General features: G+C 46.0%; 1 protein-coding gene and 1 pseudogene across 1 annotated transcript; one reads left to right on the top strand and one right to left on the bottom strand.

The window, feature by feature from the left end:
- Positions 1 to 583: 583 nt before the first annotated feature.
- LOC134959039 (5S ribosomal RNA) lies at positions 584 to 702 on the top strand (annotated as a pseudogene).
- A 34709-nt stretch (positions 703 to 35411) lies between these two features.
- Positions 35412 to 110970, bottom strand: GPR78 (G protein-coupled receptor 78). The gene is made up of 3 exons (XM_063951518.1): positions 109778 to 110970; positions 107873 to 107986; positions 35412 to 36851 (listed from the first exon to the last, which is right to left on the bottom strand). Exons 1-3 carry the CDS (start codon positions 110443 to 110445, stop codon positions 36614 to 36616), a joined length of 1020 nt encoding a protein of 339 aa, XP_063807588.1. The 5' UTR covers positions 110446 to 110970; the 3' UTR covers positions 35412 to 36613.
- Positions 110971 to 144179: the final 33209 nt, after the last annotated feature.

Raw genomic sequence — 144179 nt, 5'->3', positions numbered from 1 at the left:
GATATATTCATATATCTCTTAGGAGGTATCTACACACACAATAATAATGACTCTGTGTTTAACCCAGTTCATCTGTCTGGGTGATTAGAGGGTGATCCCTAACTTTTGATACTACAGGATTCTATTGGCCTTAAGCAATATACTTTATTATAAGTGCTTATTCTTGTGATCACTTACTTTCTGATTTTTTATATCAGCCTCACACAATATTTTTTATCAGATGCAGCAATCCCCATTTTCAATCGCGCACGGGTTATTTATCTTTGTCAAATATTGAATGCATACAAAGACTGCATAGTCAGCTTGTCTCTGGTTTTTGTAACTCACTTTGATTTTTTCTTCGTCATTGTATATTTCCTAAATATTGAATGGTTATTTAACTCCATCTATATACTTTTTTCTTCATTTTCCTAACTGACTATTGTCTAGTGGACTCTCATCCCCGATCCAGGGTACACGGCGCCACGGTGTGACAGTCATTTTACTCTGCCTAACGTGGAAAGCAGATCCACCTATTACCTGTTCTATTTTTCTATCATCTTATACTTTCATATATAGGTGCACTCTCATTGGTAGATATCCCTCCTACTATCATACCACGCTTCTTGTGCCCGATCTCGTCCGATCTTGGAAGCTAAACAGCGTTGGGCTGGGTTAGTACCACGAGAGGAGACTCCCTGGGAATACCCGGTGTTGTAGGATAGGAACTATTTCCCTTCCTCTGAAGGGTGGACACCAACAGCAGTATCACCACTATCTATACTTTCTTCAGCCTCTCTTTATTTTTCTTTCTTTCTTTTTATATCCTCCTTCATGAGGATCTATTTCTCATGAGCACAGCCAGACATCCAATCTGAATTTATGCCATATGATTTCATGGGTAACTAACAAAGTGCATAGTATTGACCCAATGTAATCAGTCTTTCTATGATAAAATATGTACACCGACCTCCTCCGTGGGTCCCATTAATACAGATTATCTGTACTGGTCAGGAGAATCGGGTGTCAGACTATACAGTGTCTGCAACCTTTCTAAATCTTCTCTTCATGATTTACAGACCAGAACATTTTAACATAATTTTGTAAAAATCTCTTTGCACTTTCTGTGCATTTTTCCTTAGGATCGTAGAAGGATAATTATTCTTAATTAATTAATTAAACAACTTCTGTTTTAACATAATCTTTTTCTATTTAAGAATTTTCTTTTTCCTTTTCTAAGAGTGCGCCCACAGAAGAGCTTTCTTTTTCTCCCACTGCTAGTACTTGTACTCCCTGGCTCTGGGCGCACCACCAAATAAGGACTATTACTTAAGGATGGTATCCCCCCTTTTCCTAATAATTGTCCGCCTTTGGTTTCAATAATATCTGTAATTGACTATATCCCAGTGCCCAGTCGCTCCCTTTTTTGTACATAAGTACAGTAGTAGTCAGGATTGCTGGCCCAAAACGGGTAAGAGGAAGGATTATGTAGAGATGAGCATACATGTGCGGCATTGTTATAATGGGCCACAGTCCAGCAACACTTTGACAAGTATTTGCGCATCTATATATCTGAAAACATAATGATGGCAACTTTTTAAATAAACTATAACACACCAAAAATGTGCTGTTTGTTCATTATTGCCATCCTCTGAGTTTACATTTAAGGTGGATGGAGGAAATCTCGGGAGAAACAGCAGAACATAAGCCGGTAGGACTGGTTAGAAAAGGGGGAGTGTAAATATGGCGCTGAATTACAAAACTGCTGATCCAGTCTCCACGTGCAGAGCTTAAATTGGGAAAATGAAGAGTCCGTGGGGTATTCAGACTGGAAGGAGACGTGTGGAGCTATCAGAGAACTTACTCAGGTAAGGAATAATGAGATCTCCCTAATTTAGTATTAATCGGCTTAATTTGTGCTGGAACACATAGAAGGACAAAACTAACAATTTATTTTAACCTCAAAGTAGATGACTGTTAAGGGCACAGAGCGACATCGTCTAATGTGTATGGACCTTAAGTTAGCAGCAAAAAAAAGTAACTTTGCACCTGGCAAACCATGATGCTCTGCAAGGGGTGCAAATATATTTGTTTATTTGGCATGCAGTCTAATTACTGGCTGCTTTCTGCATGTAGCCCAGAGATGCTACATTTTAGATTTGAGCTAGGACACGCCCCTCCCAAGTTGAAAGTTTTCCGCACATTTTAAATCTGCTCTCCTGGAATGCAGCGTGGCTTTACCCAGGGGCAAAGTTACTCCTTTATTTTGAATTCCACTTCTTTAGTATCTACAAATGAAACACACTGGTCAGTATTTCTGGTAGCAAAAAGAACTGTAAGTGGTTATGAAAAATAAAGCCAATCAGCTCCTATCTGCCATGGCTGTGTTTGAAAAATGATACTTAGGAGCTGATTGGCTGGTACTTTGGGGGTAATTCAGAGTTGATCGCAGCAGCAAATTTGTTAGCAGTTGGGCAAAACCATGTGCACTGCAGGGGGGGGCAGATATAACGCGCAGAGAGAGTTAGATTTGGGTGGGTTATTTTGTTTCTGTGCAGGGTAAATACTGGCTGCTTTATTTTTACACTGCAATTTAGATTTCAGTTTGAACACACCCCACCCAAATCTAACTCTCTCTGCACATGTTATATCTGCCCCCCCTGCAGTGCACATGGTTTTGCCCAACTGCTAACAAATTTGCTGCTGCGATCAGGGGCGTAGGAAGGGTGGAACAAGTGGAGCTCCAGCTCCAGGCGCCGGCTCACTGCACAGCTGAGAGCCAGGATCTCGGGCAGGGGTAGGAGGAGATGACTAGAAGAGAGGGAAGGGGTGGCCACCACACGGCCTGCATGTTGCATCACTAATTGCACAGTGCAGTGTGGTGTGTTGTTAGGGAAGAGGGGAGGTTTGAAGACTTGTCAGAAGAACTTTCCTGGCTGTCAGGGATCTGCATTCAGTGACATAGGCATGCGCAGCACATTTTATTAGGGGGTGCACCGTCGGAGGGGTGTGTCTAGCACCGCCTTTTGGGCGTGTCTAGCACCATCTATTGACGGTCAACGCAATATAAAATATCCACCCTTGTACCAATCCTAATAATGCATTGTCAGATGTTGTCGTGTGCACCAAACAAACACCCCTGATGGCACTCACTGCAATTACACTGCTCCTCCTCAGCCTGGTCTGGCTCCCCCTCTCTTTCCTCTGCAAGCTGCAGTAGCTTACTTACAAGTCAGCCACTCACTGACACTGACAGTCGCAGACTAGAACTGCTGCTGCTGGAAAAACGAGTGACGTGTCAATGCTGCTGCAGACCGCCTGCCAGTATTGAATTTGTCTTCCTAAGAGGAACGCTGGCTGCATGCTGCTCCTCATCAGTGGCTGGCGTTGACATAGCATAGAAGGAGAGAGGTGGGCATGTGGCAGGTGGGCGTGCGAGCAGCATGACGTAATCACGTCACATTACGCTGTTTTTATACATGGTGGTGGAGCCGGGAGTTTGAAAGCCGGTGGCAGTGGCACTCTCGATTAACCCAGGCGTCCGGTCAGTAATGCAGTCCTGACAGGGTGCAGCATAGAGGGGACAGTAATCAGCCTGCTCTGCAATCGCTGCATCAGGCATGTGAGATCGGGGTGCCGGACATTAGGGGGTCCCTGTGCGCACCAGGCACCCCCCCTGCGCACACCTATGTTCAGTGATCTGGAACATACAGGCAGTGTGGTGGCCACCCCTTCCCTTTCCTCAGTCCTTTCCTTCTACCCACAGAGGTCCAGCCTGTCAATCACATAGAAGCTCCGCCCCTCCAGGCTGGAACGAGGAGCTGCTCTGCTGCTGGCCTCTTGGTGAGAATTACTGTGTGTATACTGTGTGTTTATGTATAAATGTGTGTGTATATGTCTGTGTGCTAATGTGTATACATATATGTGTGTGTATATTTGTATGTGTATATATCTGTGTATACTGTATTTGTGTGCTTATGTATGTCTGTGCCTAAATGTTTGTGAATCTATGTATGTATGTATGTATGTATGTATGTATGTATGTGTGTGTGTGTGGTGGTGGGTGGGGGCGCCGTGACATGACCCTGCTCCGGGTGTCATGTCTCCAAGCTACGCCTCTGGCTGCGATCAACTCTGAATTAGGCCCATTATCTCAAGCCACTTTATCTCTCTCCAAGGCTCAGTACATAGACCCCTAAATGAGAAGAGAAGATCTACTGCATCTATTTTACTTTGTTTAGTAACTGAATATCATAAAGACTATAACAGGGGGATAGTGGGGCATATGTATCAAAGCTTAGAGAGAGGTAAAGTGTACAAGAGATAAACTACCAAAGAATCAGCTCCTATCTGTCATTTTTCAAATATGGCTGAAAAAGTAGAAGGAGCTGATTGGTTGGTACTTTATCTCTCTCCACTTTATCACTCTCCAAGCTTTGATAGATACAGTATGCCCCAATGGACCCTGGGTCTGCCCCATCCCCTGTACATGTGACTTCATAACATCATGTGGAGAGATCCAGACAGCTGTAGGGACCATGAAGCTCTGCTCAACGTGCAGGGTGGCACTCCCAACAGACCTGCAGGCCATGTATAGGTACCATGGGGCAGCGGTAATGCCCCCCCCCCCCCCCCCACACACACACACAGCTTTGCACACTGAGCAGCGGGACCATTTTCACACCCTTAGTTACTGCATATCAAATACTGACATAATGGGTGGAATTCAAATGGTTTAAAAGTTGGTTGGGTGTCTGTTTTTTCCTGTCTATTGGAAATGGAGAGCGTCTCCATCCGGCCGGGCGCTCGCGCCTAGACAGAGACGCTCAGAATGGGAAGCACACTCCCAGTGTGACTAGACGGACGGATCGCCTAGTCACAGCGGGAGTGCGCGTTTGCGATGGAACGGCTACAGATAAGAGCGGCTCCATCTGTACGTGACATGAAATATGTGCTAATAGTTTGTTACTGTCACAGCTATCGGAGAGGCATAAAGATGTACAGGGGAGATACAGTATGCCGGCTGTTGGGATCCCAGCATTCAGAATACCGAAGCCGAAATCCCACCAGCCGACAATGCCACCAGCCGGAATCCCGGTGAACTAGGGCTATTCCCACTTGGGGGTGTCCACGACACCCATAGAGCAGCAACAGATCCTGTGGTGAGCATAGCGTGCCTGCAAGGGGACTCTTAGCGCTCGCCCCCTGCCGGCATTCTGGTGGATGGGATGCCGCTGTCGGGATATTGACAGCCAGTGTCCCATCCTCCGGGAGAAAATATGTAATCCTGCTGGATATGTGGGGTTAGCCTAATACAATCCCATCTTCCGGAATTTAAAGCTGGCCATACACTAGGTCGATATCGTGTACGAATGCACGATTTCACCGGCTCATACGATGCGCGGTCCACTGGGTTGAATTTTGCATACTCTGATCATTCGTGCAACCCAAATCATCCATCATAATCGTATGCACATCGGGGGCCATTCTGACCTGAACGCTCGCTGCAGTTCTTCGCAGCACAGTGATCAGGTCAGAACTGCGCATGCGCCATCACCGCAGTGCGCTGGCGCTTGACTGACAGCTAGCGATCGCCTCTGCCTCATTGACAGGCAGAAGCGGTCACTGGGCGGGAGGGGGTGGCACAGTGGCATCCGCCTGCCATTTTGTGGGCGCAGTCTGGCCAACGCAGGTGTGGCCGGACCGTGCGGGGGGTTGGGCGCAGCAGCTGCGTGACATCACACATAGCCGCTGTGAGACGGGCAGCGATGAGTAGCTCCCGGCCAGCACGCAAAAGCTGCGCTGACCGGGAGCTACTCCTGAAGTACAAAAGCATTGCCGCTGTGCGATGCTTTTGTACTTCAGCGATGGGGCAGGGACTGACATGCGGGGTAGACAGTGCCAGATTAAGGGCCTCATGGACCTGGAGCTGAAATTTCTCAAGGGCCTATTGTGTGGCGCCACAGGGGGTGTGCGCAGCATGGGGTGGGAGGGGGGGGTGATATGGGTGTGTGTGACCTGTGCTGTGGGGGTGTAGTCTGTCATGGGGTGTAGCTAGCACCATGTAGGGCATATCCACCAACTTTCAAGCACAACAGTCTCCCTCCCCTCTTTGCTTATGAAGTATAAACCACCTGCTATATTACTGATCCTTGAATTAATAAAGAAATGAAAACACAAAATATGGTTTATTACTATAATGCAACCATTTTTATCTATAAACTGCTTTAACAAACATTCCAGAAAATTGCTAGTTTTCCTATAATTAACTAACTGGGATGACCTCCAAGAACCTCCAATATGGCACTACAAGGACCAGCACACCCTCCAACTACTAATCCCATCCACGCGTCTCAGAACAGAGATACAAAAAAATAAGATTTTAAACCTACCGGTAAATCTTTTTCTCGTAGTCCGTAGAGGATGCTGGGGACTCCGTAAGGACCATGGGGATAGACGGGCTCTGCAGGAGACATGGGCACTTTAAGAAAGACTTTAGATCTGGTGTGCACTGGCTCCTCCCTCTATGCCCCTCCTCCAGACCTCAGTTAGAGAAACTGTGCCCAGATGAGACGGACAGTACGAGGAAAGGATCTTTGTTAATCCAATGGCAAGATTCATACCAGCCACACCAATCACACCGTATAACTTGTGATATACTATCCAGTTAACAGTATGAAAACGACATAGCTCAGTCCAAGACCGATGAGACTATAACATAACCCTTATATAGCAATAACTATATACAAGTCTTGCAGAAGTAGTCCGCACTTGGGACGGGCGCCCAGCATCCTCTACGGACTACGAGAAAAAGATTTACTGGTAGGTTTAAAATCTTATTTTCTCTTACGTCCTAGAGGATGCTGGGGACTCCGTAAGGACCATGGGGATTATACCAAAGCTCCCAAACGGGCGGGAGAGTGCGGATGACTCTGCAGCACCGATTGAGCAAACAGGAGGTCCTCCTCAGCCAGGGTACCAAACTTATAGAACTTTGCAAAGGAGTTTGAACCCGACCAAGTAGTAGCTCGGCACAGCTGTAGCGCCGAGACCCCTCTGGCAGCCGCCCAAGAAGAGCCCACCTTCCTAGTGGAATGGGCCTTGACCGATTAGGTAACGGCAATCCGGCCGTAGAATGCGCCTGCTGAATCGTGTTACAGATCCAGCGAGCAATAGTCTACTTTGAAGCAGGGGCACCAATCTTGTGACAAACAGTGCTTCTGTTTTTCTGACTGTAGCCGATCTGGCCACGTAAATTTTCAAAGCCCTGACCACATCAAGGAACTCGGGATCCTCCAAGTCACACGTAGCCACAGGCACCACAATAGTTCATATGAAAGGATGAAACCACTTTTGTCAGGAATTGAGGACGGGTCCGCAATTCCGCTCTATCCATATGGAAAACCAGATAGGGGCTTTTATGTGATAAAGCCGCTAATTCCGACACTCGCCTAGCCGAAGCCAAGGCTAATAACATGACCACCTTCCAAGTGAGATTTTTCAACTCCACTGTTTTAAGTGGTTCAAACCAGTGTGACTTAATGAAACTCACCACGTTAAGGTCCCAAGGCGTCACCGGAGGAACAAAAGGAGGCTAAATATGCAGTACTCCCTTTACAAAAGTTTGTACTTCAGGGAGAGAGGCCAATTCCTTTTGAAAGAAAATGGATAAGGCCGAAATCTGAACCTTAATAGATCCTAATTTTAGGCCGAAATTCACTCCAGTTTGCAGGAAGTGAAGGAAACGGCCCAGATGGAATTCTTCCGTAGGAGCATTCCTGGCCTCACACCAAGAAACATATTTTCGTCATATACGGTGACAATGTTTAGATGTCATGTCCTTCCTAGCCTTTATTAGCGTAGGCATGACCTCATCCGGAATACCCTTATCCGCTAGGATCCGGTGTTTATCCGCCATGCCGTCCAACGCAGCCGCGGTAAGTCTTGGAATAGACAGGGCCCCTGTTGCAACAGGTCCTGTCTTAGAGGAAGAGGCCACAGATCTTCTGTGAGCATTTCCTGCAGATCCGGATACCAGGTCCTTCGTGGCCAATCTGGAACAATGAGGATTGTTCTCACTCATCATACCCAAGAAGGGCAGACGAGTCATAGGAACCAACTGTGACTTCGGGATATTGAGAATCCAGCCGAGTTGCTGTGACACCTTCAGCGAAAGTGTCACGCTGTTCAACAACTGCTCTTTTGATCTCGCCCTTATTAGGAGATCGTCCAAGTATGGGATAATTATGACTCCTTGCTTGCGTAGGAGCACCATCATTTCCGCCAATTACCCTGAAATTGGTAATGACAATACTGTACCGCAATTCTCAGGTACGCCTGATGGGTTGGATAAATGGGAACATGAAGGTATGCAGCCTTTATGTCTAGATACACCATAAAATCCCCCCCTTCCAGGCTCGCGATGATTGCTCTGAGCGATTCCACCTTGAATTTGAACCTTTTCAAGTATAGGTTCAGAGATTTTAATTTTAAAATAGGTCTGACTGAACCGTCCGGTTTCGAGACTACAGCCAAGGTTGAGTAATATCCCCTTCCTTGTTGAAGGAGGGGAACCTTGAGCACCACCTGTTGGAGATACAATGTGTGAATTGTATTTAATATTATCTCCCTTTCTGGGGGAGAAGCCGGTAGGGCCGATAAGGAAAACCGGCGAGGAGGCACCTCTTCGAATTCTAGCTTGTAACCCTGAGAAACAATTTCTATTGCCCAGGGATCCACCTGTGAGTGAACTCAGATGTGGCTGAAGAGTCGAATACGTGCTCCCACTGGGGCGGACTCCCTTAGCGGAGCCCCAGCGTCATGCGGTGGATTTAGTAGAGGCCGGGGAGGACTTCTGTTCCTGGGAACTAGCTGTGCCTTGCGCCCTTACCTCTGGTAAGAAAGGACGCTCCTCATACTTTCTTGTTTTTCTGCGACCGAAAGAACTGCATTTGATAATGTCGTGCTTTCTTAGGCTGTGAGGGAATATAAGGCAAAAGATCAGATTTACCAGCTATAGCTGTGGAGACCAGTTCCGAGAGCCCTTCTCCACCCAATTCCTCACCCTTGTAAGGTAAAACCTCCATATGTATCTTTTAGTCGGCATTACCTGTCCATTGCATCTTCCACAGGACACGTCTAGCAGAAATCGACATAGCGTTGACTCTAGAACCCAGTAGACCAATGTCTCTTTGAGCATGTCTTATATATAAGACAGCATCTTTTATATATCCTAGGGTCAATAACATGGTATCCTTATCCAGGGTTTCAATCTCCGCTGATAAGGTATCTGTCTACGCTGCTACAGCGCTATAAACCCCTGCCGACACAATAGCCGGTCTGAGTAGTGTACCAGAATGTGTGTAAATGGACTTCAAATTACTTTTCTGCATGCTATCTGCAGGATCCCTGAGGGTAGCTGTATCAGCGCTACCTTTTGGGTAAACGTGTCAATGCCTTGTCCACCCTAAGGGAGGATTCCCATCGTATCCTGGCCCTAGCAGGGAAAGGATACGCCATGAGAATTCTTTTGGGAAACTGCAGTTTCTTGTCTGGAGATTCCCTCTCTTTTTCACACAATTCATTTGGTTCATGAGAGGGGGAAAATGTTATCTCAGCTTTCTTCCCCTTAAACATGTGTACCCTTGTGTCAGGGACAGATGGGTCATCAGTGATATGCAAAACATCTTTTATTACAATAATCATATATTGAATACTTTTCTGACAGTTTTGGCTGTAACTTTGCATCATCGTAGTCGACACTGGAGTCAGACTCCGTGTCGGTATCAGTGTCTATTATTTTGGATAGTGGGCGTTTTGAGACTCTGAAGGTCCCTGTGACATAGGGACAGACATGGGTAGATTCCCTGTCTGTTCTTTAATCTTTTGTGCAATAAATTTACCTCAGCACTTAATTCCACATATCCAGTCAGGTGTCGGCGTTGTCGACGGAGACACCACACACACACATTTGCTCCATCTCCTCCTTAGAAGAGCCTTTTACCTCAGACATGTCGACACACACATACCGACACACCACACACTCAGGGAATCCTCTTATCTGAAGTCAGTTCCCCCACAAGGCCCTTTGGAGAGACAGAGAGAGAGTATGCCAGCACACACCCAGCGCTAATACCCCAGGAAAAAACACACAATGTGTTTACCCAGTAGCGCTGTAATACTATTATTTGCTGCCAATTATGTGCCCGCCCCCCCTCTTCTCTGAAACCCCCTTTCACCGTGGATAAGCAGGGGAGAGTCCGGGGAGCTTCCTCTCAGCTGTGCTGTGGAGAAAATGGCGCTGGTGAGTGCTGAGGGAGAAGCCCCGCCCCCTCGGCGGCGGGCTTCTGTCCCGCTTAAATATAATAAAAACTGTCGGGGGCTCTTTATATATACAGTGCCTAGCTGTATATATATCTCTTGTGCCAGAAATGAACCTCACCATTAAAATCTTATTTAAGGTAAGACACGGCCCTCTCTGTTCTTGCTTGATTTTGTTGTACTGCACAACATTGCATGATCTGATGAAAAGTCCTGCGAGCCTCAAACAGGTTGATATTGATTTGCCAGCGGGCGGGATGCCAGCGGTCAGAATACCGACCACGGCATCCCGAAGATCTGAATCCCATCAGGGGAAGTTATGTATACTTACCCCCCCCCCCTTGCACCCTAACCCTACCCCGCCCTCCCCACAGCCTAAACCTAACTCTCCTCCTCCCGCTGCCTAACCCTAAACCCCCCAGCAGCCTACTGTATCCCTAACCCACCCTCCCTGCAGCCTAAACCTAACTCTCCTCCCCCCGCAGCCTAACCCTAACTTTACCTGGGGGGTGCCTAAACCCCCTCCCAGCAGCCTAAACCTAACTCCCCTCCACCCCCGAGTGCAGCGTAACTCTAACCCTACTCTGAAGCCTAAACCTGTAAATACCCCTCCCACGCACCTTACATGTCCTGTGTCCTGGCGGCTGGTTGTTCTGGATCCTGGCTGTCTGGATTCCAGCGCCGGGTTGGTGACCCTATTCGGGATCGCCGCATAATACACCGCATAATACATCTACCCCATAATGCTTTGATTGAACAATACTCTATTTTTAACCAGTCTAACTGCTTTCAGATCGCAATGCCGGGTCCCACCTGGGAATTGGAAACAGGCCCTTCCCGGGTGGGACCCAGCATTGGACCATATGCACCGCGATCCCGACCCGGCAACATGCTGGGTCGGGTTGCCATCCAGGGGGCGGGGACGGAGCAGGCTGCGGAGACGGAGATGGTGTTGCGAGATGACATCATCTCTGCGCTGCCTCTCCCTATGCAGTGGACGGGTACCGGGTAACTTGTTCACCATGCCACTGACCCGGTAATTATCCAGGAATAACCCTTCTTATAACCCTGGTTGAATCACCGGGTCAGGCGAACCGGGAATTCGTCCATGGCCCCTTTCACACTGCACAGCGACCCGTGTCGACTTGGCAATATACTGGGTAGAAACCGGGTTATTTGTGTGGTGTGAAAGGGGTATATGAGTGCTGCCTATGTTCTTCAATAGAGGGAACTGCTACGTTCCACACAGAAGATATAAATATATATATATATTATATATATATATATATATATATATATATATATATATAAAATATATATATATATATATATACATATATGCAAACATATACAAATTATATTAACATATATATATATATATATTTGTGCTGTATATATTAACATATTAGGTATAGTTTTAAAAACATTATATAGATTATAATTCTAATGATCCAGTGCCCTGCAGCTGCATACCTGTAATATCTATACACAGCAGCAGCCAGCAGGTCATGAAGATCAGACACCTGTTGCCGGGCTGCCTGCTGGTGGAGTCCCTGGAGGATCTGACGGTGAGTGTCGTTCAGCTTCAGGTGCGGTGGTGGCGGGCGGCACACACTTCAGAGGAGGAGCCGCTTCAGTGTGCGTAAGCGGCGCAGGGAGCCAGGGAGGACAAGGAAAGCTTCCGCTGCGCCGTGGGCGGCAGCGTTCTATTCACTGGCGGGCGGAGGGAAAGGGGGTGTGTGATAGTTGCAGCTGAGGGCGGGGTTTGGATGGCCACAGACAGGCTGCTGTAGAAGGAAAATAAATTCCTGTCTACAGAGCACAACAGTGTACAGAAGCTGTGGGCCTATTCTGATGGTGGGCTTGGAGCTGCAGCTCCATCAGCCCCATTATTAATCCGGCCCTGGGGGCGGACTATCCCTGTGCTGGGTGTCCCCACTCATGTCTGTTTTCCTGATCGTAGCTGTGCTACAGTTAGCACAGCTACGATCAAGTTGGAGTCACCCCCATGTGCCATCTTTTCTGCACATACGATGCATCGTACGATTTTGAGTGGCATTTCCCTTTTTTTTGTTTTGATAGGCACATGAGCGCTCATTTAACAACAGGTCGTTAGCACATCATGTGTCACTCGTGAGGCCGGGACTGTCAGGGAGTTTAAGGGAAATCATGAGACGACTTGCATCGGGTCGCGGGGTAATTCTGAGTTGATCGCAGCAGCAAGTTTGTTAGCAGTTGGGCAAAACCATGTGCACTGAAGGGGAAGTAGATATAACATGTGCAGAGAGAGTTAGATTTGGGTGGGTTATTTTGTTTCTGTGCAGGGTAAATACTGGCTGCTTTATTTTTACACTGCAAATTAGATTGCAGAGTGAACACACCCTACCCAAATCTAAATCTCTCTGCACATGTTATATCTGCCCCCCCTGCAGTGCACATGGTTTTGCCCAACTGTTAACAAATTTGCTGCTGCGATCAGCTCTGAATTACCCCCCCGGGTCGTCCTGATGTGTGGCCAGCTAAAGGGTTTGCTCACAGTTATTTAGCTAAGTACAATGCATTTCTTTAGCTAGGAGGAATGGAATTTTTACATGTTTGTCAGTTATTTCCCATGTTTCACAATAACTAGCAACAATTACTAATGTCCAACTAAGGACAATATAAACACAAACAAACAAGAACTAATTAAAAACAGAAATATTGGTATAATGTGGAAATATTGACTAACTGTTTTCCCCCTTAGTGTCTTGGGCATTAATTACTGTTCCTGGCAGCTGTTCCTCCTACAGCAGGGGTCTTCAACCTTTAAGACAGTGTGGGCCACATAAAAAAATGAAACGAAGCCGAGGGCCACTAAGCTATACTGCGGTATTTAGAATCTAAATTTTAATTTATGATTGTAATGAGACCTTTTCTAGACTCATAAGACCATAAAAAAGACTTCAAAAGATAATTATTGTAATTTAATGAATGAAACATGGTCTACTTTACCTTTGTTATTATAATAAGTTCATATCAGTGGGAAACTTGGCATTGTTTTTGCTTGGCCAGCTTGTCGATGTTGGCATCAATGTTAGAAGTCGCTATGCGCAGAGTATTCTCAAGATGTTGGTCTGTAAGCACTGAACTGGACTCATACGGCAGTATCACTGGACTGGTGGGTATAATGTGGGCATGCTTTCACAATATTGCTGCTGTCTGTCTGTGATGGGGGGAGGGAGGGTATGATAGCGCCTATGTCAAGACATAGGTGCTATCATACCCTCCCTCCTCCCCATCACAGACAGACAGCAGCATTGTCAAAGCATGCTCCCTGCCATCTCTGCTCTTAATACTTAATACACCCCCTGCTGGGTCCCCCGCCACGCCCCCTGCCCTCAATACTAATTTATTCACTGCCATGCTCAGGCTGCCGCACCCCCGTCCCCGCCGCTCCCGCACGCCGGGTTCCTGCACTGCCCCCTGCCCTCAACACTTATACACTTTTATTCTCCTGCCGCAGCCCCCCCCCCCCCCCCCCCGCGCCGGGTCCCCGCCGCACACAGCCATGCTCAGGCTGCATACATGCTGCCGCTCCCGCCCGCCGGGTTCCCGCACTGCCCCCTGCTCTCAATGGTAACTTGCCGCACCCCCCCCAGCCGGGTCCCCGCCGCTCTCACCCACCTATTCAACACTGCAGGCGGAGGGAGACACAGGGAGGGAGACACAGTAAGGGTGACCAGACCACTGACCAGCCTAAGAGGAGCTACTCCCCTTCTTCACAGGCAACCAGTGACAGTGCGGGGGAGTCACATGACTCCGGGAAAGGGAAAAAAATTTTATTTTTTTTTGTGTTCATATGTGCGCTGCGGGCGGGCGCGTCGGCGGGCCATGGAAACCATAGCAGCGGGCCACCTGTGGCCCGCGGGCCACGGGTTGAAGACCCCTGTCCTACAGTATGTCCTTCCCTGATATCCTACTATGTCCCATTGTTTACTGATGTAAGTTGGGTACCATTGTGTCTCCGTGGACATTTACTTCTCATTGGGGGTCATTCCGAGTTGATCGCTCGCTAGCAGTTTTTAGCAGCCATGCAAACGCATTGTCGCCGCCCACCGGGGAGTGCATTTTCGCTTTGCAGAAGTGCAAATGCTTGTGCAGCAGAGCGCCTGCAAAAACATTTTGTGCAAAACAAGACCAGCCCTGAACTTACTCTTCGTGTGCGTTGATTCTAACGTTGGAGAGTTGGCTTTTGACGTCACACCCGCCCAGCGTTCGGCAAGCCACGCCTGTGTTTTCCCTGGCACGCCTGCGTTTTTCAAAGCACTCCCTGAAAACGGTCAGTTGACATCCAGAAACGCCTCCTTCCTGTCAATCTTCTTGCGGCCACCAGTGCAAATGAAAACGTTGCTAGAACCTGTGTAAAACCACAAAGGACTTTGTACCCATACGTCGTGCGTGCGCATTGCGGCGCATATGCATGCGCAGAAATGCTGATTTTTAGCATGATCACTGCGCTGCGAATAATGGCAGCTAGCGATCAACTCGGAATGACCCCCATTATCTGTATTGTTATATGTTGCCTCTACATGCATTCCGTTGCATTATAGTATTGTTGGTCGGAGTATACAGTAGTTCTGCTATTTGCTTTTTCTTTTTGTGGATGTTTCTAACCATAATGTATGTTCTTTATTTGACCTGTCCTTTTTTGTATTGCCTGACTTAAAAAAAAACCCCAGAACTATAAATTGGAGCGCAATGCCACTTTCTCCCACCTGGTGGCCTCACTGACACATTTATGTTCCATACTCCAGAGAACACTCCCACTGAATTTATTAAATCTTGTGGTATCGCTTGAGATATTTTCCCAACACAAAGTAAAATTACGGATTTAAAAAAAAAACACTGATTTCTAATTTTATCCTTTGCCAGGTAGGAAACATCTATATTTACCAAACATGTCCTAAGATAATTGTGTGTTTAACAAAACTTTTTTTTAAATGTGTAATTATACAGATGTGACCTTATATATTGCTGCTGCGGGAGGCAGCGTATACCGGCGCCGCCGCATAGTGCTGCCTCCTGCAGCCGCTGGCTCCCCCACTCATAGCAATGGGTAGCGGGTGTGTGTGAACACAACGCGGGCAACAACATACAAGGACACATACATTGGCGTTTCTATCATGGGTGCAATGTGTGCGGTGCACACGAGCCCCTGGTCCAGGGGGCCCACACCACACACACTGCACCCATATTTTCATACTCACCTATCTGAAGTCCACCGCCGGGCGCTGCAGCGGCAGCCGTCTTAGCCAAAAAACACATAAAAAATGGCCGCCGCACATGCGCAGTTAAATTTTTGTCTCCAAAACATGGCGGGTGCCATGTTTTGGGAGAATTGCGCACGCGCAGTAGACTCCGGCATATTGCCGGAGCCTACGGCGCCATGGAGAGGAGTGGGCCCACCCGAAGTGTGCACACGGGCCCCCTCCTCTCTTAAGACGCCCCTGGACACAGAGATAGATAGATACCTGCTGATCATTGCAGTGGTGCAGGCAGTGGTTATAGATCAGGGTCGGACTGACCCACAGGGGAAACCACCCACTGCCGGTGGGCCCACCTCCTCCTCTAGGTTTTAGGTTCCAAACTGTATCCTAGTGCACTTTAATTATACATTATACATACTGTATGTTACCTTATACTGCACAGGACTATGGGATCAGCCCATGCACTTTCTTACAGTTAGCCGGGCCTCTGTTGTGATTGGCCACACCTCCACTATTGCCTGGCCACATCCTTAAGCATGGGCCCCTACCACTGCATTACCCTGGTGGGCCCTTCTTGTCCCACTCCGACACTGTTATAGATGGATTTATCTATGGGGTCCGGGAAACCACTGTAGCTTGATCTTCCGGCCCCATTGGCAGCTGGTGCATTAAAGGTTTTTATGTTTATTGTGATGCAACACTCATGATATCAGCTCGCGCCACACTGCTGAAAGGTAGAGAAGCCATGGTGCCAAAGAGGAGCAGTCATCAGAAGATGGTAAGTGTCTGTGGGCTGAGGTCAGGGGAATACATGGGGCTGGAGCTGGAAAGACATTGCAGGGCTGAAGACAAAGTAGAAATGAAGCTAGAGAGACACAAGGGGAAAGAAAAGGCCCAGGGACAGTAATCTTCCATAATGCACTCATTCTACAGAAGTATTACTGATACAAATGCTACCAAATTAGCAAATGTAATTTAAATAATATAAAATTGTTTGATCAGGGAAAGGGAAGAACCAAAACCCCTGTTACTATGCATTATGTGGTTGAACCTTGGCAATATGATGAAGACATTGGTTATATCCCTACGTAGGATGTAGTTAATATCCCGGCTGTAAAAATACAGACACCGGGATCCCGACCGACGAGAATGCCGACAGCTGCGCCAGGGCTATTCCCACTCATGGACCTGCGCTCGCAACCGAGTCCACTGCGTGGCGAGCACAGCAAGCCCGCAAGGTTGTGCCTAACCCTAACTCCCCCCCCCCTCCATCCCCCACCCCCCACCCACAGCCTAATCCTAACCCTCCCTGGCATACTGTAGTTAAGATAGTGATGCCAACAGTTAGTATTCCGGCTCCATGTTGGGATCCCTACGTCGATCTGCTGGCCAATGATGAGATTCCGGTGAAGGGATTCCAACTGCTGGCACCCTGACCACCAGAACTTTCTGGATGCCTGTGCGTGAGTCCGGCAGGCTGGAACTGGTATGAGCAGCTCCCTAATTTTAGTGTAGACTAGGGAAGCAGAGAGTAGAGCAGCGATGCAGCGCACTTACCTGTTACAAAGTGTTTTTACTGGTGACTGGAGAGAAACAGAGTGGTCAGCAGCTGACGTGTCTGAAGAGCAGCAGTGATTCCCCCGTCGGTAGCAGTGTCTGGCAGCAGCAGCTGTCCCAAGGAGGTGGGCAGGGAGGCAATCCCTTCTTCAGTACTGGAGCTGGTGAGCAGTATGGGGAAAGGGGCACATCTTCAGAGACAAGAAGTCAGCTAAGGGTGGTCAGTGAGCTTCCATTGACAGCCTACACATCTCCACACAGAGATAATAATAATTTTATTTATATAGCGCTCTTTCTCCAAACAGGACTCAAGGCGCTTGTATGGGATGCCGGCAGTCAGGAGACTGACGCCAGATTTCCAACTCCCGTCGGAATGCAGACACCATAATCCTGACAGCTGTAATCCTGAATGTATGTTGGGGAGGGTTAGGGTTAGGCTGTGGGGGGGGGTGGAGGTTAGGTTTCGGCTGGGGGGAATGTGGGTGGAGGTTAGGTTTCGGCTGTGGGTGGTGGGGGGGGGGGATGGAGGTTAGGTTTAGGCTCTGGGGGGAGGGTTAGGGTTAGGCTGTGGGGGGTGGAAGTTAAGTTTAGGCTGCGGGGTGAAGGTTAGGGTTAGGCTGAGGGAGGGCAAGGCTATAGGAAGGGAGGGTTAGGATTAGGCAGCGGAAGGGGGAGGGTTAGGACTAGAGTTGCTTAAATTGTGCACCCCTGTCGGGATTATGGCAGTTGGGATGCCGGGGTTGGTATTCTGACCGCTGGCATCCTAACTTCCGGCATCCCTTACCCAACCCCTCCACACCACTAAACTGTACAAGCATCAGAGATTAATGTTCATCCCAACAGACTGTTACCGGGTCCCCGTTGTCAGCTCCAAAGACTACTGCACCAGCATAAAGCAGAGTACTGCCAAATCTCGGAGATGAGACAGCCAGCCTCCATATGAACGTGCTGTTCAATTTAGGAAACTAATAAGAGGTGTTAAACAGGAGTAGACACACCAGCGCAGATACAGTTAATCTGCTAAATCAGAGACAGCAGTTTTCCTCAGACAGTGACAAAACTAATTAGCGCAGCAAAGGATAATACAACTCGAGTATTATTGAAAGCATAAAACACTCGAGTCTCAGTATTACAGAGATCTGCAGTTTATATTGACTACTCCCAGTTTGTCAATGGGTAAAGGTAACAATGGAGGCTAGAGACTTTATGGAGCTCAATAAAAGAGAAACTTTTGTTACTTATTGCCTGGAACATTACAAAGTAACAGTTTTGTCTGGTAATTGAGCTGCAATTGATGCAATTCAGAGAACAGAGGGTCTAATTCAGACCATGTTGCTGATGTGCGAAAATCGCTATGAAGCTGTTTTTACACATCTGCGCATGCGTGATCGCCGGAACGCGCATATGCAAGGTCCTAAACTGCATTCTCTGCAGAACGTAGTTTACAACCTGGATGGGGTTGGGAATGGGGCGTCGATGCCACGTTTTGTGGGTGTTGACGCTTCGGTTAAGGGGCGCAGGGCTGCGTAAGCAGAGGGCTACTCGAAACATGCGAAAGCATTACCACCGTACGATGCTTTCGCATGTCTGCGGGGTGGGGGCAGGACACAGCATGCAGGGCAGACTTGCCCTGTGCTGGGCATCCCCCCACATGTCAAAGAATTTGATCATAGATGTGCGTTATTACGCACATCTACGATCAGGTCTGAATTACCCCCAGAAACATTGGTGTTCATTCCGACCCGATCGCACGCTGCAGTTTTTCGCAGCGGTGCGTTCGGGTCTGAACAAAATACGCGCCGCGACCGCAATGCGCAGGCGCATTGCTGCCCGGCGACGGGAAACATGTGGGACCTTACGAAGAAAGCGATCGAAGTGGCGATCGCAAGGTGATTGACAGCAAGAAGGCGTGTCTGGGTGGCAACTGACCGTTTTCTGGGAGTGCCGTGGAAAATGCAAGTGTGTCTGACGTCAATTCCGGGACCAGACAGGCTGAAGTGATCGCAGTGGCTGAGTAAGTTCAGACCTACTCAGAAACTGCACAAAAACCTTTTGCACAGCTCCGCTGCACAAGCGATCGCACACTTGCTATGCTAAAATACACTCCCCCATAGCGGGCGACTATCTGATCGCACGGCTGCAAAAAACTGCTACCGTGCGATCAACTCAGAACAACCCCCTTTAGCTCCTGAAAAAGGGAAAGTTTGCTCTATTTCAAACTTTTATGTTCAATATATGACCCTGGATTAAAGAATTCAGACATTTAACCCCGGAGACAGTCATCAGTTTTAAAAAGTGCACTAACAAGGTTAATTCAGCTGAACTTAGGGGGTCATTCCGAGTTGATCGCACGCTGCAGATTTTTGCAGCGCAGCAATCAGGTTACTAGTGCGCATGCGTATGCACCACAATGCGCACGCGCATCGCACGGGTACAAACAGCATTGTTGCTGTGCAAGGCTTCTAGCGACGAATCCATTCACACTACTAATCGCAAGGAGATTGAAAGGAAGAGGGTGTTTATGGGTGTCAACTGACCGTTTTCAGGGAGTGTTTGGGAAAACGCAGGCGTGTCCAAGCATTTGCAGGGCGGGTGTCTGACATCAATTCCGGGACCGGACAAGCTGAAGTGGTCGCAAGGGCTGAATAAGTTCAGACCTTCTCAGAAACTGCAAAAAACTTTTTCATCCCGCTCGGCTGCACAAGTGTTTGTACACTTGCAAAGCAAAAATACACTCCCCTAGAGGCGGCGACTATCTGATCGCTGCTCTGCAAAAAATAGTTAGCGAGCGATCAACTCGGAATGAGGGCCTTAGTTATGCTTTTTAATGGAATTCCATGGTATATCCAATACATGTCTAAATTTTGTATGAACTGGTTGTATCAAAACATGTAATTGCATTATTAATACTGTATGTTTAATATGTAAATATTTTGTTGTTTTCTCTTTAGCATTCTTATCATTAGTGTGAGGGATCAATAGAGAAAGTTATTCAAGCATTGATGTAATCACTGATAGTACTGTAGTTGAAAGATATACTGCAAATTAGTTTAAAGATATAAGTGAGCGTGTTACCAAAGTAAGAATTTTTCCCTGAATATAATTATGCTTCCTGTTAACTAAATGTTTTTCCAGTAACAAAGTCACCCGCTGGCTGGGAATTCCACTCCAATAAATATATCTAAAGTAAAATCCTTTGTAACTGTATGTTGATGTAATTTAAAGTAAGTGTTTTGTAAGATATTTAAAATCTACTTTAAAATCCTGGAAAAAGAGAAGAAAGGAGGGAAAGAGAATGGACCAAGGAGGAGCTGAGGGGGAAGAGGGGAGGAATATATGTAGTGGGAGGTGAAAAGGGCCTGGTTCCAGAGGAGGTGCCAAGCCACTGTAACTAGCCACACACTGTAGATGCTGTAGCTGGGGGCAGGGGGGAGGAGGGCCCTGGAAGTGGGCAGACAAGGGCTGTGGGGAGGGAGGAGGTGGAGCATAATCCAGAAAGAGGGATTATCTCCATCCTGGCAGTACCCGTGGTAAGAAACACTAGACGGCAGCCCCACTGTGCCCCACGACCCATTGACTGTTAAGTAATGATACTAGACTAGTGTGATAGCTAAGGTCTAAGGGTTGATAGAGCAGCTAATTGCAATAAAGGTCACTGTACTGAGAAATTTAAGGGTTAAACCAGGTTGGCACAGAAGCAGTTATTTATTGGCACACTAAGAGGCAGTGACATGTTAGCTGCCGCAGTACATATCTACACCATTTCTAGGCTAGTAATCTAAGTGCTGTAGTTTACACTGGAGTGCTATCTTACCCTGCAACACTATGGGGTATGTTTACTAATGGTTGATTTCATGTCTTCCACAAATATTTGGTGGATTTTGCATATTGGAGATTTACTAAAGGTCAAAATTAACTAAAATCGACAAAAATAAAGAAAAATACAGCAAAAATCAACTTCGGAAAAACATTGATGTTTTGAAGGGATAATTAATGCAAATCGGTGATTACTAACAAATGATTTGTAAAATAAATCGAAAATTGACCAACAATAGACTAATAAATGGAAGGCGTTTTTCAGTTCTGAAACATATTCTATTGCCTAAACCTTCATTATGATGCCTATGAAATTAAGAATGATGGACGCTGTGCCGATGTTTTTTTGCAATTGATGCCGCTCACAGTGCTTACCTTCATGCAGAGTAATTGACAGTCAGGCATCATTTGTGGGCATTGAACGCAGGCTTGTCGTGTCCATGTTTGGGCATCTCTATTCAGGTTGCCATGCTCCTTGGCCATTGATTTACTTGGGCTGATGATTATCAAATGATCTGTGTGCGTGCTATGAATGTATATACAGCTGCTGTACCTTTGGGATGGCTCCGGTGGGCGTCTCTGTACTTTTCAGGTCTGCTGGGTTTTTGACATAATTTTGCACATCCTCAGTTTGTACAATTGCATCTTAAATCGCCATAGCGTCCGTCAATGAATCAAATGGCTCAGGGGGCACTGCAAAGGCATCCCCCCATCAGAGATGTTCACTAACCATTACAGGCACCCCACCATCAGAGATGTCCGCTAACCATTGCAGGCACCCCACCATCAGAGATGTCCACTAACCATTACAGGCACCCCACCATCAGAGATGTCCGCTAACCATTGCAGGCACCCCACCATCAGAGATGTCCACTAACCATTATAGGCACTCCACCATCAGAAATGTCCACTAACCATTGCAGTCACCCCACCATCAGAGATGTCCACTAACCATTGCAGGTACCACACCATCAGAGATGTCCACTAACCATTACAGTCACCCCACCATCAGAGATGTCCACTAACAAATACAGGCACCCCACCATCAGAGATGTTCACTTACCATTGCAGGCAACCACCCCAGAGGTGATGTTCACTAACCATTGCAGGCACCCCACCATCAGAGATGTCCACTAACCATTGCAGGCACCCTACCATCAGAGATGTTCACTAACCATTGCAGGCACCCCACCATCAGAGATGTCCACTAACCATTGCAGGCACCCCACCATCAGAGATGTTCACTAACCATTGCAGGCACCCCACCATCAGAGATGTCCACTAACCATTGCAGGCACCCTACCATCAGAGATGGTCACTAACCATTGCAGGCACCCCACCATCAGAGATGTCCACTAACCATTGCAGGCACCCCACCATCAGAGATGTCCACTAACCATTGCAGGCACCCCACCATCAGAGATGTTCACTAACCATTGCAGGCACCCCACCATCAGAGATGTCCACTAACCATTGCAGGCACCCTACCATCAGAGATGTCCACTAACCATTGCAGGCACCCCACCATCAGAGATGTCCACTAACCATTGCAGGCACCCCACCATCAGAGATGTCCACTAACCATTGCAGGCACCCCACCATCAGAGATGTCCACTAACCATTGCAGGCACCCCACCATCAGAGATGTCCACTAACCATTGCATTCACCCCACCATCAGAATTAACCAGAATTAGAGAAATCACAGCAGCTTCTTCCAAATGGTATGATTTGTCCAATAGAAAATCTGCAGATTTTTTGAGATTATGATCTCAAGGTAAGTAAATTTACGGGGAGTACTCATTAAATTTATTTACCTTGTGGACGCCGGTGGGATACCCCCGGTGCTTTCCCCATATTCTGAAGAACTCACTGTGGAAATATTACTAACGGCATTTTCCAAGAGAGTTTGCAGCAATTATTTCCACGGCAAATGCATACGGGCTGCTCCTCTGAATAAATGTCCCTTTTACCATCTTTCTGAAATCACCAGATAGACATGTGGTGACTCCATTAATGTTACTTATGCAGCCATTTGAGAGCACCATGGGTGGGCACAGATTAGCAAATGATGCACCATTTATGCTGTAAACCAGGACTATTTTGCACCAGGGTTCACATGTATTGAATACCATCCAAGTTGTGAGGAGCGCAAGTCAGGACAAATGCGAGCACCCAAAATGAAGGGCATGGCTTCACTGGGGATGCCGAACCCACAAGCCATACCCTTGTCTGTCTTATGCTGGGGGCTTGCCCATGCTCCGGGAGCTACTTGACAGCCCCCAGCCTCCCTCAGAGCCAATCCAGTGTGTGTGGATGACGGACACATGTGCCCACCATCCATTCTCAACTGCTCTGCAGAAGTGTCAGAATGCCCACCTGTCTGTAGGACAGTCCCAGAAAAACAGGCCTGTCCTGCTGAAATGGGGACAGTTGGGAGGTATGGCATTGCACAACACCCTGTATGAACCATGGAGGAAGCAGAGTTGGCATTGCTTGGTGGAGAACGATATCTACTGTATATACATAGGGCTAGGTTGGCACAGCATGTAGTAGCTACATCTTTAGTACTAACTTGGGGTCTCTCAGTTTAACTCTTGATGATGTCCTTGTGTTACCAAGTGAAAAGACAACAGAAGATATGTAAAACACTCTGATAATTATTTTTATTAGTTTTACAGGATTATTTGCATATCACAAAAAAACTTGAATGACAGTATCTTAAAATCACCCATTCAGAATTGACCTTATCTCAAGCCCTACAATTTACATAACAAGTACATTACAGGACTGTATTGTAGGTTTTCTGTGGTACAGTTTATTAAAACTCTTTTGGCACAAAACTTTGCAATCTATTACAGATTTAGACATAGCATTCCTCCTCCACAAGAGACAAGCTACACTGCTATTGCAGTTCTTATAATATCCTTAGTATATATTTATATTCCCATCTGCATAAAAGTAACATCTGCTTTGCAGTCTCACACATTTCATTAAAAAAATAATGGACGTTACTTTTTATCAATGCTCATAATGGGTTTTTTTTTTCTTTCTTAAGAAACCTAGGTATTCCTCTATAGCCTGTACACGATAAAGGCAGCCATTTTATATACACTTGCTGAACCAGCATTACATATAATACAGCCAACCTATTTACTGGAAACTGGTGACCTCACTGACCCTCAGTCAACTGACTTGAAACCACTTTGTGCCTCAATGATGTGACTGGCTCCTTATCAACTCTATCAAACTTTGGAGAGAGATAAAGTGGAGAGAAACAAAGTACCAGCCAATCAGCTTCTATCTGCCATTTTAAAGACTGTGCTTGAACAATGACAGTTAGGAGCTGACTGGTTGGTACATTGGGGCAGGTGTACTAAGCCTTGGAGAGAGATAAAGTAGAGAGAAACAAAGTACCAGCCAATCCGCTCCTAACTGTCATTTTCCAAACAGCCTATAACAGAGGTTCTCAAACTCGGTCCTCGGGGGCCCACACAGTGCATGTTTTGCAGGTCTCCTCACAGAATCGCAAGTGAAATAATTAGCTCCACCTGTGGACCTTTTATAATGTGTCAGTGAGTAATTAATACACCTGTGCACCTGCTGGGTTACCTGCAAAACATGCACTGTGTGGGCTCCCGAGGACCGAGTTTGAGAACCTCTGGCCTATAACATGCTAGATAGGAGCTGCTTGGCTGGTAGTTTCTCTCTACACTTTATAACTCTCCATGGCTTAGTACATCTCAACCTTTATCTCTCGCCAAGGTTTGATACACCTCCCCCTAAATTCCATGAAACTGCCTCAGCGCACAAAATGGCTGCCTCCACTGTAAATACGCTATAGATGCACTTTAAGTAAAACTCTTACAATAGCTTACTGCAAAATAAGATATATATATATAACAAATATTTTACTTTACAGTACAAAATTTTTAGAATGAACAGTATACACAAAATCCAAGAAAAAGTACAAATATGATACAAGATACAACAAAATGAAATTACAATACATTCAATTAAATCTTTTTGTGACAAATGAAACATCTTTGGAGTCTATTTATACTGTATATTGAAAGCCAGGATGTAAGAATAATATGAAAGCCTGAGATACTGTATCTGATTCCTCTATTGATTAGAAATAAGCTGCACACACAAACCAAGAGCACTGTGGTATTTTGCAGCCTATGCACTACAGCAGTTAGTAAAAAATTGTCTATTCATGTCTAAGAAACATTTAGTACCAATATTAACAATGTACAGTGCACAGGACAACGTTACAGAGGGGTCTCACAGAAAGAGTACTGGCCCCTTTAGGAATTTGTGTACTGAGAACTTTCATCTTATCTTAATAACTCTTTGATAGGTCTACCATAGTTGTTTCTCTATGTTTTATTCAATGATGATATGACAATAGAATGGCCTATTACACTGTTTCCTGAATCATAGAAATAATTCTAGATGCACTGTAAATTTTATGATGGACTTGTGGAACCAGGGATGGACTGGGGCCATGACGCAGACATGGAATGTCACTGTGTGTGCGTGCTGCAACGGCTGAGGGGGCGTGCCACAAGTCAGGGGGGCCTGGCTTTGCGGAATGTCCCCATTTATCTCTGTGGTGTTTGGTGAGACCAGCACTCTGGGTTACTGGACCGGTTCAAAAGGCAATCGGCTCTTCTGGCATTTGCCATAAATGCCAGATGGCCAGTCTCGCCCTGTGTGGAAGTATGAGACTTCAGCCATCGTGCTCGGTGTCCGATAAGAACCTGGCACGTCATTCTGAGTTTTGTAATTCAACAATATCACCCTCTCTTGGCTTTCCGCATGACTTTACAATGGACAAATATGTTGCTTCCTCAATAATAATGGCATCATATTGATAACATGATTTAGGGATAGAAATATAAAACTTACTAAAGAGGGCAAGTGGATATGTTGCCAATAGTAACAAGACTCTAGCTAATATAAAATGACAATTAGAATTTCAGTGGTTGCTATGGGCACCTTCTCTGCTTGACTTAGTTGAAGGGCTTTGATACATCCCCACTTTAGTGAGCCAATAAGGGGAAGTGTTCCTGCCACTTCACCCTTATATTTTATAATTTGGCTCTTTTCTTTGGTGCCTCCTCTTGGTATTTGGTAACAGAAAGAACACTGGGAATGTGCTGTAACCCTTAGCAACTATCTCTACACTCAAGGACTTTGGGTGCTTAGGTAATTAACAAGACCAGTAAAGTGGCAACTTCACAATTGAGTTGATCCCAGTACAATGGACAGAGTGTCCTAACACAAAGAATGTTTCAAACCTTCTAAAGGATGGAGAAGTGGACAAGTTGAGAAGTTGCCCATAGCTACCAGCTGATTGGTTACTATGGACAACCTCTTCACCCTTCAGATGGTTTGATATATCTGATATATCTCCCCCTTATGACTCATCTTGCTTTGTCTTTATTTGTTTGATGATCCCCCCTAAGATATCTGTCCACTATAATACAAGAGTAAAACAAACATCACCAAATTTTCAATTGAACTTTACTTAAACATAATACTTCCTATTGCTTATTCTGCACTTTTAAACATGTAAAAAAATAAAATCTTGTTTTTTCCTTATGATGTCTCATAGTACTAAGGTTAAAAAACAGACAAAAAATCACATTGAAAGACATCCACTTACAACATACAAATGCTAAATGGGAAATGCCGACTCACAAGCGGCGGTGTAGGAAAATCTTTGCACAAGCGTGGCACCATTGAAACATTTGTAGAGCAGTAGTGCTCTAGAGTATGACCAATGCTTTGTAAAAAGGGATATGGATGCCCAAATCTTCAGTGGGTGTTATTTATTATTAAAATGTTGGGCAAGTTTGGAGAAATTCACAAAATGATGATGTGATACAATATATCATGTTGATTTTCAAATTATATCTAAATAACCAAGTATTAAAAATAATATAGTCAAATTAGGCGCTACCAGTAATATATATCCTCAATAATATTATGGGTCACAAAAATACTGCTATGCTCAGAATATAATGGCAGCTCCTATAAGGTCTTCTGATAACCCCAATTCAATCACTATTTTCTTATATAGAAATCTATATATTAGAAAGGAGTGCACATACGCTTAAAAAGATTCACAATTTATTAAAAATCTATTAATAACAACGATCTAGACTGCTCATGAAAGTGTTCAATATATTAATCACATAAGATTTGCAAATTAGCATGCTAACATAGTTTTTATGTTTTTTTATTTTTTAAACTTGAAAATGTATTTAATTTTTTATTGAGCTATATATTTATTTTCTCCTCTGTGTCCAGCGAAGATGTAACAGAAAACAAGAGAAAAACTAATAAAGGAACTTGAGATGTAATTATGCCGGAGCACTGTGAGACGAAACATGAATCTGGTTACTGGAGTTTGAAAATGAATTTCATCTCAGTCTGCATACAGCTGACATAGCCCGGCCCAGCACAACACTTGAAACATACTGTACCTTGTGGCCATTTTAGATATGCCATTCATTGAAGAATTCCCAACTAGAACATTTGCAAATTCTCCCCAGACAGTTCGTCACAGTTGTGATAGACAAAAATGGCAAGCACTCAAATCAGCATATTAGTCCATTACAGGTGCTAGCAAGGGAGGGGTCAGTGCTATTATCAGGAAGCAATACACAAAGGTATGTCCCAAAGTGTCTACCACTATATCAGAGATGCTGTGCAGTGGCTGGAGGCTTAATCATACATTTTAAAATATATGTAACTAAGATCTCTGCATTTCTACTGTCATATAGGATTGTTTTTCTTGGCTAGACTGGCCTTTCCCTTGCAAGCACCTGTAATGGACTTACACATTGATTTGAGCAGCTTGCCATTTTTGTGTATCACTCTTTTGAGAGACATGTATGGGATCAGCAGTTGCAGGGCATGTTGGTTCTTGTAGTGCCATCTGGAGGATCTTGAGATGCCACCAGGTAAGTTAGCTCTCAATTTTAAAATATATAAATGTATGTGCAATTATCACGTAATAATACACTAAGGTACAGTATGAACCAAAATCGGTACTATTATGTAGTGTTAGGACCACCATATCAGAGACTCCATGAAGCGGCTGGTGGCTTAATCATCTCTTTGCAAATATACTGTATGTAACTAAGATCTCTGCAGTTCTACTATTATATGAGATATACATTTTATTTTCTGGTCCATTATAGTGTGCTGGGGGAATTCTGTTTTTTCTTAGTTCTTCATAATTGAAAGGAAAAAAGAAAAAGACTAACAGTAAAGTGCATGTTTTTGATGCTATGTTATATATTGTCAAACACTGCAAGTTATTCCATTAAAATAAATACTTGGTTTCATTATATTCAATATTTTTCTTGGATATTTCTCTTTTGTCTTATTTTATTACATCTTGTATAGTGTCACAGACCACAAGTTAGGCACAATCCCCAGTCCACCAATGCGATGCCCATTCTGCAAAGACAGGGCACCCGTTCAGACAGGCAGTGCCTGTTTTAACTACCAGAAATTCGGAACTGTTGCCAGATATGGTATATCCCTTTATGGCAGGGGCATTTTAAGAAAGGAGGAGACCTGTGTGCAGCCCTCTCCATCCGGGACTCCTCCTCTCTGTAGAGTCTGAGCCCTAGAGGGCTCAGACTCGAATGTGCATGCACAGATCTCTGGGAAAATGTTGCGGCGCCCATTTTCTTCAGTGATTTCTCTAATGCGCATGGGCAAAATGCAGTGAAAATATTTGCTGCTGCATTTTTCCTTTGATTTCTAAAGCGGTTCTGCCATCGGTGCGGAACTCTGGAGGGTTAAGTATTCAAGAAATGGGCGAGGCATGTGGTGTGCGGCCCCCTTGACTCAGGGGCCCACGTGCACCACACACACTGCAGCCATTATAAATACACCAGTGCTTTATGGACAGTGTTAGCAACATTGAAGAGAAGTAGCAAATTGATCTCAGTAGACGCTAGCAAGTTGACAGGCGGTATTGGTGTGAATATTAGTACAGCCAAACAAATGGTTTCCTCCACTGTATCTGTAGGACAGGCTCACTTTAATGAGCTAACTTTAATTAAAGAAATGTGGTCATCAATAAATAATACTAATTACAGATTGCAAAGTAAAGAACCAATACCTATAATATGTTTCCTTATACCCCTTTTGCACTGCCCAAATAACCCGTTATTGCCATTGACCCTCAATGTAAAAGGATCACTGAGGAAAAAAAACGGAGTGACTGACCCAGCAATCCAACCCAGGTAGCAAGCAGGGTTGGACCCGTGGGGGGCAGTGTAATATATAAATGTATATTTATATATATTATACTGCCCCCCACGGGTCTCAAGTATGGGTAGATTGGATTTCATGGCATTTGGAGAGGATCTCCAAGCACCGCCAGAGGAGTTCCAGTGCACACGGGTGCTGTGTGAATAACCTGGGTCGGCGCCGTGGTGTGAAAGGGCTCTATCCTGGGTCTGATCCAGTTTGGGACCATGTTTGAAATCCCAGGTTAGACCCATGGACTTTGGTGTAAGAGGGGTGTTACTTACACTCACAAACATACAGTATATCCTCAAGTCTAATGAACGTGTCTAATGCTAAATATACTGAGAGAAGGGTAACAGTGGGGGAAGTATTGTATTCTATGTGAAACAGAACTGACGTGTTTACTCTTATTTTACTGTACAACCATGAGGGGGCCCTTGTATCACGGCATTTATCATCGCCATTCCTCAAGTAACCCCAATATGTCATGTTCAGAGGAATTGCATCTTTAGGTAATGGTGCCATTATTAATGACCCAGTGAAATAGATTTATCTACCTGTGACCTATTTGAGGACTAAAGTTAAGTAACTTATTATTATTTCTCTAACGTCCTAGTGGATGCTGGGAACTCCGTAAGGACCATGGGGAATAGCGGGCTCCGAAGGAGGCTGGGCACTCTAGAAAGATCTTAGACTACCTGGTGTGCACTGGCTCCTCTCACTATGACCCTCCTCCAAGCCTCAGTTAGATTTCGTGCCCGGCCGAGGTTGGATGCACACTAGGGGCTCTCCTGAGCTCTTAGAAAGTTATAGTCTTAGAATTTGTTATTTTCAGTGAGACCTGCTGGCAACAGGCTCACTGCAGCGAGGGACTAAGGGGAGAAGAAGCGAACTCGCCTGCTTGCAGCCGGATTGGGCTTCTTAGGCTACTGGACACCATTAGCTCCAGAGGGATCGACCGCAGGCCCAGCCTTGATGTTCGGTACCGGAGCCGCGCCGCCGTCCCCCTTACAGAGCCAGAAGCAAGAAGATGGTCCGGAAAATCGGCGGCATGAAGACATCCTGTCTTCACCAAGGTAGCGCACAGCACTGCAGCTGTGCGCCATTGCTCCTCATACACACTTCACACTCCGGTCACTGAGGGTGCAGGGCGCTGGGGGGCGGGCGCCCTGAGGCAGCAATAAAAACACCTTGGCTGGCTAAAATACCTCAATATATAGCCCCTGGGGCTATATATGAGGTAAATACCCCTGCCAGAATCCCATAAAAAGCGGGAGAATAGGCCGCGAAAAAGGGGCGGAGCCTATCTCCTCAGCACACTGGCGCCATTTTTCCCTCACAGCTCGGCTGGAAGGAAGCTCCCTGGCTCTTCCCTGCAATTCTACAGTATAGTAAGAGGGAAAAGAGAGGGGGGGGCATTAAAATTGGCACTGTATACAGTATATTATATAAAAAGCAGCTATTAGGGACATAACTCAGTTAGTCCCTGTATATATATAGCGCTCTGGTGTGTGCAGGCATACTCTTACTCTGTCCCCCCAAAGGGCTTTTGTGGGTCCTGTCCTCTATTTGAGCATTCCCTGTGTGTGTGGAGTGTGTCGGTACGGCTGTGTCGACATGTTTGAGGAGGATAATGATGTGGAGGGGGAGCAGATGCCTTTAGCAGGGATGTCACTTCCTGGGGGTCAGACACCTGAGTGGATGGTATTATGGCAGGAAATGAGTGCACGTATAGACTCCTTACATAAAAAATTTGACGACATGCCGACCGTGGGACAGCCGAGTCTTCAGCTCGTGCCTGTCCAGGTGTCTCAAAAGTCATCAGGGGCTCTGAAACGCCCGTTATCTCAGGTGGCACAAGTAGATGTCGACACGGATACTGACACCAGTGTCGACGACGATGAGTCAAATTTAATGCCCGTTAAGGCCATTCACTGCATGATTGAGGCAATGAAAGAGGTGTTAAATATTTCTGATTTACATCCAGGTACCACAAAAAAGGGTATTATGTTTGGGGAGAAAAAACTACCTGTAGTTTTTCCCCCGTCAGATGAATTAAATGACGTGTGTGAAGAAGCGTGGGCTTCCCCTGATAAGAAATTGGTAATTCCTAAGAAGCTACTAATGGCGTTCCCTTTCCCGCCAGAGGATAGGTTATGTTGGGAAACACCCCCGAGGGTGGATAAAGCGCTCACACGTTTGTCTAAAAAGGTGGCACTACCGTCCCAGGATACGGCCGCCCTTAAGGAACCTGCTGATAGAAAGCAGGAGGCGATCCTGAAGTCTGTATATACACACTCAGGCATTATACTCAGACCAGCTATTGCGTCAGCATGGATGTGCAGTGCTGCCGCTGCGTGGTCAGATAAACTGTCAGAAAATATTGACACGTTAGACAGAGACACGATCCTGCTAACAATTGACCATATAAAAGACTCAGTCTTATACATGAGAGATGCACAGAGGGAAATCTGCCGGCTGGCATCTAAAATAAGTGCATTATCTATCTCTGCTAGGAGATGCTTATGGACTCGCCAGTGGACTGGAGATGCAGATTCCAAAAGGCACATGGAAGTCTTGCCTTATAAGGGGGAGGAATTATTTGGGGATGGTCTCTCCGACCTAGTTTCCACAGCAACGTCTGGGAAGTCAGCATTTTTACCCCATGTCCCCTCACAGCCTAAGAAGGCGCCATTTTATCAGGTTCAGTCCTTTCGGTCCCAGAAAAACAAGCGGGGAAAAGGAGGGTCTTTTCTGTCAAGAGGCAGAGGCAGGGGAAAAAGGCTGCAGCAAACAGCAGGTTCCCAGGAACAAAAGTCCTCCCCCGCTTCCTCTTCCAAGTCCGCCGCATGACGGTGGGGCTTCACAGGCGGAGCCAGGTACGGTGGGGGCCCGCCTCAGGAATTTCAGCGATCAGTGGGCCCGCTCACAGGTGGATCCCTGGATCCTTCAAATAGTATCTCAGGGATACAGGCTGGAATTCGAGGCGACTCCACCCCGCCGTTTCCTAAAATCCGCCTTGCCGATTGCTCCCTCAGACAGGGAGGCGGTGCTAGCAGCGATTCACAAGCTGTATTCCCAGCAGGTGATAATCAAGGTACCCCTACTTCAACAAGGCCGGGGTTACTATTCCACACTATTTGTGGTGCCGAAACCGGACGGTTCGGTGAGACCCATTTTAAATTTTAAATCCTTGAACACATACATAAAAAAATTCAAGTTCAAGATGGAATCGCTCAGGGCGGTTATTGCAAGCCTGGACGAGGGGGATTACATGGTATCCCTGGACATCAAGGATGCTTACCTGCATGTCCCCATTTACAATTCTCACCAGGAGTACCTCAGATTTGTGGTACAGGACTGCCATTACCAATTCCAGACGCTGCCGTTTGGACTCTCCACGGCACCGAGGGTATTTACCAAGGTTATGGCGGAAATGATGATACTCCTTCGAAAAAGGGGAGTTTTAATTATCCCATACTTGGACGATCTCCTAATAAAGGCACGATCCAAGGAACAGTTGTTAGTGGGAGTAGCACTATCTCAGGAAGTGCTGAGCCAGCACGGCTGGATTCTGAATATCCCAAAGTCACAGCTGGTCCCCACGACACGTCTAATGTTCCTGGGAATGATTCTGGACACGGCCCAGAAAAAAGTGTTTCTCCCGGAGGAGAAAGCCAGGGAGTTGTCTTCTCTAGTCAGAGACCTCCTAAAACCAAAACAAGTATCGGTGCATCACTGCACGCGGGTCCTGGGAAAGATGGTAGCTTCTTACGAAGCAATTCCATTCGGCAAGTTCCATGCCAGGATTTTTCAGTGGGACCTGTTGGACAAGTGGTCCGGATCGCATCTTCAGATGCATCGTTTAATAACCCTGTCTCCACGAACCAGGGTGTCTCTTCTGTGGTGGCTGCACAGTGCTCATCTTCTAGAGGGCCGCAGATTCGGCATACAGGACTGGGTCCTGGTGACCACGGATGCCAGCCTACGAGGCTGGGGGGCAGTCACAAAGGGAAGATATTTCCAAGGACTATGGTCAAGTCAGGAGACTGCCCTTCACATAAATATTCTGGAACTAAGGGCCATTTACAATGCCCTAAGTCAAGCAAAATCCCTGCTCTTACACCAGCCGGTGCTGATCCAGTCAGACAACATCACGGCAGTCGCCCATGTGAATCGACAGGGCGGCACAAGAAGCAGGACGGCGATGGCAGAAGCCACAAAAATTCTCCGATGGGCGGAGAATCATGTACTAGCACTGTCAGCAGTGTTCATCCCGGGAGTGGACAACTGGGAAGCAGACTTTCTCAGCAGGCACGACCTCCACCCGGGAGAGTGGGGACTTCATCCAGAAGTCTTCCAAATGATTGTAAATCAATGGGGTCGTCCACAGGTGGACATGATGGCGTCCCGCCTAAACAAAAAACTAGAGAAGTATTGCGCCAGGTCAAGAGACCCTCAGGCGATAGCTGTGGACGCTCTAGTGACACCGTGGGTGTACCGGTCAGTTTATGTGTTCCCTCCTCTACCTCTCATACCAAAGGTATTGAGAATAATAAGAAAGCGAGGAGTAAACACAATTCTCGTGGTGCCGGATTGGCCGAGAAGAGCGTGGTACCCGGAACTTCAAGAGATGATCTCAGAGGACCCGTGGTCTCTGCCGCTCAGACAGGACCTGCTGCAGCAGGGCCCCTGTCTGTTCCAAGACTTACCGCGGCTGCGTTTGACGGCATGGCGGTTGAACGCCGGATCCTGAAGGAAAAGGGCATTCCGGAGGAAGTCATTCCTACGCTTATTAAAGCCAGGAAAGATGTTACGGCAAAGCATTATCACCGCATATGGCGGAAATATGTTGCATGGTGCGAGGCCAAAAAAGCCCCAACAGAGGAATTTCAACTAGGTCGATTTCTGCATTTTCTGCAAGCAGGAGTGAATATGGGCCTAAAACTGGGCTCCATTAAGGTACAGATCTCGGCTCTGTCGATTTTCTTTCAAAAAGAACTAGCTTCAGTACCTGAAGTTCAGACATTTGTGAAAGGAGTGCTGCATATTCAGCCCCCATTTGTGCCTCCTGTGGCACCTTGGGATCTCAACGTGATGTTGAGTTTCTTAAAATCACATTGGTTTGAGCCACTAAAACCCGTGGATCTGAAATATCTCACGTGGAAAGTGGTCATGTTATTGGCCTTGGCTTCAGCCAGGCGAGTGTCAGAGTTGTCGGCTTTATCATGTAAAAGCCCTTATCTGATTTTCCATATGGATAGGGCAGAATTGAGGACTCGTCCCCAGTTTCTCCCTAAGGTGGTGTCAGCGTTTCACCTGAACCAGCCTATTGTGGTGCCTGCGGCTACTAAGGATTTGGAGGACTCCAAGTTGCTAGACGTTGTCAGGGCCCTGAAAATATATGTTTCCAGGACGGCTGGAGTCAGAAAATCTGACTCGCTGTTTATCCTGTGTGCACCCAACAAGCTGGGTGCTCCTGCTTCTAAGCAGACTATTGCTCGTTGGATTTGTAGTACAATTCAGCTTGCACATACTGTGGCAGGCCTGCCACAGCCAAAATCTGTCAATGCCCATTCCACAAGGAAGGTGGGCTCATCTTGGGCGGCTGCCCGAGGGGTCTCGGCTTTACAACTTTGCCGAGCAGCTACTTGGTCAGGGGCAAACACGTTTGCAAAATTCTACAAATTTGATACCCTGGCTGAGGAGGACCTGGAGTTCTCTCATTCGGTGCTGCAGAGTCATCCGCACTCTCCCGCCCGTTTGGGAGCTTTGTTATAATCCCCATGGTCCTTACGGAGTTCCCAGCATCCACTAGGACGTTAGAGAAAATAAGAATTTACTCACCGGTAATTCTATTTCTCGTAGTCCGTAGTGGATGCTGGGCGCCCATCCCAAGTGCGGTTTATCTGCAATACTTGTACATAGTTATTGTTAACTAAATCGGGTTATTGTTGAGCCATCTGTTGAGAGGCTCTATTGTTTCATACTGTTAACTGTGTTTCATATCACGAGTTGTACGGTGTGATTGGTGTGGCTGGTATGAGTCTTACCCGGGATTCAAAATCCTTCCTTATTGTGTACGCTCGTCCGGGCACAGTACCTAACTGAGGCTTGGAGGAGGGTCATAGTGGGAGGAGCCAGTGCACACCAGGTAGTCTAAGATCTTTCTAGAGTGCCCAGCCTCCTTCGGAGCCCGCTATTCCCCATGGTCCTTACGGAGTTCCCAGCATCCACTACGGACTACGAGAAATAGAATTACCGGTGAGTAAATTCTTATTTTCCGCAAACGATTAATGCCAGACAACAATAAGGGGCACTGTATGCAGCAAGGGAAGAAAATGCAACGTGCTCTAGAACATATGACAAAGACGGAGGATGAATCACTTAGATGACTGCCTGAGGGGAGCAGGGTGAGGTTGTATGTTCTCTCGGCCTGATTTAGATATTTACATAACTCTGATATTTATGTAAATCTCTGATTAATGGTATGCAGATGCATAGGAGCTGCACTGCACAAGTGCAGATCAGGTCCTGCAGTGTTGCTTGCAGTGCCCCAAATTGACATGCCGCTAGCATTTGGGGGCAGCAGTGGGGTGTGTTTGAGAAATTGGGGTGTTGGACCATTTTCTGGGTGCGCCGAAGCCAGTGGCCGCTTCCTTGGATGCAGCTTCGCTGACTCCAGCAGCCTGATTTAACCAGACATCCTGAGTAACTTTAGGGTTACTCAGATGTCCGATGTTCATGCAGATGATTCGATGCTGCATCTTCAGAAGCAGCAGTGGATCACAGAAGCTGCCAGCAGATCACAGAAGCTGGCAGCAGATCACAGAAGCCGGCAGCAGATCACAGAAGCAGCAGCGGATCACAGAAGCAGCAGCGGATCACAGATGCAGCAGCGGATCACAGAGTCTGGCAGTGGGTGTCTTTTTACTTAAGATGACTCCTGCCGCTTTTGCATAAATTTGCGCAGCGGCTGCGTACAAAGACGCAGCAGCTGTGCTATTAGTGTCGGCCTCTGAAGCAGCCCCTCTACCCTTAATGTTGTACTAATCATTGGCTACAATTGTAGTGGCTAAACATTGCTGCTGGATAGCGTTGTTAGTCTGAACGAATCATGCTGAATCAATATATTTGAGAAAGCTACATGATCAGCTAGAATATTAGCCTACACATTGTGGAAGCATCTGTCTGGGCTACACCAGCATCCAGCCTATCAATGTGCTAGGAACCAGTGACATCAGCGTCTTTGTGAGTTACAAGGTTTGTAGTGAAGACACTGGCCAAGCTGTCATCAATATACTGCCAGCCAACAACACAGATGTACAGTATACACTGCTCCAAGCTGATTGCATTCACTTTGATTGATTTGGGACATTATTATTGAGCATTGTATCGGCGATGGGACATCTCCTTAACCTGCTCTGTGCAAACAGTAGTCATTTTCCGTATCCAGAGAGCTGTTGTAGCCTGAGGACGGATACAGTTCTCTCTTCAATATCCTGTTGACGATGTTGAGAAGGACCTTTCTGTACTGCTGGCGCAGGAGCGAGTATACAAAAGGGTCACTGGCAGCTTTACTGTACGCCAGGCACTTGCTTGCGATACCCCAGTAGTTGTTGATCTTCACATAAGGAAGAAGTTCTATTAACCTAGAAACGATACAGAACAAGGAGATCAGCATGAGGAGTTACATTGAGGCTTATGTACTGTCAGGTTATAGACAAACAATATGGACATTATCCGATCATTAGTCCTTCTATCTATGCGCAGTTACATATACAGTACTCAGACATGAGAGGGACTTTTTATTTGCACTCTTTAAAAAAACACAAATAGAATACCAGAAGGTGACAGTATTTCAATGTTACTTATCTGTTGGTCACTTAAAAAGCAACAGCCTTCGCTAACATGTATTTAGTGGTATATATAACACAGCTGTGTACACATATACCTATCCCCCAAATCGCCCCAAATAGTCCCATTTCGCATGCCACAGACATTTCAATTCAGACAGGCCATGCAACTTTTTCTTGAAATAAATGATGTGTCTTAGCAGAGGCGTCACCGGGTGTAGTGATACCTGGTGCGCACCTTTGATCTCGTGGCGTGCTCGCGGCAAAAACGGTCTGTGGCCATAAATAAAGGGGGTGTGGTCTCTCGGGGATCGGCACTCCGGGGGCGTGCATGCTGAGCTGTACTTGGCTGCCCCCGGAGCCTGTCTACCAGCGCTGTCGGCTCCTCTTATATGACAGGAGTCGGGTGCTATAGGCGACTTTCACACTGCAGCACCCGGCTCTGTCACTGTGGAGGAGCCCACATTTTGGAGTCAGACCCGGGTGCAGACTGCACCCCCTGCACCCGCCTTGTGAGGCCTCTGTGTCTTAGGGCCTAATTCAGACCTGATCGCTCCTCTGCAAATTTTCAGAGGTTTGCGATCGGATAGTCGCCGTCCAGACAGAGTGAAAATCCGCCCCGTGCAAGTCCGCGTGCGCCGTGTGAAAAGCTTTGCACACACCAGTCAGCTGCAAATCCGTTCACAACTCACTCACCATCTAATGTTTTTTTCCCAGTCTGTGCAGTCTGTGTAGCCCAGACTGCACAGTATATTCTGTATACTGTATACTCTGTATATTCTGTATACTGAGCATTTCATGTTGGGACTGTATTGTATACTGAGCACATGATATGGGGCTGGACTGTATACTGAGCACATCATATGGGGGCTGTACTATATACTGAGCACATGATATGGGGGCTATGCTGTATACTGAGCACATGATATGGGGGCTGTACTGTATACTGAGCACATGATATGGGGTTTATTCTGTAAGCTGAGAACATGATATGGGGGTTATTCTGTATACTGAGCACATGATATGGGACTGTACTGTATACTGAGGACATGATATGGGACTGTACTGTATACTGAGGACACGATATGGGGGTTATTTTGTATACTGAGCACATGATATGGGACTGTACTGTATACTGAGGACATAATATGGGACTGTACTGTATATTGAGGACATTATATGGGACTGTACTGTATACTGAGGACATGATATGGGGGTTATTCTGTATACGGAGCACATGATATGGGACTGTACTATATACTGATGACATTATATGGGGGTTATTCTGTATACTGAGCACATGATATGGGGGCTGTACTGTATACTGAGCACATGATATGGGGGGCTGTACTGTATACTGGGCACATGATATGGGGTTTATTCTGTAAGCTGAGAACATGATATGGGGGTTATTCTGTATACTGAGCACATGATATGGGACTGTACTGTATACTGAGGACATGATATGGGATTGTACTGTATACTGAGGACACGATATGGGGGTTATTTTGTATACTGAGCATATGATATGGGACTGTACTGTATACTGAGGACATAATATGGGACTGTACTGTATATTGAGGACATTATATGGGACTGTACTGTATACTGAGGACATGATATGGGGGTTATTCTGTATACGGAGCACATGATATGGGACTGTACTATATACTGATGACATTATATGGGGGTTATTCTGTATACTGAGCACATGATATGGGGGCTGTACTGTATACTGAGCACATGATATGGGGGCTGTACTGTATACTGGGCACATGATATGGGGGCTGTACTATATACAGAAGACATAAAATGGCTCTGTACAGTATAATGAGGACATGATATGGGGGAAGTACTGTATACTGAGCACATGATAGGGTAGTTATTCTGATTACTGAGCATATGAAATGGGAGCAGTATGGTACACTGAGCATATGATGTGAGTGTACTATATATAAAGAATATGATATGAGATCTACTGAGTACATGATATGGAGGCTGTACTCTATACTGAGCACATTATATGACAGGTGTACTTTATAACAGGCACATGATATGGAGGCTGTACTATATACTCAGCACATGATATGGAGGCTGTACTCTATACTGAGCACATTATATGACAGGTGTACTTTATAACAAGCACATGATATGGAGGCTGTACTATATACTGAGCACATGATATGGGCACTATACTATATACTGGTGACAATATGAGTCTGTACTTAGCATTTCATAGTACTACCACATTGTATATGCATGCCAGGGGGATATTTGTGTACTATCTAACACTAATGATGATATTGATGATGATGATGAGGATGTTGATGATGTCATTTGTGTAAATCAGGCACCAGTGGCAGCAGTTTTTGACCGTAATAAAAAGAAAGCCATTGTGATGCCTGGGCATATGACTGAAAAAGCCACCTCTTGGGAGTGGAATTATTTTGACCCAAATCCTGACAACATTTGTGAAGGCATCTGCTCCATTTGTGAGGCCAAAGTTAGTAGAGGTAAGGACGTTAACAATCTAAGCACCTCCTCCATGTGACATCATTGCGGCGAGTTCATGAAATGAATTTTACAAAATTATAATAATTTGTAATTAACACCCTCATCATCAACCTTCTCATTAGTGATAGGAGATCGTCCTTCCATAAAATGTGTTTGTGGTTGAAGTGCTTGGTTTGTTAAACTGTGCATGTACTTTTTAATATCTAACATAAAAGTGGGTGGGAGGGCCCAAGAACAGTTCCATCTTGCACCAGTTTTCTTTTCATAATGGGCTTTATTTTTGAGGGGTATTGGGCATAGTCTTTGTGTATAGACATTTTAATTGGTTATAGCTCAATACAGGTGAATAATATTATGAGCTGTGAGGTGGTCAAAATTGCCTGGAAATTACTGGAAATTAATGTTATTGAGGTTACTAATACTGTAGGAACAAAAACAGGCCAAAATGACATAATTTTAGCAGTTTTTGGCATTGTTTTAAAAAAAATACAAATCCAAAACCAAAACCAGAAAACGGGTGTGGTTTTGTCAAATTAGAACCAAAACACGAAATTATTACAGATCTAAAACTAAAACACAGGTGTCGGCGCACATCTCTAATTGAAAGTACTGGAAACAGGAACAAATACTTAAAATACCAGCTGGGTAAATGGCATTGCAGCGCTATAGCCATGTTTTCAAGACAAAAAGCCGCAAACAACATTTAACACTCGAGTTAGCTAATCAATATGCTAAGTCTATAATTAAATAAATCCTTACAAGCTTAGGCTTTAGAATCACAATAAATTGATATCTTTAGAAAAAAATGAATGCTCATTTAAAAAAAAATATGGCACGCAAAGTAAAATATATAGTTTCAACAAAGGCGATACTTTCATCCAGATTTAACTAAATTCTGATGTTTGGAATTAGATTTAAATATAGAGATATACAGATACTAAACAGGTTGGAACTAAACTGAGAAAAACAGATGTTTAAGATTCATTTTAGGTAAATTTGCTCCAGGTTCCTTAATGCGTGCAAAACATTATGTTCGGCAATGTGTACTGTGGCACATGGCCACCTTCAGTATGACCATACTTGTTGCCACCTTGCTGTCACATCATTAGGCCCTGCCCCCGCACAGGAAAAATGCAGCTATTGACAGGTTCACAGGGAGGGGCGGGGTTAAATGATTAGATTTGCGTCATTAAGCCCTGCCTCTCCATATGGCACCACGATTCCAGTATTTATCTCCCTATCTTGCCCACATCACCAGGAAGCGGGCGGTATGCAGGAGATGTCTACTCTTCCGGGGATGTGGGGAACTACGCAAAGAATCAGGAGTCTCCCGCAATCCAGGATAGTAGGCAAGCATGAATATGACTCTCACACTGTAACTATGGTTTAGGCATCAACATTATTTGTCTAGATGGCTTCAACCTACTGTACAGTATATATTCATTTTTATGGACATTCTTGCCAACATGTATGTTTGGCTCACAGAAAGTAAGTGATTAAATAAATGTATTCTTCCACGATTGGCAATCTGATTCACATGTATGGGATTACTCCTTAAAACACCAGTCTACATTTGAAGAAATATAACTCTTAGGAGGATGTCTTGATGTCTTCATTATGGGTCTGATTTAGAGGTGGATGCTGTTTCAAAGTGTTCGCAGTTTGCCGATGGTTGCAGAACTGCGCATGCATTGGAGATGCAGTGTACAAAACCCTCCATACAGCTGTGATGGAGGCCACAGCATGACGTGCTACTGGCATTTAGGGATGGCAATGGGGAGAGTTCCAGAAAACAGGGGGGTGTTGGCCCCATTTTCTAAGCAGGTCGAAACCAGTGGCTGCATCCTCAGACACAGCTTCATTGACCCTGGCAGCGCAGTTTTGCAGGATATCCTGAGTAACCCTACTAGCAGAGACGTGCAGGCAGTGAGGTAAATAACTCAGGAGGCACTGGCTAGTACCAGAGTTGGATTTACACACAATATATGAGCCAAAGGGTTCATGTGGGCATTATACACAGGTGCAGCAGTAGAAAATCATGGAAATTTGGTGGGTTTTGATCAGAGATGTGCAGAAAAGATAGGCAGGGGAGGGAGGCACTGCCTCACCTGCCATAGACTTTTTACTCCAAAGTTTTCACTATAAAAATGATTAGAATAATACAAAAAAGATACTTCTAGTATATTCTGTGTATTTTTCATATACTTTATACAGTCAAAACTCTGGTGCAAAGGTTAGTATGACAGGAAAGGCTCTGCCTCACCTGTCTCTCAGCAAACAGGCTCAGAAGAAAAACATTAATACCATCATTATTTAGTGTCGAAAACGACATAACATTTTTATTGCAATTTTTTTTTTATCTTACATGAATTATGACAACAAACAAAGGAACTGTCAGTATCCAATCCAGTCAGCATAGGGCAGAAGGATCCTCAGTTAGGATAAGGCAGAGGCATCTGCCTTATGCTAACTGGATTGTTCTAGATCAGTGGTTCTCAAACTCGGTCCTCAGGACCCCACACAGTGCACGTTTTGCAGGTAACCCAGCAGGTGCACAGGTGTATTAATTAACAACTGACACATTTTAAAAGGTCCACAGGTGGAGTTAATTATGTAACTTGTGATTCTATGAGGAGACCTGCAAAACATGCACCGTGTGGGGTCCTGAGGACCGAGTTTGAGAACCTGTGTTCTAGATCTTAAACCTATTGGGCTTGAACGTAAGGCCAGCTGAACATCAGAGAAGAGTAACAGAAAGCGTGGTACAGCTGTCCTTTGACATCTTTATTGGTGCACACTGGTGCCGGCCACCATTACTATGATGTAACTGCAATGATTCGCAGCAGTGTGTAAAAAAAGAAATATTTTTTTTAAAAAGAGAGAAAAACTTTCCTAGCCAGGCCGTGCCACCGCGTTAATAATATAAGTGCTGTGTGAGCCGTAGTGTGAAGTTCTCATTTGTGAAAAAACAACTGAAAAAAAGTTGTTTTTGTTTTTAAAAGTTGTGTGTGTTCAATAATGCTCAGTAGGTGAAGTGCGCTGTGTTAATAATATAAGCGCTGTGTGAGTCACAGTGTGAAGTTATCTTTTGTGAAAAGAAACAGAAAAAAGTTGTTTTTGTTTTGTAAAACTTTTGTGTGTTCAATAAAGCTCAGTAGGTGCTGTGCCAATGCGTTAATAATATAAGCGATGTGAGTCGATATTGAGCAGCAACCAAGTACGCGAGCTGCGGCTGCTGCCAGGAAAAAAACAAACCTTTTCACAGAGACCCACAGGTCCACTCAATGCACCAGAATGACACAACATTTTGACATCTGGTCAGGTCTCAAAGAATTGCCCAGTATTAGTGACACCTCTACTGTGACTCAATATGATACGATAACCATCCATAAAATGGAGGAGGATTATTTTAAGGATCGTGTACAAATGAGCATGTCACACAGTACTTTTGACTACTGGGAGAAAAATAATGCTATTTGGAGCCCATTGTACAAACTTGCTTTGGTGTACTTAAGCTCCACACCCTCCAGTGTGTACTCAGAAAGAGTTTTCAGCACAGCAGGGAACCTTATCAGTGGTCGGCGTAGGAGGCTACTTCCTCAAAATGTGGAAAAGAGGATGATCATGAAAATGAACTACAAATTCCATGAGGAAGACCTTCCCCACCAATTACTGTACGTCAAATTAGAAAGACTTCTGTAATGGTGGATTTCAGCCGGGATGAGTTAATACAGTATTGTGTGATGATGTTAACACTGATGAGGATGATAATGACAACATCTTCCCACTGTAGTAACAATAATACACTGTTTGTTAGCTGCCTTAAGCCCATTGGTAGCTTGTTTGTGGGGGCCCAAAGAAACCAAGAACTTCAGCTACAAATGTGTCAGTCCCTGTCATTGAAGTGCTTGATTTGTTAAACTGTGCATGTCCTTTTTAGTATCCAACATAATGGTGGGTGGGAGGTCCCCAGGACAATTCCATCTTGCACCACTTTTCTGCCACTGCTATGTGGCAATGTTTCATAGATGTGCTATAAACTTCTGTGTGTTTGTGTGGCTGCTCTGTCGCTTAGTAATCAGCCAGCTCGCTGCAGACTTTGGCCAATATTGGTGAAAACAATAGTCTGAGCTGTGAGGTGGTCAAAATTGACTGGAAATTAATGTTATTGAGGTTAAAAAGATTGTAGGAACAAAAACAGGCCTAAATTACATGATATCATATTAGCCAAAACACATGGTGGTGGTTTTATCAAATTAGAATCAAATCACAAAATTAATACAGTACCAAAACCAAACACACAAGGGTCAGTGCGCTTTTCTACATATAATCAGGCCCATGGGTGTGGGGTGTGTGGGGGGGGGGGGAAAGGGGGTTGGGGTTGATCCGTACCAGTGGTCAAATAATGCTGGCAGCAATCACAATATCGCAATCAATGATTCAATGAGAGAAGAGAATGGGATTTAGCAGGGTTCCACTGAGGAAGATATACTTTTATTTAATTTATACTTTCCTCTGAGCGTATAGTTGCTGACTCTCTAGCTGCCCCCTCCGGGGCAGCCAGGTCTACTCTGAGGAGTGCGGTGCAGGGGGCGTGATGTTACTAAGGGGGCTGTGCAGGGGTGAGGCTGAATGATGGCATCATTGTAGCCACTATACCGCAAGTGGGCGGCTGGGCATCGGGTGGAGGCTGTGTCCAGGAGACTTGCCCATTCTTTGAAATGGCCGGGAGCTCCACCTGGTTTTTGGAAGCCACCTGGCCATTCAGGGAGAGTTGGCAAGTATGATAGTGTATTATAGGGATCTATTACTGACGGAGTATGATATAATTACCATTTAGTAATATACATGTACTGTATTGTAGTAATAGTGGCTGAGGAACTTCAGACTTACAGAGTTTTAAAAGTGAAAAAGTTGCCCAAAGCAACCAATCAGCTACTGTCATTTATCTACAGTCTTTGAAATGACAGAAGCTGATGGAACAGTAACTTCTCCGCTTTATCTCTTGACAAAACTTGATACATACCCCTATTGTGTTTAAATCATATTATTATAAACATTGTTCATACTTTATGGACATAAAAAAAAACCTGTTAAATACAGTTCTATATGAATAGATGGGTGTGATACATTAACCCAGTGGTCACAGGACCGACACCAGCATTTTGACAATGAAAATGCTGACAGGGGATGGGGTAATTATTTTATCCATCCCCTGTCTCCTTCCCTAACCTGCCTGGGGTGGCGACTAGGGCTAAGACTTCGGGGGTGGCAGAGACAACTAACCCCCCCCCCCCCCCCCCGACCCACCCACCCAGTGCCTAACCCTAACTACCCAAGGCCCCAACCCTAACAACCACACCAATACTTACCTGCGGGAGGTCGGCACTGGGATTCCGAGTGTTCCGGCACCAGGATTCCGAGTGGCTAACTGGATTCCAAATAGATAATTAGATGTGTTTTCCATTATCGCTTGCTTATGGTCAAAAAGGTATAATAAACTGGTTTAAGAAACAGAAGTAAAATGTATAAAGATAAATATAAAATATAGAAGAATTAATGAAAATCAAGAACATGTAACATAAATGTAAAAAAAATAAAGATTAACATATTCATAAAATTGTTGTTGGCATTGGACTGAATATTTAAAGGTATAGTATGTGAAACTTGATTTTCGGTAATAATCCTCAATTCATGTTTATTGTATAGATTGGTATTCCCATCGATACATTAACAAGAAGAGTTTTTTTGTTGTCTATAATATGTTTTCAAGATGGCCATACATCAAAGTAGTTTTTCAGGTTAAAAAAAAAACATTTTGTTTCTGATTTTGAAATGGCTGTTGCATAGATTTCTCCTTTCCAATTGTTGTTACATACAACAAAATTTTAAGTCTTCGGTATTTACAAAGTGGTGGCTCTTGTAATCCATGGTTTCCCTGTGGGCAAGGGCATAGCTACAATAGGTGCAGGGGATGCGGCTGCTACGGGGCCCGGGCCATCTTTGGGGCCCGAGCCCAACACTTCCCCTGCACCTAACTGCTGAACCCCTGCCAGGGGCAGATTGGTCACATTGGTCACACATGCCTACTTTGATGCCACAGTCAGTAGCAGCCGAACCCCCCACCCATGTCCTTGATGCTGCCGTCGGAACCCCCGCGACCACTGACTGCTGACCTACCCACGACCTCCCCCGTTACATTGCAGCCACAGGCAGCTTCCAGTCCATGCGTGTAGCTCCACCCCACCCAGGCACAAACTTTCTATGGGGCTTATCTGTCTTAGGCATCTTCTGGCCGTCCGGGTGATGGGCCATACTGCTACTCTGAGTCTTCCCTCCTTCATCCCCGATTCCTGACAGCTGCAGGCACAGCCCGTAGGTAAGCTACAGTATTTTGCCTCCAGCTCCCAGCCTGCAGTATGCATTCTATCTCCCACCTACCGCTCCTGTAGCCAGTCCCCAAACCTCCACTCCCATAATCAGCCTGCAGACACCTCCTGTAGTCAGTGTACCTTTAGCCAGCCTCCATCCCCCTCCCCATAGTGTGTTGCTCTGTAGCCAGCCTCCAAACCCCCTACACATAGTGTGCTCCCCTGTAGCCAGCCTCCAAACCCCCTCCCCATAGCGTGATCCCCTGTAGCCAGCCTCCATCCCCCCTCCCCATAGTGTACTCCCCTGTAATCAGCCTCCATCCCCCCTCCCCGTAGTGTGCTCCCCTGTAGCCAGCCTCCATACCCCTCCCCATAGTGTACTCCCCTGTAACCAGCCTCCATCCCCCCCTCCCCGTAGTGTGCTCCTCCCTCTGTAGCCAGCCTCCATAACCCCTCCCCATAGTGTGCTCCCCTGTTGCCAGCCTACACCAGGGGGATCTTTAAATAGTCAGGGGGCGGGACAGGGGGCGAGTGAATAGTCCGGGGGGGCGGGGGGGAACGTGCCTCTGAGCAGTCAGGGGGCCCATAGAGATGATGCTATGGGGCCCCCATTGGCATAGCTACGCCCCTGCCTGTGGGTTAGGGATGAAACTGTAAAATAGTTCTCACAGTCATTGTAATGCGCGCTGGGCTTTACACTGACTGCGAGTATTGCTTTCCTTTTCTTTTTTTTTTTTTAAATAATCTTTCTTTTAATAAAATTTTAATATATAAGTAAAATTCTGAGTTGCGCCTGTGTTTAAAGATACCTACTTTGTGCATCTTCAGATTACTGCAATCATGCTTGATGCATCTTTAGAAGCAACCACTGGTTGTACCATCAAAACGTGCACCAGCTCCACACTGTGTGTGACTGTGAACCACACCCTTAATTTCTTCAGTTATGTTTTCGTAAAAAAAAATTCCGTAACTAGTGTCTAATATTTTCTTAAATCATTTACTTTTATCCTGTGCTCCTTGATCCTCTCCTAGTGAAACAAACATTTCCTATACAAGAAACTATAAAAATAATCCTATTTCTTTGTACATTACAATTAGAAATCACTGTTCTCTTTATAGTACTCAAATACCTGTCTATTCTTTCTTACAACAGCATCTTCTGTATTCAACTGAAAAAAAAACCCCCATGGAACTGAAATATAAACCTCTCCTTCTATGAACCGAAAAACAGACACACATGCAGTAGTCATTGTAAACCAAACTTTATCAAAGCATATAACGTTACAAATGGGAAGAATATATAAAAACGCTTATAAAGGAACTGATGGTTGGGATCAGGACACTCCGTCAGACATAAACAGTATGAGCATTATGTTCTATGTGACTCACTCATTCTCAACATTCAGCTTTATTGTGCTGTCAAATCTCTTATTTTCAGTTTTCACCTTTATACTTGTGAATAAATAAAATAGATACACTCAACACGTCATCCAAATTGTTTGTTTTATAGATGTTATTTTTCCCCGCATCTGCTACATCATTCCATATATACAGAGGTGTAGCTGGGTGCCATGGTGCCCAGAACAAGGGTATGTTTTGGCGCCCCCTCCCCTGTACTGAATTGGGGGCCTGCCCAACATGTGGTGGCATGCTCTATTTGAAAAGAAAAAATATATAACAATTCTAAATTGTTCACAGGGCCGTTTCTAGACCTTGCAGAGCTCAGGGTGAAAGTTACCCCTGGGCACCCCCCCCCCCCTCCCTTCCCCCACCAAATTTAAAACCGGGACAGTGAGTCCCCAGGCACGCAACAAATATATAGGGTCGTGGCTTCATGGGGAAGGGATGTGACTACAGAATAGTGCCATTCTCATTACAATGCACAGTCGTCTCCGTTAATTACATTATACCACACAGTAGAGACGCGTATACATGTTACACCACAGAAGAGCTGTTTATACATGTTAGGCCACAGTAGAGCCCCTTATACACATTATGCCACACAGTAGATGTGCTTATATACGTTACACCACAGTAGAGCCGCTTATACATGTTACACCACAGTAGAGTCGCTTATACATGTTACACCACAGTAGAGTCGCTTATACATGTTGCACCACAGAAGAGCCATTTATACATGTTATGTTGCAGCTTGTAATGCAAATAGAGGTGCTGCAGCAGCAGCTGGGGCATAGTGAAGTGCTGCAGCATCAATGTAGAGAGAGATGCTGTAGCAGCCGGGGCAGAGAGGGGTGCTGCAACAGCTGGGGCACAGAGAGGTCTGTAGCAGCCGAGGCAGAAAGAAGTGGTGCAGCAGCCATGGCAGAAAGAGGTGCTGCAGCAGCCGGGGCAGAGAGAGGTGTTACAGCATCCGGGGCAGAGAGAGGTGCTGCAGCAGTGAAGGCTGCAGGACAAAAGTAGCCCGGCTGCAAAGCTACAGGCATACAGTGAGACATGTAAAGAGGGTGGGCAGAGCTACGGCATGTGCAGGATGCCAGTGTCTCCTGCTGTCACCACTGGCCTGACCTGTTCCCCACCTAGTCTCTGAGACCGAGTCAGTGTGCGCCCCATCTGCACTATCTAACTTTTTTGGCGCCCGGAGCTTGTGCTCCACTTGAGCCACCCTCGCTACACCTCTGCATATATACCATGCTCACATATAACACTTGATGTAGTATATTATACCCATCCATAAACACGTTACAGCAGTGTATGTACACGGACCTTTATGTACTTGCTTCCCACACTGATCTTTAGTCATTTGTACCCCGTGCTATTTAAAGGGATGTAGTCGAAACGTTAACAATAATCTTGACATTCATAATGTTGACACCACAATGTCAGCAGTTATGATGTCGATGTTGTTAAAATGTCAACAGGCAGCATGTTGATATTCTCAGAACAACGACATTAGGGTTAGGCTGGAGGTGGAAGGGTTAGGAGTAGGCTGCGGGGGAGGGTAAGGTTAGGCTGCAAAAGCCAGAGGAGCTGCTGCAGACGCCAGGAGCAGGTAAAGCACTGCTGGGCTACCAGGACAAAATGTCGACATTCTCACATGTTGACATTTTATCACTGCCCACATGATGAATGGTAAACATTGACAATATGACCACGTTGACATTATAATGAATATGTCATTATCCTTAAGGGTATATATAAAAACAAGTGATATGATCAGGGGCGGATTTAGGGTTCATGGCACCCCTAGGCACAACAGTAACGGCTGCCCCCCTCTGCCTAATTTTATTATTTACATTGAATAGTTATACGCCTTTATTTGATTATTGCCAATAAAAAAGCCATTTTAAAGTGCCGCCCCCAAAAAGTGCTGCCCCTAGGCATATGCATCATGTGCCTAATGGGAAATTCACAACTGGATATAATATAGAAGAGGGTAAAGTGTAGTGTATTACCTCCTTGGTATGTCATAACAAAATAACCTTCTTCTTCTTCTACTGATTACGATTCTTATTTTTATAGAGTAAATCAGCCAGTGAATGAACCTTTTAGTTTTAAAGTATTAACACAAGCTTTAATTTACTCAGATAATAATTACAAGTTATGCTTTGAAGCCTTCTTGTGTTAGGTGGATTCTGATTGGATCCTGAAGTCACATGACTAGGCTGCAAATTGATTTCTGATTCTGGTTTCTAATGTAATGCCTGATTTGTACTAAACGCTTTATAAAATAACAATATACAGTGTTTATACCTCAATGCTTTTGGATGAAGGCTTTATAAGGGTTATAATTTGAATCTCTGAGTTGAAAAACTATATGGATGGCCTTGGATAAGGTAAGATGCGGTATGTCACGCTTGGCGTAAGTTGGGGTTCTGACAATCGAGTATTGGCTGAAGGGACAGCTACCTGCGAGGAGAGTAAACAAGGTGGCTGAATGTAATTCCTCCTCATGGGGTGGAAGCCAAACTAAGTGTTAACATTGGCCGAAGGGCATAAAGAAAAGGAGGACTTCGTAGGAAGATATCTGTAGTTTTAATGAATAATCAGGCTGTACACGAATATTGGAGAAATAGAAGACACTGGAACAATTAGAGTCTATGGTTAAATGACTTGAAGAGTGAAGCTGAAGAACTCCGGTAAAGAAGAACTGAAGACTGTGTTTTATGATTAAACGACGAGGCTGAAGTACTTGGACTTTGAAGAAATGTAGATGTGGTTTGTGATTGAAAGATGAGGCTGAAGAACTTGGACCTTAAAGAAATGAAGACTGGTTTGTGATTGAAAGATGAGGCTGAAGAACTTGGACTTTGAAGAAATAAAGACTGTGGTTTGTGATTGAAAGACAAGGCTGAAGAACTTGGACTTTGAAGAAATGAAGACGTCTGTGGGAACCGCCGTTAGCACCTGGAGCTCCTCTCTGACCTGGGACCCCGTGCGCGGTTCCATGAGTGGCAACGGACTTAGACAGCAGGACTGCAGCAGCATTTAGGTAACTGATGGATGAGAGCAACCAGGACCAGGGAACCAAAGTAACCTGGGAGCACAGAGCTGGAGAACCTTTCACAAGGAGGTAACTTGAAGCACTGGCACTCTCCCTCTGAGCCAGCCCCCTTTTGTAAGGGGAGAACACGCAGGATTGGCTGGACACAGAATGGGAACTTCATTGGTAATACTCTGGTCTCCAACATGGCTGCCCCCAGCACAGGAGACATACTTAGCTGTTAGCACACAGCTTTAGCCAGCTTCTGTCTCTGACACACTATACTGTGTCACCACTAGAGGACCTTACCGCAGCGATCCCCGCCACAGCACCCGGCTCTCCAGCTCCTTGGCCCCCGGCCCTTGGCAGCCGCATATCCGTCCAGGAGGACCCGCTGCCAGCAGCTCCCTACCGCTGCAGCCGGGCCAACCAGCGGGACGGTAACCTGTGGGAGCACCCGCCGGAGGTAAGGCTCCGGAGCCTGACAGGGTTGTTCGTTTACTGGATGGTATCATCAGGCTTTTTTCAGTAAATGAACAAATTATTATTTTATTGGGTTTTTACAGATTATTGTTGTTTATTACTAAAAAATAAAGGCCAATTTAGGTTAATTTCTACCAAATAAAAAACCAAAAACTAAATAACAATATTTTTTATGTAGCCAGTAATTGAACATAGTTCATTGAGTTTAATCACTTGTTAATATCTGTTCATTTACTGGGTTGTATTTTCCCAGAGTTTTTAAATTCTAATAGTCCTATTTATCTATTACAAACAGATGGATTTTGGGGACCAATATTTGGCCAAAGTGGTTTAGGTACAGTGAAAAAGGTCTGTCTGCTGCTTTGGAGGCTGTTATCAGTGGTACTCTCAGGGGTCAAACCTATTACCCACAAATGTTGTGATGTGCCGTTACTGTGGCATTTAAACGCTTGCAATGCCACCTGATCTTGCACCCTCTGAAGGCTGGTTTCGGGCTTATTTCACACCAAAGTGCTCGTAGCCCTATGGGGAAATGAGCACCTTGGTGCAATTCAGGCCGCCATAAAATGCAGCCGCTGCCGCGATAATTCGCATCAGTATTATCATAGCGGCTGATAGGATCGACCCCTAAATCTGGGCAAGTTAAGTCAAGAATTCAGCATTCCAAAAAGCACTCTACACAATAAATATATAGGAAAGGTGCCTGATGTTAGAAATATGGGGCCGCAACCAATACCTCTTCCTGAAGAAGAAGCCAGACTAGAAATCTGGATTCTAAATAAAGTCAAACTTGGATTTCCAATGCACCCAGATGAAGTTAAAGATTCAGAACAAGGAATTTTTAAAAGTGCAAATAAAGAAAATCCATTTACTGATGACCATCCAGGTGATAAGTGGTTGTCATTATTTTTAAAAAGAAGACCGCTGTTGCAAAAAGAAATACAGAAATAAAATTTTAAATTCAGTGCAGCGGTTATAAAACAAGCCATCCAAAATTGGTTTCAATAAGTTAGTGATTAAATGAAGAAGGCTGTACAGACATTTTTTTGGACGGTAGTCATATTTTAATACTGATGAAACAGTAATAATGATTTGTCCAAAAACTGGAAAAATGTTGGTGCCCAAAGATTACAAAAACTCTTGCAATGAGATTGCAAGTGGAATGGAAAAGGAATACATAATAGTCTTGTGTAATGTTCTGCAGCTAAAAGTACTGTGCCACCAATGGTGGTACTTGCATTTCAGCATTTTCCATGCTCTAGCTCTATACTCGATGACTATGGGGTTGGCCGCAGTGATATTGATTGGATGGTGTTAGCAACTTTCTATGACTGTATTGCAAACCTTTTTTTTTCAAATTGAAAGTTCCCTGTTTGGTTATTTTTAGGTGGTCATTAATTGCACTTCAATGAAGAACTTTAAAACTTTTGTATTAATAAAAGAATACTCTTAGTTTGTCTTTTACCCAATGCAACACATTTTACAGCCCTGTGATGTGTCAATGTTCAGACCACTTAAGGTCCAATGGAAAAGACTTTAAGAGCATTTAAGCAATAGACCTGTATGTCTATAACAAAAAAACAAGTTAATAACACTTTTTAAAGATTTGTTTACTCCTGAAACAATTCGAAATGGCTTCAAGGCTTGAGTGACTGTTTCCATGGTACTGAAGCAGTTGACTTAGCAAAGTGTATCTCACAAAGGTGACATGAACTATTTAAGGATAAGGATGTATCAGAGCTACCTAGATCTATTCCTTCTTAAGATTATGAGGCAGCACAGAAACTTATAGAAAGTGAAATGAGCCCTGATCATCTATTATAGTTTCAAAATTTTAGAAGCAACAGTTCCTGCAGTACTTAGATTCTAAAAGGTCTATTTACTAAGCCTTGTATGGAGATAAAGTGGACAGAGATAAAGTACCAGCCAATCGGCTCCTGTCATTTTTCAAACCCAGTCTGTGACATGGCAGTTAGGAGCTGATTGGCTGGTTATTTGTCTCCATCCACTTTATCTCCATCCAAAGCTTAGTAAATAGACCACTAAGTCTGTATCATGTGTGGCTAAAGTGCAAGCAGCATAAACAAATGGAGACAGTCAGATATCAGCCATGAAAAAAAACTGGAACCTCAACCAAGTACCTCAACTGCTAATAGTACTATCAGCCTCAATGTTGTGGAGGATGCCAGTCAAGGCATTTCATCAGGACTACCAAATACAGAAAAAGTGGCAGACCTTTGAAAAAGCTGCCACTTGAGTGCAGCGAAACGCGTCAACCTGTTGGGACCCCTGCCAGGAAACTGCATTTGAAAGTCCGGACCATCCCCTACAAACTTCCAGCATACGACTCCAACTGGAGGGTGTTTGTATTTTTGGCTGAACTGTTGAATTCTGCCCACTGCACTGCATGAGGAGCTCACCATTTACCATCTTGGAGCACCATACCCTCTAGCGGCAAAGCCTTACAACTGGCTATATACACACCTCCTCTAATCTACAAATTGCTGGACTCATTCATCATTGGGGAACAAATCTGGAACGGACTTCCTTATTTCAACACTGTTTCCATTCCTGGCTCATTGGGTAACCCTGGTTTACTTATTACATTATGTATATCTTTTAATGCTCATTGGAACATACCATTAATGGTCCATATTTTTATACTGAAGTGAATTCACTTTTAACATTAAAATCTTTATTATCAGATGTTATTGTTGTTATATGTAGAAATTTAGCGCAGCCTACCCCTCTTTTTGTTTACATATTTTGGGAGTGACTCCCCGTTGTTTATGGTTGCTGCTCGGCATAGCACCCCATATCTAAGCGCCCGAGAACCTTGGGTTATTCCTCTTCTCCACACATTTCTGCACCTATCCTGTTTTTTATTGTCAAATTCCATCTATTAATACAATCTTTAAAAAGTAGATATAGTAATGATAATGTTACATACCTCAAAATTGAATTTACAGTATGTATCTGCTAAGGGATGTAGTTGGGATCCCGACGCTCGGGATCCCGGCAGTCAGAATACCGACACTGGAATACCGGCACCTGTCAGAATACGAAGCCGGCATCCCGGCAGGCGGTATCCCAAATGTAAGTATCCCAGGGAGGATAGAGTTAGGCTGCAGGGGGCAAGTTACTATAGGTTTAGGCTGCAGGAAAGAAGGGTTAGGCTGCGGGGAGGGAGGTTAGGGTTAGGCTGTGGGGAGGGGAGGTTAGGGTTAGGTTGCAGGGAGGGGAGGTTACGGTTAGGCTGTGGGGAGGGGAGGTTAGGGTTAGGCTGTGGGGAGGGGAGGTTAGGGTTAGGCTGCGGGGAGGGATGGTTAGGGTTAGGCTGCGGGGAGGGAGGGTTAGGGTTAGGCTGTGGGGAGGGGAGGTTAGGGTTAGGCTGCGGGAACCAAGGGTTAGGTTTAGACTGCAGGGAGGGTTAGGGGGAGGGAAAGGATTAGGTTTAGCTGCCTTCTGCACCCCTGTCGGCATTTCAAAGTCAGAATGCTGGGGTTGGTATTATGACCGACGGCATCCTGACTGCCAGGATCCCGTACCCAATCCTCTGCTACATTCACCATCCTTTTAAACAAGAGAATGTTATTAACTGTTCATTCACTGGCTGATTAACCCTTATTTTTATCATTGCTTTCTCCTTATATATAATTGAGTAGTACAGTAATAGGCCTGATTCAGATTTGTACGCTATTTGTGATGCAAAAATATACTAATGCCGCAGGGGGTTGTCTGAAGACAAAAGGTGCCCACTGCCGGCATTGTAGATACGAGCCCTGCATCCAAATATGCATAATCAGATCACCACCGGTCAGTCATTGGCCATGTGAGTAAGCCTAAGCTTACTCAGCATTATGGAAAGGGTGGATGAGCTGTTTGTGAAGACGATTATATTGTGGCTGCTTGGTTCAAAGGTTCAATAAAATGAACATGTTGTGGATTAGCAGAAGCATGAGAATATACAAACCCTTGTCCATGTAGCTCAGATTCACACACATACACACACACACACACACACACACACACACACACACACACACACACACACACACACACACTCTCTCTTTAGCATTTACAAATACACAAAATCAAGTTTCACGCCAATCTTTGGGCTGTGGACTTTTAATCAGGAAAATCTGCTATGGTTGGAGAACCGTCTAACAAAAAACATGTATATATGTAAATGGCTAGCCAAGAAAATACCAATAGTCATCACGTTTGTTTACAAAAACATGCAGTCTACTGTTGAGCATTCCACCTGCCCAGCCACATGATATGCACTAATCCGAGTACGAGTAATAACATACGTACAGCATTGTAAAACTCAATATTAACTAATCAAGTCTCACATTTCAAATTAACATCAGTATTTTAAGCACATGATTTGCTCATGATTAGGACTGCAAATACATTGGGTGGGCCTGGGTGCTGAGGGTGTGGGGCTACTGGAAGGGCATGACTACCCCCTTCATTGTATATATAAGCCACGAAGCCCCGTTGGGTGCATTAGGGTACTTCACTGCAGTGTCACAGGGTGGCATAGTTACACCTCCCTTACACTCCCAAACCACAACAGAGTCCCTGCTGATCAGGGCCATAAACCATAGGGGTGTGTGAATGTTGCCGCAGCACAAAGTGGAGAGCCCTGTAGGTGGCTCTGCCGCTCACCCAGGCATCTGGATAGCAGGGTGGATGGAATGGCACCCTGCAGCCAGAATCACTACTACAGAAAATCCTTTGGCTGCTCCAGATGTGCACATTGCAGCTCTTACAGACCCATGGAGCATCCTGAGAATGGCGCGAGCAGTGCTGTAATTCCCAGCGCTGACAATATCATGGGGGAGTGGCCAGCACAGGGTGCAGTAAAGCCCTGCTATGGCGCTGCTGCTACAGTATCTTACGTTTGTGTCCACCATCATCTTACCAGGTTCCGGGTGTGAATACATTGCTATTGTTCGTACCTGCCTGCAACCTGTTAGCGTACACACAATGCATTCCCTATGGGAAGCGGGTGCTTATGCAGCTCCTGCACACAGCCACGGACACACTGTCTGCAGCAAAGACACAGATAATTGCGTGTCAGATGAGCATGGCCACATCTGTACAACAGTTGTGATCAGAGGTAGTCCATTGTGCAGAGTTCCACCAATACAACTGTACTTCCAGTTTTGCTTTGTCATTTTGAGCAGAACTGAGATGATGAAGATCCATTCATGTCTGCTGTGTGCAGGGGTGTCAAAGGGTGGGGTAGGGGGTTTGCCGGATTGGCTCAATGGGGCCCTGGGTCAGTTGCAGAAAGGAAAAACCTTCTGTAGCTTATAATGCACATGCTGTATAAAAAGGTAACAGATGAAATGACATTTCAGCTGTCACATACGTGTCTACTAACAAGTACTTCTTGAATTGACCCAGTTCAGGGACTATGTGATGAACATGGCAGCATGCAGTGCCAGTAACCAGTGACAATACAATTATTATTGATTATCAGAGTAGACAGAGGTGTTATTATTATTCATGTAGTTAATTATGGCTTGAATATTGCAGTGGTCTAACTAAAAGTCTCTGAGGTCAGGTGAGAGGTTTCATGCTATACTGCTTTGCTAAGAGTCCGGACTTTTTCCCCTGACTGCCGACACAGTCGGAAGACGTATCTTACTCCTCAATGGTCGCCTGATATGTAGGGCAATGGTGGGTGCTTTAAGGTGCTCAAGAAAAACTGCAGTGGTCTAGAGAAGTGTTTCTCAAACTTGGTTCTCATGGAACCGTAACAGAACTGGCATATTTATAATGGGTGCAGTGTGTGCAGTCACATGGTTCCCCGGGGTCCAGGGGGGCCACACCGCACACCCATTATTTTGAAAACTTACCCTCCGGTGTCCCACGGTGCAGCAGCAGCAGCGCTGCAGAAATCAATGGTGCAGCGCCTTTTTCCAGATGATCCACGCATGTGCTGTTGACTCTGGGACAGCGCTAGGGTCCCCTGGAGACCCTAGTGTTCAGAAATAAAGCGCTGCTGGCTAGAGAGGAGGGGGCCAAGAACAGGGGGCATGGCGGGGTTGTGATCGCTGCAGCTGCGTGACGTCACAGGCAGCCGCCGTGATCGGGAACATGGTGGTGGGCCTCCTGCGGGTGCAGCAAAGCTACGCCGACAGGAGGCATCCCTAATTTCTGCTTCATCAAGGGGGGGAGGCGGCAGTAAGCATGCTGGGCGGCCTTGCCCTGCGATGGGCGGCCCCCAGCATACGATCCAAAGTATTGCATTACTGAATCGGGCCCGAAATGCATAGTGTAAAGATTGTAGGACCCACTCTGAGAACTCACAGCTGGAAAGTCGTGTCCCTAATTCAAGGGTGAAAAGTATTTACTCAGATGTGGAGTACCTTGAGATAAACTACAGTCTGTCTGGGATTACATTCAGAGACAGAAGGATTTGAGTAAGCCTACATCCACAAAAGATCTGTGGTTAGTTCTCCAAGATGTTTGGAAGAACTTCCCTGCCGAGTTCCTTCAAGTACTTTGTGCAAGTGTACCTAGAAAAAATGATGCTGTTTTGCAGGCAAAGGGTGGTCACAGCAAAGATTGATTTGATTTAGATTTTTCTACTGTTCATTCACTTTGTATTTTGTTAATTGCTGAAAATAAACTATTTTTGAAAGCATTCTTACTTTGCAGCATTTTTTCCACACCTGCCTAAAACTATATATCATAGTAATAGGAATATAACTGTTCAATGGTTCTTTTCCTCTTCACTCTCACAAAATCAGTGGATCCCCAGACAATGTAATATATTAGTTCTCATTAATGTGTGGTTGGTCAATGATAAAATACCTATCTGTAAGGTTACAAGACAAACCAAGGAAATCTGGACAATTTTGCAGCTCTGGATCATTATAGCTCATTCACATGTCTGCAGCCGTTACTATAAATACACATTACTCTGCAAGCGCAGTTTTTAGAAATAGGGAAAAACAAACGTGGAACATTATCCCGTAATGGAAACATGATACCGGCAAATCTGGAACAAAGAGAATATGGTCCTGACCTCCTATGTCACGCTGGCCTTTTGTAGGTCACAATATCCCTCAGATGTCTTTACTGTAAAAAGCCTATTAGGTCTGGGTAAGCTCTGGTTGTGAAGACAAAATATTTCTAGGTACTTAAAAAATCAAAAATACTTCAAGTAGAATTTAGTTCTGGTCGGCACATGGGGAGTCAGTCCGACCCGTTGGTTGTCGCAGCAGTGTGAACGGGTGAGGACTGCGCCTGCACGGCGGCCGCAATGCGCACGCGCGTCATTGCCCAGTGACAGCCGTTGCTGGGCCACAACCAGAAGAAAGAAGAAAGTGATCGCTAGCGCGATCGCAAGAAGATTGACAGCGGGAAGGCGTTCCCGAGGCAGATACTCACCGTTTTCCGGGAGTGGTGAGTCCAACGCAGGCGTGTCCAGGCGTTTGGAAGGCGGATGTCTGACGTCAATTCTGGGACCTGCATCGCTGGATCGGTTGCACAGGGTAAATAACTCTTACCCTGGTCTTGTTTACAGGACTCTTTTTTTGCATAGCAGGGCTGCACAAGCGATCGCAGCCTTGCTATGCAGAAATACACTCCCCCATAGGCGGTGTCTAGTTGATTGCATGGGCAGCAAAAAGTTGCTAGGTGCAATCAACTCGGAATGACCCCCCATGAAGCAGTTGTCAACGGTGACAGACCAGCCAGTCTGTTTGGATCTCCTGTTCTGTACTGCCACGTCGCCATGGCAACTGGGAGGCAAGTGTTAGCGAAGTTCCTGAGCGCAGCTGATACTCCGGTCCGGGTTTTTACTGTGTAGTGGTTACAGGCTCTGTGCACGGCAGGGAATCCGGCGCTGGTTTTGTGCTCACAGTCTGTGAGGTCTGAGTGGCGTGGACAGCACCTGCTATATAAACCATCCTCTCAGGCTAGGCAAATGCTGCTGAATCTTTGTTTGTTAGTCAGTTCCAGAGAGTTAGCTAGTACTGTGTGACTTTGTATTTACTTGTTGCTTACTGCGAATAGGCCTTGGGATTCGGTACTTTATTCTGCCAATCCGGACCTAGCAGTAAGACTGGAGTCAGTTGTTTAACCTGCTGGGGTTCTTTTGCTATTCTGTGAACCCAGCAGGTTTGCGGCTGTACTCTCAGACCTGCTTGCTTAATCCTCCCTCACTGTGCAGGGCGTCCAGGTGTCAGTTTAGTGGCAGTAAGCTGAACCTGTGCCCTGCAAGTGGGGGTTAGGATTGTGGATACTCTCCTTGTGTCTATATTTCTATCTCTGACCAAGGAGTTTATTCCCACACCCGTTGGTAACCCTTTGTGGTTTTTCCTGTTGCTCTTAGCAACATCATTTTGGGTGCTCCACATGTTAAATCACTACATCTCGCTTCGCATCCCTCTCTGTTCATACACCGGTATACTCCTGTTAGAACTGGTGTGCGTAACATATTCAGCAGCCCTACTCCTGTTGAAATTTTGTGGGAATATGGAGCATACCCCTCAAAATACTTTGCAACAGGTGGTCGATCAGGTGCAGGTCCTGACTCGACAATTTAATGAGATGTCCATTAAAATGAACACCCCGCAGGCCGCTAGCGGAGCTCCCGCAGCAGCAGTGGCAAGTTTAGGGGTTAAGGAGCCGAAAGTAAATCTCTCGGATCGTTTTTCTGGAGATCGCTCGCAGTTCTTTTGTTTCAAGGAGAGCTGTAAGCTATATTTCAGGCTTAGACCCCAGTCTTCTGGGTCGGAGATTCAGCGGGTGGGCATGGTGATTTCCTTGCTACAAGGAGACCCACAGGTCTGGGCATATGGGTTACAGCCTGACTGTCCGTCGCTTAAAAGTGTTGATGCTTTTTTTACGGCACTGGGCATTTTGTATGATGACCCTGACAAGATGGCTTCAGCCGAGGCTCAGATTACGGTCCTAAAGCAAGGGCGACGGCCAGCTGAGGTTTATAGTACGGAGTTTCGGAGGTTGGCTCATGATACCCAGTGGAATGACCCAGCCCTGAGAAACCAGTACCGAAGGGGCCTTTCTGACCAGATAAAGGACCATCTCGTACAATATCCCTCGCCTGATAGCTTAGATCAGCTCATGCAGTTATCCATCCGGGTGGATAGACGGCTGAGAGAGCGTAGGCTTGAAAGGGAGACCGCAGTTTCCTTTTTTCCCAAGGGAACCTCAGACTCTGAGGAATATTCCGAGGAACCTATGCAGATTGGGGCTACCCGCCTCTCCTCGCGTGAGAAGACGCGGAGGAGACAGCAGGGTTTGTGTTTGTACTGTGGGAATAAAGGTCATGTCGTAGTATCATGCCCAGAAAAGCCGGAAAACTTCAGGGCCTGAGGGTGATGGGAAATATCCTGTCAGGCCAGAAGTCAGATTTTCCCAAAAAGACTTTTCTCATTCCGGTGACTTTGGAGATCCTCGGTCAAACTGTCAAGACTGAGGCCTTTGTTGACAGTGGGGCCGATGGGGTTTTCATGGACCGTCAATTCGCCCTGGAACACTCTGTTCCCTCAGTACCTTTGGCATCAGAGATTGAGATATGTGGGTTAAACGGGGAACCATTGTCCCAGGGTAAAATTACCTCCTGCACCAGCCAAATTCCTTTGTTTATTGGAGCCACACACTCTGAAAAATTGTCTTTCTACGTGACTGTCTGTTCTTTTGCCCCATTGGTTTTGGGGTTACCCTGGTTAAGGGCCCATAACCCTCAATTTAACTGGGTCTCTGGGGAGATTCTTAGTTGGGGTAGTGATTGTTTCAGGAGTTGCTTGAGCCTTCCAGTCAGGCTCTCGCAGCTAAGTTTGCCAGGATTGCCAGGATGTTATGCAGATTTTGTGGATGTGTTCTCCAAAAAAGTTGCGGAGGTACTACCTCCCCATCGCCCCTATGACTGTGCTATTGATTTGTTGCCGGATGCTAAGCTTCCCAAGAGCAGGTTGTACTCCCTGTCACGTCCTGAGACTCAGGCTATGGCAGAGTACATTCAGGAGAACTTGGCTAAGGGATTTATCAGACCCTCACAGTCCCCAGTTGGGTCGGGGTTCTTCTTCGTGGGTAAAAAGGACGGTTCGTTGCGACCCTGCATCGACTTCAGGGAATTGAACCGTATCACGATTAAAAACTCGTACCCACTGCCTCTCATTTCGGTTTTGTTTGACCAGCTTCGTACTGCCACCATTTTTTCTAAGATTGACCTACGCGGTGCTTACAATCTAATCCGAATAAGAGAGGGGGATGAATGGAAGACTGCCTTTAATACCCACTCAGGGCATTATGAATATTTGGTGATGCCTTTTGGGCTCTCTAATGCCCCGGCAGTCTTCCAGGAATTCATGAACGATGTGCTCAGGGAATATTTGGATAGATTTTTAGTTGTTTATCTAGATGACATCCTAATCTTCTCCCATTCCCTGGAGGAACATTGGAAGCATGTACGCTTAGTCCTCCAAAAACTCAGAGACCACCAGCTTGGGGCGAAGCTGGAGAAGTGAGAATTTGAAGTCCAGCAAATCGCATTTCTAGGGTATATTATCTCCTCAGAAGGTTTCCAAATGGAGGGTTCTAAGGTACAGGCAGTCCTGGATTGGGTGCAGCCCACTAGTTTGAAGGCGCTTCAGCGTTTTCTGGGCTTTGCAAATTTTTATAGACGGTTCATCGCTGGATTTTCGTCTATAGTGGCCCCCTTGGTGGCACTCACTAAGAAAGGGGCGGATGTTGCTCACTGGTCTTGTGAGGCCAAAGCGGCCTTTGCCCGTCTCAAAAGGGCATTTGTCTCGGCCAAGGTGCTGCGACACCCAGATCCAGAGCGTCCTTTTGTGGTAGAAGTGGATGCCTCTGAGATAGGTATTGGGGCAGTGCTCTCTCAGATGGGGGTGTCTGATAATCGCCTTCATCCCTGTGCTTACTTTTCCCGTAAATTTTCGTCTGCCGAGATGAATTATGATGTGGGTAACCGGGAATTGTTGGCTATAAAGGATGCACTCGGGGAGTGGAGACACTGGCTTGAGGGGGCTAAGTTTGTGGTCTCAATTCTCACCGACCATAAGAATCTGGCATATTTAGAGTCAGCGAAGCGGCTCAATGCCAGGCAAGCACGAAGGGCTTTGTTTTTTGCTCGCTTTAATTTTTTGATAACATATCGCCCTGGGTCAAAAAACATCAAGGCTGATGCGCTCTCGCGGAGTTTTGCTCCAGTCCAAGAGACCACCGAGGAGCCATTGCCCATTGTGTCCCCATCATGTATTAAAGTGGGCATTACCCAAGACCTCTTGTCATTAGTCCTTAGAGCACAGGAGCAGGCTCCTCCAGACCTTCCGGTAGGTCTCTTGTTTGTGCCTCCTAGGTTAAGACAGCGAGTGTTCCTGGAATTCCATGCCAAGAGGTCGGCAGGGCATCCGGGTATTGCCAGAACTCGGCAGTTGCTGTCTAGGGCGGTGTGGTGGCCCTCTGTGGCTAGGGATGTGGATCAGTGGGTTCGGGCATGTGACGTTTGTGCCCGAAATAAAACTCCTAGAGGGGTTCCTGTCGGCCCATTACATCCACTCTCTATTCCATCTAAGCCATGGACCCACATTTCCATGGATTTTGTGGTGGACTTGCCCAAATTCTCGGGGATGACAGCCATTTGGGTTGTCGTTGACAGGTTTTCGAAGATGGCGCATTTCGTTCCACTGGTTGGGTTGCCATCGGCCAGACGCCTGTCTGAGTTATTTATGCAGCATGTTGTGCGCCTCCACGGGTTGCCACTTGATGTGGTCTCTGACCGTGGATCCCAGTTTGTGGCCAAATTCTGGAGGGCATTTTGTTCTGATCTCCAGATTTCTGTGAGCTTGTCGTCAGGCTACCATCCACAGTCTAATGGGCAGACTGAGAGGGTGAACCAGTCCTTGGAGTAGTTCCTCAGGTGTTATGTCTCCAAGTGTCATACTGACTGGGTTGCTCATCTGTCCATGGCGGAGTTTGCCTATAACAACGCGGCTCACTCTGCTACAGGGATCTCTCCCTTCCTTTGTGTGTATGGGCATCATCCTAAGGCCAATTCTTTTGACCCCCTGGATTCCACGCCTGGTGGTTCCTCTGTGGTTTCGGCCCTTAGGGGTATTTGGAGGAAAGTTAAGAAAGCCCTTGTGTCTGTGTCATTAGTGACCAAAAGGGTTTTTGATAAGCGGAGAAGACCCTGCAGCTTTAAATTAGGAGACTTCGTCTGGTTGTCCACCAAGAATTTGAAGTTGAGACAGCCATCTCATAAGTTAGGCCCCCGGTTCATCGGCCCTTATAAGATCACCAGGGTTATCAATCCGGTGGCATTTCAGTTAGATCTGCCCCGTTCATTGGGTATCAATAAAACATTTCATTGTTCCCTTTTAAAACTGGCGGTTAGTAATCCTTCTTCCAGATGGTTCGGGGTCGGCTGTCATTTTTGGTGCACTGGAAGGGGTATGGCCCGGAGGAGCGGTCGTGGGTGCGCAGTTGTGATCTTCATGCCCCCAGACTGATACGCTCTTTCTTCTCGCAGTTCCCCGATAAACCCGGTGGTAGGGGTTCTTTGACCCCTCGTCAGAGGGGGGGTACTGTTAGGATCTCCTGTTCTGTACTGCCACATCGCCATGGCAACCGGGAGGCAAGTGTTAGCGAAGTAACCTGAGCGCAGCTGATACTCTGGTCCGGGTTTTTACTGTGTAGTGGTTACAGGCTCTGTGCACGGCAGGGAATCCGGCGCTGGTTTTGTGCTCACAGTCTGTGAGGTCTGAGTGGGGCGTGGACAGCACCTGCTATTTAAACCATCCTCTCAGGCTAGGCAAATGCTGCTGAATCTTTGTTTGTTAGTCAGTTCCAGAGAGTTAGCTAGTACTGTGTGACTTTGTATTTACTTGTTGCTTACTGCGAATAGGCCTTGGGATTCGGTACTTCATTCTGCCAATCCGGACCTAGCAGTAAGACTGGAGTCAGTTGTTTAACCTGCTGGGGTTCTTTTGCTATTCTGTGAACCCAGCAGGTTTGCGGCTGTACTCTCAGACCTGCTTGCTTAATCCTCCCTCACTGTGCAGGGCGTCCAGGTGTCAGTTTAGTGGCAGTAAGCTGAACCTGTGCCCTGCAAGTGGGGGTTAGGATTGTGGATACTTTCCTTGTGTCTATATTTCTATCTCTGACCAAGGAGTTTATTCCCACACCCGTTGGTAACCCTTTGGGGTTTTTCCTGTTGCTCTTAGCAACATCATTTTGGGTGTTCCACATGTTCAATCACTACATCTCGCTTCATTGTCCGCTCTATTTCATCTGAGCATTCCTGACACTAGGGAGACACCCAATTCCTGAGCCTTTGGGCTTCCCCGTTCATTTTGTGTTTATTAGTTATTCCATCACCTCCTGTGTATGTTGTGTTATACTGTCTGTGAGTTCGTTTTGCCTCGCATCCCTCTCTGTTCATACACCGGTATACTCCTGTTAGCACTGGTGTGCGTAACACAGTCATAATGGTCTCTATGATCAGATCCTTTCAGGCGACATGGTCAACATGTGGTGAATGCAGCTGAAGGCTGATGAATGAGTGGTAGTCAAAATGACATTTCTAATGGGTCTGTACTCTATGGTTATAGAAGAACGGGCTCAGTAATCCAGAAATGTCTTGTGTGGATTAAGTATATTTATTGATTAACAATTTCTTATATAGCGCAGCAAATTCCGTTAGGATGTATTTTGAAATGTAAATAAAGGTAAACATGCATTTACTGTAAGTAGCAATTATTAGCTACTGTAACTGATTCCATAGATGTTCTAAACTTTAGGGATGCCAAGGACCTTTCTACAGGTAAGACTAACTGTGTCTGAAGAAAAGGCTTCTGTGCCCAAGAGTTAACAATATCTATGAAGTTAGTTGCCCAAAGTTATTATTTTTCTATATATTTTTTCAATTTTTTCCCCCCCATTTAAAGCTCATTCAACATCTACTATGCTATAAAAATGAACTACAAATGTTCATACCTGAGTGTCTAACCTGACGCCTGCAGTACCCATCAAGTGTATAACTAAAGTCAATGGCTGAATGCATTTTTAGCAGAGAATTATTCAAATCCGGTAGCACTCTGTTTGTTCTCAGCAATCTTTGGCTTTTGGAGAAGGAGCACGCATACAGTGCTTTGGCCCAAGTTATTCTGAATCAGCCAAACTAGGTGATACAGGTCTACTTGTATAGCCATCTTAAAACTCTATGGTGAAAATATATATTTTCAGAGACTTTAAGTCTATAGTATTGGGGTGGGATCTTCCCACCATACAGCCAACCAACCTTTGTAGGGTTTCACTATCACTATTCATTCTTAGGGCAGTGATCACTATGCCGGTGGCTATTTCTAAGGCCAGATTAATGGGGCCGATTGGACTACAGCACCAGGCCTTCACATAAAAGTAAGCCCATCACCATTACAGCATGATGACGACCAGCCATAAAATAATAATCAGCCATAAATCATAAGCATTTAAATTGTATTTCTATTTTATTCGTAAAATTATAAATTTATTTTACTTTTACACTGATAGTGTAGGGGGTGTACACAGGTAGAGCCCCGTAAACACATTACGCCAGGTAAAGCCCTTTACACAGTATGCCAGGTATTCCCCTTAAACACATTATTCCAGGTAGAGCTCCTTATACACATTATGCCAGGTAGAGCCCCTTAAACACATTGTGCCAGATAGGGCCCCTTAAACACATTATTCCAGGTAGAGCCCCTTGTACACATTATGCCAGGTAGTCCCCCATAAACATATTACAACCGGTAGAGCCCCTTAAACACATTGTGTCCGGTAGAGCCCCTTACACACATTACACCAGGTAGATCACTGAGAGAGAGAGAGAGAGAGAGAGAGGGTCTCTGTGTTTGTCTAACTTACAGAATCTTCCTCTACAGGCAGCACTGCAGCACACTGATTCTTACCCACATCACAGCCAGAGCACCACACAACAAATGCCTCTCTTTCATTTTCTTTTATGACCTAAGCTTCCTTAATATTCCATCCCCCCCCCCCCCCCAAAGGATGTTGCGAGTTAATCAAATTAATTCACTGTAAACCATGGCATTCAATTCCAGCCACCCCCTATCCCAACCTCTGTGATTGAGGGCAGGGTGGGACTTGTTGCTGCTGGGTGCAGGGATCACTGACAAGCCTTGCTGCTGGACCTCTGAGTCACCCTAGTCCTGCTGCTGCAGCCTGCTGCTCAGTGGCTCAGAGCCTGCCAGTGGCTCAGTCTCAGTGTCTGTCCTTCTCTCCCTCTCGCCCTAACGTGTGGCCCTTCATGGCGCAAGGCACTGTGTGTGGGCTGGGAGAGATGTCATCTCTCCCAGAAGAGCTGTGGATGCATAAAGGGGTAGCCAGGAGGGGCGGAGCCAGAGTGTAATGGTGGACTGAAGCTGACCAGCTACTTATGTGAGAAAGAGTAGCCGGGCAATGCAGCTAGCAAGCAGCAGGCAGACGGACCACACCAATGCGGTGGCGCAGATGAGCAAGTGTTGCAGGTGGTTCTGCAGCCACAGTACATACAGCACTAGTTATGGCCCTGATGTTTGGTACTGTACAACAAATTAATATTTTTCCATCTGTAATATTTGAATGTAGTGTATTTATTCACCCTTTCTGAACAGGCCGATACAAAAGGGTGTTAGTAAAGTTCATACAGTATATTCCATTTGTCTAAAAAATATGCAGCTCTAAAAACATAATACTGCAATAGTCCCAATGGACAAGCCACCACATGCCAAAGATCAGATAGATAACATGCAATGTGCAATAAAGGCAACACTAGAAAGTCGAGTGATGAAAAAAAAAACCTGTTAAAACCTGCAATCTTGGGAGACGTGTATAGGAAAGGAAGGAGGCCTAGATGATGGCTTAATTCAAACCTGCAAATGAAGATGGCTGATTAAAGGAAAGCCTAACCAGATTGTGTGTAGAGAAGATGTATATTCTGTTATATTGTATTATTCGGTTATATTGGGGGTCATTCCGAGTTGTTCGCTCGCAAGCGGATTTTAGCAGATTTGCTCATGCTAAACCGCCGCCTACTGGGAGTGAATCTTAGCATCTTAAAATTGCGAACGATGTATTCGCAATATTGCGATTACACACCTCGTAGCAGTTTCTGAGTAGCTCCAGACTTACTCGGCTTCTGCGATCAGTTCAGTGCTTGTCATTCCTGGTTTGACGTCACAAACACACCCAGCGTTCGCCCAGACACTCCTCCGTTTCTCCGGCCACTCCTACGTTTTTTCCCACACGCCCATAAAACGGCCTGTTTCCGCCCAGTAACACCCATTTCCTGTCAATCACATTACGATCGCCAGAACGATGAAAATGCCGTGAGTAAAATTCCTAAGTGCATAGCAAATTTACTTGGCGCAGTCGCAGTGCGGACATTGTGCATGCGCATTAAGCGGAAAATCGCTGCGATGCGAAGATTTTTAGCGAGCGAACAACTCGGAATGACCCCCATTGTTTCTGTGCAGGGTAAATACTGGCTGCTTTATTTTTACACTGCAATTTAGATTTTAGTTTGAACACACCCCACCCAAATCTAAATCTCTCTGCACGTTACATCTGACCCACCAGCACTGCACACGGTTTTGCCCAACTGCTTACAAATTTGCTGCTGCGATCAGCTCTGAATTAGGCCCTTATTTCGAGTTAGACCATACTATGCTCGCTGTTACACAATGCCTCCCTTACCTTGATATGTGATATTACCTCCACATTATTTGTTACTACTAGGTTCAGTATATTTCTATTTCTGGTTGGTTCCTCAGTTACTTGGGAGAAGTAGTGATATTTTATGGTGGTTAAAAACCTATTACCTCTAGCTGTATCACATGACTCGTGTATCCAGTGTATGTCAGGATAATTGAAATGCCCCATAACTAACACTTCCCCCATTCCTGCAACCTTTTATATTTATTGTAAAAGTTTGTTGAGTACAGAATAGACATCTTTATGTGCCAGGTGCCCTCCAAATTCAAAGCCTGCATCAGCTGCTGTATATAAAACATATCCAACGGCGGCACTCCAGACCATCACAAGAATAAATTCACATCTCTATACATATATTATATATATATACATTTCAGTATATATATTTGTATTTGTCCCCTTATTTCTTAGATACTTTACTATAATTTTGTGCTCCCACACACCCCTTATATAGTTTAAGATTATTATAATAGAGTACCACTCACTTTTAACTTTTTGGTGGTTGATTGTGGCTGTGGTGTGTTCTACCTGGACGTGAGGTTCCACGTAAGGTCAGGGCTCCTCTTCACGCCAAGTTCTCTTGTTGCAGGGGAGGAGAGGCGGAGCCGCCGGGTTCAGAGTTATATGAAATGGGCTGGGAGCTGGGGACATCCGTGGCTGGGCGCGCTACTAGTGATTCACACATTGTAGCAGGCACCCAGTAATTTGATTGGTAACAAATTACAGTGGCTGAGTGTGGTGGGCTGGGGCAGCACCCACATCTCTCTGAGAGGGGTCGTGAGCTCAGTCCAGTCACCGTGATAGGCATGTGAGGGGAGGAGGAAGCGCACCTTGCTGCTTGGGGAGGAGCGGAGGGAGAGGACTATGCTGCTGCTGCTGACTGCTTGGCTTCATAAGGCGGCAGCCCGCTGTAGGATGACAGGCAAATCAGCGTGGTCGCAAATACTGGATACTAGGACTTGATTTGCCTCTGGGAGGAGCTAAGCATTATGCACAATGCTCCTGCGGGCGGCTACATTCACTGCACGGAGCGGAGGATGTACTGTGAGGTCCGGTGAAAGACCGCACAGTATATCCTCCGCTCCATGCAGTGGAGTAGCCGCCCACAGGAGCATTGTGCATACATGGTCGGCGCCTCTCTAAGTTTGGGGGGCAGCTGCCCCCTTGCCCCCCCAGTTCCAACGCCCCTGAAGTCCGATGGGAAAGAGGGGTCATTCCTCAACTCTAAGGAATGTAATAAAAAATGTAAAAAGGAAATCAGAACTGCTAAAATAAATAGCGAAAAACAAATCGCAAAGGAAAACAAAACAAACCCAGAAAAGTTATTTAAGTATATCAATGGAAAAAGGCTGAAAAAGTATAATACAGGTCCATTAAAAAGCGAGTTGGGCGCTCTGATTGGTGACGACAAGGAAAAAGCAGATAAAGTAAACACATTTTTTATGTCAGTATTTACTACAGAGGACCAAATGGTGGGAACACTATATAAAATAAATGGTGGGAACACTATATATAATAACTCAATACTCGGTTGAGCGTAGAAGCAGTCTGTGAGGGACTTATTAAAATTAAGACTAAACTAAAACTCATCCTGGAAATTATAGGCTAAGTTTGACATCTATAGTGTGTTTTTGAAGGACAAGTCTTGTCAAACAGACTTAATTAGCTTCTATGAGGAAGTAAGTGCGAACTTAGACAAGGGAAACCCAGTGGATGTTGTATTTTTAGATTTTGTTAAAGCCTTTGACACAGTACTGCACACGAGGTTGATAAATAAACTAAGAGAGCTAGGTCTACTAGAGATGAGCGCCTGAAATTTTTCGGGTTTTGTGTTTTGGTTTTGGGTTCGGTTCCGCGGCCGTGTTTTGGGTTCGAACGCGTTTTGGCAAAACCTCACCGAATTTTTTTTGTCGGATTCGGGTGTGTTTTGGATTCGGGTGTTTTTTTCAAAAAACACTAAAAAACAGCTTAAATCATAGAATTTGGGGGTCATTTTGATCCCAAAGTATTATTAACCTCAAAAACCATAATTTACACTCATTTTCAGTCTATTCTGAATACCTCACACCTCACAATATTATTTTTAGTCCTAAAATTTGCACCGAGGTCGCTGTGTGAGTAAGATAAGCGACCCTAGTGGCCGACACAAACACCGGGCCCATCTAGGAGTGGCACTGCAGTGTCACGCAGGATGGCCCTTCCAAAAAACCCTCCCCAAACAGCACATGACGCAAAGAAAAAAAGAGGCGCAATGAGGTAGCTGTGTGAGTAAGATTAGCGACCCTAGTGGCCGACACAAACACCGGGCCCATCTAGGAGTGGCACTGCAGTGTCACGCAGGATGGCCCTTCCAAAAAACCCTCCCCAAACAGCACATGACGCAAAGAAAAAAAGAGGCGCAATGAGGTAGCTGTGTGAGTAAGATTAGCGACCCTAGTGGCCGACACAGACACCGGGCCCATCTAGGAGTGGCACTGCAGTGTCACGCAGGATGGCCCTTCCAAAAAACCCTCCCCAAACAGCACATGACGCAAAGAAAAAAAGAGGCGCAATGAGGTAGCTGTGTGAGTAAGATTAGCGACCCTAGTGGCCGACACAAACACCGGGCCCATCTAGGAGTGGCACTGCAGTGTCACGCAGGATGGCCCTTCCAAAAAACCCTCCCCAAACAGCACATGACGCAAAGAAAAAAAGAGGCGCAATGAGGTAGCTGTGTGAGTAAGATTAGCGACCCTAGTGGCCGACACAAACACCGGGCCCATCTAGGAGTGGCACTGCAGTGTCACGCAGGATGTCCCTTCCAAAAAACCCTCCCCAAACAGCACATGACGCAAAGAAAAAAAGAGGCGCAATGAGGTAGCTGTGTGAGTAAGATTAGCGACCCTAGTGGCCGACACAAACACCGGGCCCATCTAGGAGTGGCACTGCAGTGTCACGCAGGATGTCCCTTCCAAAAAACCCTCCCCAAACAGCACATGACGCAAAGAAAAAAAGAGGCGCAATGAGGTAGCTGTGTGAGTAAGATTAGCGACCCTAGTGGCCGACACAAACACCGGGCCCATCTAGGAGTGGCACTGCAGTGTCACGCAGGATGTCCCTTCCAAAAAACCCTCCCCAAACAGCACATGACGCAAAGAAAAAAAGAGGCGCAATGAGGTAGCTGACTGTGTGAGTAAGATTAGCGACCCTAGTGGCCGACACAAACACCGGGCCCATCTAGGAGTGGCACTGCAGTGTCACGCAGGATGTCCCTTCCAAAAAAACCCTCCCCAATCAGCACATGATGCAAAGAAAAAGAAAAGAAAAAAGAGGTGCAAGATGGAATTGTCCTTGGGCCCTCCCACCCACCCTTATGTTGTATAAACAAAACAGGACATGCACACTTTAACCAACCCATCATTTCAGTGACAGGGTCTGCCACACGACTGTGACTGATATGACGGGTTGGTTTGGACCCCCCCCAAAAAAGAAGCAATTAATCTCTCCTTGCACAAACTGGCTCTACAGAGGCAAGATGTCCACCTCATCTTCACCCTCCGATATATCACCGTGTACATCCCCCTCCTCACAGATTATCAATTCGTCCCCACTGGAATCCACCATCTCAGCTCCCTGTGTACTTTGTGGAGGCAATTGCTGCTGGTCAATGTCTCCGCGGAGGAATTGATTATAATTCATTTTAATGAACATCATCTTCTCCACATTTTCTGGATGTAACCTCGTACGCCGATTGCTGACAAGGTGAGCGGCGGCACTAAACACTCTTTCGGAGTACACACTTGTGGGAGGGCAACTTAGGTAGAATAAAGCCAGTTTGTGCAAGGGCCTCCAAATTGCCTCTTTTTCCTGCCAGTATAAGTACGGACTGTGTGACGTGCCTACTTGGATGCGGTCACTCATATAATCCTCCACCATTCTATCAATGTTGAGAGAATCATATGCAGTGACAGTAGACGACATGTCCGTAATCGTTGTCAGGTCCTTCAGTCCGGACCAGATGTCAGCATCAGCAGTCGCTCCAGACTGCCCTGCATCACCGCCAGCGGGTGGGCTCGGAATTCTGAGCCTTTTCCTCGCACCCCCAGTTGCGGGAGAATGTGAAGGAGGAGATGTTGACAGGTCGCGTTCCGCTTGACTTGACAATTTTGTCACCAGCAGGTCTTTCAACCCCAGCAGACCTGTGTCTGCCGGAAAGAGAGATCCAAGGTAGGCTTTAAATCTAGGATCGAGCACGGTGGCCAAAATGTAGTGCTCTGATTTCAACAGATTGACCACCCGTGAATCCTTGTTAAGCGAATTAAGGGCTGCATCCACAAGTCCCACATGCCTAGCGGAATCGCTCCCTTTTAGCTCCTTCTTCAATGCCTCCAGCTTCTTCTGCAAAAGCCTGATGAGGGGAATGACCTGACTCAGGCTGGCAGTGTCTGAACTGACTTCACGTGTGGCAAGTTCAAAGGGCATCAGAACCTTGCACAACGTTGAAATCATTCTCCACTGCACTTGAGACAGGTGCATTCCACCTACTATATCGTGCTCAATTGTATAGGCTTGAATGGCCTTTTGCTGCTCCTCCAACCTCTGAAGCATATAGAGGGTTGAATTCCACCTCGTTACCACTTCTTGCTTCAGATGATGGCAGGGCAGGTTCAGTAGTTTTTGGTGGTGCTCCAGTTTTCTGTACGTGGTGCCTGTACGCCGAAAGTGTCCCGCAATTCTTCTGGCCACCGACAGCATCTCTTGCACGCCCCTGTCGTTTTTTAAAAAATTCTGCACCACCAAATTCAAGGTATGTGCAAAACATGGGACGTGCTGGAATTGGCCCAGATTTAATGCACACACAATATTGCTGGCGTTGTCCGATGCCACAAATCCACAGGAGAGTCCAATTGGGGTAAGCCATTCCGCGATGATCTTCCTCAGTTGCCGTAAGAGGTTTTCAGCTGTGTGCGTATTCTGGAAAGCGGTGATACAAAGCGTAGCCTGCCTAGGAAAGAGTTGGCGTTTGCGAGATGCTGCTACTGGTGCCGCCGCTGCTGTTCTTGCGGCGGGAGTCCATACATCTACCCAGTGGGCTGTCACAGTCATATAGTCCTGACCCTGCCCTGCTCCACTTGTCCACATGTCCGTGGTTAAGTGGACATTGGGTACAGCTGCATTTTTTAGGACACTGGTGACTCTTTTTCTGAGGTCTGTGTACATTTTCGGTATCGCCTGCCTAGAGAAATGGAACCTAGATGGTATTTGGTACCGGGGACACAGTACCTCCAACAAGTCTCTAGTTGGCTCTGCAGTAATGATGGATACCGGAACCACGTTTCTCACCACCCAGGATGCCAAGGCCTCAGTTATCCGCTTTGCAGTAGGATGACTGCTGTGATATTTCATCTTCCTCGCAAAGGACTGTTGAACAGTCAATTGCTTACTGGAAGTAGTACAAGTGGGCTTACGACTTCCCCTCTGGGATGACCATCGACTCCCAGCGGCAACAACAGCAGCGCCAGCAGCAGTAGGCGTTACACGCAAGGATGCATCGGAGGAATCCCAGGCAGGAGAGGACTCGTCAGAATTGCCAGTGACATGGCCTGCAGGACTATTGGCATTCCTGGGGAATGAGGAAATTGACACTGAGGGAGTTGGTGGGGTGGTTTGCGTGAGCTTGGTTACAAGAGGAAGGGATTTACTGGTCAGTGGACTGCTTCCGCTGTCACCCAAAGTTTTTGAACTTGTCACTGACTTATTATGAATGCGCTGCAGGTGACGTATAAGGGAGGATGTTCCGAGGTGGTTAACGTCCTTACCCCTACTTATTACAGCTTGACAAAGGGAACACACGGCTTGACACCTGTTGTCCGCATTTCTGGTGAAATACCTCCACACCGAAGAGCTGATTTTTTGGGTATTTTCACCTGGCATGTCAACGGCCATATTCCTCCCACGGACAACAGGTGTCTCCCCGGGTGCCTGACTTAAACAAACCACCTCACCATCAGAATCCTCCTGGTCAATTTCCTCCCCAGCGCCAGCAACACCCATATCCTCCTCATCCTGGTGTACTTCAACACTGACATCTTCAATCTGACTATCAGGAACTGGACTGCGGGTGCTCCTTCCAGCACTTGCAGGGGGCGTGCAAATGGTGGAAGGCGCATGCTCTTCACGTCCAGTGTTGGGAAGGTCAGGCATCGCAACCGACACAATTGGACTCTCCTTGTGGATTTGGGATTTCAAAGAACGCACAGTTCTTTGCGGTGCTTTGCCTTTTGCCAGCTTGAGTCTTTTCAGTTTTCTAGCGAGAGGCTGAGTGCTTCCATCCTCATGTGAAGCTGAACCACTAGCCATGAACATAGGCCAGGGCCTCAGCCGTTCCTTGCCACTCCGTGTGGTAAATGGCATATTGGCAAGTTTACGCTTCTCCTCCGACAATTTTATTTTAGGTTTTGGAGTCCTTTTTTTACTGATATTTGGTGTTTTGGTTTTGACATGCTCTGTACTATGCCATTGGGCATCGGCCTTGGCAGACGACGTTGCTGGCATTTCATCGTCTCGGCCATGACTAGTGGCAGCAGCTTCAGCACGAGGTGGAAGTGGATCTTGATCTTTCCCTAATTTTGGAACCTCAACATTTTTGTTCTCCATATTTTAATAGGCACAACTAAAAGGCACCTCAGGTAAACAATGGAGATGGATGGATTGGATACTAGTATACAATTATGGACGGGCTGCCGAGTGCCGACACAGAGGTAGCCACAGCCGTGAACTACCGCACTGTACTGTGTCTGCTGCTAATATATAGACTGGTTGATAAAGAGATAGTATACTCGTAACTAGTATGTATGTATAAAGAAAGAAAAAAAAACCACGGTTAGGTGGTATATACAATTATGGACGGGCTGCCGAGTGCCGACACAGAGGTAGCCACAGCCGTGAACTACCGCACTGTACTGTGTCTGCTGCTAATATATAGACTGGTTGATAAAGAGATAGTATACTCGTAACTAGTATGTATGTATAAAGAAAGAAAAAAAAAACACGGTTAGGTGGTATATACAATTATGGACGGGCTGCCGAGTGCCGACACAGAGGTAGCCACAGCCGTGAACTACCGCACTGTACTGTGTCTGCTGCTAATATATAGACTGGTTGATAAAGAGATAGTATACTCGTAACTAGTATGTATGTATAAAGAAAGAAAAAAAAACCACGGTTAGGTGGTATATACAATTATGGACGGGCTGCCGAGTGCCGACACAGAGGTAGCCACAGCCGTGAACTACCGCACTGTACTGTGTCTGCTGCTAATATATAGACTGGTTGATAAAGAGATAGTATACTCGTAACTAGTATGTATGTATAAAGAAAGAAAAAAAACCACGGTTAGGTGGTATATACAATTATGGACGGGCTGCCGAGTGCCGACACAGAGGTAGCCACAGCCGTGAACTACCGCACTGTACTGTGTCTGCTGCTAATATATAGACTGGTTGATAAAGAGATAGTATACTCGTAACTAGTATGTATGTATAAAGAAAGAAAAAAAAACCACGGTTAGGTGGTATATACAATTATGGACGGGCTGCCGAGTGCCGACACAGAGGTAGCCACAGCCGTGAACTACCGCACTGTACTGTGTCTGCTGCTAATATATAGACTGGTTGATAAAGAGATAGTATACTCGTAACTAGTATGTATGTATAAAGAAAGAAAAAAAACCCACGGTTAGGTGGTATATACAATTATGGACGGGCTGCCGAGTGCCGACACAGAGGTAGCCACAGCCGTGAACTACCGCACTGTACTGTGTCTGCTGCTAATATATAGACTGGTTGATAAAGAGATAGTATACTCGTAACTAGTATGTATGTATAAAGAAAGAAAAAAAAACCACGGTTAGGTGGTATATACAATTATGGACGGGCTGCCGAGTGCCGACACAGAGGTAGCCACAGCCGTGAACTATCGCACTGTACTGTGTCTGCTGCTAATATATAGACTGGTTGATAAAGAGATAGTATACTCGTAACTAGTATGTATGTATAAAGAAAGAAAAAAAACCCACGGTTAGGTGGTATATACAATTATGGACGGGCTGCCGAGTGCCGACACAGAGGTAGCCACAGCCGTGAACTACCGCACTGTACTGTGTCTGCTGCTAATATATATACTGGTTGATAAAGAGATAGTATACTCGTAACTAGTATGTATGTATAAAGAAAGAAAAAAAAACCACGGTTAGGTGGTATATACAATTATGGACGGGCTGCCGAGTGCCGACACAGAGGTAGCCACAGCCGTGAACTACCGCACTGTACTGTGTCTGCTGCTAATATATAGACTGGTTGATAAAGAGATAGTATACTCGTAACTAGTATGTATGTATAAAGAAAGAAAAAAAAACCACGGTTAGGTGGTATATACAATTATGGACGGGCTGCCGAGTGCCGACACAGAGGTAGCCACAGCCGTGAACTACCGCACTGTACTGTGTCTGCTGCTAATATAGACTGGTTGATAAAGAGATAGTATACTCGTAACTAGTATGTATGTATAAAGAAAGAAAAAAAAACCACGGTTAGGTGGTATATACAATTATGGACGGGCTGCCGAGTGCCGACACAGAGGTAGCCACAGCCGTGAACTACCGCACTGTACTGTGTCTGCTGCTAATATATAGACTGGTTGATAAAGAGATAGTATACTCGTAACTAGTATGTATGTATAAAGAAAGAAAAAAAAAACACGGTTAGGTGGTATATACAATTATGGACGGGCTGCCGAGTGCCGACACAGAGGTAGCCACAGCCGTGAACTACCGCACTGTACTGTGTCTGCTGCTAATATATAGACTGGTTGATAAAGAGATAGTATACTCGTAACTAGTATGTATGTATAAAGAAAGAAAAAAAAACCACGGTTAGGTGGTATATACAATTATGGACGGGCTGCCGAGTGCCGACACAGAGGTAGCCACAGCCGTGAACTACCGCACTGTACTGTGTCTGCTGCTAATATAGACTGGTTGATAAAGAGATAGTATACTACTAATATTATATATACTGGTGGTCAGGTCACTGGTCACTAGTCACACTGGCAGTGGCACTCCTGCAGCAAAAGTGTGCACTGTTTAATTTTAATATAATATTATGTACTCCTGGCTCCTGCTATAACCTATAACTGGCACTGCAGTAGTGCTCCCCAGTCTCCCCCACAATTATAAGCTGTGTGAGCTGAGCAGTCAGACAGATATATAATATATATAGATGATGCAGCACACTGGCCTGAGCCTGAGCAGTGCACACAGATATGGTATGTGACTGACTGAGTCACTGTGTGTATCGCTTTTTTCAGGCAGAGAACGGATATATTAAATAAACTGCACTGTGTGTCTGGTGGTCACTCACTATATAATATATTATGTACTCCTGGCTCCTGCTATAACCTATAACTGGCACTGCAGTAGTGCTCCCCAGTCTCCCCCACAATTATAAGCTGTGTGAGCTGAGCAGTCAGACAGATATATAATATTATATATAGAGAATAGATGATGCAGCACACTGGCCTGAGCCTGAGCAGTGCACACAGATATGGTATGTGACTGAGTCACTGTGTGCTGTGTATCGCTTTTTTCAGGCAGAGAACGGATTATAAATAAAAGTGGTGGTCACTGGTCACTATCAGCAAAACTCTGCACTGTACACTACTGAGTACTCCTAATGCTCCCCAAAATTAGTAAATCAAGTGTCTAAACGGAGAGGACGCCAGCCACGTCCTCTCCCTATCAATCTCAATGCACGTGTGAAAATGGCGGCGACGCGCGGCTCCTTATATAGAATCCGAGTCTCGCGATAGAATCCGAGCCTCGCGAGAATCCGACAGCGTCATGATGACGTTCGGGCGCGCTCGGGTTAACCGAGCAAGGCGGGAAGATCCGAGTCGCTCGGACCCGTGAAAAAAAACATGAAGTTCTGGCGGGTTCGGATTCAGAGAAACCGAACCCGCTCATCTCTAAGGTCTAGGAAACACAATTTGTACTTAGGTCAAAAATTGGTTAGATAATAGATAGCAGAGAGCTGTGGTCAATGGTAAGTATTCTAACTGGGCATAAGTATTAAGTGGTGTACCCCAAGGGTTTGTACTAGGGCCTCTTCTATTTAACATATTTATAAATGACTTTGGGAGGATGGTCTTGAGAGCAAAGTGTCCATTTCCGCAGATGATACTAAACTGTGTAAATTTATTAAAACTGATAGAGCTGTTGACTGTCTACAGAATGACTTAATCAAATTGGAAGTTTGGGCTGCAAAGTTGAGTATGAGGTTTAATATACAGAATGTAAAGTTATTCATTTTGGGACAAAGAACAAACATGCAATTTATAAATTAAATGGGGAAATGTTAGGCGTAGCAGTGATGGAGAAAGATTTGGGGGTACTCATCGACAATAGACTTATGGGCCCTACTCACTTGGCGATGTGCCGCCGAGGTGCCCGACGGCGGATACGGCCGACGAGCGACCCGGCGGCGGGGGGGCAGTGACGGGGGGAGTGAAGTTTCTTCACTCCCCCCGTCACGCGGCTGCATTGAAGTGCAGGCAAATATGGACGAGATCGTCCATATTGGCCTGCATGCACAGCCGACGGGAGACCAGCGATGAACGAGCGCGGGGACGCGCATCGTTCATCGCTTAAGTCTCCACACTGAAAGATATGAACGAGTTCTCGTTCATTTATGAACGAGATCGTTCATATCTTTCAGAATATCGCCAAGTGTGTAGGGCCCATTAGTAATAGTGCCCAGTTTGAGTGTGCAGTAGCAAAGGCAAATAAGGTATTAGCATGAATAAAATGGGGGATGGAGACAAGGGAAGAAAGTGTAATCCTACCACTATATAAATCGTTGATACGGCCGCATTTGGGATACTGTGATCAGTTCTAGGCACTACACTATAAAAGGACATATTGGCACTCGAAAAAGCTCAGAGAAGAGCTACCAAATTGAAGGGCATAGAGTCATTGGACTATAATGAAAGGTTAACCAGGTTAGATATGCTTACATTACAAAAGAGGCAACTAAGAGGAGATCTGATTAATATTTCTAAATGCATAGAGGGGTAATACAGGGACTTATCAGGTGATTTGTTTATCGAGGTCTGGACAAAAAACACGTGGCCACCCCCTAAGGCTAGTAGAGGGGACTTTTCACACCCAGCGAAGGAAGGGTTTCTTCACAGTGAGGACAGTAAAGATATGGAATCCTCTGCAGGAGAGAGTTGTCTTGGCTGATTCAATTTAAAAAGTTTAAAAAAGGGTTGGACCAATTTTTAGCAGAAAAAGAAATCTAAGGCTACAACCTCTAATAATTAGATTAAATATAGGTTGAACTCGATGGACAAACTGTCTTTTTTCAACCTTAACAACTATGTTACTAGAAGACTTTCATTTACGACCAGTGTCAGATTGGAACATGAAGGGCCATCAGGGGAATGAAGTGGCATTGCAGATGCTTAGCGGTGTGGCCAGTCTCCAGAGGGGGTGTGATCAGCCACTATATTGGTTTGCTTAACCATTAGAATGTGCATGGGCTGGCCCCTTGTTAAATGCATATAGTAAAATACAGTAGTGCTAGTGAATACATGATAATGTACCAGATTAAAAACAGTCATGCACTGTGGAAAATACACCATTGTCCTGTGCAGTACAAGGCAACAGCTATAATGTATAATTCTAATGCACAATAAGGAACCTCATCCCTAGATGAGGGGGTGACCCCCAGGCAGCGGGGCCCACCAGGGATTTCACTGTAACCCTGTGGGCCAGTCCAATCCTGTTTATGACAAGCAACATCACTTTGTGCTTTAACACCTGGTTTACACCAACATTGCATTATCTTACAGTCTCTAAGCAGGTTTCTTTGAGTGTAAATCAAGATTATTAAAGCTCCTTTATCAAACACGTGTCATTTAACTCCTGTTCAGCGCACAGACTGGTGCACTCACAATGCTAAAAAGAAAATAGGATGCCTGTATTTGTGTTGCATTTCATGGTGTACTGTATGTGACATACTGTACTTTAATTTCCCACTTAAATTGACACTATTTCATTGAAAACTCCTCATAGATGTTCAGTCTAATGATTCCGGGATCTAATAATGCACGTGGCTCCCTGCAGGCACAGGGCACAGCTTCACAAGGGGACATTTACTAAGCAGTGATAAGAGTGGAGAAGTGAGCCAGTGGAGAAGTTGCCCATGGCAACCAATCAGCACTGACGTAACATCTATAATTTGCATAATATAAAATAATACAGAGCTGCTGATTGGTTAATGGGGCCACTTCTCCACTGGCTCACTTCTCCGCTCTTATCACTGCTTAGTAATTGTCCCCCATAGTGTGCATATCGTCGTTCAGAATGCCTGTGTGCATCCTGACACCCATCACAACGCCGACGCCAGAATTCCAACACATTTAATGAGGATATCCACAAAGGGGTCTATTTATCACACTAAAAAATGCAGTCAATCCTCCAAACCTATCAGTAGGTGGTCTTCAGTATGCCGACTGTCGGGATCCCGGCGCACAGTATACCGGCGCCGGAATCCCGACAGCCGACATACCGACACTTTTTCTCCCTCGTGGGGGTCCACGACCCCCCTGGAGGGAGAATAAAATAGCGTGTTAGCGGGCCACCGTGCCAGCAACGTGGCGAGCGCAGCGAGCCCGATAGGGGCTAATTTGCACTCGCCACGCTGTCGGTATGCCGGCGGTCGGGCTCCCGGCGCCAGTATGCTGGTCGCCAGGAGCCCGGTCGCCGGCATCCCATACTACACCCCTATCAGTTTGTTTCATGACCTTAAGGGTCACTGGCCATACTGTCATGTTCTCTTCCTTGACCTGTGATTGTATCTTGTGCTTTGCCTTTGGCTGTCTCTATAGAATGATTCTATTAAAGGTACAATACCCCGGCTTGCTCTCCCAGGTATATCATGCTGTAGGGTCAGAGAGAATCTGAGTAATGTATATGCCCTCCTTAGGGCAAAGTGGCTTCTTGTTTTCTTTCTGCCTGTTCCCCACAATGTCTTCTCTTTGTTCTTTAGTGCTGACCACACCCAAAGATTCAACCATAATGATCCCTAGAACAGAGATCCATGTGCTCAGCTATTGCTGATTGTCCTGTTCTGCTGTCCTGTCCTGTTGTACAGTTGCAGTCACACACTGAATATCGAAGCTGCTTGTGCATTCTATTATATTACTTTGCATCTAAAGGCCCGTACACACTGGGTGATATATCGGCCGTTCTCTTGAACGGCCGATATATCGCGGGACCGTCGGCCAGTGTGTACGGCCGATACGTCTGTGAACTCCGTCATTCACAGACGTATCGCGTCGGCCCCGCAGCACAGCCGATGCCCAATATATCTACCGATATATTGGCGCTTCGCTGTGTGTGTATGGGGCGGTGGGTCGGCCGACCGCCTGTACACATGCTGCGGCGGCCGGCGGTGATTGACAGCTGAACTGAGCGGGCGTGTGTACACGCCCGCCCAGTTCATGACGTCAGTCCCCGACGGATCGGGCAGTATCCATAGATATATCTGCAGATCAATTGATCTGCAGGTATATCTTTCCAGTGTGTACCCACCTTAAGACGCATTTGCACAGACAAAAAATAGAGATGAGCGGGTTTGGTTTTACTCGGATTTACCCGAATCTCCTTATTGGCTCACGGACGTCACGTGTTTTGGTTAGCCAATAATTCTGGCATTAAGAACCGAGTAAATCCGAACCCGCTCATCTCTAAAAAAAATGCAAAAAAGATCCTCAACGTTACCGAGTCCCGCCACGTCATGGCGCGATTTCAAGGGCTGTTTAGCATGACTGCAGCAATGATGTAAGAGGGCACATCTGTATGTAAATGTGAGTGTGCAAGTATGTTTTACTAAAGTTAGAATGTGTAAGGGGTATATCTTGTCTTTATTGTTTATTTGTTTGTTTTACAGGTGGACCTACAAGTGAGCTCTTTAATGCACCACATGCTGGTACTTGTGGTTCTCCAAGTACCAGCTTGCTGGAACCTGTAGTTTCACAAGTAAAAGACAATATTTTATCTTCATTTTACACAATGGCTATCACCCCAGAATTCACAGCCCAGGAATGCCGGGGACAGCTCCGGGCCTCAGCCCTGGCTCTTGGGTGCCTGGAAGGGGAACCCCTCCTTTACTGACTAGCTGGGGAGCGGGGTAACGCCACGGTCGCAAGGACCTGTATAAATGTCTCCCCTGGCTGTGGCATTATCTTCTTGACTAGTGGAGCCCGGTGCTGGTTCTTAAAATACGGGGGGACCCCTACTCAATTTTTTCCTGTTTTTTATTTTCTAAAAAAAGTGTTTATTATTTTCTCATATGTCCTAGAGGATGCTGGGGACTCCAAAAGGACCATGGGGTATAGACGGGATCCGCAGGAGACATGGACACTTTAAGACTTTAAGTGGGTGTGAACTGGCTCCTCCCTCTATGCCCCTCCTCCAGACCTCAGTTAGATTCTGTGCCCAGAGAGACTGGTCACACACTGAGGAGCTCTACTGAGTTTCTCTGAAAAAGACTTTATGTTAGGTTTATTATTTTCAGGGAGACCTGCTGGCAACAGGCTCCCTGCATCATGGGACTGAGGGGAGAGAAGCAGACCTACTTCTGTGAGTTAAAGGCTCTGCTTCTTAGGCTACTGGACATCATTAGCTCCAGAGGGTCTGATCACTTGGTATAGCCTAGCTGCTCGTTCCCGGAGCCGCGCCGTCCCCCCCCCTCACAGAGCAAGAAAAAAGAAGCCGGGTGAGTAACCGAAACAAAGAAGACTTCAGTTAAGATGGCAGAAGACTGCACTGTCTCGGAGGTACCGCGCAGCGCACCATCGCTCCCACACACAAGCGGCACTACATGGGTGCAGGGCGCGGGGGGGGCACCCTGGGCAGCAATAAACCTCTGTTTACACCTGGCAATAAAGGTATACAGTAAATAGGCACTGTATACAGACCCCCGCCAGTATAAAAAATAGCGGGACTTAAGCGCGCCATTAATGGGGCGGGGCTTAGCCCTCACAGCTCTAATCAGCGCCATTTTCTCTTCACAGCAGCTGCAGAGACGCTGGTCCTGGCCTCCTCACTACTGTCCAAGTAACAGGGTGTAAAACGGGGGGGGGGGGGGGGGGCACAGCTAATTTGGTGTTGATTAATATATATATTAAAAGTGCTGCAGGTCTAAGGCATTGTATATCAGTGCCGGACCGGGTTAGGCGCTGGGTGTGAGCTGGCAAACTCCCTCTGTGTTTTCTCTAACAGGCCTTATTGTGGGTCTGTCCCCTATAGCCCAGTGTGATAGTGGGTTTCGGTATGAGTGTGTTGACATGTCTGAGGCGGAATGCTCTTCCCAGGAGGAAGCTGGAGTGGGGACAGAACAGAGTGTGGGAGTGAATCTGTCGGCACCGCCGACTGCTGATTGGGTAAATGTGTGGAGTGTCTTGAATGCAAATGTGGCTTTATTAAATAAGAGATTGGATAAATCTGAGGCTCACAAACTCAGACCCCCTCAGGGTCACACAAACGGTTGTTTACCCAAATAGCAGACACAGATACCGACACGGATTCGGATTCCAGTGTCGACTATAGTGATGACAGATTGAATCCTAATCTGGCTAAGAGCATTCAGTACATGATTGTGGCAATATAAAACGTGTTACATATCACGGAAGACCCTGCTGCTCCGGAGACAAGGGTCTGTATGTATAAAGGAAAGAAACCTGAGGTAACGTTTCCTCCCTCTCAGGAACTGAACACTCTTTTTAAAAAGGCTTGGGAAATTCCTGACAAAAAGTTACTGATTCCCAAGAGAATTCCTATGGCATATCCGTTCCCCTCTGAGGATAGGGAAAAGTGGGAGTCAACCCCCACTGTGGACAAAGCTCTAGCACGGATGTCCATGAAGGAGCCGCTTCAGTCCCCTGACACGGCAGCCCTAAAGGATCCTGCGGATCGTAAGCAGGAAACTACCTTGAAATCTATTTATGTCACTACGGGTACACTGCTCAGACCTGCCGTGGCATCGGCATGGGTGAGTAGTGCGATTGAAAAATGGGCAGATAACTTCTGAATTAGACACCCTGGATAGGGATAGCGTTCTTTTGACACTGGGTCATATCAGGGATGCTGCAGTCTAGCTAAAGGAGGCTGCAAGAGATATTGGCCTCTTGGGATCAAGGACCAATGCCATGGCAATCTCGGCTAGGAGAGCATTATGGACTCATTAATGGAATGGTGATGCTGACTCTAAGAAGGCTATGGAGTCTCTGCCGTATAAATGTGGTGTTTTATTTGGTGAGGGTCTCGCGGACCTGGTATCTACAGCTACCGCGGGTAAGTAATCTTTTCTACCGTATGTCCCTGCACAACAAAAGAAAATGCCCCATTATCAGATATAGTCCTTTCGGGTCTAATAAATTAAAAAAAGGACGAGGGTCCTCCTTCCTTGTTACTGGAGTTAGGGGAAGGGGAAAAAAGGTCGCCGGCAGTGGCAGGCTCCCAAGAGCAGAAGTCCTCCCCGGCTTCTACCAAATCCACCGCATGACGCTGGGGCTCCGCTGTTGGAGTCCGCACCGGTGGGGGCACGTCTTCAACTCTTCAGTCAGGTCTGGGCTCGCTCGGCCCTAGATCCTTGGGTACTAGAAATAGTGGCCCAAGGGTACAAACTGGAGTTTCAAGACGTGCCCCCTCACCGATTTTTCAAATCGGCCTTGCCAGCTTCTCTCCCGGAAAGGGAAGTAGTATGCGCTGCAATACAAAAACTGTGCCAACATCAAGTCATTATCACGGTACCCCCGTCACAACGGGTAGAAGGCGTTTATTCAAGCCTGTTCGTGGTCCCGAAGCCGGATGGCTCGGTCAGACCGATTCTGAACCTAAAATCCCTCAATTTATATCTGCAAAGTTTCAAATTCAAGATGGAATCTCTCCGAGCAGTGATCTCCAGTCTGGAAGGGGGGATTTTATGATGTCAGTCGACATAAAAGCTGCCTACTTTCATGTCCCCATATATCCTCCACATCAAGCTTACCTGAGGTTTTCTGTTCAGGATTGTCATTACCAAATTCAGACGTTGCCGTTTGGTCTTTCCACGGCTCCGAGGATTTTCACCAAAGTAATGGCGGAAATGATGGTGCTCCTGCGCAAGCAGGGTGTCACAATTATCCCGTACTTGGATGATCTCCTGATAAAGGCAAGATCAAAGGAGCAGTTATTAAGAAACGTTACGCTCTCCCTGACAGTCCTGCAACAACATGGTTGGCTCCTAAATTTGCCAAAGTCACAGTTGGTTCCGACAACACGGCTGTCATTTCTTGGGCATGATCCTGGACACGAAACTGCAGAGGGTTTTTCTCCCAGTGGAAAAAGCTCTGGAAATCCAGATCATGGTGTCAGAGATTCTGAAACCGGCAAGAGTGTCGATTCATCAATGCACTCGGGTGCTGGGGAAGACGGTGGCGGCCTATGAGGCCATTCCGTTTGGCAGGTTCCATGCCAGGGTGTTTCAGTGGGACCTGCATGCACCGGAAAATAAGCCTATCTTCCAGAACCAGAGTTTCTATCCTGTGGTGGCTCCAAAGTTCTCACCTCCTAGAGGGACGCAGGTTCGGGATCCAGGATTGGATCCTGGTGACCACGGATGCAAGTCTCCGAGGCTGGGGAGCGGTCACACAGGGGGGATAAATCCAGAGAAAATGGTCAAGCCAGGAAGCTGGTCTACACATAAACATTCTGGAATTAAGAGTCATCTACAACGGCCTTCTGCAAGCGGAACATCTTCTTCGCAGCCTCCCCGTCCTGATTCAGTCGGACAACATAACAGCAGTGGCGTACATAAACCGCTAGGGCGGAACAAAGAGCAGAGTGGCAATGGCGGAGGCCACAAAAGTTCTCCGCTGGGCAGAAAAACATGCAAGCGCTCTGTCAGCGGTCTTCATTCCAGGTGTGGACAACTGGGAAGCAGACTTCCTAAGCAGACACGATCTCCATCCAGGAGAGTGGGATCTTCATCAAGAGGTCTTTGCAGAAGTGACAAGTCATTGGGGAATTCCTCAAATAGACATGATGGCGTCTCGCCTCAACAAGGAACTTCAGAGATATTGTTCCAGGTCGAGGGACCCTCACGCCAGTGCGGTGGATGTCCTGGTGACACCGTGGGTGTTTCAGTCGGTCTATGTGTTACCTCCACTTTCACTCATCCCAAAGGTGATAAGGATCATAAGAAGAACAAGGGTTCAGGCAATACTCGTTGTTCCAGATTGGCCATGGAGGGCCTGGTATCCGGATCTTCAGGAATTACTCATAGGAGATCCCTGGCCTCTTCCTCTAAGAGAGGATCTGTTACAGCAAGGGCCATGCGTATTCCAAGACTTACCGCGGTTGCGTTGACGGCATGGCGGTTGAACGCCAAATCCTAGCTCGAAAGGGTATTCCCGGTGAAGTCATCCCCACACTACTTAAGGCTAGAAAGGAGGTAACGGCGAAGCATTATCACCATATTTGGAGAAAATATGTGTCTTGGTGTGAAGCCAAGAAGGCTCCTACAAAAGAATTTCAGCTGGGTCGTTTTCTCCATTTTTTGCAAGCAGGTGTGGATGCGGGCCTAAAGTTAGGCTCCATTAAAGTCCAGATTTCGGCCTTATCAATTTTCTTTCAAAAAGAATTGGCCTCCCTTCCGGAAGTTCAGACTTTCGTGAGGGGCGTGCTGCACATCCAACCTCCTTTTGTGCCCCCATGGGACCTTACCGTGGGGTTGCAGTTCCTTATGTCACATTGGTTTGAACATTTACAGAAGGTTGAGTTAAAATTTCTCACTTGGAAAGTGGTCATGCTATTGGCCTTGGCGTCCGCAAGGCGGGTGTCGGAATTAGTGGCTTTGTCTCACAAGAGCCCCTATTTAATCTTCCATGCTGATAGAGCGGAATTAAGAACTCGTCAACAATTTCTACCAAAGGTGGTTTCTTCGTTTCACATGAACCAACCTATTGTGGTGCCTGTGGCTACTGAAGCCTTGGATGAATCAAAGTCTCTCGATGTAGTCAGAGCTTTGAAAATGTATGTAGCCAGAACGGCTCGTATTAGGAAAAGAGAGGCTCTATTTGTCCTGTATGCTCCCAACAAGATTGGGGCTCCTGCTTCAAAACAGACTATTGCACGCTGGATCTGTAATACGATTCAGCATGCTCATTCTACGGCTGGATTGCCATTACCGAAGTCGGTGAAGGCCCATTCTACCAGGAAGGTGGGCTCATCTTGGGCGGCTGCCCAAGGAGTCTCGGCGGTACAACTTTGCCGAGCAGCTACTTGGTCGGGTTCATACACCTTTGCAAAATTCTACAAGTTTGATACCCTGGCTGATGAGGACCTCATGGTTGCTCAATCGGTGCTGCAGAGTCATCCGCACTCTCCTGCCCGTTCTGGAGCTTTGGTATAAACCCCATGGTCCTTTTGGAGTCCCCAGCATCCTCTAGGACGTATGAGAAAACAGGATTTTAATACCTACCGGTAAATCCTTTTCTCTTAGTCCGTAGAGGATGCTGGGTTCCTGTCCCAGTGCGGACTCTATCTGCAGTACTTGTTAATAGTTACTGTTTATGTAACACAAAAGTTGTGTTTCGGTTAAGATCAGCCTGTTGATGATTTTGGTTCATGCCGTTAACTGGTATTTAGTTAAAAGCCATGTTGTATGGTGTGTTGTGGTGTGAGCTGGTATGTATCTCACCCTTAGTTTAACAAAAATCCTTTTCCTCAAAATGTCCGTCTCCCTGGGCACAGTTCCTATAACTGAGGTCTGAAGGAGGGGCATAGAGGGAGGAGCCAGTTCACACCCATTTAAAGTCTTTAAGTGCCCATGTCTCCTGCGGATCCCATCTATACCCCATGGTCCTTTTGGAGTCCCCAGCATCCTCTACAGACTAAGAGAAAAGGATTTACCGGTAGGTATTAAAATCCTATTATAAATACAATATTGTCGTACAGTTTTCAAAAAGAAAGACAATATACAGATAAAACAAGTACTTTCATGGATAGAGTTTTCCCATTTTTTTGAGAACCAGGACTTGCTCAAAGAGCCCGGGACTGGATATGCTTAGGAGGGGGGACCTCACACAGTTTTTCTTCCTGATTTTTAACTCTTTCAGACATGTTTACACAGAAAAGCATGCACGGATCTCACTGATCCGTGCATGATTCTCCAAACATGCCAGCCAGAAGCAGGTCTATTTGAAAGTTCTATTTCTGTACGAGTTCCATCCTTTTGCGGCAGTGTTTGTATAATGTCGGCAGTAATTGAGAATATGAATTCTTGGTAAATTCCTGTGTTCTATGAGGTGTATGTAAAAATCCAACTGTGTGTGTCCCATGGTCTTTTTGTTTGTACATGTGTGGCCAGCCGTGAACCTCAATATACGAATTGGTTAAACTCTGCCGACATTTGTGTTTAGTAAATTAATGAGAAGCATTTTCGTCCGAAAATGCAATCTCGAATAAAAACTGGAGCTTGGTAAATTTACCTCACAGTCAGTGCCAGATTAAGGTCCACATGGGCCTGGAGCTGAAATTTATGAAAGGCCTATTGTGTGTCTCGGAAGGGGGTGTGACGGGCGCTGTGGTGGTGTGACTAGTGATGTGACCAGTGTGGTATGTCTGCGGTCTAAATAGGGTGTGTGGCCTGTGCCATGAGTGTGGCTAGTGCCTACCTTCAACCACTTAATGGTTAATTAAAACAAGAAAAAGTTAGTGACCGCCATATAATACACAGCATCAGTGACAGCATCAGTGACCACCATATCATATAGGGAGCATCACAGTGACCGCCATATAATATAGAGAGCTGGAAAGGTGGAGAGGTCTAAAGGGGAGCAATGATGTAGCAAAACTGAGCAGATATGGAAAGATTAAAAAAGATGGGGGCAATACAGAGCAGACAGGGAACAAAGGGCTTTTGGGACACACTTACCGACACAGACACTACTTGCTGACACACTTACTGACAGACACCACTTACCGACACATACACCTCTAACTAACAGATTACACTTACTGACACAAACACACTGATACATACACACACGCACACCACTTATTGACACACACACACACACACACACACCACTGACACAGACTTACTGACACATACACACTTACTGACACACCTTACTGACAAAGTCTTATTGATACACACATTTAATGACACAAACATCACTTACTGACAGTACCCCTTACGGACACAGACATCACTTATTGGCACATACATACTTAATGACAGACATCCCTTAATGACACAAACACCACTTACTTACACAGATACCCCTTACTAATACAGATTCCACTTACTGACACAAATGCACTGATACAGACACACGTACTGACACCCCTTCCTGACACAAAAACATTTCCATCCCTCACACTCCAGCCTCTCCTCTCCACCATCACTATGCTCCATCCCTTACACTCCAGCTCCTCCTCTCCTCTATCACTCTGTTCCATCCCTCACATTCTGGCCCGTCCTCTCCTCCATTACCCTCCTTACTTTACGGGTGCTACCCACGTCAGGCCCATTTACGGGTGCTACTGTCACGGGTGCTACCCGGCTTTAACCCGCGTCAGGCCCCTTTCACCCAGCATTTTCCAAACCGGCTTACTGCCGGGTTGGTGACGTCGCTGATAACGTAGCGGGGGCGGCGCTTGGAGATCACATGATCTCCAGGCGTCACCTGTACATTCACTGTAAATGGGAAGCCGGGTTAATGCGATCCGGCTCCCATTTACACAGCAGGGTTTGCCGTGTTGAACACGTGTTCAACCCTGCAAACTTCTTGAGTTGGAATACTAGGTCACTCGACCCGTATTATTCCAACTCGCCCCTTTTACAACAACCATCAACACGGGTTATGCACGCTCATGTGCAATAACCAGTGTTACAAGCTGGCGGTGTAAAAGGGGTATTAATGTTAATACCCCTTTCACACCGCACAAATAACCCAGTATCGACCTGGCATATTGCCGGGTTGACACGGGTCAGTGTGCGGTGTGAAAGCGCCATGTCGGAAATCCCAGGTCGCCTGATCCAGCAATTCAACCTGGGAATAAAGCAATGTTATACCCGGGTTGAATACCAGGTTAATGGCAGCGTAAACGGGCTCCCCGGGTCGCCCGTTTACTACAACAGGGAGAGGTGGCGCGGAGATGATCTCATCTCCCAGCGCCGCCTCCACACCCACTGCCAGCTCCGCCCCCCGCTGCTATATCGGGTCGGGGAAGCCAGCAGCAGCGTCCAATGCTGGATCCCACCCGGGAAGAACCCGTTTCCAATTCCTGGGTGGAATCCGGCATTGGCGTGTGAAAGGGGCATTATTTAATGAGAGAGCAGGTCTACAGTATTGCAGGCCACTCCTCCTCACATGTTCCGTTTGCCCAGTCACTTGGTCCGGTCCTCTATGAGATGCCGTCACTATGCACCACGCTGCTTGTCCCTGCCGCCGCTGTTGACGAAGAGCCGGCCTGCCGGGCTTTCCAGCAAGAGACCTGCTGCCCACCAAGTGCACCAACACAGTTAAAGGCTCCATACAGGAGCCACCGGCAGCTCCGCCGCTCCCTACAGACCCCGGCTGTTGTGAGTGTATTGATATTAGTGATGTGCACCGGACATTTTTCGGGTTTTGTGTTTTGGTTTTGGATTCGGTTCCGCGGCCGTGTTTAATATTGTGTATCAAATAAAATAAAATAAAATAAATTTTTATTTTATTTGATACACAATATTATTTACAGACATGGGGTGCGGCCATGGGTGCCAGATTCGCGCCGAGTCTCGCGAACCTATACATGGGGTTTTTTGAGGACCACCATGTGTGGGGGGGCGGGCTCGGCGCTGATCTGGTATACTATGGCCGTTTTATAGATGATTTATTTTTTGTTTGGGGTGGTGATTTAAATACACTTCACAAATTTATGGAAGGACTAAATAAAAATGAATTTGGATTAAAATTCACACATAAATATAGCAAGGTGATTATGAGTTTCTTGGATATAGAACTATACGTAGAAGGAGAAGATCTTAAGACAAAAACTTTTATCAAGTCTGTGGACCAAAATAATTACTTGCAATTTACCAGCTGTCATAAGAAAAGTTGGAAAGAGAATATTCCCCGGGGTCAGTTTGTCCGAATTAGGAGAAATTGTAGCTCAGTGGAGCTGTATCGTATACAAGCTAGAACTCTTTTGGAATCCTTTTTAGAACAAGGTTATATGCGAGAAAAATTAGAAAAAGATATAGTTGATGTAGAAAAGATAGAGAGAAAAACGTTATTAGAGTCTAAAAAGAGGAATAAGGTGAAACAAAAAGAAAAAGATATTAGAAATATGTCATTTATCACGCAGTATAATGGTTCTGCATATCAAATAGAACAAGTAATTAAAAAGAACACAGCCCTTTTGATGCTCAATAATATTTTAAAAACAGAAATTGATCCGAAAGGTCATACAATCTTTCGGAAGGCGGAGAATCTGCGGTCTAAATTAGTGCCCAGTCACTTTGAAAATATAAAAACAAAAAAGATAGATAGTATGTGGTTGCCTGAAAAACCTGAGGGGTTCCACAAATGTGGAAAGTCAAATTGTCTATCATGTGCTAAGATGCCAAGAAGTAGTAAAACATACATATCATCTAATACAGGGGAAGAGTTTCAAGTAAGGAATTTCCTGAACTGTAGTTCAACATATATTATATATGTAATTACCTGTCAATGTGGAAAACAATATGTGGGGAGGACCACAAGAACCATGCATATTCGTTACATGGAACACCGGAGGAATGTCAATAGGGGCACCAGGCATCCATTATCCAGCCACATCGTGCAATGTCAGAACTCCAATTTTGATAATTGCAGGATGATGGCTATAGAACAAATTAACAACACAACACGGGGTGGAGATCGGTATAGTCTACTATGTAGACGTGAGGCATATTGGATTTTCAGAATGGGAACTTTGATGCCTGGTGGCCTGAATGACACAGTGGAACTGAATGGGGTGTGATCTTCATGTTTATATATGAAAATGGCTACATCAAGGTATTCACTTGTTTGTAGGCAAACTGGTCTTAAATAGTGAAAATGGGGTGGGCTGACAATTATAAATGTGTTTTTGGGGTATGAGAGCTATAGGTATAGACTGTACAGTACAGATGCGGACAATATTATGCACCCTGTATGGGAGGGTAACTAATTGATTATAGCTATAATTGTAGCTATAGTTTTAATTGTAATTAGAACTAATTGAATTAATAATATTAAATAGATCATAAAAAGATATAATTAACCATTATGTACCGTGCAAATCGCATATATAATAATAACAATTTTTATGGTATATGTGTTTAGGTGTATTTCTATGCTGCTATTATGATAAATATAGAGCGCAGATAATGTTTGGATATATAGAATCCACATAATACCCATTCATTGAGAGAGAGGCTTGGTTCGGCTATTAAATATACTTCCTATAAAGCAAAATTGAAAACGAGGCTTGGATCTGCTGAACACAAGGAAACTAACAGTCTGAAACAGAGGCTTGAATCGCGGGCTCAGTGCGCATGCGCGAGCCGCGAAAATGGGTATTTAAAGATCAAATTTTACATCTAACACTACTGACACTGAGGAAGCCGCCGATGCTAACTAGGAGGCGGAGAAACGCGTTTGTCAAGAGTAAGACATCCGGGAAAGATTTACTGCCACTATTGCAGCACTGTCTGCCAGCCGGCCGGCGCACATCAATACAACACCCCAGTGCTAAGGGGAAATACAACGGACTCTATACTGCAGCCTGAGAACGCAGGCAGAGTCACAAGTGAGAGGAGCAGCTGTGAGAGGTAACTGGTGCTTTGCATGGTGCACCTAAAAGAACTGCCCACATATCAACCAACAGCATATTTGGTGTAATCAAGTGCTGGGAGGATTTGCTTTTTTTCCAACATGGCAATTATCCCACCCTGGTTTGGCACACAATAAGAACTGCATACCATCATCTGAATTGAGTGGTAGAGGTGCACGCTGTACCCATAAGAACTGTGTTGGAACCATCTACAGTGGGACTTTAATCTGCAAACTTTACCGATCCAATTGCCTCCAGAAAAGATAGAGTGTTATCTCTGTAGCATATTACTGCAGCTTTAATATATAATCAGCGCTAGATTTAGCAGCTTTTTAAAGGGATATAGTTATATTGATTTTTTCAGTAGTTAATTGAATTATATGTATATTTTAATGAATACTGGCCGGTATTTATATTTGTTATTGTGAAAGTATGTTTTAATTATATATATAAAAAACGTCAAAGCAATTAGCGCTGTCTCATATTTTCTCTTTTCTCTGGTATCTAATTTGGGGGAATTGGAACTTAACCCCCGAGACTAGCTGCTATTACTTTGAGGGCGGTGGCGCCAGGTGTATACAGTTTTTTTTCTCCTTGCACTAACTGGCTCTACAGAGGCAAGATGTCCACCTCCTCCTCATCGTCCGATTCCTCACCCCTTTCACTGTGTACATCCCCCTCCTCACAGATTATTAATTCGTCCCCATTGGAATCCACCATCTCAGGTCCCTGTGTACTTTCTGGAGGCAATTGCTGGTGAATGTCTCCACTGAGGAATTGATTAATTCATTTTGATGAACATCATCTTCTCCACATTTTCTGGAAGTAACCTCGTACGCCGATTGCTGACAAGGTGAGTGGCTGCACTAAACACTCTTTCGGAGTACACACTGGAGGGTGGGCAACTTAGGTAAAATAAAGCCAGTTTCTGCAAGGGCCTCCAAATTGCCTCTTTTTCCTGCCAGTATACGTACGGACTGTCTAACGTGCCTACTTCGATGCGGTCACTCATATAATCCTCCACCATTCTTTCAATGGTGAGAGAATCATATGCAGTGACAGTAGACGACATGTCAGTAATCATTGGCAAGTCCTTCAGTCCGGACCAGATGTCAGCACTCGCTCCAGACTGCCCTGCATCACCGCCAGCGGGTGGGCTCGGAATTCTTAGCCTTTTCCTCGCACCCCCAGTTGCGGGAGAATGTGAAGGAGGAGCTGTTGACGGGTCACGTTCCGCTTGACTTGACAATTTTCTCACCAGCAGGTCTTTGAACCTCTGCAGACTTGTGTCTGCCAGAAAGAGAGATCCAACGTAGGTTTTAAATCTAGGATCGAGCACGGTGGCCAAAATGTAGTGCTCTGATTTCAACAGATTGACCACCCGTGAATCCTGGTTAAGCGAATTAAGGGCTCCATCCACAAGTCCCACATGCCTAGCGGAATCGCTCTGTTTTAGCTCCTCCTTCAATGTCTCCAGCTTCTTCTGCAAAAGCCTGATGAGGGGAATGACCTGACTCAGGCTGGCAGTGTCTGAACTGACTGCACGTGTGGCAAGTTCAAAGGGTTGCAGAACCTTGCACAACATTGAAATCATTCTCCACTGCGCTTGAGTCAGGTGCATTCCCCCTCCTTTGCCTATATCGTAGGCAGATGTATAGGCTTGAATGGCCTTTTGCTGCTCCTCCATCCTCTGAAGCATATAGAGGGTTGAATTCCACCTCATTACGACCTCTTGCTTTAGATGATGGCAGGGCAGGTCAGGACTGTTTGCTGGTGCTCCAGTCTTCGACACGCGCTGGCTGAATGCCGAAAGTGGCCCGCAGTTCTTCGGGCCACCGACAGCATCTCTTGCACGCCCCTGTCGTTTTTTAAATAATTCTGCACCACCAAATTCAATGTATGTGCAAAACATGGGACGTGCTGGCATTTGCCCAGATGTAATGCACGCACAATATTGCTGGCGTTGTCCGATGTCACAAATCCCCAGGAGAGTCCATTTGGGGTAAGCCATTCTGCGATGATGTTCCCCAGTTTCCGTAAGAGATTGTCAGCTGTGTGCCTCTTCTGGAAAGCGGTGATACATAGCGTAGCCTGCCTAGGAACGAGATGGCGTTTGCGAGATGCTGCTACTGGTGCCGCCACTGCTGTTCTTGCAGCGGGAGGCAATACATCTACCCAGTGGGCTGTCACAGTCATATAGTCCTGAGTCTGCCCTGCTCCACTTGTCCACATGTCCGTGGTTAAGTGGACATTGGGTACAACTGCATTTTTTAGGACACTGGTGACTCTTTTTCTGAGGTCTGTGTACATTTTCGGTATCGCCTGCCTAGAGAAATGGAACCTAGATGGTATTTGGTACCGGGGACACAGTACCTCAATCAAGTCTGTAGTTGCCTGTGAATTAACGGTGGATAACGGAAACACGTTTCTCACCGCCCAGGCTGCCAAGGCCTGAGTTATCCGCTTTGCAGCAGGATGACTGCTGTGATATTTTATCTTCCTCGCAAAGGACTGTTGGACAGTCAATTGCTTACTGGAAGTAGTATAAGTGGTCTTCCGACTTCCCCTCTGGGATGACGATCGACTCCCAGCAGCAACAACAGCAGCGCCAGCAGCAGGAGGCGTTACACTCAAGGATGCATCGGAGAAATCCCAGGCAGGAGAGCACTCGTCAGACTTGACAGTGACATGGCCTGCAGGACTATTGGCTTTCCTGTGTAAGGAGGAAATTGACACTGAGGGAGTTGGTGGTGTGGTTTGCAGGAGCTTGGTTACAAGAGGAAGGGATTTAGTGGTCAGTGGACTGCTTCCGCTGTCATCCAAAGTTTTTGAACTTGTCACTGACTTATGATGAATGCGCTGCAGGTGACGTATAAGGGAGGATGTTCCGAGGTGGTTAACGTCCTTACCCCTACTTATTACAGCTTGACAAAGGCAACACACGGCTTGACACCTGTTTTTCGCATTTGTGTTAAAATAATTCCACACCGAAGAGGTGATTTTTTTTGTAATTTGACCAGGCATGTCAATGGCCATATTCGTCCCATTGACAACAGGTGTCTCCCCGGGTGCCTGACTTAAACAAACCACCTCACCATCAGAATCTTCCTTGTCAATTTCCTCCTCAGCGCCAGCAACACCCATATCCTCATCCTGGTGTACTTAAAAGTGACATCTTCAATTTGACTATCAGGAACTGGACTGCGGGGCTCCTTCCAGCACTTGCAGGGGGCGTGCAAATGGTGGAAGGTGCCACCTCTTCCCGTCCAGTGTTGGGAAGGTCAGGCATCGCACCCGACACAATTGGACTCTCCTTGGGGATTTGTGATTTAGAAGAACACACAGTTCTTTGCTGTGCTTTTGCCAGATTAAGTCTTTTCATTTTTCTAGCGAGAGGATGAGTGCTTCCATCCTCATGTGAAGCTGAACCACTAGCCATGAACATAGGCCAGGGCCTCAGCCGTTCCTTGCGACTCCGTGTCGTAAATGGCATATTGGCAAGTTTACGCTTCTCCTCAGACGCTTTTAATTTTGATTTTTGGGTCATTTTACTGAACTTTTGTGTTTTGGATTTTTACATGCTCTCTACTATGACATTGGGCATCGGCCTTGGCAGACGACGTTGATGGCATTTCATCGTCTCGGCCATGACTAGTGGCAGCAGCTTCAGCACGGGGTGGAAGTGGATCTTGATCTTTCCCTATTTTACCTTCCACATTTTTGTTCTCCATTATTTAATGTGTGGAATTATATGCCAGTATCAATAGCAATGGCCTACTACTATATATACTGCGCACAACTGAAATGCACCACAGGTATGGATGGATAGTATACTTGACGACACAGAGGTAGGTAGAGCAGTGGCCTTCCGTACCGTACTGCTATATATACTGGTGGTCACTGTCAGCAAACTGCAAAACTAAAATGCACCACAGGTATAGAATCTAGATGGATAGTATACTTGACGACACAGAGGTAGGTAGAGCAGTGGCCTTCCGTACCGTACTGCTATATATACTGGTGGTCACTGTCAGCAAACTGCAAAACTAATATGCACCACAGGTATAGAATCTAGATGGATAGTATACTTGACGACACAGAGGTAGGTAGAGCAGTGGCCTTCCGTACCGTACTGCTATATATACTGGTGGTCACTGTCAGCAAACTGCAAAACTAAAATGCACCACAGGTATAGAATCTAGATGGATAGTATACTTGACGACACAGAGGTAGGTAGAGCAGTGGCCTTCCGTACCGTACTGCTATATATACTGGTGGTCACTGTCAGCAAACTGCAAAACTAAAATGCACCACAGGTATAGAATCTAGATGGATAGTATACTTGACGACACAGAGGTAGGTAGAGCAGTGGCCTTCCGTACCGTACTGCTATATATACTGGTGATCACTGTCAGCAAACTGCAAAACTAAAATGCACCACAGGTATAGAATCTAGATGGATAGTATACTTGACGACACAGAGGTAGGTAGAGCAGTGGCCTTCCGTACCGTACTGCTATATAAAATGGTGGTCACTGTCAGCAAACTGCAAAACTAAAATGCACCACAGGTATAGAATCTAGATGGATAGTATACTTGACGACACAGAGGTAGGTAGAGCAGTGGCCTTCCATACCGTACTGCTATATATACTGGTGGTCACTGTCAGCAAACTGCAAAACTAAAATGCACCACAGGTATAGAATCTAGATGGATAGTATACTTGACGACACAGAGGTAGGTAGAGCAGTGGCCTTCCGTACCGTACTGCTATATATACTGGTGGTCACTGTCAGCAAACTGCAAAACTAATATGCACCACAGGTATAGAATCTAGATGGATAGTATACTTGACGACACAGAGGTAGGTAGAGCAGTGGCCTTCCGTACCGTACTGCTATATATACTGGTGGTCACTGTCAGCAAACTGCAAAACTAAAATGCACCACTGGTATAGAATCTAGATGGATAGTATACTTGACGACACAGAGGTAGGTAGAGCAGTGGCCTTCCGTACCGTACTGCTATATAAACTGGTGGTCACTGTCAGCAAACTGCAAAACTAAAATGCACCACAGGTATAGAATCTAGATGGATAGTATACTTGACGACACAGAGGTAGGTAGAGCAGTGGCCTTCCATACCGTACTGCTATATATACTGGTGGTCACTGTCAGCAAACTGCAAAACTAAAATGCACCACAGGTATAGAATCTAGATGGATAGTATACTTGACGACACAGAGGTAGGTAGAGCAGTGGCCTTCCATACCGTACTGCTATATATACTGGTGGTCACTGTCAGCAAACTGCAAAACTAAAATGCACCACAGGTATAGAATCTAGATGGATAGTATACTTGACGACACAGAAGTAGGTAGAGCAGTGGCCTTCCGTACCGTACTGCTATATATACTTGTGGTCACTGTCAGCAAACTGCAAAACTAAAATTCACCACATATATAGAATCTAGATGGATAGTATACTTGACGACACAGAGGTAGGTAGAGCACTGGCCTTCCGTACCGTACTGCTATATGTACTGGTGGTCACTGTCAGCAAACTGCAAAACTAAAATGCACCACAGGTATAGAATCTAGATGGATAGTATATTTGACGACACAGAGGTAGGTAGAGCAGTGGCCTTCCGTACCGTACTGCTATATATACTGGTGGTCACTGTCAGCAAAGTGCAAAACTAAAATGCACCACAGGTATAGAATCTAGATGGATAGTATACTTGACGACACAGAGGTAGGTAGAGCAGTGGGCTTCCATACCGTACTGCTATATATACTGGTGGTCACTGGTCAGCAAAACTCTGCACTGTACTCCTCCTATATAATATACTGGTGGTCCCCAGTACCCACAATAAAGCAGTGTGAGCACAGATATATGCAGCACACTGAGGACAGATATGGAGCGTTTTTCAGGCAGATAACGTATTCTGGTGGTCACTGGTCAGCAAAACTCTGCACTGTACTCCTCCTATATAATATACTGGTGGTCCCTAGTACCCACAATAAAGCAGTGTGAGCACAGATATATGCAGCACACTGAGCACAGATATGGAGCGTTTTTCAGGCAGACAACGTATACCAGTGGTCACTGGTCAGCAAAACTCTGCACTGTACTCCTCCTATATAATACTGCTGGTCCCCAGTCCCCACAATAAAGCAGTGTGAGCACAGATATATGCAGCACACTGAGCACAGATATGGAGCGTTTTTCAGGCAGAGAACGGATAAAACTGGTGGTCACTAATCAGCAAAACTCTGCACTGTACTCCTCCTATATAATACAGCTGCTCCCCAGTCCCCACAATTAAGCAATAAGCACAAATATTTGCAGCAACATTAATAAACGGAGAGGACGCCAGCCACGTCCTCTCCCTAACATTTCCAATGCACGAGTGAAAATGGCGGCGGCGCGCGGCTCCTTATATAGAATCCGAATCTCGCGAGAATCCGACAGTGGGATGATGACGTTCGGGCGCGCTCGGGTTAACCGAGCCATACGGGAGAATCCGAGTATGCCTCGGACCCGTGTATAATGGGTGAAGTTCGGGGGGGTTCGGTTTCCGAGGAACCGAACCCGCTCATCACTAGGGTGAACGTGAGGCAGTTTGTAGTTGGCTTGTGGGGAGGGTGGGATGTGGGCGGTTGTGGTGCGGGACTATGTGGGCGTGTGTCGGCTGTAGTCTCTCCAATAAAGGGTGGGGGTGGTGGGGGGGAGGGAAGAGTTATCTTGGGTGTGGTGAGGGGGGCCGACGGGACTGTGTGTGGCGGGAGGGTAGACAGTGCGTTTTGGCCTTGTGTGGAGGATGGGCTGTGTGCGGCCGTGGTGTGGTCTGTATGCGGGAGTGCTGTGGGCAACGTGCTGCGGGACTCTGTGGCGCGGCTGCAGTATGATAGATGTTGCGGAGGGTGGATTTATCAGCGGTGTGGGGAGGGGGTCAGGTGGCACACATTGTGCAGGGACGGAAGACAGTGTATGTTGGGCTTGTGGGGAGGGTGGGCGTTGTACGGCGGTGCGGTGGAATGTGTGTGGGCCGTGCTGCAGGACTATGTGCCCGTGGCGCGCCTGTAGTGTGACTGATGTTGGCGAGGGTGGTTTTTAGCATTGGTGTGGGGACGGGGCACGGCGAAACACAGTGTGCAGGGACGGCAGACAGTTTTTGTTGGGCTTGTGGGGACAGTAGGCTCTGTGCGGCCGTGTTGGGGATTGTGTGCGGGCGGCGTGCTGCAGGAATCTGTGGGCACGCCGCAGCTGCAGTGTGTCAGATGTTGGCGGGGGTGCATGTATCAGCGGTGTGGGGAGGGGGGCCGGCGGCACACAGTGTGCAGGGACAGAAGATAGTGTGTGTTGGGCTTGTGGGGAGGGTGTCCGCTGTGCGGCCATGCTGGGGTCTGTATGCGAGCGTGCTGTGGGCGTCGTGCTGCGGGACTGTGTGGCCGCGGCACGGCAGCAGTGTGTCAGATGTTGCGGGGGGGTGAATGTATCAGCGGTGTGGGGAGGGGGTCAGGCGGCTGTACACACTGTGCAGGGAGGGAAGACAGTGTGTGTTGGTCTTGTGGGGAGGGTGGGCGGTGGTCGACCGTGCTGGGGAATCTGTGCGGCCGTGCTGCGGGTGGCGTGCTCCGGGACTATGTGCCCGTGGCGCGGCTGCAGTGTGTCCGATGTTGGCGGGTTTGGTAAGGTGTGGAGAGGGGGCACAGCGGAACACAGTGTGCAGGGGCGGCAGAGAGGTTGTGTTGGGCTTGTGGGGACAGTAGGCTGTGTGCGTGCGTGGTGTGGTCGGCGTGCTGCGGGACTATGTTCCCGCGGGCCGGCAGCAAAGTGACAGATGGTGCAGGGGTTGTGGGGGGAGAGGAATTGGCGTTGTGGGCTGCGGGTGTTTTGTCGGCCGTGGTGGGGAAGGTGGTGGTGTTTGTGCATATAAGGGGAGGGGTGGTGTGCGGTGCGGCTAGGTGGCTGGGCGGCCATGGTGATTACCCCTGGCAAGGCAGGATATGGGTGTTGTTGGTGAGATTGTTTGGCAGCTGGGTTCGGTGCAGTGCTGTTAGTTGATCAGTTATGCATGTGTCGGGGTTGGGGGGGGGTTGTGTGGCGTGAGTGGCTGCATGTGGGAGCTGGGGGAGGGGGGATTTTGATGTTGGGTGAGAGTAGTTTGTAGATGCCAAGGGGTGCGTGCGTACCTGGCACTGTGCTGCGTCCGTCCCCTGGTGGCTGCAGGCTGGGGATGGTGGTGGGATTATGTGGCTGCTGGTCAGTTCTGCTGGTGGTGTGCTGGGACAGGAGCTGCTAACTCCACCCAGGCCTGTAACTCCACCCAGCGTTAGAGGGCCAGGCACAGACTCACAAGGCAAATATATAGGAGATATTTATTCCACAGTGTTGCAAAAACACCTTAGCAAGGTGCAGCAGAAGCTATTGGGCAGACTAAGGGGGTAATTCAGATCTGATGGCAGCAGCAAATTTGTTAGCAAGTGGACAAAACCAGGGGCCTAATTCAGACCCGATCGCTGCTGTGTGTTTACGCACAGCGAGCGATCGGGTCTGAACTGCGCATGTGTATGCACCGCAATGCACAGGCGTGTCAGTCTGCAGCACCAGGCAGCGACGGGATGGTGCGAACAAATCGATCGCACGGGCGATCGCAAGGTGACTGACAGGAAGGGGGCGTATGTGGATGGCAACTGATTGTTTTAGAGGAGCGTCCGGAAAAATGCAGGAGGATCCAGGCATTTGGAAGGAGGGTTTCTGACGTCAGCTCCAGCCCTGATCATCGCAGAGGCTGAGTAAGTGCTGGGCTGTGCTGAGACTGCACAAACTTTTGTTTGTGCATCTCTCTGCACATGCGATCGCACCCCTGCACAGCAAATTCCCCCTCCCCTGTAGGCGGCAACTACCTGATCGCAGAGATGCAAATACACACCCTAGCAATCAGGTCTGAATTAGGCCCCATGTGCACTGCAGGGGGGGCAGATGTAACATGTGCAGAGAGTGTTAGATTTGGGTGGGGTGTGTTCAAACTGAAATCTAAATTGCAGCGTAAAAATAAAGCAGCCAGTATTTACCCTGCACAGAAACAAAAGAACCCACCCAACTCTAACTCTCTCTGCACATGTTACATCTGCCACACCTGCAGTGCACATGGTTTTGCCCATTAGCTAACAAATTTGTTGCTGCGATTAGTTCTGAACTAGGCCCTAAAAGCAGTCTTCAGGGAAATTGTATCACTCATAACACCCTGGTTAGCTACTCACTACTACTAGCACGAATCAGGTTTAATTCTACAGTGTGATAATATCTTCTAATCTGACACATCCAGTGGTGTTACTGATCCAGCTGTGCTTCTGTGATGACAAAAGAATAGCAGACACTATTTTGACAGATAAGAAATTACAACTCACAGAATCACATGATTTGACTATTGTGACAAGAACCACATCCCATCATCTCAGAGTATATAATCACTAGCTGGAGACCAAGCCACTTAATGTAGAACTGATGCAATTAACATTCGGTCAGGCGCAATGTTCGAAGTCACATAAATGGGCGCAATGAGCACAATAGGCATAACCTAAAAATAATGCATTTGTAACATAAAAATGTCTTAATTTTCGTTAAATCATCTGGAAACAACATTTCTTTATGGAAAGGAAAACAGTGCCATTTTATTCAAAGAAAATGATTCTGACAGTTTTTAAACTTTTCAAAATTTTTCATCAGGATGTGGTCAGTTTACCTACAATCAAAATCCCCACATTCAAAATCCTGTCTACTTTTGACCGACCATTAAAATCCCGACAAGGTCAAAATCCCGACATGGTCAAAATACCGATATTTAAAATACAGACAAGGTCAAAAAGTCAACATGAGTTTTTCATGATTTTTTCGTTGAAACCGACTTGTTCATACTTTACCATCCCAGTGGACATGGAGGGGGAATATAATAGTGTGCCGAGCGCAGCAAGGCACCGTGCCCGAAGCATGGCGAGTGTAGAGAGCCATGCGAGGGGACGCGGTACACTTATACGGTGTCCATGTCAACCTATGTCGACATACACATCAAAAAACAATGAAAAACACGTGTCGACTTTTTGACCATTCGACATTTTAAATGTCGGTATTTTGACCTTGTCTGTATTTTGACCTTGTCGGGATTTAGATCATCGGTCAATTGTTGTCTGGATTCTGACCATGGGTATTTTGATTGTAAGTATTTCATACAAATCCCTTTTCATCAACACCAAGTAATGATAGAAAAAACAATGTGCCTGGTAGCTCACTTAGGGGTACATTTACTAAGCAGTGATAAGAGCGGAGAAGTGAGCCAGTGGAGATATTTCCCCATCAACCAATCAGCAGGTCTGCATCATTTTATAGTATGCAAATTATAGATGTTACTTCAGTGCTGATTGGTTGATGGGGAAATATCTCCACTGGCTCACTTCTCCGCTCTTATCACTGCTTAGTAAATGTGCCCCTTAGTTCACTACATTCACTGTGGAAGGTTGGGACAAAACTGACCTATATGCTATGCATCATTAGATAAGTGACAGCTACACAACACCTAGAGGGGTGCTGTCAACTAGAAAGAGAAGGGGAAGGAAAATTCTGAGAGCTGTGCCTATTAGACCAGTTGCGCCTGACCAAAGGTTAAACTTACCTAATGTTGGGAAAAAAGCTCAAGTGAAAACTGGTAAATTGAAGGGGAAAAAGTTTAATCTGGATTAATTAACATATTAATCTCTTGTCCAGTCATGTCATTGAATTACAAAAGAAATTCTGAGAAAAAGTAATAAAAATCATGAAAAAAACAATTTTTGTGGACGAAACATTTTTTCGGGGCAAATTGAAAATACCATGTGTCTAATGTAATAGGTCTTTTCGTGTTGCCTTTATGTTTGATTATAATGGCAGAGCTGTTTGGTAATAATGGCTTAAATTAATATTTATACATCTCAGTGAAGTTTATAAGGGGCATTTGACAAATGGTATTTATTTTTACTGTTCTGTTGCAAATTGGACTTAACTAGGCTATGATGGAGAAATGCAATGCAATGGTTCTTTATGTGCAGGGTTGTAACTGGGTGTGTGTGTGTGGGGGGGGGGGGGCACTTTTTCTGCCCCATGCTACCTGAATATAACTTTCAGGGTGCCTGGAATAGCATCCTGCAGCCAGCAGAGCTACCGCAGAGTAGCCCGGAGTTAGGACACACAATTTTCCAGGTACTTCGGCTCTTCTTCCTTGTTACGGCAGCCCCAGCTCAAGGTGTAAAATTGCGTTGATACCAGACTGCATGAGTGTGACTTTTTCTCCACAATTTAAGGTGCATGTCCAACTTAAAATCTTTGGAAATAACCCATAAAATCAATCTATGCCCTGTGAGTTGACATTCTGGCAAATGTGCATGGCAGATTGCAACAAATGCATAACATACAAGTCCAACATGCCACCACTGTAGGACCAGATACTGTACGTCATTTCCAAGTCTAACATTAGGAGCAGATATGTCACATTTAAGTCCAATATGCTGCCACTGTAGGATCAAATATACCATATTTAAGTACAAAATGCTACCACTATAGGACCAGATAAGTTACATATAAGTCCAACATGCTACAACTGTAGTACCAAATACATTACATTTAAGTGCAACATGCTACCACTATAGGACCAGATAAGTTACATATAAGTCCAACATGCTACAACTGTAGTACCAAATACATTACATTTAAGTGCAACATGCTACCACTATAGGACCAGATAAGTTACATATAAGTCCAACATGCTACAACTGTAGGACCAGATATATTACATCTAAGTCCAACATGCTATCACTGTAGGATCAATTACAGTACGTTACATCCAATCCAACATGCTACCATTGTAGGACTAAATATGCAATATCCGAGACCAACATGTTACCACTGTAGGACCAAATATGCCATATCCAAGTTCAACATGCTACCATTGTAGGACCAAATATGTCACATCCAAGTCCAACATGCTACCACTGTAGGACCAATTGCATCACATCCAAGTTCAACATACTACCACTGTAGGACCAAATACCTCACATCTAAGTCCAACATGCTACCACTGTAGGACCAAATATGTTACATCTAAATCCAACATGCTACCATTGTAGGACCGAATATGCCATTTCCAAGTCCAACATGCTACCAATGTAGGACCAAATATGCCATATCCAAGTCCAACATGTTACCACTGTAGGACCAAATATGCCATATCTAAGTTCAACATGCTACCATTGTAGGACTAAATATGCCATATCCAAGTCTAACATGCTACTATTGTAGGACCAAATATGCCATATCCAAGTCCAACATATTACCACTGTAGGACCAAATATGCCATATCCAAGTCTAAACATATTACCACTGTAGGACCAAATATGCCACATCCAAGTCCAACATGCTATCACTGTAGGACCAATGACATCACATCCAAGTTCTACCAATGTAGGATCAAGTATGCCATATCTGAGTCCAACATGCTACCATTGTAGGACCAATATGCCATATCAAAGTCCAACATGCTGCCACTGTAGGACAAAACGCCATATGTTACATCTAAGTAGAACATGCTGCCACACTAAGACCAAATATGTTACATCCATGTCGCACATGCTACTACGGTATGTCAAATAGCTAACATCTAAGTCCAAGATGCTACCACTGTAGGACCAAATATGATCCATCTAAGTCCAGTATGCCACCACTGTAGTACTAATTATGTCACATCTAAGTCCAACATGCTACCACTGTAGGACCAAATACATTACATCTAAGTCCAACATAATACCATTGTAGGACCAAATATACCATATCCAAGTCCAACATGTTACCTCTGTAGGACCAATTACATCACATCCAAGTCCAATATGTAATCCACTGTAGGATCAAATACATCACATCTAAGGGGGTGATTCAGACCTGATCGCTAGGCTGCTAAATTAGTTGTGCTGCGTTAAGATAGTCGCCGCCCAAGGGGAGTGTATATTTGCCGTGCAAGTGTGCGATCGCATGTGTAGCCGAGCTGCAAAAAACCCTCAGTCAGCGGACAGCTGCAAATCCGTTTGCACCTCACTCACCATCGAATTATTTTTCTACTGTGTGCAGTGTGTGCGCAGCCCAGGACTTACTCCTACAGTGCTGTGAGAACAGGCTGATTGGGGCCACACACCCTTCCTGAAAACGCTTGGGAATGCCTGCGTCTTCCCTGACACTCCCTGAAAACAGTCAGTTACCACCCACAAACCACCTCTTCCTGTCAATCAGCTTGCGAATGGCTGTGCGATTTAAATTTTCACACCAGCCTGTCGCTGTCCAGCGATGCCTGTTGTTGTTTGCCTACGCGCGTACGCTTTGCTGTGCATACGCATGCGCAGTCTATCGCTGATCGCCCACTGTGCGAAAATGCACAGCAGCGATCAGGTCTGAATCACCCCCTAAGTCCAACATGCTACCACCTTAGGACCAAATAAGCCATATCCAAGTCTAACATGTTACCACTGTAGGTCCAAATATGTCACATCCAAGTCCAATATGCTAATACTGTATGACATGTTTGGACCATCCCATGTTACTTTTCAATTTTGCTTCATAATTACTGCTTGGTTTAAACCCACTCATATCTGAAACTACCTTGAAATGTGCTTCTCCAAAGAAGTCACCCGGAAGGTGCAAAATGTGTCTCATTATTATTATTATTATTATTATTATTATGTATAGTAACAAGTACTTCCACAGAGAATAAAAGGCCGTGAACCCTCCTACAAAGCAAGGAACCCAATGTAATGAGCTATCTCTATCCTATTACCACATTTAAATGATCTCATCACACAAAACAAAATGTACATATTGCATATCAGTGTAAAATTAGTTGTAGTCATATAGCTAATTAGCACTTTGCATCTAATCTTTGTACAGCAAGAGGCACCTGCTCCACCCACTTCCTATTAGCTAGTGCAGCATTTGTATTTGAACTTTTGCAGTTGATGAAATGATCCTTCTGTTCCATCTTTGTATACTTTGGAGCAGGGGCGTCACTCCCAGAGACAATGAAGATGCCTGGCTCCGGACTCCAAGCCCTGAAGCGGCATCTGCATGTACAGCAGCACCTGTGTGCTTTTCCAATGGAGCTCTGCGGCACACCCGCTGCAGAGTTAATCGGCTCTGTCCCAGGAGCCCTGCTAACACCTGAAATAGGGGACAGGATGGCTCCTGCCTGGTACCACTCAGCCTGCACTGCAGCAAGCAACAGCGCACCTGCCGCTGCTGCTGGACTGTAAGATGGGATCCACCGGTGAACACTGACTCTATTGGAGCCCTGCCAATTCACTGCAGGCTCCGGTATACAGTATATATACACACAGAAGCACACATAAACACATACAAACACACACAAACCATATCTGTTTTCCCTTTGTTTTAAGGGCACCACATTGTAACTTGCTTCCGCGTAACTGGGATGAACTGTCGCCCCTGCTTTGGAGTCCATGTACTAAGCCTTGGAGAGAGATAAAGTGGACGTGATAAAGTACCAGCCAATCAGCTCCTGTTATTTTGCAAACACAGCCTGTAACATGGCAGCTAGGAGCTGATTGGCTGGTACTTTATCTCCATACACTTTATATCTCTCCAAGGCTTAATACATAGACCCCTTTGTCTGAAACTTCCAACCAGCTGGTTATCCAGACGGGTGGTAGTCATGTGACCGCCGGTCGGCTGACCGACAGTCACATGACCTCCTCCGTGAGCCCGACGGCTCACTATCCCGATGGTCGGCATGCCGACCAACAGGGACTATTTCCACTCGTGGGTGTCAACGACACCCATAGAGTGGGAATAGAACCCGTGGCGACCACAGGTCGCCACCGAGCCCGCAGCGTGGCGAGCGCAGCGTGGCGAGCGCAGCGAGCCCGCAAGGGGCTTGCTGCACTCGCCCCTCCCCGCCGGGATCCCGGCGTCGGTATGCTGCCGGGATCCCGGCGTCGGTAAGGTGACCGGCGGTCAGGAGACCGCCGGTCACCCGTACTACACCCAGACAGATTTTAGGACCCACTAAGTTCATTCTGGCTACAATTCCAATTGACAAGAAGATACAGTAATCTACTGTACCGCTATATCACAATTATTAAGGACATCATATAGATTTAATCACCCTTTTTCACACTCAATGTTTCAAATACATTGTTAATCTCTGCTGGTCACCATTATTTCCATGAATTGTGGCTGATCCTTATCTGTTAGCAGAATAAAATGTTATTCATACTGACCTTGTGACTACGTATGGAGCAAAGCACACCACAAATGATCCTATAAAAATACTGATTTTTTTTGTAGCACGTTGTCGTCTTCTCTTTTGTTCACTCAGACATTTCTGCTTCACACTGCAAGATAGATGTGTTGCACAGTTACACAGTAACATTACACAAACCAGAGACGGAACATATATGTGTGTTCGATCTGAATATAAAATATAAGTGGTAGAGATGGGGAAAATTACAAAACCAGTTTCGCTGTGGTGCAGGCAATCTGCACAGATTTAAATGTCTGGTGATACAATTGCTGCCATGGTTTTGCTGCACCATCGCACAGAATACAAGCCAGTATTGTATTTGTAAATGTATTCAAGTTTCCATGGCTAAAAGTGGAATCAGGCAAAATGTGTGAAAATGTTTTCCAAATTTTGACTACAACACAACATACAATATAATAGACATCAAATCAAAAGTTACCATCTCATAGATAACTGTTTAGAAACCAGTTATATAAAAAAAAATGTCTGCTACATACAATACAATAATGGCACCACTCTACATAACTAATGTAAATATTGTGTCGTTAGTTCTATGTGGGAAAAAACTTTAAAAGCAACTTCTGTAATTATTTATTACAACTATGAAAAATTGGATGTGGTATACTAGATAGATTAGACTTAGGTTGACAGTGTCTAGGTCGACCACTACTGGTCAACAGTAAGTAGGTCGACATGGTTTCTAGGTCGACAGATACTCTAGGTCAACATGTACTAGGTTGAAAATGCAAAAAGGTCGACATGAGTTTTTTTATGTCGTTTTCTTCGTAGAGTGAACGGGAACCCCAATTAGAGCACCGTGTCCCCCCGCATGGTGAGCGAATTTGGGCAAGGTACCGCTGTGCTTGGCACAGGTTACATTTCCCAACTGTAGTCCACGTGGATCGTAAAGTATGAAATAGTTAAAAAAAAAATTTTGGGGGGGGGAAACTCATGTCGACCTTTTGTCATATCGGCCTAGAGTCCATGTCGACCTAGAAAGCATGTCGACCAATAGTGGACTGTCGACCTAGAGACTGGATCCCGAAAAATTTGGGTTAATGGTTATTGCTTGTATTCTACTCATTTAAATAGGCTTAGAAGCTAACACAGCGCATAGTCTTTGTAGAGATGACACCCTGTTCTGTAATGTTGATCTAACCTCCAGTGCAATGTGAGTTTGACATAATGCATTTGGACATAGTACACGGAATTCTGCTATACTGTATGAAGCTACCCTAGTTTTAAGACCACTGTGGCATAGTTTATAATACTGTTTATTATACTGTGCATCCTAATTCTATAAAACAAAACATTCCAGAGGGACAAAATGCATGCTTATGTAATAGTCTATTTCATTGGATCGTTTTATAGATAGCAGCACAGAAATCATCTGTAGACAAGACTTTGGATTTTATTCCTGCCAATTTAATGAAGCGTTTCAAGCACTGAAATCTCTAAAACAATATTATATTTATGCATAGATGTGTACTATAATGTTTTCATCAGCTATATATGCCACACTGGCTGCTCCTGCCAATACAACTGATTTATAATTTGTGTTTAGTAATTTATGAGTCATATTTGATATTTAGGATGCTGCTTATTATTCATATATGACTATGTAAAAGTTGGAACTATGGTGTTTTCTGCCAAAACTAATCAGCATTTATTCTCTTTATTGCTGTTGTGATCAATGGTCAATAGGTGAATTTAGCTAAGGTTAGGGTATCATGTTGCAGAATGAAGGTATGGGAGATGTCTAGTTATATCCATATGGTAAAGACTGTAAATATTAAATGCACTGGCAATGGCACATATACATATGAAATGCATTATACACAATAAATACAAATCTGTAAAGAGAAGAGGATAAATGAATTACCTGGGGTGAATGTCTACAAGCAACATAAGCGTTTGCATGGTAATAATGTCTATCCTCTTGCAGTGGAACCGTGCCACTTTCAGCACCTTTAAATAAGTGAAACATAATATAACCAGTGAGAGCATGAAAGTGGCTGCATGGAACACGATGGTAAATGCCACAAAGCGTTTCGTCTCAGGGGCTTCCTGGATGTGCAATGTACAAGAGGCATACATGCTACTGTAGTCTAACCAGGACAGGAAGAGAGAGACCAGGGGGAAAGTGAGAGAGTGGAGCCAGGTGTACCCCATCATAACCACAGCATCCTTATACCTCATCTTGCTGCTGTAACTTAAAGGGAAAACCACAGCAATCCATTTGTCTATGCTGAGAGCTGCCATGCTGAGCATGCTGTTAGAAGTCAGAAAAGTTTCCAAGAAGCCCACAGCCTTGCATAAGTAGTCACCAAAGGGCTGCTGGTGATCCAGCATAGCCAGGAAAGTGGAGGGCATGTTCAGGATAGTCAGGAGGAGGTTGCAGATGGAGAGGTTGACAAGAAAGACCCCAGATACCTGCCTGCGGATTTCTGCGCTGTACAAGAAGCATACCAGCACCAGCACATTTGCAATTAAAGAGACGATGAACACTGCTATGAGTAAAACAGACAGCAGAACCTCTGCCAAGTGCATTTCTTAGCATGTACCCATTAGCCTGATTGTCACAGCAGTGGTCGCCTCATTAAATAACGGGGATTTAGGCGCAAGCTGGTTCCTCTACTACATGATCCCTTTGCAGAATCCCCCCATTGTTTGGCACTGGGCTAAGGCGCGCCCTAGCTGTGTCTTCTGCAACGTGGCTGTCCAAGGTCCTGAATCTGGGCTGGCGGCAGTCACACCTCCTCCCAGGCATGCCAGGGAAAGCAGCTCCAGTGTGGCACAGCGTGCAAGGTTTACCTATCCTGCGTGTTCTCCAGATGGAATGTTGGTGAGTAGTAAAATTCCACAGATAACATGGAAAAAGCAGTTGCCGTTTGTCCGGAGGTCTTTGCCCAGAAACCAGTGAAGCAATTGTGGTGCTGAGCGGGAGTGAGTGGCACACCTCTCTACAGGCTGGAATCCTGACTCATGCGCAGGCAGAAGCGCTGACAAAGGCAAGAAACGCACATTGCCAGTCTGCACTACGAGAATCACTTGTTTGCAGATCATTAGGCGCTGGCAGCAGCACAGTGATGTGGGAAAGACACGGAGTGACACAATGTAAAAGTACAATACAGTATATTACCCACAGCAGCACATACAAGCGATTCCCTGGTATACAGAGCATACATTTAGCAGCATGCTGTGAATCTGTGAAATACTGTAATTCGGGCAGCCATTGGAAGCTGTGTGTTTATAGCACTCAGTGAAATTAAGGAGACGTTACAGTAAGCTATTTTTGTGCTACACTGAACACTGTGCCATCCCCTCTTTAGTATTCACTGATGCATCATTATATTACCAGTCACTGATATATTACTTTTTTGTGTTACTATATCCCAATGTGTCAGTGTGAGCTCATTAGTAACTTATTAAAGGGCCACTAGATCTGTCATACAAATTGATCAAAGTTGGAGAAATATGAAACTGCATATAGAAACATTTATAACAGTGTCTGCTAAAGCTTCAGTACCAGAAATGTAGTCAATATAGTATTTGTAATATTACATAGTCATAATCAGTGATGGTAGACCCTGATTCAGCTAGGAGCAAAACAAAAACAAAAACCACAGCAAAAAAGGAGACATTTTCCCTATATACTGTGTGTGTGTGTGTGTGTGTGTGTGTATATATATATATATATATACTATATATATATACTAGGTGATTCATCGCGCCCTACGGGCGCTCTTCACACCGTCGTTAGGGGCTACGCCCCGTTAACCTCTGCACGCCTTTGAACATACGCAGGGCGGTAGATAACAGAATCAGAAACGCAGGGCAGTATAGAGGGCATACAGAAATGGGTTCCGGTTGAGATAAGATAGAGAGGCGTAGGGGGAGAGAAAGGGAATGTACAGAAACGCTGTGCGATCGGTAAAGGATAGGGAGAGGCCGGGTGGTAGGGAGAGGATAAAGAGAGGGAAGGTGTTAGACAGAAAATACCGTTGCAAGGGGCTACGATCCATTATCCCCTGCACGGGCTTCAGCTGTGCTATAATTGTTATTATATGGAGTATTACCTGTTTATTTTTATGGCAGTGGGTAAATATTGTAAGGGGGGAGGGCGTGCGATTGTCAAGGGGGCGTAGGCCTTTGTGAGGGCGTGCAGAGTGGCCGCAGGGCACAATGAATAACATAGTGTAGAGTGTAGTATATATTGCTAGTGTCTGCATTATGAAGTACCAGATGAGTAACAGCAATGCACTGTAGATAAGATACGAAGGTGCTGTGGCCACAAGTAGCAGAGCCGCTTATACACACAATGGCCACAGGTAGCAGAGCCGCTTATACACTCAATACCCACAGGTAGCAGAACCGCTTATACACACAATGGCCACAGGTAGCAGAGCCGCTTATACACACAGTGGCCACAGGTAGCAGAGCCGCTTATACACACAATACCCACAGGGGGCAGAGGCGCTTATACACACAGTGCCCACAGATAGCAGAGCCGCTTATACACACAATACTCACAGGTAGCAGAACCGCTTATACACAGAATACCCACAGGTAGCAGAACCGCTTATACACACAATACCCACAGGGGGCAGAGGCGCTTATACACACAGTGCCCACAGATAGCAGAGCCGCTTATACACACAATACCCACAGGTAGCAGAACCGCTTATACACACAATACCCACAGGTAGCAGAACCGCTTATACACACAATACCCACAGGGGGCAGAGGCGCTTATACACACAGTGCCCACAGGTAGCAGAGCCGCTTATACACACAATACCCACAGGGGGCAGAGGCACTTATACACACAGTGCCCACAGGTAGCAGAGGGGCTTATACACACAGTGCCCACAGGTAGCAGAGGCGCTTATACACACAATACCCACAGGTAGCAGAGCCGCTTATACACACAATGGCCACAGGTAGCAGAGCCGCTTATACACACAATACCCACAGGTAGCAGAGGCGCTTATACACACAGTGGCCACAGGTAGCAGAGCCGCTTATACACACAATGCCCACAGGTAGCAGAGCCGCTTATATACACAATACCCACAGGTAGCAGAACCGCTTATACACACAATACCCACAGGTAGCAGAGCCACTTATACACACATTACCCACAGGTAGCAGAACCGCTTATACACACAATACCCACAGGGGCAGAGGCGCTTATACACACAGTGACCACAGGTAGCAGAGGGGCTTATACACACAATGGGCACAGGTAGCAGAGCCACATGTACACACATTACCCACAGGTAGCAGAACCGCTTATACACACAATACCCACAGGGGGCAGAGACGCTTATACACACAGTGCCCACAGCTAGCTGAGCCGCTTATACACACAATACCCACAGGTAGCAGAGGCGCTTATACACAGTGCCCACAGGTAGCAGAGGTGCTTATACACACAATGGGCACAGGTAGCAGAGCCACGTGTACACACAATACCCACAGGTAGCAGAGCGGCTTATACACACAATACCCACAGGTAGCAAAGCCGCTTATACACACAGTGACCACAGGTAGCAGAGCCGCTTATACACACAGTGTGCACAGGTAGCAGCGCCACTTATACACAATGGGCACAGGTAGCAGTGTTGCTTATACACATAATGGCCACAGTATTAGTGTTTCTAATTAATCCAATGTCCATTGCTAGCAACTATACTCACAAAAGTTTGGGGGGTTTGGAAAGGGGGTGGGTTCAGTGAGGTTCCTATCCGTGGGAATCACTTGTAGCGGCTGTGGATGGTGATTCGAGGTGCTACGTGTGGTGGAGGGTTGGGTGTGGGAGGGGGTCCAGAGGTGTTGTGGGTGGCGGAGGGGTGGGTGCAGGGGCATGGATGGCGTAAAGGGTGCAGAGGTCCTGTGGGTGGGGGAGGTGTAGAGGGGGCGCGGATGGGGAGTGTAGTTGCTGTTGGTGGGGGAGGGGTGGGGGAGGGGGACTGTGGATGAAGGAGGGGGTATGGAGGTGATGTGTGTGTGGGAGGGGCGATGTAGGGGTGTGCGTTTGGAGGTGCAGGGGGGGTGAGGTTAGGTGATGGGTTCCAGAAGTGCTGTGCTTGGGGGAGGTGTGGGATGGCACGGATGGGGGATGTAGATGTTGTGGATGGGGGAGGGGTGGATGCGGGGGAGCTGTGGATGGGGGAGGGAGTCCGGAGGTGGTTCGGGTGGTGGTCCAGAGGTGTTGCGGGTGGGGGAGGGGCAGGTGTGGGAGGTCCGCAGATGTGGAGGGTGCCTGTAGATAATGCGGGCGGGTAGGTGCTGTGGTTGTGGGAGTGGCGGGGGTGTTGCGGGTGGGGTACGTGATCTGGATGGGGTAGGTGATGTGGATGTGCGGTAGCTAGGGGAGGGGCGGGTGCGGGGATGGCACGGATGGGGGAGGGGGTCCGTGGGCGCTGTGGATGAGTGAGTGGTGGGTGTGGGGTTACGGCGGTTGTAGTGGGCCAGGTGTGCTGCTGCAGTGGGTGGGGGAGGGTGCCGGTGCAGGGATACCGCAGTTGGGGTAGGGCGGTTGGTGCAGCTGCAGCGGGTAGGGGAGGGGCAGGGGAGGTGGTGCGGCGGTGGGGAAGGGGCGGGTGTGAGGATGCTGCGGGTGGGTTGGGAGGGGCGGGAGGGGGTGTGGATGGGGTCTGTAGATGCTGGTGGTGGAGGGGCAGGTGCAGGAGGCTGTGGATGAAGGAGGGGGTCTGGAGGTGCTGTGTGTGGGGGAGGGGCGATGTAGGGGGAGTTGGGGTTGCAGAGGGGGAGGTTGGGTGATGGTTTGTAGAAGTGCTGGGGGTGGGGGAGGTGTCTGTAGATGAAGGGGGTAGGGGAGGTGCTGTGGGTGGGGGACAGGTGCGGAGGGGGGGCAGGGGCTGGAGCAGTGGTGGTGCAGTTGGGTGGTGGGAGGCAGCTGCTGGGGTTCCGAGGGTTGGGGAGGTGGTGCGGGTGGGGGAGGGGTGGGTGCAGGAGGGGTGGGTGCAGGATGGGGCAGTTGCGGTGGTGGTGCGGGTTGGGTGAAGGGTGCAGCAGGGGGGAGAGGTGGGTATGGGGGAGGGGCAGGGTTGCAGCGGGTGGGGAAGGGGCGGGGGGTGCTGCAGGTGTGGGAGCTACGGGTGGGGGCGTGAGTGCCGCGGGTGGGAGCGGATGTGGGAGATGCGTTGGGTGCCGCAGGGGGGGCCAGCGGGTGTTGGTGCTGTGGGTGGGGGAGGGGGCAGAGTGCCACGGGTGGTGCGGGTGTTGGTGCTGCGGGTGGGGGAGGGGGTGGAGTGCCACGGGTGGTGGGTGGATGCGGTGGGTGTCGCGGGTGTTGGTGGTGCGGGTGGGAGTGCCGCGGGTGGGGGGCGAATGCGGTTGGTTTGCCTTGGGTGTGGGTGCTACCGGTGGGGGAGGGGACGGGAGTTCCGCAGGTGGGTGGCGCGGGTGTTTGTGCTCTGGGTGGGGAGGGGACGGGAGTGCCGCAGGTGGTGGGTGATTGCGGCGGGTGTTTGTGCTACGGGTGGGGGCGGGAGCAGTGGCGCCACAACATGGGTGCGGGCCGCACCCAGGTGTTACCCTCTGAGGGGTGACACCAAAGTGCCGGCTCCTGTCACAGTGCAGAAGCCAGCACTGCCCCGACCCACAATGTGCCGAAAACGGGGGGTCGGGACGCGAAGCCACGCCCCCTTTCCACCCGCGGCCGCGGGTAAGTGACGGGTGGATGCCGCGGGTGGGAGGCAGATGCGGGTGGTTGCCGCGGGTGGGAGGGGGGGCGAGTTGTGCCGAAAACGGGGGTCGGGACGCGAAGTCACGCCCCCTTCCGCGAAGCCACGCCCCATTTTCACCCGCTACCGCGGGTAAGTGACGGGTGGATGCCGCGGGTGGGGGGAAGATGCGGGTGGTTGCCGCGGGTGGGAGGGGGGGCGAGTTGTGCCGAAAACGGGGGTCGGGACGCGAAACCACGCCCCCTTCCGCGAAGGTATGCCCCCTTTTCACCCGCGACCGCGGGTAAGTGACGGGTGGATGCCGCGGGTGGGAGAGGGAGCGAGAGCAGCTGTCAGTGTCAGCATGTCCCCCTGAACTCTGCAGCAGCCGCTAGTCTGTGAGGCGGGTAGTGTGAGTTCCGCTCACAGTCAGCGGCTGCGGTGTCACCAGAGAGAGTGTACGGGGAGAAGGGAGACAGGGGACTGGGCGGAGAGAGGGAGGGGACTGTTCCTGGCCAGATCTGTGCCTGTGACTCCGCCCAGTGTTACGGGCACAGAGTCACAGACTTGGGCAAATATATAGGAGATATATACACAGCACTGTGCAAAAGTTTTAGGCAGGTGAGGAAACAATGCTGCAAAGTAAGAATGCTTTCAAAAATAGATGTGTTAATAGTTTATTTTTTATCAAATAACAAAATGCAAAGTGAAAGAACAGAAATAAAAATCTAAATCAAATCAATATTTCTATATCTAAATCAAATCGCCCTTTGCCTTCAAAACAGCATAAATTCTTCTAGGTACACTTGCACTCAGTTTTTGAAGGAACTCGGCAGGGAGGCTGTTCCAAACATCTTGGAGTACTAACCACAGATCTCCTGTGGATGTAGGCTTGCTCAAATCCTTCTCTCACTTCTCTCATTTAATCCCAGACAGACTCGATAATGTTTTGATCAAGACCCCTTGTTCTTATTTATGCCGAAGATAGTTCTTAATGACATTGGCTGTATGTTTGAGGTCGTTGTCCTGCTGCAGTTTAAATTTGGAGCCAATCAGATGCCTCCCTGATGGTATTGCATAATGGATAAGTACCTGCTGGTTTTTCTCAGCATTGAGGACATCATTTGCTGAAACGCAGCCCCAAACTTGCAAGGACCCTCCACCTTGCTTCACTGTTTCCCGCAGACTCTCATTATTGTGCCGCTCTCCAGCTCTTCAGCAAACAAACTGCCTTCTGCTACAGCCAAATATTTCACATTTTGACTTATCAGTCCAGGTCGACTGCTGATATTTTTCTGCACCAAAGTTCCTATGTTTTCATGCATATTTGAATTGCTTGGCCTTGTTTCCATGTCAAAGGTATAGATTTTGGCTGCAATTCTTCCATGAAGACCACTTCTGGCCGGACTTCTCTGAACAATAGATGGGTGTACCTGGGTCCAACTGGTTTCTGCCAGTTCTCAGCTGATGGCACTGCTGGACATCTTTCTATTTCAAAGGGAAGTAAGCATGATACAGTATGTCATTCATCTGATGCACTAAGTTTCCTTGGCTGACCACTGCATCTACCATCCTTAACGTTGCCCATTTCTTTGTGCTTCAGCGTAGAGAAATACATGCACACTGGCGTATTTACATTGGATGCAGTGTGAGCGGTGCACACGGGACCCCGGGGTCCAGGGGGGCCCACACAGCACACCCTGCACCCATTTTTAAATACCACTCGAAGTCCCCTGGCAGCAGCATTTCTAATCAAATCTCAGGTAAATGGCGTGGCAGCCATTTTTCTGGAGATTTGCATATTTACAGTAAGGAAATCTCTGGTAAAATGGCTGCCGCGCCATTTTCTCGGAGATCTGCGCATGCGCACTAGACTCTGGGACAGTGGCAGGGTCCCCTTGTGACCCTAGTGCCCAGAGTCTCCAACTAGAGAGGAGAGAGTCCTAACTGAGTCTGCACACGGGCCTCCCCTCTCTAGAAGTGCCCCTGTACAGACATGTACTTATCCATTATGCAATACTATCAGGGAGGCATCTGATTGGCTCCAAATGTAATCTGCAGCAGGACAATGACCCCAAACATACAGCCAATGTCATTAAGTGTAAAGAAGAACAATGAGTCCTGGAAGTGATGATTTGGTCCCCACAGAGGACTCAACATCGTCGGGTCTGTTCGGGTTTACATGAAGAGACAGAAGGAATTGAGCAAACCGACATCCAAAGGAGATATGTGATTAGTTCTCCAATGTGTTTGGAACAACCTCCAAGCCGAGTTCCTTCAAAAACTGTGCGCAAGTGTACCTAGAAGAATTGATGCTGTTTTGAAGGCAAGGGGTGATTTATTTAGATATTGAAATATTAATTTGATTTAAATTTCTCTTCTCTTCATTCACTTTGCATTTGGTTCATTGAAAAAATAAACTATTAACACTTCTATTTCTGAAAGTATTCTTACTTTGCAGCATTCTTTTCACGGGATCCGGTCTGAAGATCGACAGTGTCTAGGTCGACAATGTTTAGGTCGACCACTATATGTCGACAGTCACTAGGTCGACATGGATGGAAGGTCGACAGGGTTTTTAGGTCGACATGTGCTAGGTCAACAGGTCTAAAGGTCGACATGAGTTTTTCACATTTTTTTTCTTTTTTTTAATTTTTTCATACTTAACGATCCACGTGGACTACGATTAGAACGGTAAAGTGTGCTGAGCGAAGCGTTAGCGGAGCAAAGGCACCATGCCCGAAGCATGGCGAGCGAAGCGAGCCATGCGAGGGGACGCGGTGCACTAATTTGGGATCCCAGTCACTCTACACAGAAAACGACACACACAAAAAAAAAATCCTCATGTCGACCTTTAGACCTGTCGACCTAGCACATGTCGACCTAGAAACCCTGTCGACCTTCCATCCATGTCGACCTAGTGACTGTCGGCCTATAGTGGTCGACCTAAACATTGTCGACCTAGACACTGTCGATTTGATGAACCACACCCTCTTTTAACAGTTGCCTAAAACTTTTGCAGAGTATTGTATATCAAGGGCATAGCTACTATAGGTGCAGGGAGTGCAAGAAATATCCAAAGAGCTTCCAAAGTGCTACTTCAACTGGAGAATAATTTTTTTTCAGGCAGGTTTTAGGCTTAGTATCATCACGATCGGTCATCTGGGGGCTGTGGGCGGGGCTCCAGAACATAATCAGACCAGATGATACTGATTCTGTTATCAATGGGGAGATTTCAGATGTAAATGCCAACCTCCAACTGCACACAACTGTGATGAAGCACATGATCCATGATCATCTGAACCCAATGTCCCTGTGCATGCATTCTGGTGTATGCTGCAAGAAATATCCAGAGAGTTTCCAAAGTGACACTTCAACTGGAGTTGAAAGATACACCAAGTATCACAGAAGGTGACCTCATGAGGGAGGGTTGACAGCAACGATGCGCAATGGTGCATTGGACATCAACAGTCTCTGGGTGGTACTTCATAATCACATGCTATTGAAAGCTTTTAATGTGCACATAAATGTAGACCTATGTAGCTCTAGTAAGCTGCTTAAATACGTCTGCAAATACATAAAAAGGGCAGCGATCAGGTGACGTTTAGTATCCATGCAACAAACAAGGTGGAGCAATTTCAGTCCACAGTGTGGAGAATACTGTCGTTTGAAATTCATGAACCAAAGCTGGCTATAATACAACCATCTGGCTATCTCGAAAATAGCCAACTTGTTTAATTCACGGAAAACAATGCTGCTGCCATAGGGCCTAATTCTGAGTTGATCGCAGCATCAAATTTGTTAGCAGTTGGGCAAAACCATGTGCACTGCAGGGGGAAGGCAGATATAACATGTGCAGAGAGAGTTAGATTTGGGTGGGGTGTGTTCAAACTGAAATCTAAATTGCAGTATAAAAATAAAGCAGCCAGTATTTACCCTGCACAGAAACAATATAACCCACCCAAATCTAACTCTCTCTGCACATGTTATATCTGCCCCCCCCCCCCCCTGCAGTGCACATGGTTTTGCCCAATTGCTAACAAACTTGTTGCTGCGATCAACTCAGAATTACCCCCCTAGTCAATAATCCAAGCAACACGCATTTTTGAAGTTGTGTGCAGAAGATGCGTTTGCCAGGACTATGACATACAGTATGATGTGGTTCCTTCTTACTACACCTGGAACAACAAAAAATTAAATAATCAGAAACAAGGGGTTCCTGTGGAAGGACATTCTGGAGTGAAGCAGAATGGTGCGCTCAGTCGTGTCTACACCATCCATCCCAACAACACCAAATGCTACTATTTGAGAATGTTGCTTCGCATTGTCAAGAGCCTCACTTTGGGGGTAATTCCAAGTTGATCGCAGCAGGAAATTTTTTAGCAGTTGGGCAAAACCATGTGCACTGCAGGGGGGGGGGGTAGATATAACATTTGCAGAGAGAGTTAGATTTGGGTGGGTTATATTGTTTCTGTGCAGGGTAAATACTGGCTGCTTTATTTTTACACTGCAATTTAGATTGCAGATTGAACACACCACACCCAAATCTAACTTTCTCTGCACATGTTATATCTGCCTCCCCTGCAGTGCACATGGTTTTGCCCAACTGCTAACAAAGATCCTGCTGCGATCAACTCAGAATTACCCCCATTGTTCGTATACTTACTAGTGATGAGCGGGTTCGGTTCCTCGGAATCCGAACCCCCCCGAACTTCAGCCTTTTTACACGGGTCCGAGGCAGACTCGGATCTTCCCGCCTTGCTCGGTTAACCCGAGCGCGCCCGAACGTCATCATCCCGCTGTCGGATTCTCGCGAGGCTCAGATTCTATCGCGAGACTCGGATTCTATATAAGGAGCCGCGCGTCGCCGCCATTTTCACACGTGCATTGAGATTGATAGGGAGAGGACGTGGCTGGCGTCCTCTCCGTTTAGAATAGAAATAGATAGAGAGTGAGAGTGAGACACTTGATTTACTGGAGCTTAGGAGTACTCAGAGAGTGCAGAGTTTACTAGTGACTGACCAGTGACCACCAGTGCAGTTTTATTATTATTTAATATAATCCGTTCTCTGCCTGAAAAAAAACGATACACAGTGACACAGTATACCAAATCTGTGCTCAGCCTCAGTGTGCTGCATCATCTATGTATATCTGACTGTGCTGAGTGCTCACTGCTCACACAGCTTAATTGTGGGGGAGACTGGGGAGCAGTTATAGCAGGAGTACATTAACAGTGCACACTTTTGCTGCCAGAGTGCCACTGCCAGTGTGACTGACCAGTGACCACTGACCACCAGTATATTGTGATTGTCTGCCTGAAAAAGTTAAACACTCGTCGTGTGGTGTTTTTATTCTATAAACGCATTCTGCTGACAGTGTCCAGCAGGTCCGTCATTATATAATATATAGCTGTCCTGCAGTAGTGATATATATATATTTTTTATATCATTATCATCCAGTCTATATTAGCAGCAGACGCAGTGCGGTAGTCCACGGCTGTAGCTACCTCTGTGTCGGCAGTCGCTCGTCCATCCATAATTGTATACCACCTACCTGTGGTGTTTTTTTTTTTTCTATCTTCTTGATACTAGTAGCTTACTTTAGGAGTCTGCAGTGCTGACAGTGTCCAGCAGGTCCGTCATTATATAATATATACCTGTCCGGCTGCAGTAGTGATATATATATATTTTTTATATCATTATCATCCAGTCTATATTAGCAGCAGACGCAGTACGGTAGTCCACAGCTGTAGCTACCTCTGTGTCGGCAGTCGCTCGTCCATCCATAATTGTATACCACCTACCTGTTGTGTTTTTTTTTTCTATCTTCTTGATACTAGTAGCTTACTTTAGGAGTCTGCAGTGCTGACAGTGTCCAGCAGGTCCGTCATTATATAATATATACCTGTCCGGCTGCAGTAGTGATATATATATATTTTTTATATCATTATAATCCAGTCTATATTAGCAGCAGACGCAGTACGGTAGTCCACGGCTGTAGCTACCTCTGTGTCGGCAGTCGCTCATCCATCCATAATTGTATACCACCTACCTGTTGTGTTTTTTTTTTCTATCTTCTTGATACTAGTAGCTTACTTTAGGAGTCTGCAGTGCTGACAGTGTCCAGCAGGTCCGTCATTATATAATATATACCTGTCCGGCTGCAGTAGTGATATATATATATTTTTTATATCATTATCATCCAGTCTATATTAGCAGCAGACGCAGTACGGTAGTCCACGGCTGTAGCTACCTCTGTGTCGGCAGTCGCTCATCCATCCATAAGTATACTAGTATCCATCCATCTCCATTGTTTACCTGAGGTGCCTTTTAGTTGTGCCTATTAAAATATGGAGAACAAAAATGTTGAGGTTCCAAAAATAGGGAAAGATCAAGATTGACTTCCACCTCGTGCTGAAGCTGCTGCCACTAGTCATGGCCGAGACGATGAAATGCCATCAACGTCGTCTGCCAAGGCCGATGCCCAATGTCATAGTACAGAGCATGTAAAATCCAAAACACCAAATATCAGTAAAAAAAGGACTCAAAAATCTAAAATAAAATTGTCGGAGGAGAAGCGTAAACTTGCCAATATACCATTTACCACACGGAGTGGCAAGGAACGGCTGAGGCCCAGGCCTATGTTCATGGCTAGTGGTTCAGCTTCACATGAGGATGGAAGCACTCAGCCTCTCGCTAGAAAAATGAAAAGACTCAAGCTGGCAAAAGCACAGCAAAGAACTGTGCGTTCTTCGAAATCACAAATCCACAAGGAGAGTCCAATTGTGTCGTTTGCGATGCCTGACCTTCCCAACACTGGACGTGAAGAGCATGCGCCTTCCACCATTTGCACGCCCCCTGCAAGTGCTGGAAGGAGCACCCGCAGTCCAGTTCCTGATAGTCAGATTGAAGATGTCAGTGTTGAAGTACACCAGGATGAGGAGGATATAGGTGTTGCTGGCGCTGGGGAGGAAATTGACCAGGAGGATTCTGATGGTGAGGTGGTTTGTTTAAGTCAGGCACCCGGGGAGACACCTGTTGTCCGTGGGAGGAATATGGCCATTGACATGCCTGGTGAAAATACAAAAAAAATCAGCTCTTCGGTGTGGAAGTATTTCAACAGAAATGCGGACAACATTTGTCAAGCCGTGTGTTGCCTTTGTCAAGCTGTAATAAGTAGGGGTAAGGACGTTAACCACCTCGGAACATCCTCCCTTATACGTCACCTGCAGCGCATTCATCATAAGTCAGTGACAAGTTCAAAAACTTTGGGCGACAGCGGAAGCAGTCCACTGACCAGTAAATCCCTTCCTCTTGTAACCAAGCTCACGCAAACCACCCCACCAACTCCCTCAGTGTCAATTTCCTCCTTCCCCAGGAATGCCAATAGTCCTGCAGGCCATGTCACTGGCAATTCTGACGAGTCCTCTCCTGCCTGGGATTCCTCCGATGCATCCTTGCGTGTAACGCCTACTGCTGCTGGCGCTGCTGTTGTTGCTGCTGGGAGTCGATGGTCATCCCAGAGGGGAAGTCGTAAGACCACTTTTACTACTTCCACCAAGCAATTGACTGTCCAACAGTCCTTTGCGAGGAAGATGAAATATCACAGCAGTCATCCTGCTGCAAAGCGGATAACTGAGGCCTTGGCATCCTGGGCGGTGAGAAACGTGGTTCCGGTATCCATCATTACTGCAGAGCCAACTAGAGACTTGTTGGAGCTACTGTGTCCCCGGTACCAAATACCATCTAGGTTCCATTTCTCTAGGCAGGCGATACCAAAAATGTACACAGACCTCAGAAAAAGACTCACCAGTGTCCTAAAAAATGCAGTTGTACCCAATGTCCACTTAACCACGGACATGTGGACAAGTGGAGCAGGGCAGGCTCAGGACTATATGACTGTGACAGCCCACTGGGTAGATGTATGGACTCCCGCCGCAAGAACAGCAGCGGCGGCACCAGTAGCAGCATCTCGCAAACGCCAACTCTTTCCTAGGCAGGCTACGCTTTGTATCACCGCTTTCCAGAATACGCACACAGCTGAAAACCTCTTACGGCAACTGAGGAAGATCATCGCGGAATGGCTTACCCCAATTGGACTCTCCTGTGGATTTGTGGCATCGGACAACGCCAGCAATATTGTGTGTGCATTAAATCTGGGCAAATTCCAGCACGTCCCATGTTTTGCACATACCTTGAATTTGGTGGTGCAGAATTATTTAAAAAATGAGAGGGGCGTGCAAGAGATGCTGTCGGTGGCCAGAAGAATTGCGGGACACTTTCGGCGTACAGGCACCACGTACAGAAGACTGGAGCACCACCAAAAACGCCTGAACCTGCCCTGCCATCATCTGAAGCAAGAAGTGGTAACGAGGTGGAATTCAACCCTCTATATGCTTCAGAGGTTGGAGGAGCAGCAAAAGGCCATTCAAGCCTATACAACTGAGCACGATATAAGAGGTGGAATGCACCTGTCTCAAGCGCAGTGGAGAATGATTTCAACGTTGTGCAAGGTTCTGCAACCTTTTGAACTTGCCACACGTGAAGTCAGTTCAGACACTGCCAGCCTGAGTCAGGTCATTCCCCTCATCAGGCTTTTGCAGAAGAAGCTGGAGACATTGAAGGAGGAGCTAACACAGAGCGATTCCGCTAGGCATGTGGGACTTGTGGATGGAGCCCTTAATTCGCTTAACAAGGATTCACGGGTGGTCAATCTGTTGAAATCAGAGCACTACATTTTGGCCACCGTGCTCGATCCTAGATTTAAAACCTACCTTGGATCTCTCTTTCCGGCAGACACAAGTCTGCTGGGGTTCAAAGAACTGCTGGTGACAAAATTGTCAAGTCAAGCGGAACGCGACCTGTCAACATCTCCTCCTTCACATTCTCCCGCAACTGGGGGTGCGAGGAAAAGGCTCAGAATTCCGAGCCCACCCGCTGGCGGTAATGCAGGGCAGTCTGGAGCGACTGCTGATGCTGACATCTGGTCCGGACTGAAGGACCTGACAAAGATTACGGACATGTCGTCTACTGTCACTGCATATGATTCTCTCCCCATTGAAAGAATGGTGGAGGATTATATGAGTGACCGCATCCAAGTAGGCACGTCAGACAGTCCGTACTTATACTGGCAGAAAAAAGAGGCAATTTGGAGGCCCTTGCACAAACTGGCTTTATTCTACCTAAGTTGCCCTCCCGCAAGTGTGTACTCCGAAAGAGTGTTTAGTGCCGCCGCTCACCTTGTTAGCAATCGGCGTACGAGGTTACATCCAGAAAATGTGGAGAAGATGATGTTCATTAAAATGAATTATAATCAATTCCTCCTTGGAGACATTCACCAGCAGCAATTGCCTCCACAAAGTACACAGGGAGCTGAGATGGTGGATTCCAGTGGGGACGAATTGATAATCTGTGAGGAGGGGGATGTACACGGTGATATATCGGAGGATGATGATGAGGTGGACATCTTGCCTCTGTAGAGCCAGTTTGTGCAAGGAGAGATTAATTGCTTCTTTTTTGGTTGGGGTCCAAACCAACCCGTCATTTCAGTCACAGTCGTGTGGCAGACCCTGTCACTGAAATGATGGGTTGGTTAAAGTGTGCATGTCCTGTTTATACAACATAAGGGTGGGTGGGAGGGCCCAAGGACAATTCCATCTTGCACCTCTTTTTTCTTTCATTTTTCTTTGCGTCATGTGCTGTTTGGGGAGTAGTTTTTGGAAGGGCCATCCTGCGTGACACTGCAGTGCCACTCCTAGATGGGCCAGGTGTTTGTGTCGGCCACTTGGGTCGCTTATCTTAGTCACACAGCTACCTCATTGCGCATCTTTTTTTTATTCTTTGCGTCATGTGCTGTTTGGGGAGTAGTTTTTTGAAGGGCCATCCTGCGTGACACTGCAGTGCCACTCCTAGATGGGCCAGGTGTTTGTGTCGGCCACTAGGGTCGCTTAGCTTAGTCACACAGCTACCTCATTGCGCCTCTTTTTTTCTTTGCGTCATGTGCTGTTTGGGGGGTGTTTTTTGGAAGGGCCATCCTGCGTGACACTGCAGTGCCATTCCTAGATGGGCCAGGTGTTTGTGTCGGCCACTAGGTTCGCTTATCTTAGTCACACAGCTACCTCATTGCGCATCTTTTTTTTCTTCTTTGCGTCATGTGCTGTTTGGGGAGTAGTTTTTTGAAGGGCCATCCTGCGTGACACTGCAGTGCCACTCCTAGATGGGCCAGGTGTTTGTGTCGGCCACTAGGGTCGCTTAGCTTAGTCACACAGCTACCTCATTGCGCCTCTTTTTTTCTTTGCGTCATGTGCTGTTTGGGGGGTGTTTTTTGGAAGGGCCATCCTGCGTGACACTGCAGTGCCACTCCTAGATGGGCCAGGTGTTTGTGTCGGCCACTAGGGTCGCTTAGCTTACTCACACAGCTACCTCATTGCGCCTCTTTTTTTTCTTCTTTGCGTCATGTGCTGTTTGGGGAGTAGTTTTTGGAAGGGCCATCCTGCGTGACACTGCAGTGCCACTCCTAGATGGGCCAGGTGTTTGTGTCGGCCACTTGGGTCGCTTATCTTAGTCACACAGCTACCTCATTGCGCCTCTTTTTTTCTTTGCGTCATGTGCTGTTTGGGGGGTGTTTTTTGGAAGGGCCATCCTGCGTGACACTGCAGTGCCACTCCTAGATGGGCCAGGTGTTTGTTTCGGCCACTTGGGTCGCTTATCTTAGTCACACAGCTACCTCATTGCGCCTCTTTTTTTCTTTGCGTCATGTGCTGTTTGGGGGGTGTTTTTTGGAAGGGCCATCCTGCGTGACACTGCAGTGCCACTCCTAGATGGGCCAGGTGTTTGTGTCGGCCACTAGGGTCGCTTATCTTAGTCACACAGCTACCTCATTGCGCATCTTTTTTTTCTTCTTTGCGTCATGTGCTGTTTGGGGAGTAGTTTTTTGAAGGGCCATCCTGCGTGACACTGCAGTGCCACTCCTAGATGGGCCAGGTGTTTGTGTCGGCCACTTGGGTCGCTGAGCTTAGTCATCCAGCGACCTCGGTGCATATTTTAGGACTAAAAATAATATTGTGAGGTGTGAGGTGTTCAGAATAGACTGAAAATGAGTGGAAATTATGGTTATTGAGGTTAATAATACTTTGGGATCAAAATGACCCCCAAATTCTATGATTTAAGCTGTTTTTTAGGGTTTTTTGAAAAAAAACACCCGAATCCAAAACACACCCGAATCCGACAAAAAAAATTCGGTGAGGTTTTGCCAAAACGCGTTCGAACCCAAAACACGGCCGCGGAACCGAACCCAAAACCAAAACACAAAACCCGAAAAATTTCCGGTGCTCATCACTAATACTTACACACAGTAGACAATGTAATGTATGCTTCCTTCTAGTCAGCTTGCAAGGCACTGGGCCTACTAGAAGATGACTCTCACTGGAACTATACATTGGCAGAGGCAGCTTTGGGCCGCCCCGATGCCTTTCTCAGGCATTTCTTCTACATAATTTTAGTGTTTTGCCATGTGTCTGATCCCATTTCTCTATGGCTTGCACACAGGGAGAACATTTAAGAAGACATCTTGTACCATTGGGATGGAGCACTCTGACGACAACATTGACTTCAGTGACAGTATATTTGATTTGGCCTCAGGGGAACTGAATAAAATTGTGAAGGGGCTCGGAACTAAAACTGTAGAGGATTTAAGTCTGCCGCTTCCAAAAATGATCCAACAGCACAACGCAGAATTCCTCCTAGATACATCATATGATCGATCTGTCATGCAACTGATTGTATCCATAAATTAAGCAAAACTAAATTCGGAACTGCAAATGGTCTATAGCAGAATTTTTCATGAGCCTGTTGGAAAAGTAGTTTTCCTAGATGCTCCTGGAGGTACGGGGAACACAGTCCTTATTTATTTTTGACCTTGTTAAATTCTGGTCCTATGGACACATTGCACTTGCTGTGGATTTGCCTGGCATAGTGTCTTCTCTTCTGGAAGGTGGTAGAATGGCCCATGCCACTTTTGAATTGCCATTAAACATCTGCAATGACCATACTGCTGTTTGTAACATTCCACCTCCAGATTACTCCAAAAATGTGCTCTCATTGCATGGGATGAGAGTACAATGTTGCATAAGGAATCCGTGGAAGCTTTGGAGAGGACATTGAGAGATTTCAGAGACAACAAAGCACTCATGGGAGGGGTCACCATGCTATTCACAGGAGACTTTAGACAAACTCTTTGAGTCATCCCAAGAGGTACTCGTGCAGATGAGGTTGACACATGTCTCAATCACTCCTACATATGGTTGGAAATGATGAAGCTGTCTCTCTAAACATGCGTATCCAGGGACGTGCGGTGAGCTAAATGGCTCAGGAGACACTGGCTAACCCCAGAGCCAGATTTACATGCAACATATGAGCCAAAGCGTACATCTGGGCATTATACACAGGTGCAGCATCATAAACTCCTGGAAATCTGGTGAGTTTTGTTCAGAGATGTACGGAAAAGATAAGCAGGTGCGGCACTGCCTCACCTGCCATAGACGTTTTACTCCAGAGTTTGGGCTATAAACATTATTAGAATAATGCAAAGAAGATATTTCAAACAAATTATTAGTATTTTTCATATACTTTATTCAGTCAAAACTCTGGTTTAAACGTAAGTATGACAGGAAAGGCTCTGCCTCACCTGCCTCACCCCACCGCACGTCACTGGCGTATCCTCTGTGGCAACAACAATTTAACCTTATTTTCCAACACCCTTCTGAAACTGGTCAAGGGTGAACTGCCTGAAAGTGAGTGAACAAGGGTGGTCACTCCGAGTTGATCGCAGCCAGCCTCTATTTGCTGCTGCTGTGATCAACTAGTACACGCCTATGGGGGAGTGTATTTTAGCTTAGCAGGGCTGCGATCGCTTGTGCAGCCCTGCTAAGCTAAAAATTTTTAAAGCAGAAGTAGACCAGCCCTATACCTACTTACCCTGTGCGACAATCTCTGCGATGCTGGAACCGGCTTTGACGTCAGATATCCGCCCTCCGTTCTGCTGGACACGCTTGCGTTTTCCTTACCACTCCCCGAAAACGGTCTCAAATGGTCCGGATTCGCCCAGGTACGCCTTCTTCTTGTCAATCTTCTTTGCGGTCGGCTCTGCAACTGCTTCCTACATTAGACGCGACGTAACCTGGCGACCCCTGTCGCCAGGCAACGTCACGCACGCGCATTCTGGCTGCCACGCATGCGCATTCCGGACCCGTTCGCACCGCAGCGATAAACCTCTGCGTGCGAACAGGTCGGAATGACCCCCAATATCCATCAACAATCCTCAGCTGTGTGTTTTAGTGGATAGCATAAACAGTTAGTTCAGTCACTATGGGGGGTCATTACGAGTTGATCGCTCGCTAGCAGTTTTTAGCAGCCGTGCAAACATTATGCCGCCTCCCACTGGGAGTGTATTTTAGCTTAGCAGAAGTGCGAATGGTTGTATCGCAGAGCGATACAAATTTTTTTTGTGTAGTTTCAGAGTAGCTCAAAACCTACTCAGCGCATGCGATCACTTCAGACTATTCAGTTCCAGATTTGACGTCACAAACCCGCACAGCGTTCGCCCAGCCACATCTGCGTTTTTCTTGGCACGTCTGCATTTTTCCACACACTCCCTGAAAACGGTCAGTTGCCACCCAGAAACGCTCACTTCATGTCAATCACTCTGCGGGAAGCAGTGCGACTGAAATGCATCGCTAGACCCTGTGCAAAACAACAGCGTTTGCTGTGCCTGTACATCGTGCGTGCGCATTGCGCCGCATACGCATGTGCAGAACTGACCTTTTTTTTAGCCTGATCGCTGTGCTGTGAACAAATCCAGCTAGCGATCAACTCGGAATGACCCTCTATATCCCAACATCTGTAACCTCCCCAACTCTCCTGGTTTAGAGAGCGAGCAATTTTGGAACCCACTTACGAAACTAAAAATAACATTAGTGAGCACATCATACAGAAATTTGAAGTGACATCTAGAACATAAAAATCAATACATTCTATTGTGGATCCCCAGGAAACAATCCAATATCAAGTTGAATTTTTAAATTTACTTAACAGTTCCGGCCTCCCTATTCACCAGCTGAAACTAAAAGTCAGTGCTCCTATAAGTCTTCTGTGAAACTTTAATCCGCAGAAACCTGTAGTTGAACTCGTATGCAAATAATTTTTAGGACAATATGTTGAATCTGTTATTAATCATGTGTCCTCCCAACATACACAATGTTCGGATGCAGGGCATGGCGGTAGCCATGTCGACATTCATGAAATCACCAATTAATTTATGTTCAAGGAAGAGGCCTTGTAAAATGTGAACCTATAACTAAAAATAAAATAATCAAGAACAAGCAAATCATCCCGTAATGTATTTTGGAATCAATTAATCGTAAACCTTTTTACCTATTTCACACTGCAGAGGCTCTCGTGACACACAACATGTCGACTCGTGAAAAATTGCTAAAATATGTGCAGTCAATACCTTTTCACGTAAAACACTTTTTTTCAACACCCTACACTCCATTACAACCAAAATCCAAAAACCCTAGGTAACTGACTTCCATTATTACCAAATTCCACCGCAGTGAAAATGGGTACTGCATCTAGTCTCCCTTATTCAGAATTCTATTATCTGAAAAATTCCGAAAACGTTACCTGACGTTGTGATGTCACTGTGTCACTGGTCAGTGGCAGCTAGCATGGAAGTGGCTTTGCAGCCTTTCTCTCATTGGCTACTGCTGCTTCACAGTGACGGCCCCCTGCCACCTCAAGCTGGACCTCACCGCTGCATCTCCATCTACCGTGGAGCGTCCACATCTACCACGCACAACTGCCTGCACTCCTCCACTTTCACTTCCATGCTGTGTTTCCTGCCACCAGCCGCGTGTACACCATCGAACTAGACAGACCCAGTTTGTCTCCAATGTTTGTTAATGGCACCCAGTCTTCATTTTCCACTGTGTATAAACTTCTGGTACAATACTTGTTATGATTTGAGGAAAGTTTCTGGGGAGACTGGCGTGGACACTGGGGTGACTGACAGTGACAATTAGGATGAATTGGAAAGTTGATGGTCCTCTGGACAATAACCTTGGATCTTCTGGACAATAACCCTGGGCACCTGTGTGTGAGACTTGTAGACTGCACCAGCAGTCTTCTTGCCTATAAGAGTCATTTTTCCCTTAAGGCTTTACGCGCCTACCGGTACTTGGATGCCCACCAGGACTTATGCCACTGGCGACAGTAGGAGCTTATGTACACCTTTAGTAATGGTTATGTTCGTATCGTTATCCTCACCGTAATATGACTCTATAGTGATGACACTTTCTTCCTGATCCTCTTGATCTTCACAGAGAGGGGAAACTATTTGAGGTATGTTTTAGAATTTCTCGTTATAACTGACACAATTTACTCTCCTTTTTGTAATGTTCAGACTGACAAATAAGCTAAATAATACTTATCAATGGTAACATCAGAGTTTATACCAATACCAGTAACGCTGTATTATAACATCAATTAGCAGTCCACTTGAGTAAATAAAGGTAAGGTTTTATTATACTGCAACCGACGATCTCAGCTGACTTGGGCTGGTTGAAATGAAAAGTTTATATTAACTGTAACAGTATTACTCATCTGAAACAACCATTACATGCATAAGACTACTATTAGCCACTATTACTGACACAATGTTGGATTTAGCAACAATTTATCTTACCAATAGGTTACTCTAAACATAAAGTACTAATTCAGACTCTAATAACTTTTATAAATAATATAACCTGCGCAGGGATTTATGGCCATCACGTTGGTGCACATGAAGTTTTTCTTTATTTACTACCTTACAGATGTAACTCTAGCACTGAGTTCTCTTTCTAGCCGGAAGGATTAGTTTTAACGAGCCACTCTGTATAATTCCTTTGGTGAATGTTATATAATCAGATTCTGTCTCTTTTCAAACTAGTCCTGGTTGAATAAATCCAAACGTATTGTAGACTCTGTTAGCTGAAATATTTCCTGAGTTACTGCATATATGTCTGTATCTCTAATTGTTAAGTATTAACTTAGTTAATCTGTACTGCGCTAAAGCTTCGGAAATGTGTAGAGAACACTGATGGCAATTTCTTCTTTCTTATGTAGCTTGTTTAAATTAGAGAAGAAACCTTGCTGCTCGCAAATCAGAATGACAGAATAACAACTGATATTACTGCCAATTATCGTGTCTATGCTGTGGCTGAGGTAAGTCTATACCTGAACGAGGTTAAATTGTTCTGATTAGGGTTAATTAACTTCTGTATATTACTGGATTAAAGTATTCTTCCTCTATATGCTGGTAATTATTGTAGTAAATAATATTTTCTCAGGAATTGATGAAGTGCAGTGAAATGAGATCTTGTCTTAAATCCCTTTCAATGTAAGGCTCATCTATATAGTCTCTAGGGGAGTACAGCTGAAGATTCTCCTCAGTGAGAAGCCCTGCTATGACACCTTTTATATAGAACTTCCCCTTAGCCTTATATGGGGTTATGGGAGTCGCTCACCCCTCCCGTCACTCACTGCCTCAGGATCCTCGTTCCTCTAGACGGGTTGGCTGGTTCGTCTATACCGCCTCCCGGAAGGCGTCGCTTGAGGACAGTCTCGTCTCACCCAGCCAACCTCCTCCGTCCCCGCCGTCACGGACCGCTCTCTCCGTCTGCAGGATTGGGAAGCCGGAGTCTGACTATGTCTGTCAGGATTACCCGGGGCTCCCACAGGTAAGTAATCTCGTCCTTCCTCACTGTCCGCCGGGTAATTGCACTCTCCGTGTGTCACTCAGCCACCGCAGCATAGCTCCGATCTTCACAGTCTCTCCCCTCAGACTCCCCAACCGTCCACCTCGCTCCTCCTTTTCAAACCTCCGCACCAGTGTCCCGGATCAGTCCCGCTCTCCCCACGCGCTGGCCCCTATCCTCTTCAGTGGTGCTCCGAGCACCCCCGTAATCCGGCCAGTCCACAAGTCCGGGGCCACGAGCCCATAAGCTTACTGGGCTATTAACTATTCAGCTCACACCATTTACCCTCCGTGAGGGTGACATACATTTTAATAAGCCTTTGCCCTCTATGAGGGCATTATAAAGAATTATTTTTTTTTAATAAAATTCTTTTAACAATATTTACCACTAAGTGGCAATTTTAATGAGGTAAACCCCATAAACTTTTGCATCATTGCTACCATACCTATTTAACAAATATACATATATATATACTACTGTACTGATGCAGGGTATTACACTTACCTTTCAGATGACCAGAGTTATCTGTTGGTAGTAAAGACAAAGACAAGAAGAGAAAGACTGGGACCAGAAATAGGTATGAGGGCAGATTAACAGAGCTGAGACTATGTACAAAGATGAAAGATGCCAGGGAGGGACACTGTAATGAAATGAGGCTGTGGTAATAGAGGCAAATGTGGTGGTTATGTACTGTATGAAGCTGCTGAATGCAAATAATAATGATAATAAACAGTAGAAGAAAAACCAAAGATAAAGACAAGACAAAGAATACTGTGTGGAAGAATCCACACTACACCTGATGCTAGGCAGACTGGACTGGGTCTAGCAAAGATTCTCTTGCACAAGAGCACACAGGGCTGGCAGTTACTCAAAAGAAGCAGGAACTATAACCAGCGTTTGAGGAGTGCACAGGAAGGGAATATAACAGATCCCTGCACCAATCAAAACTAAGAAGTAATAATGAACAACCTCGTGCAGCTGCCCTCCTGCACGTACAAGGACACTAAATACTTAGCAACGGGGAACCTCGTCTGCCTCCAGTGTCCCCGTTGCTAGGCGCCCGGTGGCTCCCAGATGCCCCATCAGCAGCCACGTCAGATGCTGGGTGGGACCCGGCTACCCCGACGGCTGGAAGAGATGCAGCGTCCCAGTCGCCTGGCAATGATTGGGACCTACGTCCCCCGCAAGCCGCACCGCTGCTATTAATAATACTTCTGTTTAGGATATAAGTGAGTTGCCCTATTGAAAGCCTAGATTGTGGACCTGATAGACAGGTTTTGGACTGTGACAGCGCAGGTGGGGATGGAGTCTTGAAAGAGTGGGCTCCCGTAAGCTGATGAATTAGAAGATAACTATGTTGTATAGATTAGTTGCGATTTCACACACTACATTAAATTTACCAAATTGACTGATATAGTAAATGTCATTATGGGAGCAGAATAATTAATCTAGTATCTAAGAGAATGGCTGTTCTAATAAAACATTTCCACAAATGCCATACATGTGCTGGTGGTTATCATTTATACGTAAGAAATACAGTATAGCATAAGCTGTCCTGAAGACTGAAATATGAACTTTCTATTCTACTGGGTACTAGGGTTCTACACTTTGTGACTTAGGGGTCGATTTACTAAGCCTTGGAGAGAGATAAAGTGGCCAGAGATAAAGTACCAGCCAATCAGCTCCTACTGTAACTGTCATTGATTGGCTGGTACTTAATCTCCGGCGACCTTATCTCTCTCCAAAGCTTAGTACATAGACCCCATAGATTGTTGGCTGGTATTGGGCAGGCAGAAGTCTTGGCACACGTGAGTGCAAGTGGATACCAATGTCAAAGCTTTGCAGAGATGGGAGGTCCTCAGAATGATTTCAAGAAATTATGCTTTAAGATTAAGCTAAGGTCCTCCATAGATTTTATTTTAAAATACAGTCTGTGCAGATTCTTTGGTATCCAGTCTATAGATCTACACTAAAAAGGTCTACAGTCAATAGGTCGACCATTAATGATAGACATGCATTAGGTCAACAGGGTCAAAAGCTCAACATGTAAAAATTAGACCAGTCAAAAGGTCATCAAGTTAATGGTTGATACCTATATGGACGACACAAATTTTTTCAATTTGTACATTTTTTTTCAACTTTTTCATACTTTACCATCCACGTGGACTACGATTGGGAATAGTAACCTGTGCCGATCGCAGCAGTAGCAGAGCGAGACACCTTGCCCAAAGCATAATGAGCAAAGCGAGCCATGTGTGGGGACATGGTACCCTAATGGGCCTTGTTTGTGGCAGAATAATGACAATACACCCCAAAAAATAAAAAAATGTCAACCTTTTTTTGTGTCGACCATTTCCATGTCAACCTGTTGACCTGATGACCTTTTGACCCTGTCAACCTTTTCTACGGTCTACCTATTCTATGTCGACCTTTTCACCATGTTGACCTTTTGACCCTTTCGACCTAATGCTTGTCTACCATTAGTTGTAGACCTATTGACTGTAGACCTTTTTAGTGCAGCTCTATTAATCCACACTCTATAAACATCCTTAGTGACACATTTTTAATTTTAGAGATAAATAATTTCAATAATTTTTTAAAATATATTTTATTGAAAAGATAATACATTTCAGGTTAAGAAAAAATGTCTTAAATAGTGACCAATTTAGCTACAGATATATATTCAAACTTTAAAAGGTTTTGCAATTAAAAATAACCATTAAGAAAACGTACCCATACAGTATGTGCCAGTAAGAACACTGATAGAGCACTGATGGGAGTTTGGTAAAACTCACCAAATATTACACGTTGAAATGACTACTCCAGACACAGGGGGTGCCACTGCAGCAGAAGACCGGATTCCAACAGGTTGGAGGAGAAGACACCGCTACGGAAGGTGAGTAATTAAGGACCAATTAAGCTAACTGGAAACTTAGTTATGGGGAGGGGGGTTTGGTGTGCCACAGAGGTGGCAGAACAAGTCCCGATGATTTTTCCTAAAAATAATGAGTTTAGGATACTGTAAATCTAGACTTGCTCTTGGGGTGTGGGGAAAAAGATGCAGTGACTTCTATAGAAATCACTTGCAGCTCATTTTCTCTCCTTCAGTTGTATAGGAAAAGCTCTGTGGTTATGGGAACAATACCACAGTAGGGGTGTATCTAGGGGTCGGAGTGCCCCTGGCAAAGTAAAGGACTGGTGACCCCCCATATTTGAAATAGGTAAGGCACATGTGCCAAAAAACTGGCGAGGTCATTCAACAGTACCCCAATTCAAATTATACCACAGTAGTGTTCCTTACATTACACAGCACAGTAATGTACATTATTCAAATTATGCTACACAGTAGTCCCCCTTATACATATTATGCCACACAGCAGTGCCCATATATATATATATATATATATATGGGAAGGCACGCGCACTCCTGGGAAAGTGCGTGTGACTTCACAATTTTATATTATGATATCAAACTATAAATATATAATCACACACCCCTACACATGCACACACACAATTAGAAGCCTTACACACAATATACACAGTAGTACTCTTTACACATAATGTCCCCAGCATAGTGTCAGATACATATAATGTTCCAGTAAAGTGCCAGATACACATAATATCTCCCAGTATTGTGCCAGTTACACATAATGACCCCAGTAGTGCAGTGCCAGATACACATATGCCCCCACAGTGCCAGATACACATATGCCTCCGAGTATAGTGCCAGATACACATATGCCCCTACAGTGCCAGATACACATATGCCCCCACAATGCCAGATACACATATGCCCCCACAGTGCCAAATGCACATATGACTCCACAGTGCCAGACACACATATGCCCCCACAGTGCCAGATACACATATGCCCCCACAGTGCCAGACACACATATGCCCCAACAGTGCCAGACACACATATTCCCTCACAGTGCCAGACACACATATGACCCCATAGTGCCAGACACACATGCCCCATAGTGCCAGACACACATATGCCCCCACAATGCCAGATACAGATATGCCCCCACCATGCCACATACACATATACCCCCACAATGCCAGATACACATATGCCCCCACAGTGCCAGATACCCATATGACTCCAGAGTGCCAGATACACATATGCCCCCACAGTGCCAGACACACACATATACCCTGACAGTGCCAGACACACATATGCCCCCACAGTGCCAGATACACATATGCCCCCACAGTGCCAGACACACATATGCCCTCACAGTGCCAGACACACATATGCCCTCACAGTGCCAGACACACGTATGCCCCCACAGTGCCAAATATACATATGCCCCCATAGTGCCAGACACACATGCCCATAGTGCCAGACACACATATGCCTCCCACAGTGCCAGATACAGATATATCCCCACAGTTGCCGATACACATGCCCCATATGGATTTTTGTATTAGAGGCAGCATTCACTTTTAGAGGCTATCCCTTCCACCCCCGTGTAGTTCCTCACTAGCAGGGATGCCCAGTAATGGTCTCAGAATGCAGCAGTGACAGCCACTGCAATTGGCGCTGGGAGCTCCTTGCAGCAAGGGCTTCTGGGAGGTGTAGTTTATGTAGAGTTTCTTGATTGTATTGTGGTTCAGTGCCAGGATAGCTGCTGCCTCTAAAAGTGAATCTACCTACTCGCCAAGGGTGGCACCACTGGACGGCACCCCTCCTCGGCTGGTGTTCCTGGCGGGTGCCATCCTAGCCAATAGGTAGATACACCCCTGGCCCACAGCACATGTTTTTAAAAAAAACAAGCGCACATTTGAATATGCCCCTATTGTCCATATCTTTCTAAGGTTATTAACACACTACTACATATAAGAGAGACATACAGTAGGACAATTTGATAGGATCGAATGAGCTACAATAATAGAATGGGCTACAATAACAAAATGAAGAGGGGTTAAGTTATAATGAATAAAAATAATAATTAAAATTCTGTTATTTACTTTGGAAAAAGACACCTTCACGGTGACTTAGTACAATATCAACAAGTAAAGGCCAAAAAATAAAAATGATATGTCATAATAATTTACATTTTTATTACACTCAGGAATGTACGAGGGCATCCACTGCAACAGTTTTTACGATTTTTAAAGTCAGCGATAGAAAGGGATTATACAGAGTGAGGGTATTCGTACTGCGGAATCTGCTGCTCAGAGAGGCAGTAATAGAAGAATCACTGGATGGATGGATGGATGGATGGATGGATTCCAATATGTACTGAATGTCTTTCGGATATTTCTCTTGGTACAGTAGTTTGGTGATTGATCCAGAGAAATCATCTGATTGCCACATATGGGAAGGATTCTTTTTCTCTGCTTGTGAAGTTAAATTGGCAAATGCTTTGATGAGTGGAGGCTGCCTTTATCTGAATTTATAAAAGGTTAAACATGAAGGTCTTGCATTTTGTTTTCAAATTACGGTATATAAACTATCTAACTCAGGGCCAATACTAATGGACCCCTTGTTTGCAGCAGCACTACAGGCTGCAGTGTGCTGACGGCAACGCCCACTCAATGTAACATCGCTGTGTCACATGTTGGGGGCGGAGCTGGGACAGGGTGCAAATTCACCCTGCTCCAGAACCGATATAACGTATATCACTTTTAAAATATCAAGTATGAATTTAGAAGCGCCTATGTAAAATGTATATGGCGAACATGCAATCTAACCCATTGCTGGGTCCCAGAGATTTCAGTTTACTGACTGTCATGAAGGGGAGGTTGAGTCAGAGCGTGCTGTGTGTAATGTATGCCTGTCACAGCTCTGCATCTATGCTTCATCCAGAATGGGGCTGGAGCTGGAGATACAGATGGAGGCTGGAGAGACATAAGGGGCTGGAGCTGGAGATACAGATGGAGGCTGGAGAGACATAAGGGGCTGGAGCTGGATATACAGATGGGGGTTGTAGATACACAAGGGGCTGGAGATACAGATGAGGGCTGCAGAGAAACAAGGGCTGTATCTAGAGATATAGAAGGGGGCTGGAGAGACACAAGTGGCTGGAGCTGGAGATACAGAAGTGGGCTGGATAGACATAAGGGGCAAAAGATGAAGAGATGGAAAGGGGGCATCTAAAGATGCTGAAAGGGGGGCATCTAGTCCTTCACATTCAGAAGCATGGCTGTGTACCTGGGAAAGGCTTGTAGCTGTATTAACATAATGTGGATGCGGAGCCGTCGCTACCCGCTTAGCGAAGGGATGCAAAGCAGGGAGGCGCCGGGCTAGAGAGGCGCTCTCCCTGCTTTGCATCTCTCTGCAGTCTGTTGGTGCGGCAGCTGGCAGCTATGTGAATATGGTGCAGCCTGCAGCTTATCATTTTTTATTGCAGTCAGAGTGCAGCAGTGGTCTCCCGGGAGTTAAAGTAGAGTGGGAAACCCCACCAGCGTGATTGCAGCAAGCTCCACCCCCTTACCCCTCCCCGCGCAGCACCTCATAATATTGTTGCTGCTGCGGCTAGACACACCGTGCCCCTCTGCGGCCACTACAAAGCCCCAAGAGTCCTTATAGCTGTGGTCATCGGCGCTTCTGGCCCCCAGTGAGTAAACCAGCATTGTGGCCACCAGGGGCAGAGACAGGCAGCGCTGAGCCAGAAATCCGCATTCCCTTGCCGGCAGTCACGGCTCTGAGTGCTGCAGCAGTTCAGGTCACAGAGCAGGAGGAAGGCTCGGGGCTGAAAACGACGCTGAGACTTCGGGATCTTGTGATTTAGCAGAGTCAGACACCCGGAAGTCTCAATGTTTCCCCACCCCGCACTCCACTGTCATCCCCTCCAGTGTTCTGTCAAGTGTGAACCCCCCCCGAATGTTCTGTTAAGTGTGTCACCTCTCCAGACTTCTGTCAAGTGTGTCACCCCCCACGTTATGTTGGTGTCACCCCCGAAGTGTTCTTTCACTGTGCCACCCCCAAAGCGTTTTGTCACTGTGCCACCCACAAAGTGTTCTGTCATTGTGCCACCCCCAGTGTCCTGTCACTGTGCCACCACTCCAGTGTCCTGTCACTGTGCCACCCCCCAGTGTTATGTTAGTGTCACCCCCCCAGTGTTCCGTCATTGTGCTACCCCCCCCAGTGTTCTGTCACTGTGCCACCCCTCGTGTTCTGTCACTGTGCCACCCCCCCAGTGTTTTGTCACTGTGCCAGCCCCCCAGTGTTATGTTAGTGCCACCCCCCAGTGTTCTGTTACTTTGTCAACTCCCCTCTGTGTTCTGTCACTGTGTCACACCCACCTCTGTGTGTGTTCTATCACTGTGTCACCTCCCCGTCTGTGTTCTGTGTCAGTACAGGTGCCTAACCCCTCCCGCTCCATGCTGTGTGGGTCAACCTGCCTCATAGGCACCACGCAGAAGCAATGCCTGGCATGCGTTGTCTCTTCGGCACACACTGTCCCTTTGTAAAGTATGGGAGGGAGGGTGCAAATTTACAGTTTGCAGGGGGACGCCAAACACTCTAGCACCGGCCCTGTTTGGATGCAACTTACAGTATATTGATGATGTCAATAAATTTTGTTTTTGTTAGTGCTCAGCTTTAACTTAACAGATCACGATAAAATAGTGCTGGTTATTTCTAGGAATTTCCACGACAAAATAACGTAGTTTTCATGAAGTCGTTTTTAAGTCAACTTGGAATAAACCGACACAATTTTCTAATAATAGTATAGGTTTTGGTGCACAGTGAGACAGTAGTTATTATTTATCCATTGCAGAAGTTGGTTCTATTCAGAGTTCTATTTGTGTATACTTTATATGTTCTCTCCACAGTTAGTTAACTGGCATTCTGCCTAATTATGGATATTGGGTTTTCTTTATTTACATTTAGGATTTATGTATAAGCTGGTAAGTCTGTGACTCTTATAAATATACAGTACTGTACATAGATAACTTTCTCATTATTTAAAAGCATCATTACTTTTTTTTCTCATTATGCAATACCCAGACAATGTAAGATTGTACAAAAATAAATAAATAAATAAATTGGGATATAAATCTTTATTATGTTACTAAGCTTTTATGTTTTATCATGCCTGGAGAGCTTTCTTTTAACATCCGAGCAATTGTTATGCTTTGCTGACCTCAGCAACCAGCTTTTAAAATACACATGACATAATGTAATTAAATGTTGGTTACCATCATTAGTGGGTGAAGCAACTGATTTTAAATGCTTGGCAAGGATGTACTACCGTGAGTATTTAACTGAGTATTCTACTGTGGAGAGAATCTTTTCCCTAGATCAGTACATCAGTTGTGACTAATGCCTGTTGTAGTTTTTAATCTCCATGCATATTTGTAGAGCAGACATCTGTGTGATCTATTAAATCATAATGTATGTATCGAATAGGTAGCCTTTATGCTTCCCCAATTTTGGGGAAGAAAAATGGAGGTTTATGCATGTGTATAGACTACCATACTTTGAATGGTCATACCCAGAGGCGGATTGGCCATAGGGTTTACAGGGAAGATTCCCAGTGGGCCGACGCACCAGTGGGGCCTGTTTTGTTTGAGGACACGTGGTCCTTTTTATAGACATAATGAATAAGATGCAAAATAATTTGCATATATGAAAATTACTGCCACTTAGCCTGTGATTGCAGATGATCTAGTGTATGCTCTGTCTGCCTGCTTGGCTGACATATAAGATTGAGTGAATAGTGATTGGGATACGGTTGGTGTAATAAGCAAGAAAATATATCTTTCTAAAGAATGATATAGTTTCCTAAATTCTGAAGGTGTATCATATAAATAATGTGCTCTTAATATTTAATTTTATTTCTTTTGAACTTCCCCCTTGATGCTGGACATGCCCACTATCTGGAAAGTCTTGGGGGGAGGTTGCTGCTGCCATGGACCATGGCTAGACCTTACACCTCTGGTGCTGCCCATGTGGGGCCACTAGTACAAATTTTTCCAGGGCCGCTTTTTGTTCCCAATCCGCCCCTGGTCATACCATTCCTGACGAATATACCATACCCAGAATCAAAGAGACATTGACTGTCCGGAAGGCAGTGGTTCTTCATTCCAGATTTAAGGAATGTGTACTACCAAATTCTATTGAGCCCCAAAGACGCATAGAAAGCTGCCTGTATATGTCAATTAGGTTTTTTCCAATTTTTAAACATGCCTCTGGTGTTATCTGGTGCCCCCGCCACATTTCAAGGAGGCATGGAGAAGACTATGGGGAATATATATCTTTGCAAGGTTCTCATACATTTAGATTAAATTGAGGAACACAATACACGTTACTTTGGGTGCTTGACTGTTCAGGTGACCATGGTTGGAAGCTATCACTAGACAAATGTAAGTTTTGCTGAAATACTGTCATATACAATGGCCACATTGTAAACAGCGAAGGGATCGCTACTGACCATAATAAGGTGTTAGCAGTGACTGATTGATAATGACCCACATTAAAGGATTTATGTACATTTTGGGGATTTTGTGAATATTATCATAGATTTGTTCTCAGTTTTTCTAATATGGCCATCATTTCACTAATTTAACAAAAGGTTGCCCCCCTTCAAAAGGCACAACCATTGCAAAGAAGAAGAAAGTCAAGCATGGAGCTTATTTCAGATCCAATGACAATTTTGGGGAACAGTAGACTGATCATTGTGAGGTGTTCTTAAAATGAAAACCCCTACAGTACATGCTTTATATTGATGCATGTTTTGAGGGGTTGGAGGGGTATTGTACTCTATCAAAGGTACCAAGAAAAATTTCATGATTATCTGTATGGAGCTCAATTTAGTTAAAAAACTATTAGTTTTTCAAGAAAAATATCACTCTAGTGGTATTAAAGGCCCTCCATGATTATCATTGGCATCTTGACCTTGTCAAGACTAGTGGATTGGTTTCTAACTGATTCTACTGGCCTTTAATATAAGAAGAGGTGACTAATTATTGTAAGCCATGTAGGAATTGCATTGTAAGGAAAACACTTCCTACTATTTCAGCACTCATGGTCAACACAGCTAGAAGTGGACCAATGAACTTCGTTTGTCTAGATTTTTTGACTCCGAAAGGGGTTTCTGGACAGGATAGTGATATTTTAGTGGTCACCAATCACTTTACTTGGTATGCCAAAGCCTTCCTTACAAAAGATCAAAGGGTCAGGACTATGACCAAAACCTTATAGGAACAGTTTTTATTCATCATGGCTTTCCAGCCTGTCTACATTCAAACCAGGGTGAGGGATTTTGAAAGTCAAGTCATCCAGGATTTATGTAACCTTAACGGTATAAGGAAATAGAGGACTACTCCTATACCACCCTCAAGGCGATCCTCAGCCTGAAAGATTTAATAGTACCCTTCTGAATATGATGAGCACTTTGGATTTGCTTAAGAAGTTAAAATAGAGACAAAGGGGTATATTTACTAAGGTCCCGATTTTGACCGAGATGCCGTTTTTTCATCAAAGTGTCATCTCAGTAATTTACTAAGCAATAATCACGGCAGTGATGAGGGCATTCGTAATTTTTTGGAAGTCCAACAAAAAAATTACGAATGAATACACCATCGGTCAAAACGCGGCTGTTTAACTATGAATCTCGGTAATTTACTAAGAAGTGCAAAGCAAAAAAAAAAACAAACACTGCCGTGAAAAATTACAACTCGTAAAAAAGTGCTAAAAAAAAACAGACCTGCTTTTTTAATCCGTGATTGTATAGGCATGCAGGGATCCATGAGATCCGTGCATGTATATCAGTGGGAAGGGGTGGGAAAGTGGTTATTTTCTTAAAAAAAATTGCGTGGGGTCCCCCCTCCTAAGCATAACCAGCCTCGGGCTCTTTGAGCCGATCCTGGTTGCAGAAATATGGGGGAAAAATTGACAGGGGTTCCCCCATATTTAAGCAACCAGCATCAGGCTCTGTGCCTGGTCCTGGTTCCAAAAATACGGGGGACAAAAAGAGTAGGGGTCCCCCGTATTTTTAAAACCAGCACCGGGCTCCACTAGCTGGACAGATAATGCCACAGCCGGGGGTCACTTTTATATAGTGCCCTGCGGCCGTGGCATCAAAAATCCAACTAGTCACCCCTGGCCGGGGTACCCTGGGGGAGTGGGGACCCCTTCAATCAAGGGGTCCCCCCCCCAGCCACCCAAGGGCCAGGGGTGAAGCCCGAGGCTGTCCCCCCCATCCAATTGGCTGCGGATGGGGGGCTGATAGCCTTTTGTGAAAATGACAAGATATTGTTTTTAGTAGCAGTACTACAAGGCCCAGCAAGCCTCCCCCGCATGCTGGTACTTGGAGAACCACAAGTACCAGCATGCGACGGAAAAACGGGCCCGCTGGTACCTGTAGTACTACTACTAAAAAAATACCTAAAAAAAGACAATACACACACACCTTGAAAGTAAAGTTTTATTACATACATCCACACAAACATACATACATACTTACCTTATGTTCACACGAGGGTCGGTCCTCTTCTCCAGTAGAATCCAAGGGGTACCTGTTGAATAAATTCTACTCACCAGATCCAGGGTCCCAGGCGCCTCGGAGAATCCTTTTGTAATCCAAATCCAATTTACTTGATTAAAAAAAAAAAAAACGGACACCCGAGCCACGCACTGAAAGGGGACCCATGTTTGCACATGGGCCCCCTTTCCCCGAATGCCAGAAACCCACTCTGACTGATGTCTAAGTGGGTTTCTTCAGCCAATCAGGGAGCGCCACGTTGTAGCACCCTCCTGATCGGCTGTGTGCTCCTGTACTGACTGACAGGCAGCACGCGGCAGTGTTACAATGTAGCGCCTATGTGCTCCATTGTAA

The sequence above is a fragment of the Pseudophryne corroboree genome, chromosome 1 (genome assembly GCF_028390025.1).
Source record: "Pseudophryne corroboree isolate aPseCor3 chromosome 1, aPseCor3.hap2, whole genome shotgun sequence".
Classification (NCBI taxonomy): domain Eukaryota; kingdom Metazoa; phylum Chordata; class Amphibia; order Anura; family Myobatrachidae; genus Pseudophryne; species Pseudophryne corroboree.
Note: the sequence above shows the minus strand (reverse complement) of the source record. Positions and strands in the feature narration are given on the sequence as shown.

Excerpts from the sequence above, each read along its gene's own strand:
- GPR78 (XM_063951518.1), bottom strand. The coding sequence starts at position 110,445 with ATGCACTTGGCAGAGGTTCTGCTGTCTGTTTTACTCATAGCAGTGTTC. Across the intron at positions 107,987-109,777 it reads CTTGTAGACATTCACCCCAG|TGTGAAGCAGAAATGTCTGA; the intron begins GTAATTCATTTA and ends TCTATCTTGCAG. Across the intron at positions 36,852-107,872 it reads GCTCCATACGTAGTCACAAG|GTTAATAGAACTTCTTCCTT; the intron begins GTCAGTATGAAT and ends TATCGTTTCTAG.